This window comes from Corvus cornix, chromosome 13 (genome assembly GCF_000738735.6).
Source record: "Corvus cornix cornix isolate S_Up_H32 chromosome 13, ASM73873v5, whole genome shotgun sequence".
NCBI classification, from domain to species: Eukaryota; Metazoa; Chordata; class Aves; order Passeriformes; family Corvidae; genus Corvus; species Corvus cornix.
In genome coordinates this window covers 19,202,353-19,315,571 of record NC_046343.1, presented here as the reverse complement: position 1 = coordinate 19,315,571, position 113,219 = coordinate 19,202,353, and the positions used below count along the sequence as shown (strand labels likewise).

The 113,219-nt window shown below is 41.3% G+C and overlaps 1 protein-coding gene and 2 long non-coding RNA genes across 5 annotated transcripts; 2 read left to right on the top strand and 1 right to left on the bottom strand.

The window, feature by feature from the left end:
- Nucleotides 1–31,895: 31,895 nt before the first annotated feature.
- ATP10B (ATPase phospholipid transporting 10B (putative)) lies at nucleotides 31,896–92,578 on the bottom strand. Of its 3 annotated transcripts, none has more exons than XM_020584822.2 (21): nucleotides 92,443–92,578; nucleotides 79,822–80,026; nucleotides 76,281–76,366; nucleotides 72,901–73,007; nucleotides 69,535–69,666; nucleotides 65,381–65,508; nucleotides 64,002–64,254; nucleotides 62,891–63,126; nucleotides 59,399–59,578; nucleotides 58,260–58,845; nucleotides 57,641–57,747; nucleotides 56,812–56,938; nucleotides 55,161–55,345; nucleotides 51,599–51,911; nucleotides 49,918–49,994; nucleotides 49,251–49,376; nucleotides 47,937–48,137; nucleotides 47,293–47,373; nucleotides 47,081–47,185; nucleotides 46,455–46,642; nucleotides 31,896–34,183 (listed from the first exon to the last, which is right to left on the bottom strand). In XM_020584822.2, exons 1-21 carry the CDS (start codon nucleotides 92,556–92,558, stop codon nucleotides 33,679–33,681), a joined length of 4,044 nt encoding a protein of 1,347 aa, XP_020440411.2. In that variant the 5' UTR covers nucleotides 92,559–92,578; the 3' UTR covers nucleotides 31,896–33,678. The 3 variants fall into 3 exon arrangements, with proteins under 3 accessions (XP_020440411.2, XP_039415584.1, XP_039415585.1); XM_039559650.1 differs by lacking the exon at nucleotides 92,443–92,578 and adding an exon at nucleotides 90,363–91,225; XM_039559651.1 differs by lacking the exon at nucleotides 92,443–92,578 and adding an exon at nucleotides 88,695–89,013.
- LOC120410726 lies at nucleotides 47,174–48,813 on the top strand. Its single transcript, XR_005603056.1, has 2 exons — nucleotides 47,174–47,844; nucleotides 47,964–48,813. It is a non-coding gene; the product is annotated as an uncharacterized LOC120410726 (long non-coding RNA).
- LOC120410727 lies at nucleotides 91,942–95,401 on the top strand. Its single transcript, XR_005603057.1, has 4 exons — nucleotides 91,942–92,124; nucleotides 92,538–92,645; nucleotides 93,714–93,781; nucleotides 94,901–95,401. It is a non-coding gene; the product is annotated as an uncharacterized LOC120410727 (long non-coding RNA).
- The last annotated feature ends 17,818 nt before the right edge of the window (nucleotides 95,402–113,219 follow it).

Genomic DNA, 113,219 nt, shown 5'->3' with positions numbered 1-113,219 from the left:
CCCCTTTTTGGTTCTAACAATATGTAACACGAACATCTTTCAGCTTACTAAATTCAAGAAAATGTGTAACGTAACATGCAGTTTTCTTACTATGAACAGTAAAACAGTACATCTAATAGAACAACAACTGTGCACTGAGTAAAAATAAGCAAGGTAGTTATCTTCAATTGCTTAAATACTGTACAATTTCACAAAATGTATATAAATCCAGGGCTTGGAACATTGCAATTATAATAACATTAACTCTCTAAGTGGTTTCAAAAGGTAACAAGTCCCATTCCTGCTTAAAAAGAGAGCTTACAAATTATGATTATTACAGGAGCATCCTTAACAAAAAACAATTAGAACAATGCGGGGTATCACAAGGTGGTGCTGTGAAAAAGCAGTCTTTGAGCTAGGGTCCAGGATTGTGGCAACATTTTGAATAACAAAAACAGAAGAGTTCAATGGACCAGCTGCAGGAATGACATGCCTAGCCTGCAGCTGCTCTCGCACAAGCTGGTGCAAATGCTGTAGCCCCCCCACCCCCGAGGAAGGGGCTACCTCAGTCTTTTTCTCCAGCACAGTATCAGCTCCTGAGGGTCCACAGGGAACAGAAACCTGGCTGCAGTGGCGAGGCTCAGGCGGCCGCGCGGGTTGGGCAGCTGTGTGGGTCCGGCAGCTGGCAGAGGTCTGCCAGCCCATCTCCTCACTTCTCACATGCAGAGAGCCACTTGCAGCCTCTGTCATGCACTGAGCAGAGCCGCGGCCCCGCCAGCTCCAAGCACCAGGGATCCCACCTGTCCGTAGCATAGAGCTGGCTGCCGGGCGCATCCGCAGCATGGCTCTGCCATGTGCTCGCCGCCATGTGCTCACTGGCGCCGCGTGCTTGTCAGCATCGCGCTTCCATGGCCCAGCACGCTCTTCCCCCACCCTGTCTGCCGCTGCGACTGCACTCTTGCAGAGGGCAAACGGAGAGGGAACAAGCTACCAGGAAAGGCCCCCCCCGGCTCCAGCCACTTGCCACGACTTGGCTCCAGCTGATGCCGCATGGCGTGGGGCGGCATGAGCTCTTCTACAATACCGTCCGGTTCTCCTCCAGGGTCAAACGGGTCAGGGGACGAGGGGCCATCTTCTGGTTCTTCTCCCACAGCCCCAACAGACTTACAGTTTGCTGGTGGAGCAGAGTGGCTCAGCACAGCTGCCATGGTGGCACAAGTGTCTTCCTTTGTCCGATCTCTGGGTATCACATGTGCTGTGGGCATCTTACACACTCTCCTCCACGGACACAAAACTTTGTCAGCGCTGCATCGCCTTGCGCAACTCACTCCCACAATGCGTCCTCTAAAGCATCCTATGAGCAAGGATCAAAAATATTGGTACTATCTAAAGTTGAACCCCAGTCTTTGGCACAGAACAAGAGTCTGTCCAAATCTGTAGACTCAACTTTCCTGGTGCGTTTCTTTAAAATCCGTTCCAACATCTCTGCGATGTTCTGTTTTTGGGATATACCATCCCCCATCGTTCCCCCGGCTCACCTACAACTTGCAGGGATTAATCACTGGCCAGCTTTCCTGCTTCTTTCAGCAGCACTTCAAGTCCCACGGGGCTCACCGACGGACGCACAGTTGGGCGTATAATAAATTCCTCACACAGGGACACCATTTGTCAGCGACTGAGGCACGGACCCAGACCAGCAGGGAATCGGAATCATTTATTCAAAGAAATGAGCTGGGTTTATACACTTTTCTAAGGCACAGTATTTCCTTATACAGTAAACCTCACTACCCCGTGACCCATCCTGTGTTGCCACATCAGCAGCACACTTCTTTCTATGGGATGATCACTAGCTGTTCACCCGTCTGCCAGCTCCCAGGGCAGGCTCCTCTCCATAGGGGTCTGCTGTGTGACACCTCCTCCCCCCAGGGTCTGGTGGAGACAAGCTTCTCTGTGCCGCCATGTGCTCCTTTGTGCTGCCATGTGCCTCTGCAGGCAGGTTTCACAGCTTGTAACTCAACTTTATTCCATCTCTTCCCGCACCTTTTTAGTAACCAATCGTGTCTTAGTAAACCAATTGCTCCAGTTTTTCTCAAATCTCTCACTATTCTCTGCCACTCTCCCCTTACTTTAACATTATCTACACTTTTATTTTCTGTGAAGTTCTTTATTCATGCTCTTTCTACTCTGATACCAAGCTCTCTCCTCCGCAGCTTGGACACCACCCACTCCTTCTAAGAGAAGTACAATACCACTTCTCTCACAATTAATACGTGCCTACAAAGTCCAAGCTTCACAACTGTTTTCACACACTAAACACGGGATTTTAAAAAGGGAAATCAGATGGAGCTATATTAGAAAGGCGTTCTGGGTCTGGATGGTTTCAGTCCAATACCTAAAATTCAACTCCCTCCGGATAACAAGGCTGAATTCCAAACCAACAGTTTGTATGATTTATACTCATTCATCCTTCTCATTCTCCCACTCATTCCACAATAAAAACCCATAATAACACAGTAAAAAAAAATAGCAACACAGCACGACAGTGGGGTCCAAGTCCTGGGGCCTCTAACCCCTAATAAAACAGCGGATTCTTTCCCCTGGGGGCCTTTAACCCCAACCCTTAAAGGTATCTTTCCTTTTGCCCAGGACTAATTCTGGGAAACGCAGTCTCCTTGGGACTTTCAACCCACCTTTGGGGACTTGAATCCTGGACCCACGGGTATTTCTGCTTTTTAAAAAAAAATCAAAAATACCTTATTTTGCTGCAGATGGTCCTTGTCTACCCCTGCCATGAGACAAAGGACAGCTGAGCCCCCCCCGAAAATTCAGGGCTGCGACTGGGAGGTCTGCTTCCCCCTGGATCCGGCAGCTGGGCAGAGTTAGGATCCCATCTGGGGTGCCAGTCGAATTGCCCCAAACTGGGCCAAGAGACGCTTCAGAGACAGAGTCAGAGAAGCAGGTATTTGCTTTATTCAGCACAAGATGCATGGGGGATCGCTCCTCCTAACACACACACGCAGAGCACTCCATACAGTCCAGCATTATGTGTAAAATTTTTGAATATTCATCACATTCCTTGGGATAGGAGTGGTTATACAAATTACTTCTGGGAAGTCATTAATATCATTAGCATACGTGCCACGCATGCGCTCTGTACTCTGGTGGTCGCACTGAGGAAGGCTCCTCTTCTTCCTCGGGGGTCTTTCTGATGAAGATCACTAGTCTTTGTCACAATGCACTTTTTACCTTTCTTTCTGGAGCATGCGCCATTCTTCGCTGGATGATTCAGCAGTCTCTGTGCTGGTTTTCAAAAGATCCTGTTCCTCTTATCTTGACAAGATTAAGGCCAATCCTGCTACTTAGGTTTTGTGATTAACATTTGCTGTTTCTTAATAGTTCACTCGTGCTTACATGAGTTAACTACGGATCAACCCCCTTCTCAATCCCCCCTTTTCCTTGATTGATTGTAATTCTTTACAAACCTTGCATGTCTTGAAAGTAAGTACCCTTCTCGATCTTGTTTCTAAGTTTGTGCTTTTGCCATTGAGCATAAGCATTGCGATACTAAGCACCTAATATCATATAACAATAACTACTAATACAACCAGTAAATAAGAACGTAACAACACAAATAACTATTACAAACAATTGCTTAAGCCAGGATAAGTTGGGTAACGTTGCTGTAAGTTTCTCTTCTATCTCTTTAAACTTGCAAGAAGAGTTATCTGAGGTAATCTGATGCTAGGTTTGTGTTTTGTCCCATATTGTAAGGTCCTTCCCATTTTTTCTGGAGTGGATTTCCGGAAAGAGACTTAATATAAACCCAGTCTTTTGGATTCATATTATGAACGGGTTTATCAGGTGGTGGTGGTTGACAATGAACCACCGTAGTGTGTAGTGATTGTAATTCTGGACCTAAATGCTTAACAAAGCCATGGGCAGAGCCTGATACCAATAGAAATTAGTTTTTTGACCAATTTTGGCTAATTGTTGCTTTATTAAGTGATTCATCCTTTTTGCTTGTCTACTTGCTTGTGGCCTATATGGTGTATGTAGTTGCCACTGTATACTTCGTAGATGACTCACTCCTTGCACTACCTGGGCTACAAAGTGGGATCTCCTATCAGAATTCATTTCCCTCGGTACCCCAAATCGTGGAAGAATTTCTTGTACTAAAGCTTTAACAATTTCTCTATCCTTGTTTGTTCTACAAGGGAAAGCTTCTGGCCAACCTGAAAAAGTATTTGTGAGGACTAAGAGATACTTGTATGTCCCTTTTCTAGGGAATTCAGAGAAGTCAATTTGCCACACGTCTCTTGGTAAAACTCTTTTAGGGATAGTCTCTGTGCTTAGCCTAACAGTGGTATTAGGGTTGTTTTTCCTCCTTTGTCTCCTTTAATTTCAGTGCTATTACTTTGTCTTCTAAGTGGTTATGTAAGGCGTCAACTCCCTAATGTGTTTTAGAACGTTTGCTTTGGATAAATAATTTTAACAGTTTTCTGGGTATGACTATGAGATCTTTTATTTTAGCCCACCCATCTGTTCTTACTTGTCCCTTTTCTTCCTGTATCCAATTTAAATCATCAGTGTTGTATGGTGGGGATTTTTTATTCCTAAGGATGCTAGAAGGGATTAAAGCTAGGGCTTGAACTTGAACTTTACTAGTTTTGCCTGCCATAGCATTTCTCAGTTAAGGGACGGTGTCACCTTGCCTTGCCTTCAGTGCCTTGCCTAGTTCTTCCTAAGCTACCCTTGCTCTGCTTCCTTTGCCTACGTCTGTCTTGCCTCGCACTACCTACAACTTGCTGGCTTTGCTTTGCCCTGCCTACCACTCTTTACCTTGCCTTCCACGCCGGCAAGGCACTGCAAATGAAGTGCAGGCAATTGCGGGCAAGTCAAGCGAGAAGTAGGCAAGGCCAGAGCAGTGAGGGACAAGCAAATGGAGTGGTAGGCAAGAGAAGGCTGAGAAGTTAGAGGCAAGACTTGCCTCTAGGTGGAAGGAAAGTCCAACGATGGGTAGGCCAGGCAGAAACAGGAAGGGCTCGGCAAGCCAAGGCCCTGGAGGAAAGCAGTAGGCAGGTTAACTGTGCGGCATGGCCGTGCAAAGGAATGCAAGGCTACGGAGGGCTAGCAGGGCAAGGCAAGGAAACTGTTGCGTTGCCAAGGCAAGGCAAGGCAGGGCAGGTGAGAAGTACATTGAAGGACTGCTGGTACACAAAAGTGGCCAGGCCCAACTGCTCTGTGTGGCCTTGATCACGTGTGAGTCATCTCTAATCTGCACCTAAAAGACTTGAGCTACCAGCTTTCCTTCGTATGCAAAAGCACTGTTGTTCTGGTCCTGGAGCCCAAGGGCAAAATGTGAATTGCCCTTTCAAAATTCAAGACATGCAAAGATTGGTCCCAGACAAAATCTGCCCAGAAGGATGAATGTGACCTCCCCTGGTCTTCCTCTCAAGTGCTCCTGAAACACTGGGAATATATGAGAGCCTTGAGAGTCCTCGGGGGAGCAGGCAGGGCAATGCAAGGCTGGGAAATGCCAGGAGAAAAGGGATCTTGAATTCCAGGTGGGGGAGGGATGAGCAACGTAATGTAAGGCAAGGGAGGGGTTCAGGGGCAAGGCAAGCGGTGGCTCTGCAAGAAAAGACAAGGGAGAGGTAGGCAAGGCAATGAGAGTTCTAGCAGGAGAAGGAAATGAAAGGCCGGACCTGGAAAAATGCAATGGGACGTCGGGGGGGGATGCATGAGCAAGTCCATGTAAGGCAGTGGAGGGAAGGAAGGCCCAGGGGAGACTACAGACCAGACAGCAAGGCAATGCAAGGTGTGGGGAAGCAAGGCAAAGTAAAGGAAGGGGCAGGAAAGGCAAGGAAATGCCAACGAGATGTAGGTCTGGCAAGACAAGGCCCTGAAGAAAAGAAGTAGGCAGGTCAAGGGCAGGGCATGGCCAGGGAGGGTTGGCAGGGCAAGGCAAGGAAACAGGTGGGTTGCCAAGGCAAGGAGAGTGACAGGTACGTTCAAGGACTGCTGATACACAAAAGCGGCCAGGACCAACTGCTCTGTCTGGCCTTGATTGGCGAGGCGAGGCAGGGCAATGAGGGTCCTAGAAGGAAAAGGAAAGGTGAGGCCAGACCTAGATGAATGTGAAAGGAAGTCAGGTGGGGGATGGGTGAGCAAGTCAATGCAAGGCAGGGGAGAAAAGGCAGGTTGAGGGAAGGCTACAGAGGGGGCAGCAAGGAAACGCAAGGCATGGGGAAGCATGTGAGGAGTAGGTGCTGCCAGCCGGCGGAGGGGGGGGGGCCACTGCAAGTAGCATGGTAGGGATATGGAGGGGGGTGTTATTGTGCGGGAGGTGTGTGTGGTGTGTGCAGCGGAGTGTAGGGTAAGTGCAGTGTGTGTGTGTGTGTGTATACGGGGGTTATGTGCCAGGTGCTGTGCCAGGGGGGAGCCGTCCCACCGCCAAGAAGGTGTGGGAGTGAAAGGAGTAAGATAGATGTTTCTTTACAAACGGACCGTGTGAATCTGCCCTTAGACAAGGCTAGGAATTTACAGATAGGGAAGTAACAGAAGAAAGTATTAGTTCTAGAAACTGTTACTAATCAACAGAGACTGTTACTCAGCCAAGCAGTGTTAAATTCCGGAACCTAGAGCAAGGCAACAAAGACTTAATAGAATTAGGAATAGTTTCTTCTTCTTCCTCTTTCATACCAAAAGCCGGGTGCATATTAGATGGGGGCATAGAGTAGGCAGTTCAGGAAGTCCATACCTCCTGAGTACCTCAGCCAAAGGGGAAAAGCAAGAGGGTGCTATGGCCCGGAACTTAGCATAAAATTTAAGAGACAGCATGGGAAAAGCCTCTTCTTCCTAGAAGAAAGGCGCATAGTCACAATGTGATGCGTGCCTTCCGTAGGCTGCTTGGAGAAAGGGTGCTTTAGGAAAGCCTTCTGCTTTCACGCGTGCTCGTGGCTGAGCCCTAGCGGCAGGGACTCTGCAACACTGAACGACTGGGAAAGTGCCTATGTGCACGCTGCAGGATGAAGCGCTACGGCTGTGCGGTCCTTTTGGGAGAAGCGAGAACGCTCTCAGCCGACCGGGATTGTGAACGAGCCCTTGCCGGACTTCTGCAATTCGGTGCACTGCACATGCAAGCTCGGAGCTCTGCGGCTTTGTTCTTCGCCTTACATTGTCCGGACGGAAGAGAAGGCGAGCGGAGGCATTGAACTTTGCTGCTTTTCCGTGGGCATGCTGCATGCAGCCACGGTGTACCGTGCACGGTTTCTTTCCTCGGCTCCAGCTACAAGGGCACCCTTTTGGTTTCGCTGAGTCCACGCTGCCCATGTAGCTCTCGCTCAGCAAAGTGTGCCAGGGGAGAAGCACTTGCCGGAGGAGTCTTTCGGTGTGCAAGATGTCTAGCGCAGCACCACAATTTGGGCCACGAGAAGAGCTGATGAAGAAAGTGGTTTTGTCCTGGCACCTTTCTGCTGTGCGAGATGGCTACTGAAGACCTTTGCTCATTGCGAGACTGCAGTTTTGCACCAGGGTATGCTCGAGGCGAGAAGGAGCTGGCAGACAGCACCACCATCTGACAGGCGCTTTGCAGGTTGTGAGGGAAAGCGGACTGCCCCTGGAAGGTGCTTGCAGCTACAAGTTCCCGCAAGTATCAGGGGCAAACGCTGGGTGAGCTTGTCGTCCTGTCACTGTTCCCTGTGCGAGAGGTGGGCGAGAAGCTTTCTCTTTCCATTCAGATGACCAGAGAGGCAGAAAGTGGCGGTACAAAGAGCTCAGAAGGAAAGGAGCACAGCTCAGGCGTGTTTCGGCAGAAGCAGTGCTCTGGAGTGCTTCGCTGCCGGGCACAGTGTTCTGGGCAACAAGCAGAGAACCGTCCGCCTCCGGGAGAACTAAGGTGCGGTGTGTTCGAAAAGGCGAAGAACGAAGCTGCAGAACGTCGGTCTCAGGTGCGCAGCGTACGGGCTGCAAGACGAGCATGGCTGCCACTCTCCTGCCTGCTGAATTCACCTTATAGCCTTGGGAAGGAGGAAGTTCCACGGCAGTTACTTGTGCTGCTGCTGCCTAGTCCTGTTGCAGCTGTCTGTGGAAGCAATTGTGCTTCCCTTCCGTCTCCGAGTTTCGGAGAACAAGATGGAAGGACGCAGTGGAGGATGGTAGTACAGAGTGCACCGGTGAGTTTGGTGGTGCTTGCGTGCGGAAGGCGAAGGTGCAGCCCAGCACTGGCTTTTACTTCTCGGCCGTTCTCCATGAGAGCAGCTGCTGGAGGCTGCCAAGGGAGCCGCGAGAGTGAAAGCAAGGTGGGCGTCTGTCCTAGAAGAAAGGCACATAGGCACAATGTGATGTACGCTTTCCGTAGGCTGCTTGGAGAAAGGGTGCTTTAGGAACGCCTTCTGCTTTCACACGTGCTCCTGGCTGAGCTCTAGCTGCAGGGACTCTTCAACACTGAATGACTGGGAAAGTGCCTATGTGCACGCTGCGGGATGAAGCGCTACGGCTGTGCGGTCCTTTTGGGAGAAGCGAGAACGCTCTCAGCCGACCGGGATTGTGAACGAGCCCTTGCCGGACTTCTGCAATTCGGTGCACTGCACACACAAGCCCGGTGCTCTGCGGCTTCGTTCTTTGCCTTACGTTGTCCGGACGGAAGAGAAGGCGAGCGGAGGCATTGAACTTTGCTGCTTTTCCGTGGGCATGCTGCATGCAGCCACGGTGTACCGTGCACGGTTTCTTTCCTCGGCTCCAGCTACAAGGGCACCCTTTTGGTTTCGCTGAGTCCACGCTGCCCATGTAGCTCTCGCTCAGCAAAGTGTGCCGGGGATAAGCACTTGCCGGAGGAGTCTTTCGGTGTGCAAGATGTCTAGCGCAGCACCACAATTTGGGCCACGAGAAGAGCTGATGAAGAAAGTGGTTTTGTCCTGGCACCTTTCTGCTGTGCGAGATGGCTACCGAAGTCCTTCGCTCCTTGCGAGACTGCAGTGTGCGCCAGGGTATGCTCGAGGCGAGAAGGAGCGGGCGGACAGCACCACCATCTGACAGGCGCTTTGCAGGTTGTGAGGGAAAGCGGACTGCCCCTGGAATGTGCTGGCAGCTATAATTCCCCGCAAGTATCAGGGGCAAACGCCAGGCGAGCTTGTCGTCCTGGCACTGTTCTCTGTGCGAGAGGCGGGCGAGAAGCTTTCCCTTTCCATTCAGACGACCAGAGAGGCAGAAAGTGGTGGTACGTAGCGCTCAGAAGTAAAGGGGCACAGCTCAGGCATGTTTCGGCAGAAGCAGTGCTCTGGAGTGCTTCGCTGCCGGGCACAGTGTTCTGGGCAACAAGCAGAGAACCGTCCGCCTCCGGGAGAACTAAGGTGCGGTGTGTTCGAAAAGGGCTCGGCTGCGCGGCGTACGGGCTGCAAGACGAGAGTGGCTGCCACTCTCCTGCCTGCTGAATTCACCTTCTAGCCTTGGGAAGGAGGAAATTCCACGGCAGTTACTTGTGCTTGCTGCTGCCTAGTCCTCTTGCAGCTGTCTATGGAAGTAATTACGCTTCCCTTCTTTTATTGAGCAGGATTCTAAGATAATTGTTTTTCACTTTCCTTCTACTTTTTGTGCCCACATCCTTTGTTCCGAAGGATATAATACGGTCCCCTTATAATTTAGTCCTAAAGTGACAATTGGACTATCAATCTTACTGATGCATTGTCTATAGTGAAAACAAAAGCTGTTACCATGCTTTGTCACAGGGTCATAGGTAAAATTAACGACAACTCACCAGGATTGGAGGTATTTTTTTAAATGTGAGGCGTTGTCCCAAACAATTTTACCAATTTCGGCAGGGAATGTGCCTTCTCCTCGTTCTCTAATGACTGAAGCAGCCACTGATTGCACCTACAGCTGTGCTTGTATACGTCTAAGGGCTAAGGAAATGTTTTCACTAGCTGTGCCTAGGGCGTTAATGATTAAGTCATGGTCACGCTCTTCTATGTCTTCCCACTCTGGCAGTATTTTGAACAATTTCCATTGGCTAGTGCCTAGTGCTCATTCCGTTCTTCCAATTCAGAGCTCACTTTTTGGTGTGCTTTGATGTGCATGATGGCTACTTCCTCAAGTAATTGGACAGCTTCTAATAGTTTTATTATCTCTTGTGCATGTTTGATACTCTTCCCTTGAGAGTTCAACAGTCCTCTTTCTTTCCAGATGGCTCTGTGTGCATGAACCACCCCAAATGCATACTTTGAGTCTGTATAAATGTTGATTTTCTTTCTTTTTGCCAGTTCTAAAGCTCAGGTTAAGGCCTTTTGTGCAGAGGTGTTAGCTGGTTATAGGAGAAAGTTTCACAAAGGATGTCTGGACTTCAGGCGGCTCTCTTGAAAGCTGTTTATTGCATAGGTGAAGTTACAGCATTTCAGGGAGTGGGTATCCAGATCCAGCCCTACAGCTGTCAGTATACCTGAAGCCCCTTTCTATTCAAGTTACAAAGCATTTTAAACTTTTCTTTGCAGAGTATCTTAATACATAACTATTACCACAGGCCTGGTTCCTACTGTATATCACCGTGTCCCACAGCCATAGGGAGGAGGAGGAGAGAAGATCCAGCAGGCAGGAATTGTGCAGCAAGATTGATTTATTTAATTATTTTACAAACTCTTTTAGAGACTTTTTTTTCATAGTCTAATTGGACAAAGGATCAGCCACCCCTTGGGGTGATTGGCTAAAATCCTAAAACATCCATTGTCAAAATATTTTTCTACTATACCATAAACAAGACTTTTCAAGGTTGCAGGTGGCTTGGTTGTTTACATAACTCTGCTACCTCTTCTGTGAGAGAGAAAAGTCTCTCATGGACTTAGAAAATATGCTAACAGCATTTTTGTACCTACACATAACAACCAATAAGCACCACACACAATACCTTTACATTTGCCTATAGCCTATCATAACTACTACCATTACCATATTATAGTCATTATTATCCAATCACAAGAGTAAGTTACAATTTAAGCTTACAATGGAAAATTCTCAGACCTCTCTTCTTCTTGCTACATCGACATTTCTTGTTTGCCTGCGATAGCTCTTTTTGGTAAAAACATGTTTTCTATTTACTTATGCTCTTCTTGAGACTTGTTTACTTGGTGAAAAACATGTCTTTGTTTGTAATCACATACCTTTGTCCTAATCATAAAAATCTCCTTCCAACTCATCTCCAACCTTTGCCTTCTCAGTTATTCAGCGATCAGTGTTTCAGCAAAACATCTTTTACTCTATGCTGACTTTCCGTCGGGGGAAGACATGCAGACAATCAATGTGATCGATAATGCAAGCTTCGTTTATTAGCAATACAGAGGCACTTATATAGTGTGAAAATACAAGCTTATCAGTTCTTTAATTAGTTTAAACTTACAAAAGCACATTCTTACTTCTACATAATTGGGTTAGATAAAAGACTACATTTGGCAAGCTTCTATTATTTATGTTTTGTCTTGAGAGATCAAAGGTTTTCCTCCCTTCTCATGGTCAGAACATCTTTATCAGAACAGCACTGTACCTCCTAAAAACTCCCTTTTGGTTCTCAGACTTGTTTCTCACGCAGGCATTTTCTCATGTAGGCTTTTTCTCATGCAGGCCTTTGCTTGCAGGCTTTTGCTTTGTGCAGTTCTTTTATTGATTTGTCTTTATCAATAATCTATGTCCCTGATCCTCTAACCATTCTCCAACAACTCTATATCAAAACTTGCTTTCATTTCTGTCTCATCCTCAGTTTCTACATTCAGAGATCTTTCTGCCAAGCCTACGTGTTAGAATTGAAAAAAGAAGAGAGGCCTGGGACTCCAGAGGGGGAGAAAATTGCAGTCCAAAACCAATGTGGTTGATAAGAGCAAAACTCCGTTTATTAGCAATCCAGAGGCACTTATATAGTATACCAGCTTGTTAACTCTTAAGTGGCTTAAAACTTATCAAAGCGCATTTCTACTTCTACCTAATTGGACTTACACTGGCAAGCTTCTACAGTTACGTTATGATTAAAAGAATTCAGAGTTCACCCTCCCCTTCTCCGGGTCTTATCTGAACAGCTGCAAATCTTCAAACTCCCTCTTTGTTCCAGCCCTGGTTTTTTTCCACACGAGAATTTTCTCATGGAGAGTTTTTCTCACACACGAGCCTTTTGCTTACAGGCCTATTGCTGCAGTTCTTTTATTGATCCCATAATTCTATCAATGAACCATGCCCCTAATCCTCTAACCATTCCTCAACACCTATGTATCTGTGAAACTTTCTTACTAAACTTTCATCCTCTCCAACAGTTGGTAATGGTCCAGATTCTATGACTTCTTTGCTTGTGGTGACTGCATACCCAGCATGTCTTTGTCCACTGATGACATAACTGCTTCCATCAGTGTTTCGGCATCCCTGAGAGGAGTGTCTTTTAGATCCGGGCGACTGGAGTAGGTGGCTTCAATGGTCTCCAGGCAATCATGGATCAATGGTTCTCTTGTACTGCCACTGAGGAAGGAAGCTGGGTTCACAATATTAGTTACCACAATTTCTACACCATCTTGTTCTGCCATTATAGCTCGGTATTTCAAGAACCCTTGCGAGGAAAGCCAGTGTCCGCCCTTTACCTCCAGGACTGTTGACACTGTGTAGGACACTAGCACAGTCATTTTCTGGCCCGAGGTGAATTTTCATGCTTCCTGGATGTTCACTGCCACTGCTGCAATAGCTCTGAGACACCCTGGCCATCCTTTAGCCATTGCATCCAGCTGCTTAGAGAGGCAGGCGACTGCTCTGCGATATGGGCCGAAGTCTTGTGCTAGTATTCCCAATGCAATCCCCTGCTTCTCGTGAGAAAACAAAAGGAATGGTTTACTCACATCTGGAAGTCTCAGGGCTGGGGCTGGGCTGAAATGAGGGCCCTCTTTAGTTGGTTAAAGGCTTGTGTTGCTTCTTTTGTCCATTGAAGGTCTCTGTTTCCTTCCGCAACCAAGGCATATAAGGGTTTAACCAACAGCCCGTAATTGTAAATCCACAGTCTACACTACCCCGTCATGCCCAGAAAGGTTTTCAGTTCTTTTACTGTCTGGGGTTTTGGAGTTTGGCATACTGCTTCTTTGCGATCTTGCTCTAAGGTTCTTTGTCCGGCACTGACCTCGTAGCCCAGATAAATAACTGTTTGCCTCACCATTTGGGCTTTCTTCTGGGATACTCAATACCCCTGTAAACCCAGAAAGTTTAGAAGGCTTACTGTCCACTCCACGCACGTCTCTTGTGTTTTAGTAGCAATCAGGAGGTTTTCTACATATTGTAACAGCTGTCCTTCTTCTGATGGGGCTTCCCAGGATACCAGATCTCTTGTGAGCTGTTTTCCAAATATTGTGGGGGAGTCTTTAAATCCTTGGGGTAGTACAGACCATGTGAACTGAGCTTTGTGTCCAGTCATGGGATTCTCCCATTCAAATGCAAAAAATTTCTGGCTAGCTTCATGGAGAGGAAGGCAAGAGAAAGCATCCTTCAAATCTAAAACGGCAAACTAAGTTCGGGTGTTAAACAGGTTAATAAAGTATAAGGGTTGGCAACCACTGGGTGTTAAGTCCTCGGTTATTTTATTAACAGCTCTTACATCTTGTACTATTCAGTATGATCCATCAGGCTTTTTGACAGGTAAAATGGGAGTATTGAATTCAGATTGGCACTCTTTTAAATGTCCTATCTGAAAAAAGTTTTCAATTATGGGGCTGATTCCTTCCTTGTCTTCCTTCTTCAAAGGATATTGTTTTACTCTAACTGGTTGTTTTCCTTCCTTAAGCTTAACTTGTACAGGGAGTGCATTTTTTGCTCTCCCTGGTATGTTAGAGGCCCATACCCCAGGGAATACTTGATCTACTATTTTCTTGCTAGTCTCTTCTTCATTTTCAACTTTGGTTTTATTTGCTATCAACATCAGACTTAACAATTCTATGTCTTGTTGATCTTTAACCTCCAAAGTAACTTTTCCATTTTAAAATATTATTTTTGCCTCTAGTTGCTCCAGTTGCTCCAGCACTTCCACAAAGTGCTGATGGAGCATTAGGCATGTATAAAAACTTACGAATTCCTCATTGTCTCCCAAGTTTATATTTTAATGGTTTGCAAAAGTATGCTCTTTCAGATTGACCAGTTGCTCCCCTCACTTCAACATAATCTTTTGTTATTGGCATTAAAGCTTTATTTAGCACGGAGTATGTTGCCCCTGTGTCTATTAAAAACTCCATTTCTTTTTCTTGGTTCCCTAGTTTAATTATAACCAGAGGGTCCCCTAGGGTGGGAACCTCTGGTCCCCTTCAGTCTTCTTTAACGCAAGCAGCCACCCCCTCCCTCTTTCGGTCTTCTCTTCTTTGATGATTGCCTTTTCTTCGTTCTGGGCATTGGTTCTTCCAATGTTTGATTTTCCTGCAAAACCGAGCGCACTGATTTCTTCCCAACCAGGGCGGTCCTTGCCCATGTCCCCCCCTTCTTTTTCTTTTACTATTGCTATTAATTTTCTCATCCTTTGTTTACATCCTTCTTCTCTATTGCTAAAACCTCTCCACGCTTCTTCTAGCAAAGTCTCTAAATCTCGTGCTGTAGGGCCCCGTATTTTCTTAAGTTTGTGTCTAACATTCCCTGTAGATTGTCTTAAAAATAAGCTCACTAGCTGTTGCATCCCTTCCTCCGATTCGGGGTCTAATGTCATATGATGACACATTGCATCTTGCAAATGTTCTAAAAATTCTGACGGTGTTTCAGAGGGACCTTGCTTAATTGCATATAGGGCTGACCAGTTTATGGTTTTAGGAATTGCCCTCTCCAGTCCCTTTGCTATGAAATCTTGGTAATCCTCTAATCTTTCCACATGCCGGTCATCATTAGGATCCCACTGTGGATCTTGGAGAGGAAAAACATCCTTAACTCTCATTTGTGTTATTTTGCAAGCGTCCTTTGCTAAATTCCCTGCTGCTTTCAAAACTAGTCGTTTTTCTGTCTCTGTGAGGGCATCTAACAACAGCTGACAGTCTAACTAGTCAGGTCTATGTTGCTTAACCATGAATCTAAATTTCTTTGCAACACCTATTGGATCACTTCGGTATCGTTTAGCAATCTTTTCCCAAGCTTCTAAATCCACTGTAGGAAAAGGAATTTTAACTATCGTTTTTCCTTCAGGATTTACTGCCTCTCTTGTATGATTTCTTTAGTTTGTTTCCAGGTCTGGGATGCTACAGGGCCCTCTGGGGAAAGCAGCTCTTCCCCTTCACTGTCACTGCTGGGCAATAGTAAAGCTTTAAGGGTCTTTTTCCCAGAGGGTATGGGTGAAACGGAAATTGAAGCGAAAGCTGAAGCTGGGACTGCCGTTGATTCAGCTGTACTTCAAGCTGGAGCTGCAGTTGAGATGGTAATAGCTTTAATTGGAGTGGGGGATGGAACATAAAATGGAATTGAGATTGAAATAGCTTTGAGATGGTAATAGCTTTAACTGGAGTGGGCGGTGAAATAGGAGCTGGGATAGGAGTTGGTCCCCAGGGAAATGAGGTGGGGGCTAATGTAGGAGTCAATTCCCCTCATCTTTTAGGAGGTGATTTAAAGAAATCCCCCAGCTCTTGCTCCAGTGAGTCAGCTGGATACACCATCAGGGTGTCTGCAGCGTTGATTTATTGAACAGGTATTGCAACATCGTTTAGGCTTTCCCTTATTAATTTTATTATCCTTTTCTACGGCCAATACTAAGCGATCAGAAGGGGGCTTAATTCCACAGTCCCTCTGCCACTTGGGGTGGTTTTGGAGGGAGAAAAATAGATCAGCATAAGTTACTTCTTCCCATCCCTGCTCCTGTCTCAAGAAAGCATAAGCTTTTATAGGGTCTCATAGTCTACAGTTCCAGCTGGTGGCCATCTAACACCCTCTTCGAGCTTATAAAGTGGCCACCATTGTGTGCAAAATTTAATAAGAGGCTTTTTGTTTTCTGTACCACTACAACCCACTAATTTTTTCCAGTGTGTCAAAATACATCCTAAGGGATTAGTTTGAGGAATCTCTTTACTCTGGTTGGTTCCCATTACTTTCTCTTACAGTCCTTTCTGCACGGTCCTCAGCTCTGGTTAAAATCAACTTAAAGGGGCTGTCATTACTGACTACACTTTCTGCACTGGGTTACAAAACACTGATAACGTCTGGTACAAAACCCACACTGCAATAATGTCTACACAGTGCTGGCTTCTAATTTCACTAAAAATTACAAAAATGTCTCCAAATGCAAGCTATTCTACTCACTTTTTCAATTTCTATATCCCTAATAATTTTATACTAAACTCACTTCTGTTATAACTTGGGCAATTTTCCAACACAACTCTCATCTAAACTTAGTTTTTCGCTTAGGCTGCAATTATAACTTTTGACACAGGATGGCGGTATTACCTTTAAAATGCTATCTCTATCGCTTCCTAGGGTCCAGGCCCTTTTAGTGTGAACACCAGGTGTTACAGCCAATACTGTTCCCTCATAACCAAGTATACGCACCACAATTACAATAAAAAAACTACAGCACACAGCGTTCCCTTTCGAACATTCACCATACACGCTTTGTCTCTCTCTAGTCGCCTCGTTGCGGATCCAAACTCCTGTCTTGCTCCGTGCTAAGCACGTCTCAACAAACCCTCACACAGCTGCTCACACAGTTAAAACACACTCACAACAACATAAACAACCGTGCCCTCTATGGCACAACAACCGCTAGCTCTTGTTGACAACCCGTGCCCTCTATGGCACTCACAACAACATAAACAACTGTGCCCTCTACGGCACAACAAACAAGGATTTTGCCTTTAACACTGCTAGCCCTGAATTGGTAGCAAACCAAAACCAAGCCCTCTATGGCACAACAAACGGCAAAATCCCCTCTGCCAACAGGCAATGCCTGAGCCTCCCTGGCCTGGCATCGCAGCTCCACAGCCTTTTGCTGGCCACTAGACACCACTGCAGCTTGCAAGCACACAGGCACCAGTTGTGCGTGGGATGTCTCCCTCTGACTTACCGACGGCCTTTCATGACCACACGTACGCCTTACAGGTCACTGGTTCCACTGCTCCAGTATTTTCTTTAAACATACCGGAGTTTTAGTAGTCAGGAGTCCTTGTCTGTTGCTGGATGAACAATCCGGGCAGCAGAGGCCCTCTCTCCAGGAATATCCTGGGGGAGCCCCGAGGGGTCCACCAGCCTGGGCTGGTCTCACAGCCAAACAGAATTTTCTTCTGCCTGGCTAGCCAGAATGATTCATTAAGTCCCAATATCCACGGACAAAAGACCCTCTAACTAATTAAAGTTAGAAAGTGGTATGTTTACTCAGGCACCAGCAGGCAGCATGGGAGTAGCCTCCTAAAGACATGCCAGCAAGGTACAAGGTTTTTCGTTCCCTATTTATTACTCAAAGTTTTACAACTTCTACATATGTATGACCCCAGCACCTCCCATCCTTCACTTTGTATTAAAATGAGATCATTAGTCTTTCACACATGTGCAGTTTCTCTCTTGAATTGGGTTGGTGGTCTCAAATTGGGTCAGTGGTCCTGAAAGACGAAATCAGGAATGTCTTCCTCACAGTGACCTTTCTACCTTCTTACTGTTGGCAGGCCTTCATGACCTCTTGGTGCAGCCCAAGATCTCTTGATTATTATGAAAGCCAGGTGCTGTTCTTGATTCTATTAGTTTCAATTTGTTTTGACGACAGTTCATTTATTCTGTTTCCTTCTATAAACAAAGCTTAAAACAAAATATAATGGCAAATAATGCATCACTTAGCTCTAGCTTAGGCATCTACTAATCATTAACTTATCTTTTGTTTTTCTACTTTTTATCTTAATCAATACAAATTTCTTCTAAGCTAAAATTTTAACTTTTCAGAACCTTGACTCAATAAAAGAACTGTACAAGCAAGAGCCTGCAAGCAAAAGGCCTGTATGACAAAAACTCTCCATGAGAAAATCCCTGTGTGAAAAACAGGGCTGGGAACAAGAAGGGAGTTTGAGAAGGTACAGCTGTGGAGATAAGACCCGGAGGGAGGAGGGTGAACTCTGAATTCTTTTAATCATAACATAACTGTAGAAGCTTGCCAATGTAAGTCCAATTAGATAGAAGTAGAAATGCGCTTTGATAAGTTTTAAGCCACTTAAGAGTTAACAAGCTGGTATACTATGTAAGTGCCTCTGGATTGCTAATAAACGGAGCTTGCTTTTATCAACCACACTGGTTTTGGACTGCAATTTCTCTCCCCGCCAGAGTCCACAGACCTTTTTTTTTCCCAACAGAGTGACATAAGCATATGCCTTGCATAAGAAGGATGGGTCCCACACCAGGACTGCTGGAGCAGAAATGATGAAATTTGAGATTAATTTCAGGCTGCTTAAAGAAGACTAGGTGTCAATGACATTTAGCAAAACCTCTGTTTGCCCTGGGTCAGTAGGCACCAAAGACAGCCATCCATTTCCACCCATCAATCTAAGCACCCTGGACCTGACTGCCAGCCGTGCTTTAAGGTCATCCAGCTGCAATCATTTCCTCGAAGAAGAAAACAGATGCACCAGAAAGCATCATCATGTTATTGATTTCTTTTTTGTTTGCCTTGTCCCTTTCATGGCCAGAGTTTTTGGCTGCCTCCACTGACAAATTTGTCAAGGAAATGGAGAGCCTTTTCCTCTGACAGTCAGTTGGGAATGGAAAAAGTGTGTGGCACCTGTGCCTATCAATGTATAGAAGAGAAGCTCTTTGGTGCCAAAGTAGTAAGCGACACTTGCCTTGGCCCTTAGATGAACAAATGAGAGAAGCATGAGAATCAAGAAATCAAATGTAACAGAAATAAAGCTCTGGCACTTGTCTGGCTTTTGGTGTGTAGGTGTGAGCGGGCTGCCCTGCCTGGCTCATCTCTTTTTTCCCCATGACAAACCAGCACCACGGCAGGCAAGTGACAGTATGTAAGATGTTTTCTCCTATATCAACTGGAGATATGCAGAAAAATAAAGAAAAGCAGCAAAATTTTCACTCCTGCCCACACAGTGGAGAAATGATGATGTCCCCAAAGTCTGGAGGAGCTACAGTGGTTTTGAGCAGCCAGGTATCCAACTGCTGATGCCCAGTTTGAATGGAAGTTAAGTCCAAGATTTACAGGAGAAGGGAGGAGAGCAACAGAGGAAAAATTTTGAGGTAGAGCCATTCAAGAATTACTGTAAAATATTTTTCCACTATTGCTGCCATTAAAGTTTTGTTTTGTTTTTTTTTTTTTTAACTCACACTCAAACTTACTCCTCTTTTTCAGGCTCAGATTTGATTTAAAGCACTGTAGATTTCCTAGATGTATTTTGGAATAGCTTTTTCAGACCAGCCTGCTGGCAGATCCCATTAGCACTTGCTCTTTCCCCCACCTTGGAGCAGTCCCTCTGGGTGACTTGGAGGGTGATGAACGGCTACAAGTGCAAACTCAGAAAAAAGCAGACTGCAGGGATGAGCTGCAGGCATCAGCTAATTCACCTGCAGACTCTGTGTAGGTAAATGGAAATCACAAGTAGCCAGACAATGCCATGCAGTGTGCACGCAGTCCTCTCTTTTTCTGGAATTTTTAATTCCCTTACTTTTAGTAAATGCCCTGGTGCATTACTGTGGATACAAAAATGCTGCTAGCAAGGATTTTCTCGCTATTTTCTAAGTCCGTGAGAGACTTTTTCTCTCTCACAGAGATAGTGGCAGAGTTCTGTAAACAATGGAACACCTGCAACCTTGAAAAGTCTTGTTTATACTATAGTAGAAAAATATTTTGACAATGGATGTTTTAGGATTTTAGCCAATCACCCCAAGGGGTGGCTGATCCTTTGTCCAATTAGACTATGAAGAAAAAAGTCTCTAAAAGAGTTTGTAAAATAATTAAATAAACCAATCTTGCTGCACAATTCCTGCCTGCTGGATCTCTCCTCCTCCCTACGGCTGCGGGACACGGTAATATACCCTAGGGCATTTTTTAATACATTACAAGTCTGAAAATTCTTAGGAATGTTCCCTTTTTTTCTTTGAATGCTTTTAATTATAAAAATATAATCTAGAAAATCACTGCAAGGAACACTTTTTTTATATGCAAAGGAAGGCCTACACTGGCCTCATGAGGAACTAACTACTCAAAATACCCTATTACAAATTATTATAAGCCTAAATTAGCTTTTACTCATTCTAGTTTTTCATAGTTTAAGTTCATACACTACACACCAGCCAAAAGCAGCCCAAGTCTTACTGAACACCATGCTTGTTCATTTTGGCTGTACTCTTCCACACAGAGATTTATTTTCTCCATCAGTTTTGGCAGCACCGGTGCCACGGGAAGTTACTTGATTTTAACAGTACATCCCACCATAGTTCTCCATGCCTTGATCTTCATGTGGGCTCAGAGAAGTTCAGTATGGACTTACTGAAGAATATGGAATTGTACATACAAGGAAGTAAATTCTTTGGACAAAACGAATATACTCTTTCCTCTTTGTTAATATAAGTGCCTGGAAAAACATGTAACTTATCTAAAATAATGTACATAGATACAGTATACATAGATGTATATAAATCTTCTGTTGTGCATGTATACCTTTCAGAGAAGAGATTTTGGAAATGAACACCTTTTCTTCCCAGTGTTACACCATTTCATGATTACTACTTTAAATCCTCTCACTGCATAACTGCCAGCATGAGAGTCACTTTTTGATTCATCTCCTCTTGTACAGTGCTAATTTTTTAGTGCCAAATGTGATGATTGTAACATATTTATAAAAAGTGTTAATTGGTAATTTAATGTATTTATAGGCTTTTCCATGGAGTTCAGCACGGTCAAGTCTGAATGACCTTCAAAATTTGCTAAGTGACATTGTCATACCTCAGCCTGGTAAACAAATCAGAGCTCATAGAGTTGATGCAGTATATTCAACTAAACAGCCTGCTTTCATCTTGACAGAGGCTTTTTTCTTTTCTGCACATCACTGTAGATTTTTTTGTGAACTGCAAGCAAGTTCAAATTATACTTTCTGCCTGTTGTGATTTAGTTCATAAAGCCAGTACAAGTCTTTCCACATTGTTTCCAAGGAAATCAGAGCAAATTCATATATTTGCATGAGAAACCATATAGAGTGATACAGAAAATAGAACAAATTTCACAGCTTCGAAACTGAACTGCATTTACTATAGATGGAGCTAATTCTTGTTTTCCTGCCTGCACTGAAATGCAGAACTGCTGAGCTGAACTGCATCTTTGCAACCTCCTCCACACCCAGTCAGAGAATTTGCAAACCCACATGATCCCAGTCCGTGTAACACAAACATATGTATGTGCATTATGTGCTTGTGCACCAGGGACTGATGAGTCTATTCTGAAAATATGGATCTTTATCTAGAACAAACATAGTTTTTCTGGCTCTTTCCCAGTAACTGGAACCATAATAGGTAATATTAGAGCTTTATGATAGTGAAAAGGAGGAAAAGAGCAAAGTTCCTTTTAATTTTTCTCTCCATTTTCCTTTTTTTTCTCTTCCTCAAAACGAGTATTTCTTGATTTCTTTCTTCCCTCTTTTCAACTAGCAATGATGCTGCACTAACTCAGAGTGTTCACAAGGTGATTTCACTTACCCTGAACTGGTGAGGAATGTGTTTGTAACAATTTTCCTCCAGGCAGGAACCTATGGAGCCAGGAAATGTCTCTTAGTGGGAGTCCTCTGAAGCAAAATGGTGCATTTGAAAAGAGAGTGTCGATGGGCTTTCAAGGCTTTGGTCTATCTAGCACCATTTTTGTGATACCAACTAGTATTAATTTAAGATGCCTTCCTGTGCAGGGTAAACAATAAGTTAAAGCAGCTGCTCATTAGTTCATCTCTGTTCTGTTCTTGGTTTTCATACTTATATACCTCCTTGGGAAGTAAGAAGCAGAGGAAAACATCCAAGAAGAAGCAAGAAAGCAAAGGAAAAGAAGTGGATGGGAATTGCAAATGGAAAATTAATGAGGAGAGAACTCATTTCATAAAACATTACATAAATCTGGGCTGCATCTGTGCAAGGAACAATGACTTAGAAAGACAAACCTGTCAGTATCTGGATCAAGGTGCAAAACTTGGTAGCCTCTTTCCTTGTTAATGGCCACTGCATGTTCACCTCTGAAGACCCTACTTCATCTTCCCTCCTCTGCAGTAGGTTGGGCTCGGGAAGCCACAGGCATTCTCAGTACCCGCTGGGAGGGTTTTGGCTGAGTGTGAGTCGAGACAAAACACGATGTGGGGTCAGCAGGCCTCATCTCACATTTATTTGGCGATAGCAAACTGCCATGTGCAGCCATTTTCTTTCTATGCATTCTTCATATATAAAATGTATACATTATACATATACATATATACATAAATATAAGCACTTAGATTTTGGCCAAGAAGAAACTATTTGTAACACTGTTGCCCACTTGACTGCCTAGTGAGGATTGCCTTCCTGGGAATCTTGGAATCATTCAGAGAATAAACAAGCAGGAAAAACGTGTGTTTACAGGTGCAGCAGAAGTCTGCACAAAGTCATTGCTGCTGAACAAAAAAAGTAAAACAGAAAGGGCTACCTGTACAGTGCAAAAACCGGTAGGGAATATTTCTAGTTATTTTAGCAATTCAAACTTCCCACTATTGGGTATTACCTTTCATAGACATCCTCAGCACAAAAAGGTACCTTTCATGACAGGGTTGAGATTCTCACCTTTAGGGCTCAGTACTTAATACCTGAAAAACAAGACTCTTCACATTTTTCCAGGAAGAGAGAGTGCTGGATCAGTATGCTACTTTGAATGCCACCCCTTGCTTACCTGCCTGTTGCCCTGAGTGGAATTTCAGAATTATGTAAATTGAAAACTTTCCTCTTCTATATTAAGACCATCTCAGTAATACAGAGCAGCTCAACACTCTCCTGTTAGCTGGTTTCCATGTATTAACCCTGTGCTTAATCTCAGTAATACAGAGCAGCTCAACATTCTCCTGTTAGCTGTTTTCCATGTATTAACCCTGTGCTTATCTCTCCCACTAAATTCTCCAGCCTGTCTTTCCCTTACTGTTCAGATAAAGAGATTGAGGCATTATCTCATATCCCATCACATAAGCTTTCTCATCTAGCATCATCTCTTAGCATTCAGTCTAATTCAATTTTTTCCAAACTAGAGAGGAGAGCCATCAGCAGCCTCCCAGAAAGAATTCAAAGGCTATAATCAAGAAATCTTCTCCGTTAACCAAAGCAGGTGCTTATCACACTTCAAAAGGCTATAAAGACAGTAAACTAGTCAATTTAGTCTAATTGGCAGGTGCAGTCTGAGCATTCAGAGTCTCATTAATATTGACTGGAAAGACAGAAATTTTAATGCCATGGATGGCTGCTGCTAGAGTGGCAGGACATGAAACAGTGTTGGTGAATATTTCTACTTGCACAAGAAGCTAATTCCAGTTTATTGTTCAAGATATTAACTACTAGCATTCATAGTCATTTAAAATTTCCACTTTGTGAATGTATTCATATTTCCCTTTGAAAAAATAGCTTTTAGTTCTCATAAGATTAAAAATATTGGTAGGGATATCTCCCTATAAATCTGATCTGGATTCTCTCCACATTTGGCACAAATATTTTCTGCCCAGCATCCCCCACTTCTCTAAGTATCCCAGTCACTATAACTTAAAGCCTGCTTATTCTCACAGGATGGCTGTGCTGAGGGCAGACCGTCCTTAAGGGGCTGGCTCAAAACGGCCCGGGGTACAAACAAGCGACACCTTAACATCAAAATTCTAATTAAAAATTGCCGTTGAGACAGCTTCAAATCAGGTAACAAAACATAAAGGCCCTGGAGAGGGATGAATTTTTAGTAAATAACAAGACTTATAAGATCTTACTGTTGGTGACAGACAGAGGGTTTCAATACATAGAGCCTAAGTCTTAGTGCCAAATGATTAAAACTACTTATCTACAGTTTCTTTTTCAGAAATACAGTAAAATTAATTACTTTCCTTTCCCCAAATGTCTGATTTTTAGCAGAGTTGAGTGATTAGTGGCTTAACAAAGAAAGAACTATACACAAGTTAACCACAGTGTTTTTACAATAAATTATCTGTCTGCCTTTTGTAAGCTGAAACCGTCTTTTCTGTCCATCACAGATAACTCACTAGCGTTCATAAAGAGAAGTAAGCAGAGAATATATGTCTTGACTGTGAGCATTTAGAGGATTCTGCATAATTGCCTATTTCTTGTCTATCTTTAGAAAGATTTTCATTTATCACTGAACAGCAAGCAGCTCTAAATAAATTGCAAAACAGAGGTTTGCCCACAGAAAAACTTCAGCTATCTGCTTTTTACCAAACAGAACTAGTTTGCTCTTTAACTTTTTTTCCTTTTTCTTAGCTAATTGTAACCTTCCAGTATGCGAGTAAACCATTATTATATGTAACCAATAGAACATCTTTAACAACATACTTTCAATGAAATAGTTTTCAAACTTCTGATGTTTGTGGTCGTTATCATGGAGGTTAATTATTATAGGAATAATAGCAATCAATAGGTGCTGAAACTCCTACAGTCAAAGAGCAACAAAGTGAATATGACAGTTTAATGTACTGGTATTTATGTACCTCAATTATTCTAATATTTGACTAACTGCAAATTCCATTTTCCTTCAAGATTTCTACATTTTTATAGCAAAAGCACTGATTGGAAAGCTGGTATTTTGAAAATACACTGATGCCTATTAATTCTGCATTGTGATAAAACTTTTTCCATATGACCCTTGACTGCTATGGAACATATTTCTTTTCTTCAGATGATTTAAAAAAACCCCTTTTGCTTTCTATATATTGGGGTGACACAGAAATCCTGAAAATCTAGACTGTAGTTACAGTGATGAAACCACTTTATACAGAAAAAAAAAGTGAAGATATGGCATAAAAAACTTTCCTGTTTCTCAGAACATGCAGACCCTGTCTCTGTGCAGTTGAAGAACCAGAGGCTTTGCCACTGACCTCACAGAAGCAAGGTCCTCCAGCACAGCACCAACTCCTCCTTTCACTACTGTCTCTCCTAATCTGCCTTCCAGTCTGACACACGCTAATGAAAATGGTCTAATAAATTTGTGACTACTGATCCAAATATAAAAATATATCTTCCTCTGCAGCAACCGAAGATGATGAAGTCCTCCAATAAAAAAATTTATGTTTTCAAATACTGTGATGAGAAATCCAGTTTCAGAAACATAAGAAATGTAAACCAGAGAGAGGCCTTAAAAATGCTATAGCTTATTTCCCTATACAGCTTTTCCTGAAGTGTCTCTAGTTGCTAAGATACTACCAGAATTACCTTCCGCTATGTTATTGGTGTTTGAAATTTTATATTCTTTAACCCCTGTACAAGTCTGCCTCTGCGTCCCCTTGGGGTGGATCCCACTCAGCCCGGTCAGCTCCGGACGCAGTCGGCTGCGGGGGCCAGCCTCCGGACTCCGGGAGACCAGAGGTCTGGCTCGTGGGTCCTTCCACAGGACCCCCGGGATGGAGGCGAGCGGTGGAGGGAGGAGGCAGACTCAGAACTGGGTTAAATCTGGGAAGTTTATTGAGCCACGGACGCGAGGTTCCACCTCCCAGGGGTGCCCAGTTCGGCGCGAGCTCCGAAAGCATCTGTAGGAGGATTTATGGGTGGGTGGTAACACGGGAGGGAACCAATCGGAGAAGGGAAGGGTGTGGTGAACAGGGTGAAAGGCGTGTCAGGGAACCAACCATGGGAGAGGAAGGGAGGGATCTTTTTCCCCTAGCCAATCACACGATGCCCCTGCCAGAACTTTCTAGAAGCCTGGGAGGGGTGCCAGCATGATTGGCAAGGGCCAGGGAGGAGACAAAGGTGGGAAATGGGGTAATTGGCAGAAAATTGGGAGGATACAAACTGGGTAGATACAAAGGTACAAAACTCGAGGGGAGACCCGGACTGAACCAAAGCAAAACACACTCCCAGACAAGTCCCCTCCATGCCTTTACCTACGCCTTTCGTTTTGGAAAGAGCAGGTGGGGAGTCTAGGTGAGAGTCTCCACGCATATAAAACCTGAGATCTTCACTAACTCCAGTGGAGCTCTCCTACCTTCCAACAACTTACATTCTGGCCTCGTGAATACAATTGCTTTATTTAGAAATCAACTGTTTTTAGGTTGTGTCATACCAGATAATGTAGACTCTTCTATAAATGCAGGCAATTTCACTGCCTAGAGGTGCCAGAAAATCAGAGTTCTGATTTTCAAAGTTTATTTGCAAACTATAAGCTCAAATACCTGATTTCCTCAATCAAAGTAATGTTTATGTCTAAATGGTTTGCATTTTAGTGCTCTACCTTCAGCCTTGAACCACCAGGAAGCCTCCAAGCTGTGGAAGTAATTTTCAGGGTTTTGTAAATGAAGCTAGACATTTTCAGGGGAACTGAAGATGGAGGGATTGGAAGGAAACTTGTACTCTAAAGTTCATCACCTTCACCAAGCATGATTAAACACTCTATAACTTAACATTATTTGCTGATAGAAAATAAAAGCATTTTCCCCCAGTACGCAGACATTTATAACAGTGAAGGACGTTTGCCCATTTTATGCTTACAATAACAAATCAGGTATGAAATGGATTCTGATAATGCCTTGAACACTGTGGAAGTCTTGTCATCTATCACAGCATATGAGCTTGTTCCTCATCCTTACCACTATTGTGATATATTCCTATACATTAGAAGTAAAGAAAAACTTTATTTTGATAAAAAAAAGTGAATGAATTTCAAAACTCCAATAAGCATATTCTCTTCAAGCATGCCCCACTGTAGGGCTAGTCTCATTTCTCACAGGATTTGGGTTTGGTTTTTTGTTAATAAAACTTGGGTAGAAAAATATGTGACATGGATTGTCTTTCTCCTCCGATACTCGACTGATTCTGCGAAAATATATAATGGATAACCAGTTATGTGAAGTAATCTCAAGACACTGCAACTTATTTTGAATTTTAAAGAACACAAGTCAAATACACACATTGTGCCAGAACATTCCTTTTAAATACGCTGTCTTCAAAATTAGTATTAGGAATTAAAATATTTATTTGGTGTGGTGCTTGGTGCATTATTGAAGAGTGCTGGAGAGTTAGAATCCTTTTGGGTCTAAATTACAGCTTTGGGCTTTTTTCATCTAAGAACTAATAGCTGCAAACACAATTTTGGCTCTTTGATGTCTCTGGACTATATTCCTTCCCTACTGTGAAATTTAAGATTATGAAATGGAGCAAAGGATCTTAAGAAAAGATTCCCATTAATTACATGTTTAAAAGTTTTGAGAAAGCGCATTTGAATATTTACAGCATTACCTCCTCTCAAAACATGATTAAAACCAAGTTCACTTTAGGTATCGCAAGAGAGTGACAATTCTTCAGAGTCCTCTGAACTTACATGCATGGATGCACACTTGACTTGTTCTACGTGATACATGTTAGATGGACACTTAAAGCCCTTAATGACCTCTGAACAATGCTTGAAAGCAGTTCAAGATTTTGTTTAGAATGCTCCAGAAGTTCTTGTAAGAGTTCGTATTCTTCCTTTATCATTACAGTGTACTTCTTGTCTTGAAACTGATCATTCACCCCCACTCCACCCCTTGTACACAGGAAGAGAATTAAGAGTCTGCTCTGCTCTTCAGATCTTGATTTAGACCATGAAATTTCTGGCCACAAGCTGCCTAAACCTTGTGAAAGAGGATCCATTCTGATTGAGCATGTGTACATATTTGTTCTTCCTGGCAAAGTCTTTAGAATTAAAGTAGAAACAAAATGAGATAGGCACTAATAAAACTCCAATGGAATCCAGCTGATTTCAAAGGAGCTCTCCTGATCTGCCTGCAGTCTATTGATTTGTGTTTGTCCTTTTTTGAATAGAAAAATAAATATCCAGAAGTTCCTTAAATGATCTGTTTGAGGTTAAATAGAAAAATGTTTATAAAATAGAGGAATACAAGCATAAAAAAGGCAAGGAACCATCTCTGTTTAGACTCGTCTTCCATTTTATTGGCTACTTTTTGGAAATATTTTTAATGTTTCCTGTCCCAGTCACATTAAAACTTTGTCTCAGCTTTATAGTGTTGAACAGTAATGGGTACAAGAAACTGTAGCATCATGACCTGGCTTCTGAAAGTGAAGGTCAACATTTAGTCTCTGTGACCCAAAACTGGACCCTTTTTTTCATTTAAGTTGATAACTTTTAGATCTCTGCTCTCCTGCTGAAGAACTCAATAACCACACCAGGTCTCTGAGCACTAACCCGGAAAGTATGGCTGGAGCTGGGAGCATACTTCAGTAGCTCCACCGGGAATGTGAGTGAATAACCCTTGCCTTGTATGCCTTCAGAAAGCAGATCCCCATATATTTTTTGAAAAATAATGATTCAGACTGTATTCTTTCTCAACCTTGTTTATGTAAATGAGAATAAGCGGGTGTTGTATTAAACAGCCAGACAGCAAGTTCTGTTTGCAGTTGTCTCACATACTGATAATTGGAGCAAGTTCCAGTCACTGGCAATGTCAAAAGTACTTTATAAGCTCTTCAGTATTATTTGGTTGTCTCTCTAAATCCCACCCTCCGTGATCATTATCTTCAAGAGTCTCTTGTCTCCATGTTTATATTTTTACTCATCAGTGCTGCTTACAAGTACCTAATCATGCCACATCCTCCCTGCAGGCACCTTACCCTTAAAGCTAATAGACCTGCACCCATACACCACCTCAAACTACAATCAAACAGATGAATAAACATTGCAATATCAGTCAACGGAAGTGGCAAAATATATGCAATTCATCCTTGGGAAAAGGAGCAGTTCACCGTGCTTCAGCACAGAACCCATCTCCACAGAGTTTTAAAATTTATGTGTATTAGAAAAGAGAAGAAACTGGTGTCCTTCCTCTCTCACACCTGAAGAGTTCTGCGTTTTAAACTGCACAGTTATTGCTAACATGCAGCAGATCTATAACTATCAGAGACATCTCCAGTGGGCCATATTGATAGAGACATGAACAAATTGTAGATGTGTTCTTATTTCCTGAATCTTGTGTTAAAAGAGCCTAGAATTTGCCTGTTTTGAGAACATGAGGGATGGCTCTTCACTGAGTTTTGCAAGCAGCAGGGGACCGTATCTGTTAGCCAAGAGACTTAGCAGGTCAGTTCCTGCTCACCTCCTGTTTTTCAGGTAGGTACCGCTCCGTATACCTCAAAGCACTGCTGAATATGCAGTATCATTATTAAAATAACATCAGAGACAAGAATAAAAAGAATGCAGTAATTTTACACATCCCCCTCATTAATTTTACGCTTTACTGTTCAAGCAAATGAAATATTGAAGATCACCGGAGGATATTTTAAAAAGTGAGACACCTTTTCTATTATGAAGCATTCACATTAGAATTAATGAAACATGGACCTTGACAGTATTATTAAATATGTCTTGAAATACAGCTACCTTGGAAATCCAGTTAGGTCTAAATAACCCATTTAGTAAATAAACTTCCCCTCTTCCAAAGAAATTCCTTAGGTGACTGTGTGTCTTGCTGTAGGCTTGTTTTCACTGAAAAAAAAAGGTTTTTTTCTTGATCTTACATCCCAAATTTACCTCATTATCAAAGGGAAGTAAATGCCTGTTCACCATCTTTTTAACATGCGATAGTCCATGGTAAGTGCATAGCCAAGAGCATAGGGAAGATGAAGCTGTTTAGCAGTGAATATGAGCCCAGAACTGAGGCAGCATCAGCTTTGGCAGAGGGCTGGCAGCACTGTCACCCAGGAGGGAAGATATAGAAAGTTCTGGTGCCAGCTGGAATGCAGAGGCCAAGCCTTGCATGATGCTTCCTTTTGTTTCTGTTTATTTCAGTTTTCTCTCTCCTCAAAGATCAAGGAAAACAAAAGGGTTATTTTCCTCTATGCTGCAAACTGTCCAGGTAAATTCATCCATTGGACCATTTGTGGTCATCTACCACATAATAGAATTATCGATTTATATGTTTAGCTACAGAATTATTTAATGCATCCATGCAAAATTGGATTATTTCTTTCTTTCTTTTAAGAGACCTAAGTATTTTTGGTTAAAGCTTAGAAACTACTTAGAAAAGGACTCTTCCACTTCTTTTATTCCCAGACATAGCAGGAACTCCATCACTAAAAAACTTTTAGGGGTCATTTTGTTGGCGTTCTTAATCAATCCTGTTTTCCCTTCCTTTCTTAAAAGGACCCTCCCCTCTATTCTATTTCTGACCCTAAGCCAGTGCAAAATGCACAGTAGAACTATTTTGCAGAGACTCATGAGAAAACATGAAATTAATTCTTGCCTTTCTGTCATAGGTTAGCAAGCTGAGTCTCGGACGTGATGTTCTTCTTACAGCTTTCTCTATGACCTGACAGAACATATCAGCTGGCCAGTTTGAATATGGACAATCCTTTAAACCACTTAAAATTGTGACCGCCTCTGTGATACACACTTAAGAATAGACAAACTCCCCCCCCCCCAGCTCTCTCTCGTTTCCAGTGCTGGGACAGGTGGCTGTGGGCCATCCTGGAGCCGATGGGCCCTGTTCCACCCGCGGAACCCCCCACAGCCTTGCTGTGGGCAGCCGGAGCGGCTTGGCTCTCCCCCTTCTCCACTGCGATAAGCCACATTCCAGCTGCAAGGCCGAGGTGAGATTAACCGTTTATTGCTGTGAAGAGCTGAAAAACTGAGGGAAGAGAAAGAGGAGATGCTTAAAGCTGAAAGTCTGTTGTGAAGCTATGATATATCAGAGTATCCTGTTGTAATTTCATGAAGATATGGGGGGTGGAGTGTTCAACTCGTAAGCAAAAGCACCTGCGCTGAGATAGGCAGATGCTGACGCAGCTGTAATTTCATGAGAAGTTTGGACAGGGAGAGATGGACCAGATGAGGACTTTTGCTCCAAATGGGAAAGGAGAAAACCTCAGTTCCTAGAGATGCTCCCAGAGATAGTCCTAAAGATGAAGATGAGGAAGACCCTTTGCTCCCAGCGAAGGAGAAGGGCCTCTGTTCTTAGAGATGAAATGCTCCCAGAGATGGGTGAAGAGAACTTTTGTTTCTGAACGGCTCAACCTTAAAATTGTACCCCAAAAAACTTCAAGAGTGGACCCTCGAAAGCAGTTGTGGGAAAAGCTGCAAGTCGCGGGAAGGGACTCACATGCAAGCAGAGAGACCTCTTCCTAAATGGACTGAACAGAGTTATTTGGAAGTGGGCGGCTGTCTCATTGTGATAATGTTTTCATAGCACGAGCAAGAAGAGACTTCTCTTTCTAAATGGACTGAACAAGGTTATTATGGAAGTGGTAAACAGACTGAACATCTTAAGGGTTGTCTTTTTACATTGTCAGTGGGAGACGGGAGGAAGGTGGGGGGAGGAGAATGAGTTCTGAAGGTGTGGTATGATTTTTTTCTTCTTCTTTTAGGTCTGTTAATAAACTTCTTTATATTCTTTCAAAGTCGGTGCCTGCTTTGTGTTTCTCCTAATTCTTATCTCACAGAAGATAAACAGTAATGAGTATTTTGGGCCAAACCACTAAATTGGTGTTTCTGCCTGGTTACAGAACCAAACCCGCTACACTTTCAATTCAGGAAAGCATGCAATTTGCATTCAATTCAGGAACTCTTCCAGATTTGGGTAACTGTAACATGTCTAGTCCCTTGCACATTCAGATAAGTTTGTCACCTTCAGACATTTCAGACCTTCAGTATTTCTTCAGACAAACATTCTTACTATACAGAGGTGCAATCTGCGTAAATATCAGTTTGCTGCTCATGGATGACAGTAGGAAAAGAACTCCTTCACCTCTGTTTTTGTCCTCTCAACAACACAGCAAAGGCGTGACTTTATCACATTTATTTCTATGAAACACTTTACATTTTGTAGTACAGTGTGTAAAGAATTGCCATCTTTAAATTCAAAGGAAATGGACCATTTAATTTAGAAAAAGTCTGTGAATGGTAAAGGATTGATGTTTGTCCTCTTGTCACACCAGGTCCATTCCCAGCTAGTAAGCAAACATTTGAACAATCTCACACTCCATTAACAATAACCTCAGCTACACTTAATTTCCTCAATTTTTTTATCATGCAAAAAAATTTACTGGATTGTTGAACAACTGACAATGAATAGTCTAACAAAAGGAGTTCTTACATATAATTTTGCTCTGGCTACCAGAAATCACAGTGGGAGATATGCTACTCAATTTTGCCCGAGTTGTATTAAAGTAAGAACTTGAAGACTCTAGCTACAGTAATTATTATAACATACAGAAGTTAAATTAGAAATTGCTAAATATGTTAGTATATATGTTGTGATAGGTAGCAAAGAGCTAAATACAGCATGTATTAAAAAGGCTTAAAACGTATTAAATCAAAACCAGTGGTAGATTCACAAAAGTACAGATGGCTTGAATTTAAAACTAGGTAAGATTTCATCCCACACTGTGAAGAGTAACTTGGGAAATGGTCTTACTAGTCAACATTTCTATAAGAAATACCAAAGTCACTTTTCATTGCATTGCAATAAGTAGTTATGATGGTGATATCTTATGGTTTTTCCTGAATCTTATTGCCCTGAGATACCAAAAAGGGTGAATATATTATGCATATTTTAGTCATTTTACACCATGTACTTTGTACAATGTGATTAGTGACTTTCATATATTACTTGTCAAAATCTCCATTATTGTGATGCATCAACTAATATATGTGATGAACTGTGAGGAGGAGCATGATCCATACTTGATTGGCTGCAGCAGCACCACATAACAATATAGGGAATTGAAATAAGAAACTGAATTTCTAGAGGAAAAATCAGGGGACAGCTTTAGAATTCTAGGGCATAAATGCTTGAATGTGACTTGCTATATTTATCTACTTTTGTAAGTATGAAGAAGCAGACTCCACTTATCACTGAGTTGTCCTGGCAGTTCACATAGTTCAGTATTTGTATTCTTCATCTTTGTAAGCTCATTTTTCCTTTTCTTAACAGTATCAAGTCAAATCGCTATCTGCATAAAAACCATAAGCTGACTCTTCAGTGAAAACAGGCTATAGGGCAGATATTATTGTATGCCTAAAGTACATATATAAAAATCTGGAACATATTCTAATGTCTTTCCATTGATGTTATTGTGCAAGTACCTTTACTATTTGCAGGCAACAATTTTTCATGCAGAATTATAATTTTTAAATTAGTAAGCAATTTTTAAGATTTTGATAATAAAACCTGAAGTGGGATACGCTGCTTTAAGACTTGGTATAAAAAAGAATGGATTCTCTTTCTATTACCTCAATAGCATAATAATAACCATTGAAACCTCACAAGTATTCCCTATTAATAAGATACACTATTTGCTGAAAAAAGTAATTGTGCAATTCTCAGCAACTGCGTGATGGTCATGTTCCTCTAACAAGACCAAACCAGGAAGAACAAAGTCATGTAATAAGAAACCCAGACAATGATGTATTCAGCTAAAGTTGCATATTAGAGTTGCTATTGCACTAATCCAGTCGCCTCTCTTTCCATTTCTAGTGAGCATAATTGCTAAGCATAAATATTTTTATTTTCCCTTTGGTGTCCTTCTCCACATGGGCTGTGGGTTGCATTTCTGAATTTTTTTTCAGAGTGTCACTGAACTCACTGACCGCCGGTGGCTTCCATTGTTAAAGTTGTTAGGATACTCTTTAGTCAATTTGCCAACCTCCTGCCCAGGAGGCGTTACCCTGCTGGGTACAAAGGGATGATGTCCAGAGAAAGGCCCTGCTGAAGGATCTGTAGCAGCAGATTCTTCCTCTGCCCACCTATTGAAGAAGTAGTAGCGTTCCTCAGGTGTCCGCCTCTCGAGAGGATTTACTTCAGAGGCAGAAAATCCCTGATTTTCTTTGTCCCCGTGAGACAGAGCTGCTGCTGGATGTAGAAACGGTGACACAAATAAGTGGCTGATGCTTTGGTCAAGGCCATCAGTAGATGCAGGTGATGCCACAGGTGCACACGAAGTGGCTTCTTTTCTTGATCTTAATTTCTGGATTTCAAGAACCTGTTGCCCCTCAGGAAGTGCATCTATTCGCCGTGCTTTTAGAATAAGAGATGCTCCAAGGGTTCCTTGTAGAGCAAAAATAAAGAACCTGATGAAAGAGGAAGAGAATGGATTTTTTTTACCAGTGGGCTTGTTACGTCTGCTACATCAAAAATACAGAAACTAATTTTCCATTCTCCACAGACATCTGGTAGACACCTAATACCTGGCAGATTAAAGTTGTCTCTTGGATCTTAACACAACATGTTACTGTATATTTACTTTGACTTGTACAGTATCATGCTGTCCCGCAGTGGTAGGGAGGAGAAGAGAGATCCAACAGGCAGGCATTGTGCAGCAAGATTCCTCTGTTTAATTATTTTGCAAACTCTTTTACAGACTTTTTTCTTCATAGTCTAATTGGTCAAAGGATCAGCCACCCCCTTGGGGTGATTGGCTAACATCCTAAAACATCCATTGTCAAAATATTTTCCTACTGTACTATAAACAAAGTTTTGCAAGGTCGCAGGTGTTCATAGTTTATAGAACTCCACTAATATCTTCCGTGAGAGAGAAAAGTACCTCACGGGACTGGAAAGAAGCAAGAAAAATTCTTGCTAGCAGCATTTTGTATCCACAGTATAGAGTCAACTATATGTATATATGATCATTTTTTCAGTATTTATTACTACTTTTTTCCTGAACAGTGAAGAAAAATAGAAAAAATCTCATCAAGAGATGCAATATTGGAAAAGATGGAAGTTGAATTTATATTGCTAAAACAGCTAAAGAAGGGATCTTAATTTGTTAGATAAAAGAAGAAATTAAAAACCTCACCTTTTGGATTCTTTCAGAAAGCAGCAACAAAAGTGTCCTACCTGCCCTTTGCAGAATAGAGAATTTATGTAACCAAATATTGTGTGCTGTGAGAAAGCATATATCCTCTCTCCCTGTCATGTCAGCTTTGTGTGAAAACCAAAGTCTCTTTCAAAGCACCTTTTTATTAGGATTTGACCTTTACATAGGTGGCTTCAACATGTATTTTAAAACAAACATAGGTACTCTGTGAATTCCATTGAAAAAGCTGCCATCTTCACATCCTGGTCCTAAATGTGTGCATAAACAGAAATAACAACATTAAAAAGCTAACAAACGACACTCAGTACAGAAGGGGATTTTAAGGCAATGACTTTCTCAGCCTTGCTCAAGCAGCAGTGGATAATGTCTATTTGCTTGTGCCTGTGTTCAGGCTGGTCAATATCAACAGAATCTCAATTCTGGTCTGGAAGTTAAGAGCATGGGAGAGCCCAAGATTATCTGTATATAAATCTGCTGTGGATCACATTGTCTTGTGTCTTTCCCTTCAGCTCGATTTCTTTTTCTTTTTGCAAGTTCCAGGTAAACTAGAGAGGAGGACAGAGTAGGGATGGGAAACTGTGTCTCCCCTCCTGTGAACTTCTCTCACTTTATCCTGACCTTCCCACAGCCTTGCAGGGTGTGAGGCCTGATTACCTGTTGGGTCTCTGCAGGTGTCCTGGCAGAGCATAGTCTGCCTTCCACAACTGAGGAAATAATCAGGTTCACATGTGGAAAAACTCCAAGAGACACAGTGCCTTTGCTTGCCAATATATAAACATGAAATTTAGACCCCTTTCTTCTCAGACTTGTGGGCTTTTGTACATAATCCTGTGTGGTTTGTGTCGAGAAACGAAGTGCAGAGGCAGTATTGAGATGCAGATGTGCAAAGCAATGCCAGACAGTGCTCCACAGAAAGACTGGAGAAGGCAGGGCACAGGCCAAGCCTCCCCGTGAGTGCTGCAGCTTGAACAAAAGGCGATACTGAGGGGAAGAACACAGGAGAGCAATGATTTTTAAAAAACCTCTTAGAAGGAAACCAGAACATCAAGACTCCAAGTGAGGAGATACGGAGCAAGCAGCACAGTGAGATGGACCATGGAATGGAACTTACAACTCAGTACATTTTAGCAAAATGTGGTTTCACCAGTGCTGTATTCTACTGGCACAGCTCCGTTGCAGCAGAAACGGGGCCTGGATATTCTGCAGATGAAGGACTGTGCAGAAAATAGTCTAGGGTACGTATACGAAGAAACAGCAGTTCTCCAGATTTGAAGATATGAAGATATAGCCCTTACCTTCAGTAACCTGCTAAGAGCTTAACTGTGCTAAAATCCCAAGATGGAGATACGAGTTCTCTAACCATGCGCTTGATGGAGCTCTCAGTAGAATGCTCAGGGTCAAAATTGACACTGTGAATGTGGGCTGATAGGTAAAATCTCACAGGAGCAAACATACTGGAAAAGGATGCCCTGCCTAGAAGACATGAGATTGTACTGAACTGTGCTATTTATTCTGATCTGAACTTATACCATATAACGTGAAATCACAAGAGCATCTCAAATGGGACAATAATAATAAAGATTTGAAGAAAAATACCATCTAGTCTTGAAAGGTTCCTTTGCAGTCAAAGTTAAGGCTCACATGCCTTAAAATATTTACAAAATCAGATACTAAAAATATTGCCCTGAATTTTGTAATACCAGTGTGCTGCACTACTTCATGGGAATTAGGATGAGAATGAAACTAGCAAGCTAGTCAAACTAACCCATTTCTTCCAATGTCCAAGCAAATATAATAAATAAATGTTTGAAACAAGCGCTGCAACTCAAAACATATATGTATAGTAAGGTATTGAACACCAAAAGCAGTAAGTTTTGCATAATGAATATGCAAATATATGGGAACAGAATCATTATGTTTTTAAACCGTTTTTTTTTCAGCAACACATCACAATAATTATTCATTTCCAAGTATGATCCAATCTCAATTAAGGTTATCTTTAACATATCTGATTTTTGCAATACAGCATTGTAGATGCTAAGAGAGGTGGCAGAGAAATTTTTGGATTTTTACAGCTGCCTGTGAAAGTCTCCTTTCTCACACTAACCAGCTGGGAAAGAGGGCTGTGTTTTGTAAACTATCTCACAGGCGCACAAGCTGTTTGTGCCTTTGTTTCCACACTGGGAAAAATATTTTGAAAATGGGTGATATGCCGTTCAGCCAATCCCTCTGGGAGGTGGATGGCCAAGCATCCAATGGTTTTATGCCACCCTTGCGAATAAAGCTATAAAAGCTGAATTATGTAATTAAAGAGAGCCATTCTCTGGACTTTGAACCCGATATTGAATCCGTGTCGTTCTTTGCGCCGTCTTGGTACAACAGCGACATCTGGTGACCGGCCGATGTGTACTGCAACCGTAACCGGACTCAAGAAGGTACGCGTCTCTTCCTCCCCCCACCCCCTCCCCCCACCCCGCCGCCCCGAGCTGCGGGGACAGGACCCTAAGCTGCGAAGATGGGACATAGAGTTTCAAAAGAAAACACGGTAATTCTGCTTTTAAATCTGTGATAACGATCTCAGGAGCTGCTATAAGTGATGAAGCTCTCTGTGCGATACTTGACTGGGCTGCCGCCCATGGGTTTACCGCAGAATCTGACAATGCTCTGAGCCCAGAAACCTGGAAAAGGCCGGGGAATTAATTAATACAAGAGGTCGCATTTGGCGATAAGAATGTAGTCGATTTATTTCGTACATGGGGGACCTTGTACGAGGTGATTGCGAAGTGGGCGACAGGAAGAGATAAAAAGGAGCACCCAAGCTCTGATGAATCTGGGGGAGGAGATTCTGCGGGATCTGCAGCAGATGATGAGTTAACTGAGGGAGGTCTAACTCAAGAGACCATGAACAGTACGCTCACCCTCTCTCCGAGACGAGGCCGGGAGACGCAGCGGGGATCTCACCCCTCCCCGTGGAATTATGTCCCTGCAAGATGCTCTGAGCCAGTTCAAGAGCTGGACCGCCCGCCACCTTTCGCCCCACCGACTTCCCCTCCCCCCTCCGTGTTACAGCCGCTCGTCCAGCCACCCATCTCGAGTGCTGTCCCGGGATCTCCCCACGGCCCCGCCTTGGCTACAACTGGGAGAGGTCGGGGGTGTCGTGGCGGCCGCTGCCCCGGCGCCTGCCGTTTTGCAGGCAGCCGCTGTGCCAGCTGTTCCTCCGTGGACAAGTGCGACGCCTCCCGCTGCCCCGGCGCATGCCGCTTTACAGCCGGGTCTGGCGCTGCCGGCCGCATCACAGCCCGCTGCTCCGCAGACTGCGGTGTCGGCGGCTGCTGTTCTGTGGACAAGCGCGGCGCTGCCCGCCGAGCTACAGCCTGCCGCTTTGCAGACGGCCACGGCGCCGGCTGTTGCTCCATGGCCGGGTCCGATGCCGGCCGCTGCTCCGCGGGCGGCCCCGGTGCCGGAGGCTCGGCAGCCGAACCCGGTACCGGTGCCTGCCGTGCAGCAACCAGCTGTATTGGCGCCGCAGGGTCCGGCTGTGCCGTTACGGAGCGCGGGTGTGGCACCATCGTCTCCTGTGGCCACGCTTCCGGTGCCTCCCGGTCCTTCTCCGGGACCCGCAGCGCTCGTGTATCAGGCGCATGCTTCGACAGCCGGGCAGCTTCTGGTGCAGCCACAGACCCCACAGCCATTGGGGAAGGACGCTTTAATGCAACAACTTATGGTTGTTTTACGTGAAGCGATGCAGCAGTTCGCAGCGCTGCCAGAGCTGGTGCGGCAGGCTGCCGTTGGTGGACGCGCGCCGACATCGGCGCAGCCAACCCCGGCCGAGGCACCGAGCGTAGCGCCTGCGCAGATGACAGCGCCTGCAGGGACAGCCATGCCGCCCCAAGTGGCAGCGTTCCAAGCCGTACCACCGCGAGTGTACATCGCTGCCCTCCATGCCGCTGCCTGCGGCCCCCGCCGCTCCAGCCCCCGCCGCCGCCGCACCGCCCGCTCTCCCGGCGCCTGCGTCCTGTCAGCCTCCCGGGAGATCGGACACACCTCCGTCTGACGATGCGAGCAGCGTTGCTACGGAAACGCTTACGTCGCTACGGGAGGCTGTGAAGGCACTCAGGCGCCAGCAATCCGGAACTCGGCCAACTCGCAACCGCCCTCGGACCCTTCCAGAATGCACGGTGATTGTTCGCCCAAAATATTCAAAACAGTCCTGGGAGGAGCTTAAAAGGTGGGCATTGGAAGCTGGGGATTGGGATTTACTAGAAAGAGTTGGGATGCCTGAAGAGGAAAGGGGACCTGAACAGGTTGCTACCTTACCTCAGAATCAGGCAGGTCAAAGTGATCTAACGAGGGACCAAGTTGATAGAGATACAGAGGGTAAACTCCAAGCTTTTCTGTACAAAAGGCTCTTCCTAATTCAGGCCAGCCTGACAAGCATGGAATCTTTGCCTGGAAAGTGGTACAGGATCTGCAAACTAAGGTTGCTCAGTATGGATTGGGTTCTCCTGAGGTCATGCAGATTATTAGAGTACTGAATACTGATCTGCTTTCTCCATTTGATATTAAGCATTTAGGTCAGGTGTTATTTCAACCTGTACAATATCAAGTTTTTGAAGCTGACTGGAGAAGGATGGCTGAGAAGGCTGCAGCTGGGAATATGCAGTTGCGTCAAACTGATCCCAGATGTAGAGTTCCTGCAGATGCTCTCATGGGACTCAGTAACTATGGAGACCCTGATGCCCAAGCTGCCTGGCATCCTCAGATCCTTGAACAGGCTCAGAGGATTGGTATGGGAGCCTTATTAAAGGGCATAGACATGGCTGCTCCTAAAACACGGTATGTGAAAATATCTCAGGGGCCAAAAGAGCACTTTTTGTCTTTTGTGGAAAAGATTGCTGTGGCCCTTGAGAAGCAAGTTGAGGATGAGGCCGTGAGGCAGCTGTTGTGCAGACAGCTAGCAAGAGATAATGCTAATGATGAGTGCAGAAGGATTATTGATGCCTTGCCAGGGGAACCCACGCTTACACAGAATGTTGAAGCCTGTGCTAAGGTGGGATCTGTGGAGCATAGGTCTGCTCTGGCTGCAGTTCTACGGCCTCTTCAAGTAAATTCTGGTGGACAAAAAGGACAGCCTAAGACTGGGGACAAGCAGAAACAGATTAGGCAAAAGAATAGAAATAAGGAAAACAGGGGAATTGTTCTATGCAAGAGGTGTGGTAGGCCGGGTCATTCCTCAGACTACTGTCAATCTGCATATCATGTCGATGGTCGAGCCCTGTTACACCCAGGAAAAAATGGGCTGGGGGGCGCATGGGGGAATTGCGCCCAGGTACAAATGTTTCCCCAAGCTCCTCCGACACAGGCCTACTCAGCCAGCTTGCAGCCAGCACCCGGGCATCAGCTGGGGTGGATGTGCACACTGCAGCAACAGTCATCTTAGACTCCTGTTGTGTTCATAAGGTTCCCTTGGATGCATTTGGGCCCCTGGGACAGGGATTCAGTGCATTGCTTGTGGGCAGATCTAGTGCCACTCTTCAAGGGATCTTTGTACACCTAGGAGTTATTGATGCTGACTTTACAGGTCAGATTTGTGCTATGGTTTCCACACCCACCCCCCCGTTACTATTCCTGAAGAGACTAGAATTGGTCAACTTGTGCCTTTTAAGTCATGTGTTCCCAGGGCAGAACAAGGCAGTTGTGGAGATGGTGGCTTTGGATCTATGGGACCTCCTCGGGTCTTCTGGACTGCAGACATCTCCAGCAAAAAGCTGCAGATGATGCGTACTGCAATCCTGCCAGATGCCCAGTTGCCTAAGATCCAGCTCCGAGGTTTGATCGACACTGGCGCTGATGTGACAATTATCTCCTCCTCTGCATGGCCTTCCAATTGGCCTCTGGCCCCTGCAGGGTCGGCCATCGCAGGGTTGAGAGGAACCGCATAGAGCTATTTAAGCAAACGACCTGTGGTGGTGAAAAATGCAGAGGGGCAAACAGCTACAGTTCGGCCCTATATCGCTAGAGCTCTGCTTAACCTCTGGGGATGGGATGTGTTGGCAGCTTGTGGGGTGCGGATTGGGACAAATTTTTGGTGAGGGCCACTGTGCCGAAGGGTGCAGTATATCCTACGCTGCCTTTGAAGTAGCTAGTACACAAATCTATTTGGATTCACCAGTGGCCTCTACCAGAGGAGAAATTAGTTGCCCTTCGCCAGTTAGTCCAGGAACAATTAAAACAGGGACATCTTGAGCCTTCTACTAGTCCCTGGAACACTCCTGTTTTTGTAATTAAGAAAAAATCAGGGAAATGGAGATTGTTACAGGATCTCCGACAAGTCAATGCAGTGATGGAAATTATGGCGACATTACAACCTGGTATGCCCTCACCCACCATGATCCCAACAGGGTGGGAAATCCTGATCATTGATTTGAAGGATTGCTTTTTCACTATTCCTTTGCATCCTGATGACAAGCCAAAATTTGCTTTTTCTGTGCCTGCAGTTAACAATGACGAACCTGCGCAGAGGTATCAATGGAAGGTTCTACCTCAGGGCATGAAGAACAGCCCGACTGTCTGCCAATGGTATGTTGCTCAGGCTCTGTCTGGAGTCCATGAGCAATTTCCTGATGCATGCTGCTACCATTACATGGATGATACCCTGGTGGCAGCATCCACTCAAGATGAGCTGCTGAGGATACAGCCTCAGCTGCTCGCTGCTCTGCACTCTTACGGCTTGCAAGTGGCTCTGGAGAAAGTTTAACAGCATCCTCCTTGGAGGTATTTAGGAGTCAAAATTCTGGATCTGACCATACAAAACTAAGAGGTGCAATTCTCGGATTCTATTAAGACCTTGAATGATGCTCAGAAATTGCTGGGTATCATTAATTGGTTACGTCCTTATCTAGGGCTAACCACGGCACAACTTTCCATGCTTTTTAATACTTTTAAGGGGGACCCTGAGTTGAATTCACCTCGAAAATTGACTCCTGAAGTGCGACAAGTGCTGGAGGAGGTACAGTAGGCTGTTTCTGCTTGTCAGGTTTATTGAGTGGATCCCTCCATTGATATCACTGTTTTCATTACCATTCCAGATCTACATCCTACAGGTATCATTGGCCAATGGAATAAACAGTGGCCTCATGTTGCTGTGACCCAGCCCACTGCTGGGCTGGGACAGGGGAATGTCAATCAATTCAGGGCACTCCCTTGGGTAGAATTCCCCACCCAGGACAGTGAAAATGAGGGAGAGTCGATAGGTGGCACAGAGACCTAAGCCACGTCCCCCTGGGCGGCACCTGGGTCCAAACCGCCTCCCCCTATTCGGGAAAATTCTCTGTTACTCAGTTGTTCACTGGTTCTTTGTTGTAACTCCTGCCTCCCGGTTTCCCCCATTGGTTCTTGTTGAATTGTATCCTCCCCCTGGCTTGTAACTCATTGGTTGCCTTCCCTCTCCCCGCGGTTTTCAAACCCCCTATAAAACTGAGGGAAAAGCCTCTCGGCACCATTATGATTATTGCCATGTTCTGGTTGCTGAACTTCTGACAATAAACCTGTTAGAAGCCAGACCAGAAGCTCCTCTCTTTTCCTTTGCCTCTGGGTTAATGTGGGCCCAGACCATTGGTTCCCTGAAGCGCCTTCTCTGTAGAGGAGTCAGCACGTGTGCCCAGCCAGCGCCTTTCTGCTGCTGAAGCTGGTCCTGTAGGACGTCACAGAAGTAACACTGCGTTTTCTTCTGACTGAGGACATTTCAGAGCTCGTGGAAATGAGCCAGGGACAGCGTTAGCCCAAGCCTTTGCATATCCTGGAATGGGTTTTTTTGCCACATCAGCCAAAAAAGACAGCATCTACTTTGTTTGAATTGATTGCTTGTCTGATAATCAAATGCTGTCATCAGTGTTTGCAATTAATGGCAGCAGATCCTGTAACAATTGTTATTCCGATTTGGCAGGAATACTTTGAGTGGAGCCTTATGAACAGTGCTCCTTTGCAAAGTGTGCTGCAAAACTTTTCGGGACAGATTGCTTATCATCTGCCCAGCCACAAATTAGTGCAAATGGCAAAATCAACAAGCTTCACTTTATGACCAAAAATAGTCGGGTGGCAGTGAAAGGGCCCACCGTCTTCACCGATGGGTCCGGGAAAACTGGTAAAGCTATTGTTACCTGGAAGGAAGGATCTGAGTGGCAGGTGCTGGAAGGCCATGAGTCAGGCTCAGCTCAGCTGGTTGAACTGAGGGCTGTCACCATGGTTTTTCAGCAGTTCTCTCAGGTTCTTTTGAATTTGGTCACTGATTCTGCCTATGTAGCAGATACAACCCAACACTTAGATTGTTCACTTTTGAAGGAAGTGAATAATGCGGCTCTGTTTTCACTATTGAGAGCCTTGTGGAGTGCAATTCAAGCTCGAGTGCATCCATATTACATTTTGCATATTCGAAGCCATACCAATTTGCCAGGTTTCGTAACAGAAGGCAATGCTAGCCCTGACAGGCTAGCTAATCCTGCCTGGGTGGCGCCTCAGCCTGACAAAATTGCACAAGCTAAAGCATCGCACAGTTTTTTCCATCAAAGTGCGCATACCCTGCAGAAGCAGCTCCACCTAAAGCCAACTGAGGCTCGGAACATTGTCAGTGTTTGTGCTGACTGTCACGGACTCGCTGCACCTCTGCCATTGGGGGTAAACGCCAGAGGCCTAAAAGCCTTGCAGCTTTGGCAGACGGATGTAACACACATTCCTGAATTTGGCAGACTTAAGTATGTGTACGTGTCTATTGACACGTTCTCCTCAGCTATGTGGGCATCTGCTCATACTGGGGAGAAAGGCCGCGATGTCATTTCCCATTGGAAACTCGCTTTCTCAATCTTGTGTGTGCCTTCTGTGAAAACTGATAATGGCCCTGCCTATGTCTCTCAGAAGACGTGGCAGTTTCTGCACCTATGGGGTGTAGATCATACTTTGGGTATTACGCATTCTTCTACTGGCCAAGCCATTGTTGAATGCACTCACAGCACTTTGAAGCATGTTCTGGAGAAACAAAAAGGGGGAATGCATGGAGAAACCCCACAGAGCCGACTAGAAAAAGCATTATATACAATACCACAAAATTCAAACAATCCTGTTATTTTGAACCATTTACTCTCATGGCAGTCTTCAGGCGAGACGCACCTGCCTCGAGCAAAAGTCTGGGTACAGGACCTCCTCACTAAGAAGTGGGAAGGCCCTCATGAGCTCATTGCTTGGGGTCATGGTAATGCTTGCGTTTCCACAGATACTGGGGTACGATGGCTACCTGCAAGATGCATTCGGCCTGACCTGCGACACCAGCAGCAGAACAGGCAACCTCCAAGGCAACCTTCAAATGATGACCAGAATGTAGATCATTCAGCGAATGATCCCTCTGATGATGACCAAGATGTCGACCATCAGCCAGGTCCTTCTACAAGCAGACACTGAATTTTAGAGATTGAACTTCAAATTTCTCAGGCTATGGAGTCAGAATGTTATGTAGAATGTTAGAGCCCTTAAGGCTATTCAGAATTAGTAAATGATGTAGAGCCCTTAAGGCTATTTAGGATTAATGACTGGACATATAGCTGGATTTGCTAGATATATTTCCCATAGCATTGCCGGAGAATCTCTCTGCCTACACTAAGTTAGTATCTGATCTAGATTTAGCTTGGTAACAGCCATTACCAAACAGATCCTTTTTGCTGTGTTTGTTCTCCTCGCTGCAAGGGATCCCGCAGAGGATTACAAACACTACCTTTTTGGTCTTTAAAACAAAAAGGGGGAATTGTAGATGCTAAGAGAGGTGGCAGAGAAATTTTTGTATTTTTACAGCTGCCTGTGAAAGTCTCCTTTCTCACGCTAACCAGCTGGGAAAGAGGTCTGTGTTTTGTAAACTATCTCACAGGTGCACAAGCTGTTTGTGCCTTTGTTTCCATACTGGGAAAAATATTTTGAAAATGGGTGATATGCCGTTCAGCCAATCCCTCTGGGAGGTGGATGGCCAAGCATCCAATGGTTTTATGCCACCCTTGCGAATAAAGCTATAAAGGCTGAATTATATAATTAAAGAGAGCCATTCTCTGGACTTTGAACCCAGTCCTGAATCCGTGTTGTTCTTTGTGCTGTCTTGGTACAACAGTGACACAGAGTAAAACTAAAATTCTAGATGCAGTATATTTTTCTCATATAGAAACGCTCTTAAATTCAGTTAGTAATGCACACTAATGTACTTAAAACTGAGGATATATTTCATAATTCTCAAACATAAAGGAATATTTGAAAGACTTGCTTATATTCTTGATCTGCTTAACAACATTGTGGATAAGACAGTGAAAAATAGCATAGCAGATCTGTACTGGTAAACTTTGATGCAACCCAGTAAGAAAGGTTTTCCTTATGGGAAAAGTAGAAGGTATATAGTGACTTATATAGGGTTGCATAACTGAATAAATGAATGGTTTATGATCTGGAAGGTTGAACGCAGGCACCTGACTTCCACACTGATCAATTATCCCTGTGCAGCACATGTGTCTGACACATCACTGTTGGGGTTTTAAGAGGTCTAGTTTTTTTCTGTTAAAGGAATTTTCCCCCCAAACTGTTACTAAGACAACAAATCCCTGGGTGCTTAAGAGAGACAAAAGACCTGGCTGCTCCTTTTGTTTCACCTGAGTGTGTGGGCAGTTGGGTCTCCAGCTTCGGACAGAGAGGAGTCAGCTTGCTTCAGCTGCTTTTCCTTGTGCTGGAAAGCCCTGGCCTGGGATCCCAAAGCCTCCTTCCCTGCCCCGCTGGAGGCCAGGCTGTGGCCGCCCTGCCCTGCCGCTGCTTCGAGCCTTCGCTACGTTGTAGCCGTGCTTGCCCTGCCTGCCCAAACCCCCAGGGGGTTCCCCACTTGGATACATCTCGTCTGCCACCTGGGATTTGTGCTCGTGCCTGCCGCTCCAGCCTGCCACTCCAGCCTGCTGTTCCCGAGGGTCCAGCTGGACACTGGGATCGGCTGCCCAGGGGTTTGTGAAGTCTTTGTTCCATCCCTTCCCGGGATCCCAGGCCACCAGTGCCGTGTGCTCCCCGAGCTCTCTCCGGAGCGCCCCCTGCAGCCGCGGGGGATCCATTGCACCTGCCCTGCTCACCGGGAGCCACCAGCACCCCTGCCGGCTGCGAGCGGAACTGCACCCGAGGGGAAAGGGCCTGACAGCCGAGAAGGCTGGGACTGGGTTTGTGATTGTTTGCTGTTACTGCCATAGTTATTGTTGTTTGTTTGACTGGTTGTATATATAATAGTAAAGAACTGTTATTCCTATTTCCCACATTTTTGCCTAAAAGCCCTTGATTTCAAAATTATAATATCTCGGAGGGAAGAGGGCTGCATCTGCCATTCCAAGGGAGGCTTCTGCCTTCCTTAGCAGACACCTGTCTTTCAAACCAAGGCAATCACATATCTGTACACATCGTTATTGTTTCTTCACTCACATGTCTACAAACCCACAAAAGGAAAAATGAGAGGAAAACATTCAAACCTTGGTAAGAGTGCGATCACAGGGGTAATAAGGCACAGTAAGTAGAAGATGGGGTCTTTGAGCTGTCTCTCCATAATCCAATAAGGGTTGGTGGGCGGGTTGCAGACCAGGCAGGCAGTGTTGTAGATCAGCGAGAATATGAGGTAAAAGGCCACGCTGCAGATCATTGTTCCTAGCTGGAGCAGAGTCTGCAAGCACAAGTGCAGAAAATTAAGTGATGCCTGTGAGACCCTGACTGGGTGTAAGACAGGAGGAGACGGAGACAGTTGGAAAGAATGCATCTAACAGTGTGTTTGACTGAAATCTGCAGTAGAAGAATTAGCCAGAAATGAATTTAGAAAACAACAATGAATCCAGTTCTCTAAGTAACACTTCCTCATATATTGAAGTATGCAGATATTGTGTACTATCCTGTCCAAAGGCATGATAGAAAAAAATTCTGTCACTGTGCACATGACAATATTAAGCTGGGGCCAATAAAAAATTCTGGCACTATGTGAAATCTCAGCTCAACTTTTACTTACTCTGTGACCCAGAATTCAGGTAAATGATATTCCATGCTTACACGGGATGCAACTTTCACAAAAAACCAAGAGTGCTGTGAATAGGAAAAGTCAAACACGTACCCATGTTTTCATTTCTAGAGCCTGGTGCAAGAGAATGGTCAGGAGGGAAATGGTGTTGATGGGGTTTCCAAAGGAAAACACATCTATGTCAGAGTCCTCGTACGCCTACAAAACAGGTAGAGAGACTGTGGTGAGCCCTGACTATTCAGAACTGAATTTCCTACTTCTAAGGAGGACAGGACCCTGAGAATATTAATGAGCCTGTTACTTACGAAATAGGGGACAAAGAAGCAAATGAGGCTCTGATAGAAGGCATCCAACATTGTAATAATAAAAGTTGATCTGTTGTATATCTGCAAGAGTTAATGACAGTAGTTATGATGGGATATATACGTCTCTAGTCTGTCCTGTAAACATAATTGCTGTCTGTTTTTCTTCCATTCAGACTACTGATTATTGCTAACTGGTCTCCTCCACGAGTAAATGCCTCCTGTGCCACTGATTAAGCCAAAGGCTTATCTCTGTGTTAAGTAAAACTAAACCTTAGGAATATTAACAATTCTATAAGGAGTCTTAAAAGCTGTATTTCACTGTCGCATCCCTTCAGAAGGGATATTATGGCTCAAATTCTTTATCAAAACTCTTTCTAGAGTTATAAATTTGGTAAAAAATCCTTTCTTCTAGTGAAGCATTTATTTTTTGCCATTTTAATTTGACTATTTGTCATAGTAAACTTATCTAGTGGCAGGGGTGACAGCTCCCGTGGAGTGGAATTCAATACTGGAGAGACAGAAGGCTGGGCTCCTGTTGTTTCAACATTCCAAGTAAGCCTAAACTCTTCCTTCCCTCATTCCTAAACCAAAAAACCTGTTTACCTTGGTATTATCAAGCAGTTATTTTAGCAATCATGACATACCTCTGAATTTTGTCCATTCTTGTACAGCTCGGGCAGACGTAGGAGTGTTTCTGCAGAAACATCTTTATCAAGGGCTCCAAAGAGAAGAGGGGGCACTGAGGTGAAGAAGAGGTTGAAAAAAATCATCTGCCAGTAATCTATCATGGTGCTGCCTGAGAACCCACAGAAGAACTGGTACCAGAAGAGCAGGTTGGCGTAGCACTGTGGAGAAGCAAATACAAACACGTAGTTCCACCTGTGACGTTTATGTGGGACATCGGTTTGTAACAGAGTATCCTAAGAGACAGGTTTTTTGGTTAAAGGCACTGCACTTCATTCCATAACGCAGTATATCTTAAGTGTCTGTTTCACAGTGATCCACTGTGATACAGCTTTTTAAAAGCCATTATGTTTCTTTAAGAACATATCAGAGAATAATTAAGTAAACTGTTCACAGCTGTGAGCACCAGATTTTAAAATCCTTTTACAGTCTCATTGTCCATATGGAATTAAAGGCGTGCTGCTCCCTATTGCTACTGGGGAGATGAAAGAACAGCAGCATCCCAGTCTGGAGAACTATTTCACATTGCAAATAAATATCCTTTGAACTCTAAAAGGATGTTCAATCAAAGAAAGAAAAGTGTTAATTTCCACTACAAATTTTAACAGTGATAAGAAGTAATCCTTATTGAAAATCATTAAAAACTCCACAAAAGATACCTTGAATTCTAAATAAAAAGCCTTTAATGCTCAGAGTGTATTTCATGTCAAATTGACTTGTTTGCCCAGTCTTGTAGAAACTGAATTACTTCATTTTTTCCATTTTATGTTATATTTCAATGCAGAGCTCATTTGTGTATACATTAAATTTTTAATAAAAATGACAGATATGACTGCATCTTTTCTTTCAAGTTATTCCTGTAAAAATTCAGAGGTTTCACAGGCAGGCAATTCTTAGTGCACACTCATCTTCTACATTCAAGTGCTATTAATCTGATATTCCTTATGCAAATTTTATTTTGAGGCTCATAGATATTATTAATAAAATTTCTTGTGCTACCATATAAATTTACTAAGCCTTGAGTCCTTTTTCCCTCTGGAATAATGTTATTTCAAAATATATTTAGAGCCTGTGTTATCCTCAATGCTCTATGCAGCACCTTGCTAAGAAGGAAGGGGCGTACTATAACCTTGCAAAATGAAGAAACACAAACTACAGCTTCATAGAAAGTAAGAGTATAACCTGCAAAAACCAAATACAACCGACAAAAAAAACCCCCAGATCTGGAATTAAGATTTGCTAGGATGAAAACTTCATAATTTTAATCATCTTACCACATTTTTGTAGAAAAAGTAAATCACCATCTTCGCCAGGCGAGCATAGCACCAATGTCCGTGGACAAGAAGGAGCTTTTTGAGGTGTTTAAATCGGGATATTGCAAAGTCACTGGCCATCACAGCCTTTGGGAAAAGGAATAGAACATCATTTACAGTATATCTTTTTCACAGTCTGTACAATGAAATTTCATCATAGACAGTGAAATACTTCTCTCCTATTTAATATTGTGGAAGAAAGAAACCATCAAACTAACCCTCAAGAACACATTTGGAACTTTCAATCTCTGCAGAACTCTCAATTTCAGGAAGAAAAGGAAGGGGGATGTTTGGGAAATGATTCAGGGCAGAAGACAGTGGAAGAGAATCCACAAAACCTGTAAATGCAGCAGCTGAGAGCATTCAGAATACAGCTGCTCACCTAATACTGGACAGACATCTGCTAATTTTCCAGGCTCATAAGTAAACACAGGTTTGTCCCTGCATGCTAATTTTGGCTCAAAATGTTCTTTTATTTGGCTGGACCCATAATTATGAAGTGTATATTAATTTATGAAGCCACCTTGCATTTTTAAGATGACACTTTAGAGTGTTGGTTGCTATGAAACTTATTAAGCCACAATGGACTACCTGACAAAAGAGGAAAGGAAAGAAACTGAGATGATACCTGCATGCCTTCTTGGCCAGATATTCCAATTCCAACATCAGCTGCTTGAATCATGCTTACGTCATTTGCACCATCCCCTAGAGTTGGAAGACAGGAGGGAACAATAACAGTGCAAGAAAAGTTACCTCCATCAAAAGAAGGACATAATCTCAGCTGTGCTGATTATTTCAACTATTCCAGACTACCATGCATCTTGATCAGGCGAACTGATACGTGGCATCAAGCTTGACATCAAGGCTCTGGTCTTGGGAGGAACATCCTCCCTCTTTCCCAGGAGACTTGGCTCCACCAGGGCAAAACCCAGCATTAGGACCGGCTGGGTGGTGACACAGCCACCCCAAGATCATTTACATCAGCATAATTTTGTGGTTTTGCTTGGCCAAATCCATGTACTCAGGAACAATTTTGCAACACCCTACTTTCTCTGAATCTATGAAAAATTTTATTCAGATGACAATGTAACAAGCCAGTTTCAAGAATTATCTTGCTCATTTCAACTCAGAACAGTATGTTAAATATATAACCAAATTTCCAGGGACAGAACAGCCGATTGCTGCTTTCAATGTAGAGATTGTAAATTAAGTTAGCTGGTAAAGTAAATGATGCAGAGGGATGAAAGCTAATGTTTTGAACTGTAAGGCAAAGCAAAATTTTAAAAATACAACAGACTCTGCTGTTGGAGAATGGTTAGAGGATCAGGGACATGGATCATTGATAAAGGGTACAAATCAATAAAAGAACTGTACAAGCAAAAGCCTGCACAAGAAAATGCCTCCATGAGAAAATGCCTGTGTGAGAAACAGGCCTGAGAACCAAAAGGGAGTTTTAAGGAGGTACAGTCCTGTGCTGATAAGATGTACTGACCATGAGAAGGGAGGAAGATCTTTGATCTCTCAAGTCAAAACATAAATAATAGAAGCTTGCCGAATGTTATCTTTTATCTAACCCAATTATGTAGAAGTAAGGATGCGCTTTCGTAAGTTTAAACTAATTAAAGAACTGGTAAGCATGTACTTTCACACTATATAAGTGCCTCTGTATTGCTAATAAACGAAGCTTGCATTATCAATCACATTGATTGTCTGCCTGTCTTCCCCCGCTGAAAGTCAGCACTCTGCCTTTTCTGTTTTGTCCACAGAGGTGTATTTTTTTAGTTTGGAGTCATCTAAATCAATTCTGCAAGGATTTTAGTGGCATCACTTACCAAAAGTGTGGAAGAAAACCTCAAAGCATTTCACATTATTTGGAGGTAAAAGGCAAATGAGTCAGTGCTTAATACCACTCTGAAGATAACTGTTTTTACCAGTTGGGAAAATCTGACAGGAAAAGGGCTTTATGAAAAGATAAAATATTGACTAATTTTGAGTGCTTTCCAGGCCCAAAACAAGGACATTTCGGAGGGAATATGTATGTGCGTTTGTACTGTTGTGCATGAAAGGGACTGCTGGGAGATTCTGAATTTAGAGTGTCTTCATCTTGTTTAAAGGGGGGCAGATATTCTTTGTGAAAGCTGAAAAAGGACTTTTATTTGGGTTTTGATCAGGAAAAATTAATCAATGCTGTTTCCTCACTGCGTCTGTTTATGGCACAAAAATCTGCCCCGTACAATAAATTTCTACACATTTCTCTTAAAGAAAGAACCTCCTTCCCCTTTCTCCTGTGAGATTCAGAGTGGAGGTACCTATGGACAAGGTCATCACTTTCAACTGCCTCCGGATGAGCTTGACTACCATGCTCTTCTGCAGAGGAGTGGAGCGGCAGCAGAGCACGGACCGGCAGTACTGTGTCAGCTCTAGGAACTTCTCCTCCAACCCTCCTTGGAAGATGATGTTCAGTGTCTGTCCATCAATCACCAGCCCAAACTCAGGGCTGGGGGCCTCAGAGGCTGAGAAGGATGTTGGGGTGATGCCAAAAAATTTACTCCGTGGTTTGTCATATTCATAGTTCTTCCTCACCTCTTCCAGGGTTAAATTCAAGAGAGATTCACAAGTTTCCTGTGAGAAAACAGACGTGGTTTGAGAAATAGTTATCTCCATCTCCCTTTACAGCACAGCACCTTGCCAAGTGCATGTTTGTATAATCATGCCAGTGGGTTTAAGCCTAAAACGTTAGGGAAAGCTTACTGAGAAATGCACTGATTCATCTGATTTGACATATTGAAATAAATACAACACCCTCCAATCCTTCAAACACTGCACATTTTATCAGCCAGTTAACTGAAGTAAGGAATTATTTTAAGAGAAAATATAATAATCTTTATATCAGGAGGGCATATCTGCATTTATGCTGGGCATTCAGAAATTAAAAAGAGAATTTTTCTTTTAAGGCTATTGAAAAATCTAGTTCTGATATGAATGATGTGAGATATTGCAGCATTGGCTTCCTTGAGAAATAAACTGTGGTAAGAGAAACAAGAAGTTCAAAATTATCCAGTAACTTTCAGAATGTGGCCTTCCCTAAGTCACATATCAGGCATGCGTCACAATTAGGAATAGAAGTTAAACTTCATGTTTTCCAGGACTGTGCCTCAAAGAGAAAGTCCTTCTGTCATAGCAAATCTGCTTAATTTTGGATCAAGTTCCCTTTTATATGCCAACAACTGGAATTGACTTGGTAGTAGATAGAAACAGACTTAAGGGGAACACTCTTACCTCTCCCATTCAGATCTCCTAAATTGGCACATCACTATCAGAGAAAACCCAAAATTATATCAAAGATATTTTGCTCCCTCTTAATACTCAAAATCCTCCTTCTGTGGCATGGCCATGAATATCTGAGGAGCTAATCACTCCTTTTTCTACCTTTTCTGTCAGCTTTATTGAGTGATGATTCAGCTTTACAATGCTATTTTCACTTTATGTAGCATAAGGTACATGTGTAGGATGTTTGCAAGATTTAAATTACACTTAAGTGGGAGGTTCTGGAATCAAATGTGCCTCTGACATCTAATAAAAACCTGCATCTAGCCCGCAAATTTAAATCCCCTAAAAATATTGAAGAAACATCATCCTTGTGCAAATAAACTAAAAACAGTAGTGGAAATTCTTGGTTTGCCTTGACTTGCCTTTTGAAACAAATCAGCCAAGCTACCTATTTACGTTGCATCTTCCTGGAAGATATTTCATTCTCAGTGTTTGAATAGCCTGCTGGTCTCAGGGGGTAAACAGAAGCCCTTCACACTGAAGTCACTTCAAGACCTAACTGGCAAAATTAACAGGTTAAGTACTTTGTATATATTACTTGTGTTCCTCACTGCTGCTATTGGGAGCTTGTTTCAGAAGTTTGTCTTTGTTTTCGTTTTGAAAGGGAGGGAACTAAACCTTATTGTGGAGAAACTCCAGTATTCCTTGAACCATGGGGTTTCCCACGAGTCCCTGTGTGTATGCAGGTTGCTCCTGAGACTGGATCTAGGGCCACAGAGGCTGCTGTAGGTAAGCAGTTGTGCCAGCACTTCCAGGAGCCAGGGTGGTCCTGCCTGTAGCATCTCTGCTCTGGCAGAAACCACCTTCTAATTTCCATCCTAAATGTATTCATTCTGCTTCTGATTAAAGCAGATATGCATTTCAAATGAAATTATACATTGCAGCAAGGAATGTTTTCCATGCCAGATTCCGTATCATCATTGCGTGTTTCTCTATTTCCGTGACATTAAAAGAGACAGCTATTTGCATAGAATAAAATATTCTCATTTGGAGAGCTACTTGCTGCAAGAAAAGCAGTTAGAAAGTAGGCCATCTCACTGTTCTATGCAATTGTCTACCATAAAGCAAACAGTCAGTATTTTAACAATATTTAATTAATCTTCACAATAGCTTTATTGAGAAAAGCAAGCTTGTATTGGAAACCCTGGTTCTCTGGGGGGAAAAGCTGAGACAATCCAGATGGGTGACTTGTCTGGTCACACAAGGAAGCCCTGCCTGCCCTCCACAGCCTTGTGCCAACTGTTGGAAGAGCTGAACTCACTGTGCCTCCTATTCCTGCTGAGTGAGGGCCATGAATGATGCTGCCAAAAAAAGAGCAGGGAAAAGGCAGCAGCTGCTCTGGGGGCACCTCAGGGGGCTTTCAGGTCTCTATAGGAAGTAGGAGGTCACCAGCAAGAAAATGCAAAAAGGGCATCAAAGCTGGAATTTTAGATCATTTTGTGTTTAGAATTGGTCAGGGCTGACCTTCCTTAGCAAATGGGTTTGGTTTCACCATGTCTGTACAATGGTGTCCCCATAATCCATCCACAAGGCAATCTGTCCCGGCCGGATGTCTGATGGGATGAGGTGTGAGGCTGTGCATAGTGATGGCCATTTCACTTTCTGGCATTAAGGCATAATTTTCCTGGTACCTTGCTTATATTGCTCCACATCCAGCAAAAGCCAAATTGGTTTGTTTAAAGCCTTTTACTTTCACCATCCATAATGGCATTTACCCTCTTTGGAAGTTAGGACTATTTTCTCTCTTCTGTACAGATGTTGTCAGAAATAGCCATAGATTGCACCACAGTTTGCTCACTGTGTTTTAGTGACTCACAGGAGCTGTAAGACCTGCCCTTGAGGTGATTATCCTCATTTTGGACTATGTTTGCTTCACCTACAGCCTGCCCTTCTTGTTGCCCATGGAAATTGACAAAATATTTGTGCACATCAGCAAATATGTTTGCCACCATAGAATATCAAGAAAGTGACTGCGTTTTTAACTGGCCCCTGCTTAAACAAAGATACTGGATTAAATTTTTTGCTAATAAATTTCTGATTAAGTCTAATCCTGTTAGGGAAAATGCAATTAGAAAGTTCTGAATTTACTTAAATCTGTAACTTCATACTTTTTCTCGGCTGACTCATACAGCATTTTCCAAATGTCTTGTAAAAGATATCACCTAGGGTTAAACTGAAATTTCCATTGTAAGGTGGAAATCCAGATATCCATGTTATTAAGGAATTAGGCACTTAAATTGCATATTATTTTCTTCCTAAAGCTACTAATTCAGGTAATACCTAGCAATTCAGGTAATTTTTAAGAAGAATATTTTCATTAGGAAAAATCAGAGTATTCTAATTGAATGAAACACCACATAAGTGCCTTATATTTCAATTCACCATATTATGTGTGGTCTGCAGAGATTCTGGCCTAATGCTATGTGGAGTTTTTTGACTGTTCATTGTTGAGTGAGATCTAAAGCAAAGGAATGCCAAACTGCAAGACACAAAGAAAGGGCAAGATAGCAAATTCTCTGCATTTTGTCTTTCTTTACTCACTTTATTTTCAGTGTTAATGGTGAAGACAGTGTCCCTTTGGTTCAGAAGTTTACAGGAGTATGCAATATTCACTGCTGTCTCCTGTTTGTCTCCTGTCAACACCCAAATTTTTATCCCAGCTTCTCGGAGAGCCACAATAGTGTCAGGTACACCATCTTGCAGGCGATCTTCTATCCCTGTTGCTCCTGGGCAAACAGGAAAAGAAGAGAAATAATTTTACTTTTCTTGAAAATCAAGTTGCTATTTTCTTGCTCAAAAAAAAGCTCTTTGCTTGATGATCATGCTCTTGAACTTACCGAGAATTGAGCCAAGGCTGACCAGCAAATAAACACAGGCACATGATCTGCATTTAGATTAAGGTCTGAATGTGTCAACAATCAAGTCTAACAATCTTAATTTTGCTCTTTGCAATGCGTTTCATTTCTTCCTAATAATCCAAAATGACAATGTGCTGGCAGAAGACTCACACCATATGCGTTTTAGAAATACTGCATTAAGTCCCATCAAAGCAACCAGAAAAGATGAACTTTGACTGTTTAAATGCATGCTGTCCCTATTGTAAATTCAGATGCTTCAGTTGTCAAATGCAGAAGAAAAAGGAGAGTACATTTTCTTTTTGAAAATGCACAGACTTAGATGCCAACACTCATCCTGATGATGTTGGTAAGTCACCATCTGAACATTACAATACTTACCCCTTCGACTAGAGGTCAGTTTGAAGATGCTGTAACTGTTGTACATTGAAGATAGAGATCGATTTAAGGGAACACTTTTTGGAAATTAAATTGTGAGGGCACATAGAGCCTTAATAATTGGCAAAGGTAACAGATTCTGACAAGATCTATGTTACCACTTATGTGTTCTCCATATGGCATTTACTATTATTGCTCTAATTTTTAAAATCACTGCCGAGATTATGAGAAGCCACAATGCTGATATCCTGCAATCACAGAAATTCAGGATAATGAAGTATAGGCACAAACTGAATTCAGGGAAAAATGAGACTGAGACAACTCCAGAAATCAAAGTCTTAAAGAACAAATGTTTGGAAACAGAATAGAACAGAAAGCACTGAATGCTCCATAATTTAGCAGAATGATGTTAGATATGATGGTGATGAATGATGCAAAAATGTCAATCAACGTAAGTTTTAATACTAAACATCCTTTTACGAAGTGCACAAAGCAAGCACAACAATGCAACAACAGCAGGAACTCAGTAGCAAAATGTCTACATGTTTAAGTTACTGGGTTTTATAATACAGTTCAATTACAAAAATTCCCTTGGAATTTGTGCTCAAAACTGAAGCTAATTTATAGTATTTTATAGGTTTATCCAAGAACATGGATGCACAATTAAATTGTAGCACCTTCATTATCTACTGTGTTAGCTGAGCCACAGTAACAACTGATGTATATGTTCTTTGCTCGGGGCACAAAATAGTTTCAGTACACTTTTTCAAAGTTACTGCTGCCCAAAATGTATGAGAACTTGTGTAGACACTGTAATTGGATTTTACGTCCCTAGCCTGGAGATTTCCAAACTGCAGAGGAAGTGTTTTAGATATAGACTACAACACTGTTGTCTGTCTTATTGCCAACATGGAGAGGAAGTGATACTTCACACAATGACAACTCTCATTTTTAGCTACCCAGCAGGTTGAGTTTGGTCTCCAGATGCTCTGCTGTCTCTATTAACAAGTCCTCTCTGTTATCAACTGCCGCTTCTGCCTCCCGACGAAAATTGGCCCATTTTTGAAAGTCATCTTCATTCAAGACCTGCATAACACAATTTAAACAGCTCTTATTTGAAATTTAAATAAGAGAGGAATGCCAACATTCTGGATCACAGAGCCTTAACTCCTATCCAAACTGGTAAACTTAAGTAACTTTACTTACTGGTAAAAAAGTACTGTGTCATCTTTAACACAAATTTTCCAAAAGAAAACTGCAAGAACAAGTAGTTTGTACAAATGACCTACAGCAGAGATCAAAAATATGACCTAGAAAAACTCTTGCTCGCACAATTCTTGCTTAGCTGAGAGCACAGTTTCTGAGGGTTGATTTACATTTCTCCAGAGCTTGAATATGACCTATTTGTTGCATATTGACAACTTCTGTATGAAAGTAAGATACACCAAGATACACTAACTCAGGCTGAGATCAAGATTTTTGAAAGCTGAATGCCAAGCAAAGGTAAGAAAGGTTGGCTGCTCTGCAGACTCTTTGTTTCTTGCTCGGAAGCACTGTAGACTAGGTTAGCTAGAGTTACCATAAGAGAAACAGAAATAAATGCTTTGAGACTGACTAAAATCCATCATTTGTTCATATTGAGGAAAAAGACGAAAAAAAGAGTCCAGACAAGGCAAATAGAAGGAGAAAAAGATGGGCTCTATCTGGCTAGTTGTCTGAAGCAGAATTATAACCACTGTATTTTTCTAGTAATTCTATTGACATGTACAGAGCCCGGTGCTCTCTCACCTTCTTAGCTATGCACATAGTTCGCAGTCCATCACGGGCATAGTAGTCCAGATGCTTCTGTGTTTTTTCTTTCATTCTTTTCAGTCTCTTCTCTACACTAATATCACCTGTGAAACACAAGGAAAAGATTCCATATTTTAAGCACAGATAATTTTCGATCTAATGGCCTAAGATTAAAAAAGAGTGGGCATTAGAGACAGGTGGATTCCAATATAATACCAAGTTCTTTAATAGCTCAAAAGTGTTGGCTGTGTAGAAGCTGAAATCTTGCTAAAGATCCTTGTTTCTTTTAAGACAACATTACTTGTGTTTTTCTTTGTTAGTATTATAGCACCCTTGCTGAAAACCTGAAAAACAATGGTCCGGCCCTTATTACAGTACTATTGCAGAGTACAGAGTCCACATGAGTTAGTGCTGTCAGTGAGTTTTAATTAGCCCATTCCATATTCTAAGTACTTCTGGGGTTAAATAAATACCTTGGTTCTGATCTGCAAGGATACTATGAGAGAAAGTTTATTCTTTTTTTTTCAAATACCTAGATACAATATTTCATGCAGAAAAGACTACTGCAAACTTCTTTGTTAGGAGACACAACAGAAATATCTCCCTGGCTAATTACCTTTGGCGGAGTCATCCAGGAGGTCCATTATAACAGAATCAGCACCTTTTGTATAGACAATAATCTCCTTGGTTAGAGGGTGTCTCACCACTACAGACATCCTTTTCCTGACTGAGTCAAATCTCAAAGTGTAGAGGATATCGAAAGTCAGGAGTGTGCCCTGTGGCAGCTGCACGGTGACCTGTTCTGGTGTCCGGGACACGAGAGTGAAGCTGTAGGCCTGAGCAGCATAGACAAGAGCTGCCTCATCTGGGCTCTCAGCCTCGTAACAAAAGTCTGTTGGCAGAGAACTCTTAGTCACAGACCTAAAAACCTCATCCAAGGAAACACTACCAATATCTTTGCTGCCCTTGTCCTGGAGCTCCTGGCCTCTCCTTCTGGCACAGCAATCATTTTCATTGTCACAACTCTCCAGCACAGCAAGAGGCTCCTCAGTGTTCTTTGCACTGGAGCTGGCACCGAGGTCTGAACTAGACTGAGATGACGAAAATGATTGACTAAGGCTTGCTAATTTTAGCCTTTGAAATATCTGATGAATCTTCTCCAGGGTGATTCCTGAAGGTTTTATTGGTGGTGGGATTGTGACCTAGAAATATGAGAAAAACGAAGGTTAAAAATAATTAGATGTGAACTACAAGAGCTTCTCAAAACCTCTCTCTACTTTTCTGCATCCAAATGATGATAATAATAACTGCAACTTCCCCTTTTCCCCTCTCCTGCCATTTAACTGTGGTGCAAGGACTCAATAGAGGAGTCATATGTGAGTTAGCATCCAAATTTGATGTTGATTTGTATCTCTACCCCTGAAGCAAAGATGTAATCAAACCCTTGTAGTTCTGTCAATTGCCTGGCAGATCAGAGAAAACCCAGTGTATTCAAAAAACTTCTTACATCATATATAATACAAAAGCTAAAAGAAAAAGTGCCCATCCTGTGGTCACCACAGCTATTCATCAAACATAAAAAGACAAGCTAGAAAGTGATACACAGGCAGGGAAGTAGTAGATATTACAGAAAAGGTAAAGGAACTAGAGGAGAACTCCCAAACAAGCCATGTTTCACCATTTCAGTTTTCGATGGACACTGCTCTATGTTGTTAAATGGAAGCATGATCCATTTTCCTCATGTATTTAGATTACCCTTTGTCTTGGCTCAGTAGCTGTGGAGACCAGGACTGTATTGCAAATGGCAAGGGCAAGAAAAAAGTCAGTAAAGGATGTGGAAGTCCTCGTATGTATAAAAGGAGAAAGACTTTCAGTCTCGAGGGCAGCTTCTCTCACTCGCCTCAGCAGCCTGCAATCGGGAGTCACGTCCTTTTCCTGGAAGAGTAATTACTTAGTGAGAATAATTTTAATTTACCCTTGTCCTCAAGGAACAACTAGTGACTTCACAGACTTCTAGAAAATGTCTTTTGTACTTAACATCTATGGAAAAAAGGTATCTTTCAAAAAGCTGCATAACAAGATAATTAGAAGGAAATACATCTTCCAAAGGAAGATGATCTCAGAATTTTATTTCTTTTGAGATCTACTAAAAATCCTTATAATCTATGCTGCCTCCCTTAACTTTGAAACTGCTGACTCCTGAATTAAAGGAGACGAATGTATACTTGGGATCTCCCAGTTCAGTGTGGAAGCTGATAGTTATTTCAACAGAGAATATTTTGTGTTTATGGTTTAGTTACAGCAGTATCACTTTTAGTTTCCAGAGTAGTTTCATTTTGCTCCCAGAAAAAGACATGCTCTCAAACTTTTCTTCTCCAGTTTCTGCAATAAATACATATTTACATGTTCCTGAAATGTTTCTGTAATTTTAGTAGCACACTCTTTCTAATCAAACCTAAATCTGCAAGCCAAACTACTTAACAGTGTCACTTCCCTACAATTAAATTTGATGTAGAGCTATGGGAATATTACTTATAATGGAAATTTCATGTTAGTGAAATCTGGTTTGGAATAAATTTGGGGCCATATTTAACAACAACTTCCAAATTTAAAAGACTTCTTCCCATGAGCCAACAGTTTTGCACGCCTTCTTTAAGGAACTGCCGAAGTTATTTAGCTGCTTTCTAGTTCATCTCAGCTATTACCCTCACCACATTCAATCTGGCACAGTTTTCCCAAGTTCCGTAATCATGGAACAGAAGTCACCCAAGCACCTTTTTGGCTGTACTGTGCTGAGCTGAGTATGTTACATTCTATCTCTTGCTTGCTAAAGTGACAAGTGATTCTTCCTAATAATTGCAAATAAATCTACTGCTCATTTTGCAGTATTTCATTTGCAGGATTTCAACTGAAATCCAAAGCTGGAACAAGGCTTTGCACTTTCCCTGCTGCGGAAAGCTCTGGTTCTTCTGGCTTAGTGTTTTAATGCTTCTTTACTTCACATACAAAGACATGTTTGCAGTATTGATGGAGTCTTTTCTCTAACAAACTATTACATGCTGAGGATAAGCCTGATTTTTTTGTTATCTTCTCTGGTCTCCTAAAAAGAATCAGAGGCTGGAAAGTTAAAGCTGCCTATTTTAAGAAACTATTTCACAATATTGCACTGCAGCAGTTCTGTGGGTAATGGGACTGTGCCAGTACTATGCTTTGTACATAGAACAATCCCAAATAGCTTAACAGGACAATTCCAATGAAGAATACATATGTGCAGATAAAACTATCCAAACAGTTATGTTGGGAATTCTAATAAATTTGGAACATGAAGGATTAGAATTTCACCAACACCTTGCACAATTTTTCATCCAATTTCTTCATGCATTGCTGCAATTAGAATGAACACCACAAACACCAAATTATTACATGTGGATCTCAGTCTCTCCTATCTGTCATCGTCCCACTCAATTTCTTTTTGACCTATATCCTCAATGTCTGCTGCAAGTTCTTGTCAAAAAGGACAGTGGCATTTCACTTCAGCAGCAACTTTCTGAACTCAAAAGTTTCCTCTGGAAATTGAAAATTATCAGTCTAATTGAAGCCTCCAAGACAGGTTTTAAAAACAAAACTAAACAAAACAAATCAGAATTTATCAGAACTTTTTTTCATCTTCTTCTTCTTCACATTAAGTGAAAACAGCGCTGACCCGAATTTTCAGCCTGAACATATATTAAAAACCCTAACCAAGCAAAAAAGAAAACTGAATAAAACAGCACTAACGATGGTGATCACTTAAATTTACATTTAAAATGTTAACAATTTTGTTAGTGAAACTGTTGATATAAAATGTCTAGTGCCATTCAGTTTAAAGGTTTCCTCATTAACTTTATAGCATTTCTTCTACTTGATGGCATGAAAACCTGATGACCATAGGACAATGGAAATCTTTATTAAATGCTTCTAATAGCAAGGCACTACTTATTTGAACTATTACATATAGAAGGAAATGTACTGTCACTCTCTTAATTCATAAGAACACCTAAAGGTAGAGAGAGTAAATGTTAATTCTCTATCATGTTCTATTGTTGAAAGATGGATTTTTCTTTCAAACCTCTGTCTGCTGACATACACACAGGCTTACAACACACTGTATTCCAGGGGTACTCAGGATGCTGGAGATTTGTAGCAGAGTAAAAATGCATCAGACAAGGTGATGTAAGTTCCAAAGGGCAGGAACCATAGAGACATGAAAAAATTTATTATCTCTGTTTTATTAATAGGGAATTGGCTCAGCTGGCAAAAAGGGTTAGTACTATGTCATGTAAAGGACATCATACAGGGCAGGTTCTGTGCAATATCTAAATGGCTCCATTTTTACTACATCTTCACAAGTGTCATGGGGGTTAAACAGTTTATCCAGATAGAATGACACCTATGATCAGCTAAGGCTGGTTATTTCCATGAAAGCAGCTGAATCTTCTACAAAAGAGGTATTTGATACTAGCTCCTCAGATATTGCTTTACAGTGAATTAAAAAAAAAAAGGTTATTTCTAGAAGAAAAAGAAAAGACCTGTCAGTGAAAAATATAATTGGAAAATACACTGGCAAGAAATTTCTTTATCACCTTTCAATAGTCATTACCTACAAGAAGTTCTGAGAAGTCATGACTCATGTGTTTTCAAGAATCCACTGAGATGTTCTCAGCAACTCATGAGGTTTGGGTTGGAAAATGCTAGGATAGCAACTGACAGAACACCCACATTCCAAGAAAAGTAGGAGTGTTGAGTAGAATCTACTACATGACAGTGGAATTGAATGAGGTAATATAGTATCTTATAACAATTGCGGCAAAAAAAGTTCTGAGAATGCTGCATTTGTTAGACTTCTTTTAATGAAGATTTGTACGTATATTCAAGACCTTTAATTTTAATTGGAATTCTAATGTTGAAAGTGTATGACCTTCTCTTAGTGTTCACAAAAGCATTGTCTAAAATGTCTGTTAAAACACTTTCAAGAAGAGCAGAACAGTCTGACTTTAATTAGGCTGTGTGTGAATTTGGGAAGTTTCAGACCTAAATTGCAACAGATTCTGAACCCCCTTGACTGCGGCCTGCATGCTCCAATCGAGGACTGTGATTTTTTGTCTCCCCCTTCCCTCTCTTAGCTCTGAAAAGGCTTGGATTTCTCCAACACAAAATGCAATAGAAGGCATAACTTAAAAGGTGTTAGCTCAGTCTGTTGGTACTCACAATGGTGCTGCTGAAAGCCACTTGAGACTGGTTGCTGTCACGTCGACCGACTGACCTGTTCCTTGTGTGCCCCTGAAAACGTGCCCGGGCGCTCTGGCACCTCCTCAAAGTTCTCATGCTATTGTGCTTATAAGTGGCTGGTTTCTCAAGATTCATGGGAGGAAGAGTGAAATGTTGAAGTTTTGCAAAGTCCTCATTGTCTAAATCCAACTCTTTGTGTGTTTTCAGGCGCCTGGCTGTGAAAGAAAAATGCAACCTTACCTCATTTCCATTGTTTAGGAGGAATTCCTTGATCAGTTAAAAAACCTGAAACAAACTAAACTAAAGCCAAAACGTTTTAGCACCAGAAAAATTTCACTGTCCACTGCAGTTTCTGGCAACTGCTACTGTTATTATTGCAAGAAAATGTGTTTTCAAAGTGATCAGTCAGTTTTATGGGCTTCTCTAAATGTTTTGTCTCTTCAGCTGCTTTTTGCATTTGGAATAGGAGAGTGAAATACGGTAATTCACAAATTTGCTAATATTTTCTGTCTCAGAACACAAACATCTCTCTGGCAGCTGCTTGCCATCTTAACAGGATCCTTTCCACTACATAGAGCATGAAAGTAATGATGAAGGAGGGGCCTGAGTCAACCTCCTGAATTCAGAACACCAATTGCCAAGATCCTTCAGATCTGGACTGCAGCCAGAATCCACTTTCAGGAAGGGGTGCCTGTATTTTTCATACCACACGGAAGTGTATGGTAATTACTTTTGGACCCACTGAGTTTAAATACTAACTAATATCAGTTTGTGAGCTTATAAAAGGTTGTCCAGTGTTCACTTAGAAATGAAAGAGAAAATGTTCTTTTGATGTGCTCTAGTGGATACTGAATGCAGGGTAAATCCTGGAGGTGCCTGCAGAAGGATCTGGAAAACCTTTCCCATATGACTTCTGAATCATTTAAAATGCCTTCACTTTTGTGAATCTCTGTATCAGCAATCACTCACAAAATAGTGACTAATCCACAAAGGTCTACATTCAATCAGAGGGCTCAGTAGGTTTAATATTTAAATTAATAACATTTAATTGCTCAGACAAAAACAGCAATTATATAAAAGTGTCTCTCACCATTTTCCTGATGGGAAAACTCAATTCCATCAACAGTACAGCGTCGGAATACCATTTTGTTTTCTGTTAGTGTCCCAGTTTTGTCTGAGAAGATATACTGGATTTGTCCGAGGTCTTCAGTAATAGTGAGGGCACGGCACTGGATGGGCAAATCTGCTTCTTCATCATATAGGTCAATGTCATTGTGAATTAAGAAGACTTGGACCAATTTGACCAACTCAATTGACACATAAAGAGAAATGGGGATTAAAATCTGAAAGAGAGTTTAAATTCTCAGTGAGCAGTGATAAAAATTTTGCTGCTTTCTACCAGCAGTGTCCTGGCATAGGCATACTAATGATTTCCAAAGAAACAGTTCTTCCTAGAGACATATTATAGTACTGATGAATAATAACTCAGGGAAGAAAAAAAAAAAATCCTGCACACAATAGAAATGGAGAAACAGGGATAATAAGTGGCAAACTTAAGACAAAACTCCTAGAGTACCAAATTCAAAGATGGGTCTTTCAGAGGATGCCCTTACAAAGCACATTTTCTGGACATAGGATCATGCTTGTTCTTACCCTTCTGAAACTCTGAAAGGATGGACTAAAACAGACTAACTCTTAGTGTAGAAAAGTTTCACAAACCATTACTTTGCACACAAGATCTCCCACCCATGATCTTCCTTGCCCTGAAATAATAATGATTTCTTTAGATGCACAGATATTCTGTTTCAGTAATGAAGTATAATCCCCCAAGGAATCCCTGAGCAGCTCTGAAAGTTATATTCAGATTTTGTTCATATTAAAGAAATTCTGTCCATGTAAATGTCAGCAGTGACATCAAGAAATCTGAAAAGTAAATGTAATTCTTTTCCTCACCCAATAAAATATTCTTTCCCAATTAGACTTAATCACACTCAGATATACAAGTATCCTACTTCCAATTTAGCTTCTTTCCTAGACTAGATGAACCATACCTAGTTATTATTCCCCACTGACAAACTGGAAATTTTTGTTTCACTGTTTTTCTGAGATGTTAAGTGGCATCCTTAGTTTGGAATTCTGGATATAGGCAGAAAAAAAAAGCTGACATTTGGATGTAAACATCCTCTTTATTGCATCTGCTAGATATTCTGAGTTAAAGATATTATACGTGTGTTTCCTATTTATAGCCTTGTGCAGTTTCAATAGCAAGAAAAAAAATCTGCAGTTAGAAAGAAAAAAAAAATAAACTATTTCACACCTGGATGATTTGAAACACTCCTAGCAATATTTTCAAATAGAATTAAGAAGGCACTGCACAGCTATTAGTTGATATTGATTGTTCATTAGTGATTATATTCAAATTTGAGTAGCTTCTTCCTTGGAGGTAACAGAGAGGTTTTTGTCTTTTACCTGCAACAGGATTATCATTGTCAGGAACATGTAGAAACCAGCAAGAACTGGAGACACAAAATTGCCATTCCCATCTGGGACATCATAAGGTGGGTGCTCCCAAAAGTTTCCTGTCCAAATGCCATGCGCTGTAGGAATGAGATACGAGATTGAAATCGGCTGAGCAGTGAAGCAAGTGACAAAGCTTCTGAAATGTGCAGATATGGACTGCTCTGGTAATAAAACAGAGAGAGCATTTCCAAAACAATGCTCCCCAAGCAATGCTGCAAATATTTTGGAGAATGCAAAGCACCTGCAGATCTGTGTAGCACATGCACATAATTGATACGCTAGTGAGAAATAAATATTCAGGGATGTTTTAATTCATCTCTGCTTCAGCAGGTGTTCTCTATGGCTCTTAACTCTGCACAGATCTTTTCTCATTGTACGCTTCCCTGCTGGAAGACTCCATCTCTATCACCTACCCATAAAAATCCTCAGTGCTGAAGACTCTCTTTCCTGTTACAGAAATAAAACTTAGAACCTTTGTATATAGGCAAACTAAAATATTTCTTATTCTCCCTGGCCATTCTTGATTTCAATCTGTCTTTGTTAAGAGTTGACAAACCCCCTAAATTCAGTCTGGGCAACTCATCTTTACATTCCTTCAATTAAATCATATCCCAAACTGTTTCTTCCTCTGTGTTTTAAACACCAGTAGATATTATTGCACTGTTACAACAAAGCCTCTGTTCCAGGACTTAACAACATCCCATCACAATTGTTTTACCACTTTCCATACTGTCCTTATTGAAATAAACTTTTCTCAAGGACATTATTAAATTTACAGCATCAGAAACTTCCCACGGAGCTAAGGCAACAACTTGGTTCCCCTCGTTGCATCATTTGTCCAGATGCCAAAAACCTCTATCAGTCCACATTGCATATCCAGCTCCAATAAAACTTTCATTAGCACCAGTGAACCTAGCAGTTGTTTTGCAGCATCTGCCTATTAAAATGCTGCCAAAAATATTGAAATTATTTTGGCAATGGTCTCTGGCTGCTTCAGACCACAGTCACATCTGAATAAGGACAAATCTGCTCTACAAGCCACTTCTTACCCCAATTTATCACAGTGTGCAAAAACAATCCTGATAACTGATCCACCAGTGATACTTCTTCCTCGAACCCTACATTCAGACAAGGCTGCAAAGCACAAAGTCATGGTAAAGCCTCTGGACGTTTTGGTTGGATGAAAGCTAATGGACTTTTTACTGTTCTACATGTTTCACTTGATTTCTTTTAAGCTGAGCAGATAAATTATTTTTTAAATGCAGATTTTTTCATCTGAGAATTCTTTAAACCTTAAATTGAAGGATTTTATTTCTCAAGGGCTCCTACACACCCGACAAAGACAAGTCTCTAAATCCCCATGACAGCAGACAGGGAACAAGGAAAATAAAATCTCTCCCTCACACAGAGCTCAGTTGTCAAACTGAAATCCCCTTTTGGTGCCAAAAAGGCCCACTGCAACATGAAGCAGTAAAATGAAAGAAGTGATTAAGTCAGTTCAATTGTTTATTTGTTTTGGATGGCCCTTACTTCTCATGGTATTACACGGATGACTGACTGGTATGCCACATACCATACCTCCAGGGCAGGCACAGGAAAACTTGATTTGACTGTCATTAAATCAGAGCAGTAGCACTAAGCAAGTTATCACTAAAACAAAACAAATTAAAAGAAAAATGGGCTCATGGGAGCTCCTGTTTTCTCTTTAAAGCATTGCCCCATGTAAAAGTCAGTGGAGTTAAAATTTGGTCCTTTGCTGAGAATTATGAGATTCTATTAATTCTGGCCTGCCTGGGACAGATTATAATAAGAGCTAGAAGGCAAGCAGCACACACAGCAAAGATGATCTTTTTGTGATTAGCAATCCAGTAAACTCCAGTCAGTTAACACCAGTTACTAAATTCATGTGTTCACCTGCAAGGACCCCAGAAAAAAGCAGGCTATTCGAACATAAGCAATTATTCCATCTCACAGCCTGATGTAAAAGGGCTGTGAGAAGGAAGGAAGCCATGGAGGATGTAAACTGAATGAATTAGTTATGAGCAGCTAGGTTCTAAATTGTGTGTCTCTGTCTAATATCACTCCCAAACATATTAGAGGAAGACGCTACTGAAATGAAAGTAAAGCAAAATAATTTTACTTTTTCTCTTATGCACAAGGAACAAACACCCCCTCAGGAAGTGCTCAGGAAGGAAGGAAGATCTCAGCTGGCAAATACCAATTCCTACAATGAAGTCACAGAACGGCTTTCTCTTGCTTTACATGTATTATACCATGGTGGGGATGAATCTTATCTGAAACATTTATAGGCCATGAGTGGGTTTTCTTCATCTGAATTGCTCAGATCTGCCATTTTAACTCATCCATTGGAAACAACAAGGACGGTCTAAGGACACCAAGAGCATTCTGCTTTAGATTTCACTCATGTCTACAAGATTGATTTTAATCACTGTGGCTCCCTCTCTCTCATGGCTGGGGCATTTGGAAGAGATAACTCAGGCCAGATTAATAGCCCAGCAAGGGGCCAGAGAGCCCAGCAAGGGCTCCAGGCATCTCCAGGCAACTGAGAGTCTGAGCCCTAGCCCTGAGTATACATCTTTGTATGAGAGCGGATGTGGAAAGAGATGAAAGAAAATAAATATCGGTTACCAAAAAACATGGTTCTTATGTCTATAAAAGTCCTCATGAATTATCACAGAGGCAGAAGTCTCTTACACACCCCTTGGGAACATGTGAGAAGATTTCTTCCAGAAGTCTGGACATAGGTTCCGTGGTTACTTTTCCGGAAATTGAGGGAAAGGATTTCGATGTGTGCCCCTTCAACAATTTGGTGGTAAGAAACAATGGATCCTAACTTATACTATTTCTTAGCTAGCTGTAAATTTCATGGTACCTTTAACCCCACCTGTATAATACTAGTATTCCCATTTGTCTTATTCCTGTGTAGTAATAGTCTGTTTTAAGTCTGACATTTGTTAGTTTTGTGCCTATTAATAAATAATTCATTCTATAATAGACTGAATCAGCCATTATTAAAGAACTTGCAAATGAGAGTGGGTCTTGGAGTGCTGGCCACCTCAATAATGCGACTGCCTGCTGCCAGAGGCCTGGACAAAAGGCAGTAACTTATTTAAACCCACATAATTGATTGTTGGGGTTTTAGGAGCTCTCCTGTTTTTTTTTTTTTTTTCTGTTAAAGGAGTTTTCCCCATACATGTTGCTAGGGGAACAAATGGCTGGATACTTCAAAACAAAGGAGCTGGCTACTCTTTTGTTTCACCTGGGTGTGTGGGCAGTCGGTCTCGGTGTTTGGACAGAGAGGGAGGCTGCTTTCTTCGGCTGCTTTTCCTTCTGCTGGAGAAGCCCCGGGATCCCAAAGCCCGCCTTCCCTACCCCGCTGGGAGCTGGGCTGTGGCCGCCCTGACCCGCCGTTGCTTTGAGCCTTCGCTACGTTGTAGCCGTGCTCACCCTGCCTGCCCAGACCTCCAGGGGGGTTCCCCGTTTGGATACATCTCATCTGCCACCCGGGATTTGTGCTCGTGCCTGCCGTTCCAGCCTGCCATTCCAGCCTGCTGTTCCCAAGGGTCCAGCCAGACACCGGGGCCAGCTGCCCAGGGGTTTGTGAAGTCTTTATTCCATCCCTTCCCGGGATACCGGGGCACCAGTGCCGCGTGCTCCCAGAGCTCGCTCCGGAGCGCCCCCTGCAGCCGCGGGGGATCCATTGCACCTGCCCTGCTCACCGGGAGCCGCCAGCGCCCCTGCTGGCTGCGAGCGGAACTGCACCCGAGGGGAAAGGGCCTGACAGCCGAGAAGGCTGGGACTGGGTTTGTGATTGTTTGCTGTTACTGCCATAGTTATTGTTGTTTGTTTGACTGGTTAAACACATATAGATATATAATAGTAAAGAACTGTTTTTCCTATTTTCCACATCTTTGCCTAAAAGCCCCTTGATTTCAAAATTATAATAACTAGAGGGAAGGGGGTTGCATCTGCCATTCCAAGGGAGGCTCCTGCCTTCCTTAGCAGACACCTGTCTTTCAAACCAAGACATTCATTCATAACAATCTCCATTTAGGAGAAAGATTTTTGTCAGTGCTTCATACCTATAGCTCCAACAAGGCACATCACAAATAGGAGTCCCACACATAAGAAAATATCCATATTCATCCGTCGCTCTAATCTGCTGCGCTTGTAACGAGGACCGCTGTTATTTAGCATGGCCTTTGTTTCATGACCTTGAAAACACAAATGAATATCATCACGTTTATGTAGTATTTTGTATTTTGGTTTGGTTTTTTAAAAGTATTTAAAAACCACTAGATACATTTTGTATATGAAATAAAATTCAACAAGTCAGTGGAAAAACGTTAATATTAAGCTTTTCAATATTTGGTTGTAAAGTACTGACAAAACTGACGAGAAATAAAAGAATCCCCAGTCCTTAAACTTAGTGAATTAGAATTGAACTGCTATACCTCTAATGGAAAAAGAGATGTGCTGTAAAAAGTCAAGAAGCAGAAATTACTTTTTCAATTCTATTTATATTATCTAAACTGTGGGTCCACAACTGGGATATTGGGACACCATCTGTTGCTGTATTAAATGGTATCTTTCACGTTTATTTCTACAGCCCTTTTCCCTGAAAATACAGACCCTGCAGACTTGTATTTAGTTTTTTTGTGCATGTGCATGATGTGTGTGACAAGGACTGTTTTCCAAACCACCGTTTAGCTTTCTCTAGGGAAGTGATTTAACCCAAAATCTGTAAGTTAGGTGCAGTTCAATCACACCTGCTGGATTCATTCCAGGTTTACATCAAAGATTGTTAATTAAGAAGAGAACTACAGAGAAAATTACTCTCCATCCTGATGTTCAGGACATTCACTCAAGAGCTGGGGCTCCTTGTTTACTATTCCAATGAATATGTAATTATTTACACAACCTGGAGCTGTGTCAGTGGGACCAGTTTATACTACCAGTGCCCCTGCCTTTCCAACTCAACATGTAAGTACAAACCCACTCGTTCCACTTAGGCAGGTATTCAGTGTACAGCTTGTGAAGCAGGAGATATATGTTCACTCCCATATAGGCAGAACTGAGAACAAACCCTAAGCCTTCCCTTTGGTGAACAAATTCTCTAACCACTGAAGTGCACTGAAGGGGATGGGACTGCTGCTTGCATTTCTGTTCCTCCAGCAGCTGTGTGAATCTTGTTCCTCACTTTTCTTTTGTGTCAGGCAGAATGGAATGCTTTGTGTTGAAAAAAAAACCAAGCCAAACCCCTCTAATCCCTCCCAGAAAATGCTCAAGGAAGTGCTGATGAATTTATTTCAGGAAGAAATCGTTAAGAGCTTCTTTCCAAATATCAGTTCTACCATTCCTTTCCACTTTAGGTTACCATTAGGAAAAGAATACTTCTGTAACACAGTTATCATCTTGTAAGGAACAGAAAATCAGAAATATGAGGAATAAACTGCTTTGTTCTCCTCTAATCCTCACACTTCCCTATGCCATGAAACACAGCACCTCACCTACCACCCCAATGGTACCTTGTCTCTCTATTTCTGGATGCTGATGGGCTCATCTAAAACTTCTTTCTGGTACTTCAGTATTTGAAAAGCATATAATTCTTACTGCTGTCCCAACCACAATGAGAAAACTACATTGGCTGTCACTCTGTAATGAGATTTTTGTGCTTTAATGCTGTCGCTTTGTGTAGAACAATTTGGGTAGCCATGAAAAGTATAACAATCCTTGGGTCAGATGAGAACTGCACAGACCAAGCAATCTCACTAAGTGATGCCTGTACTCCTCACAAAGGCTTCCATTAGAAAGAAAGTTTGAGGAGTAATAGAGTTACAAAAATGGAAAGTGTGCCATCTTATTATGTGACTGATCTTGATTGTTCAGAAATGGTCACAGACCATCATTAAAAGCCAGAGTATAATCAATGTCAAAGAACCCTAGAAATGAAGGTGATACTGACTGAAGCCAGTCTAATTTTAGGAAAAAAAGAATAAACTTTCATGCTGACATTAACAATAAGAACTCAGGTGGAAATTGATTTGAAGACTTACTCATATGAAAACCACCACATCTTGGGAATAACTTTAAAACTCCAACCTTTGCTACTGGCAGCTTAAGCAACATAAATGGAGATCCACATTATGATCTCTGCTGGTGGTCAAGGGAACATACTGAGAAATCTGAGCTAAACAGAAGAAAATTAGGAATAGCAACAGGAGAAGGGAAGATAAATTACTCCTATTATATTGGGAATGATCCCTACTGAGATTTTTATATAGTAGCTACTTTGGAAAAAAAAAGGTTGCTGAGTTTGGCTCTGGCTCTCCTCCTCTGCCTGGTGGGCACCACCCTTGCATGTGGTGTTAAGAGAGACACACAATGAAAGACCTACAAAAGCAAAGCTACCTTGGTAAGATATGGGAGCTACAGACATTTAGAGTGCAGTGTAGTAGTAAAATAAACAAATCTGTTTTCAGGTAAATTGTTCTGGGCTGTGGAGATTAATCTCAGCTAAATGACTCTTGTAAAGATTTGACTTCTCTTTTCTCTTAGGTGGCTCAACCCTGAACCCCTTGCTGCTGATCAGACATAAAACAGTTAATATAACTCTTTTGGAAAGATAATAATAGCTAATGGGATTAATTGTTGTGTTTGAATTGACTTTTATTTAATCTACAAATAAGAAGGTAGCTGATACACTCTATCCAATGCAGAAGAGGTCACAGCTGCAAAGGCAATGATAAATCATGCTCACTAAGTAAAAGCAGTGATAACACTCCAAAGGTAAAAGATGCTGAGAAACAGATTAACTGACCCACTGCTGGACCTGGCACTGCTGCATTTGATCTGGGCATCAACACCATCTTTTTTTGTCCATGTGTGTCCTGCATGAAATTCATGGTTGCACAGACACACTTTGTCTATGTCAGTACAAACCTGTGCTGCTGCTTGCCTTTTCTGTCACCTCCAGCTGCTGCCTCACTGCCTCCTGCCTGCTGACACTGGCACAGATTGAATGGATGAATTAAATCCACAGATGACTGGGTTTTTTTTCTAATTAGTTCTTCAGCAGCTCCTGTTTCTACCCTGAGGAGCCAGTGAGACCTCCCTTAGGGGAGCTGTGTAAATTTTATGACAGATGGAATTACTAGTATAGCCAGAGCTGAGGGTTAAATACACCTTAGCAATTTTTTACTTCTCTGGATATTTTTACAAGATATTTGACATGCACAAGGATACGGTCACTTGCCAAAGACCCAGTGCAAGACTTGCTGGCTTTGGAGATGAATGAGTTACTTAAAAAAAAGTTATATACTTTTTCTGTGCACTACTAGTTTTTAAAACAAAACGTGAAATTATGTTACAATATTAGACTATACTTATTTCTTTAGGGATATTTACAGGGAAATTCTCAGTTAACCTAAATAAAAAGTATGTCTTACCTGCATATATAACAATTCCTACTGCAGCCTCAGTATTTCTGATGGTACATCCACGAAGCAAGAGGTTTTCAATGTTAAAACCTACCCGTTCATGGTTTGGTTTCTCCCTAGAAGAAATAAAATCAAATAGAGCAATTAATTTTTCTGTTCTAATGGGGCGTTAAAGAAAAATTTTTTGTGCATGTCTGTTTCAAGCTCAAATCAAGCAACTTTGAAGGCCCTATTTTGCTTTTAATTCCTTCAGTTTCAAGGAAGACTCCAGCAAAAAGTTACAGAGAAGTCTAAGTCTTTCTTTTAAAGACCACGTGCGCAGTGTGTGTCATGATGCAAATACAAAGCAAGTTTGGCTTTCACTTGGAAACTTACCTGGCAGATTCAGTATCTTATGAAAGAAAACAAGGGTAATTCTGCAACTTCTTACAGAGACATTTTTTTTAGAAAGATGAGCAGAGGTTCAGATGAATACATCTATACCCTGCAAGAGCCTCTGTCACTCTGTCAGCCACCAAAGGTCTTTGTGAATTTCAGTTCACTCAAGCAGTCTTTAGGCTGAGGAGCTCATCCTCATTCTCATCCTGGATAGAAGACTTTTCATCCTGGCTAAGGGTGCCCCATCACTCACCAGATCCTTCTGCTAGCAGAACATACTGATGAAAACCATAAAGTCAGTGCTCCATCAGGCAGGTAATTTGTTACTTGGCTCTGAAAATTAATGGCACACGCCTACCCCTACCCCAGCTTTTATTTTACACTGGTAGGTTCCTCCTGAGATCTTACCAAAGCTGAGAGCTTCCATTTCAGATACTTTGTCTTGTTTTTTTGTAAATGTCAGGGTGGGAAAAGAGTTTTTTTCCTAGTATAATCATCTCTCTCTACTTTCTATTTGATATTTTGCATTTCATTTACCAGTAAACAGTCACAACTCTCAAACGAAGGGCAAGGCTAGGTGTTATATCAGGGCTAAGTACAGTCCTATGTCTAAGTGCAGCTGCACATGATTACATGACTTGAACTGGACAAGGGAAAAGGTGCAGGTGCCAACAATCTACAGATGGTGGAATTGTAAAAACATAATGCCAGAAATCTGTTTTTCTTGGAATCTAAATTCAGCCATGGGGAACTCATTTAATAGAAGCCTTCTTGCATCCCCTTGAACAGAATTTTCTGTGATTCGACATGTGAGATGGATGTCACTAAGTTATCTCCTATCATTTTTAGCAGAGAGTAATCCTGACATTTTATAGCAAGGCAATAGAGCCGTAATAAGTTATTAAGGGTTCTTGGAGAAAAAGGTAGCCTGCTCCAAGTAATTTGTGTTTACAAAATAACTCAAATCTCAGCAGACCAAAGACAGAAACTCCACTAACTCTTAGCAAGTAATTTTCCCCAGAAAATTAGTTCTTCTATCCCTGAAGTGGGAAGAGAAGGGCAGCTAATTCTAAGTGTTCCATCAAGCAGGTGAGATCATAGGCATTCACCAAAGAGATTTCTGTTACAGACTTTCAGTTGAAAGTTGAATATTTTGAAGTCAGTCCTGGGTCCTAAGGGTGTGTATTTGTGTGTGTTTTCTTGTGACGTATCTCCTACATTTCTATAATCTCAGTGCTCTTTGCTGTATTACAGCAGGCTAATTGGAAGAATAGCTTCAATTTAGATTATACCCTGAAGCCAACAACCACAGCCATCAATCAATACAAACTTGACCTCTTTTCCCCTTGTAAGATGTTGCAGCAAAGGAGAAATGGCATTGCTATTAGAGGCACCATTCTTACAGGGCACAACCTCAAAACCAGATTAGACACAGTCCCGTGCTAATGGGAGAGAACTCTTTGGTTAACTCCATCAGAGATCCAGCCATTTTGCAGCTCTTCCAGATACAACACTCACAGTTTCTTGCAGAGTCATTAACTCCTAGTTTATCTATTGGTAAACTTAGCAAAGCTGGGGCATGGATGAGTATTCTGGCACATTCATGCAGTTAAATTATTTGCATAATAATGGGACATGCATTTGGTCTGGGGCAGTAGGTATTTTGGACAATTCTCTACTGTTGTGTGGGAATCAGCATGGACTGATGACCACTCTGAAGAGGGCCTTGGGACAGGCTGCTCTGTATTGGAGGGTAAGAGAATTTTAGGACATGAGCCATGACATAGAAATTTACCTTATAATTCATGAATAGGGTTAAATCTGATGAATTTGCTGTTATGCCTGTGCCAGAATTATTTAATGAAGAAAGACAAAAAAGAAACCCACCCTACTTTTTTATACTAGTCTAATGCATTGGTTCAAAAGTATTTTGGATGCATATTTGCTTTTTCTACATTCCTAATAAGAAGAAAATCTGGATTGTTTATTAGGTCTTGGATACCTGTCCTGGGGTTACTGTATGATACTGTATTCCCTATCATCTGCCCTTTGCCAGACATGAATCCTATGCCTTTCTGTGTCTTTAAGCTGGGTCCTAGAGAAAGGGAGGAAAAAAAAGTGAGCGGCTTTGTGTTCAAGGACACAGATATACATGCCCCTGCATTCCTGGCTGCTGCAGAGCGGAGGAAAGCACCTTCCTGCTTTTCCCAGCTCACAGCTCTCTGCAGCAGGGAAGAGAGTGGCATTCTCTTGTTTTTTAGCTAGGTTTTAACTAGTTTGTTAGCTAAAGCATGGAGCCTGGGACTTTAGTTTCTTCTTCTTCTCTTCTGGACTGTTCAGCAACACCAGAACATCATCCGGGAGACCCTACACACCAGCCTGGAGGGGCCCACGCTGAACCCCAGCTCCAGAGAGGAGAAAGCCACACCCACAAATGACTCTGAGATCTACCCATGTTCTCTCCACAGCGAGAGGTTTTATTATTTAGCAATTTTTTTCACCATGCCTGCGTGCACTTTACTTGTTAAATAAATAGCTTTTTTCACTTTTCCTAGGAGGAATTTCTTCCCGAACCTGGTGGGGGAGGGATGGCTGTAACCTGCCTTCTATCAGAGGACGTTCATTTTGGACATTCCTCCGAATTTTGTCTGTAAATGTGAAGAAACTAGAGCCATGCAGCTGGATACCTTTAAACAATTAGAAGGATTTATCTAAAATCTAGCTTAGTCTAACTATCAGGTCAAACGTAAATGAGCTTATGTCTACGTTTTGAAGAGAGCTGGAGTTTTGTGAAAATAATTTGTATGAAACAACTGCTAATACAATGCCAAGCCTTGGTTCTACCTTGCCATGAAACGGAGTCCAAGTCTACATCTTATGTTGACTTCTGAATCTGGGAATAGATAATAGCGACCATCAATTTCCTCAAAATATATTCCTTCCATCCAATTCCTCCAAGAGTAATATCAAAGTACAGATCCAAAAGGTATTTATGGATAACAAGTACTTACATGTAACCTTTGAATTTACTGAGATCATTGTTTGGCATTTCAAAGACGATGGTGTTTTGGAAAAATTTGGGTTCAAACACAGTCTCCTGCAAGAGAAAACACAGTGAGAGAGACAAATCCAATGAGTACTTGAAATGCTAAACACTAAGAGAAGCTTAATTTAGACCACCAGGGCTTGGAGCACTTGCCCTAGAAGGAGAGACAAAGTCATTTTTGCTCATTCAGCCTGAAGCAAAGCTTCAGAAGGGCTGAGTATTTCCCCCTCTTGGAATAACAACTGGCTGGAAGTGTTCAAGGCCAGGCTGGGCAGGGCTCTGGGCAACCTGATCTAGTGGAAGGTGTTTCTGCCCATGACCGGGGGTTAGAACGAGTTGAATTTTAAGGCTCCTTCCAATCCAAACCATTCTGGGATTCTATGATTCTATGAAATATTCAGATTACTTAGAAAAAGAGTAGTCAACCAAGAGCAAGCTCAAATGTAAAGAATTTCAAGATTTAACAGGATTTTTGATTATGCTAGAAGACTTATGTTACTGGCCAGGATGGTATAATCATAAAGAGACCACACATTTGAATGAATGTATCATAATCAAATAAAATGAAAAGCAAGACTAAGCATAAAACCCCACCACCCAACACTAAAATGAACAAACAAATCCAGAAGGGGGAAGGCAGAAGAATAAGCTCACACTGCTGGGAGAGACAAAATGAGACAAAGCTTTTCAGGCTAAGGGCTCACTCATACAGAGTTTGGAGTTGAGCATGATTTTATTTGAGTTCCCCAGTGTTCAGGGAAATGGCTTGGGGTTTGGACTACATGAAGCAGTCCAGAAAGCAGTCAGCATGAGAGGTACCTGACTGCCATAAGTGGTGATTTAGTCTTAACTGAAAAATACACAGAACTTTGATCTTTGATTAAGAAAATGTAATAAAAATGGGATGTGAGAAATGTGAAAGATGATAATTATTGCTGTGCCACAGAATTTTTAAAAGAACTGAAGCTCACTTAATATAAAATCCTCTGTTAGGAAAGCTGGAAATAAAGTCTGCTGCTGGGCCTCCCTACCTTTTTCTACAGCAAGCACTGTGCTTTAATGTTTACATTATTTTCTCTCTCTTGTTCTTTTTTTCATAAATGAAACATATATTCTTTTTTTTATACTATATATATATACATAAGTACAAAAAAGTAGAGCATAGATAAAAAATTGTTGGAGGAAATATACAAGCTTCAGGAATATAAGGGCATTTTGTATACCTTCTGATCCTTGTGGCTGAGTATTTTTAGAATGCCTGTTAAGAGAGAATTTTCACCTCTGCTGAATCTTGTTCAACTCAGTGAACTTAACAGGAAAATCAGTTCATACTTGGTTTTGCCAGAAGTATTTGTACAACAGGAGAACAGGAAGATACAAAAGTCACAAAAGTCACCTGGAATGTTCATTGCTAAGAAAGAAAAGTAGTAGGCTTCTAGATAGACAGGGGTATGGAAGAATGATTCTTCTCTCTAATTTTTTCTCTTTTGGTGACAAGAATTTTGTGTTTTAAAATCCAAATTTAAAATGTCATAAAAGGAAAAAAATAATAATCCTTTCTCTGTCTTTTACAGATAGTTGTATTCAATATTCCTAAGCATATCACAGAATCAGAGAATGGTTTGGGTTGGAAGGGACCTTAAAGATCATCTTGTTACAACCCCTCCCATGGGCAGGGACACCTTCCACTAGACCAGGTTGTTCCAAGCTCCATTTAACTAGGCCTTAGACACTTCCAGGAATGGGGCCCCCAAAACTTCTCTGGGCAACCTGCATCAGGGCTTCACCCCCCTCAAAGGGAAGATCTTCTTCCTAATATCTCTTTTAAACTTACTCTCTGTCAGTTTGAAACCATTCCCCCTTGTCCTGTCCCTCCATGCTCTTGTAAATAGTCTCTCTCCACCTTTCCTGCATCCTAAACTGAAGAACTAGCCTCAGTTCATATGTATTTCCTCCCTGTTTAAAGAGTCACTTTATAGACAGACATATCTGAGGGGGTTTTGTGCAGTTCATAAATCACAGGACTAAGCAAAGCTCAAAGAACAAGGAAGAATTTGGCACACTAAAATCTGCATGTGTGATATTTCATAAGCTGGGTTTTTTTATCCAATGCACTGTTTACACAAACACACTACAATAACAGGGTGATACAGGTGGCTGTATCAGCTCTGACCTTCCCGAACAGTGGCTGTCACCACGGCCAGAACTGCATTCCACTCTGCTAATGTAACAGGAGTTCTTAAGTATGGACACTCCCAGGCATACAGTTTATCTCAATAACAGCTCAAAGTCTAAAGAAAATTACCATGAATAGGCAGTCTGGGGCATAATTTAGCACGTGGGCATTTTCTGATGTGAAGGAAGACTTCCTCATATTACGAACAACTGAGGCAAAAGTTTGCATTTTGTGTAATGGTAGAGCACCCTGTTCTCCTCTAAAAGCAAAAATAGAAAACCTTACATGTAAAGTAGGACTACATGACAAAAATGCAGCATTTAAAAAAATGTTAAATAGCCAGTTTACTGTTTTTCTGCTAAATAGCTACATATTAAAAATTTCCAGTGTTTCTCAGGAACAAACCCTCTCCCTAATCATCACTGGAAGGCACTGGAAAAGGCCTGTGCTATGTGCCATAGCATCCACAATATGAGAAAGCCCTTAACTGTCTTTGCAAAGTGATTTCCATTTGAACAATGAGCAAATAACACTGGAGTACAGCACCTGATCCCAACTGGCCATGGAAATGGTGTGCTTTTATTTAATAAGTCTGGTTGCTCCCTGGCAGCTGTGTCCCACACACCAGTAACCCCAAAAGTCTTCCTAATGGCAGTGGTACTAATTGCTAAATAAATTAATTTAATTCCTAGAATTACCTGTGAGATTTTATTTCCTGTCTGCTGGACTGATTCCAATGGAAGAAATTCTTCCTCCTCACATGCTACCACTCCTTAAACTTGTTCTGGGTTATTTGAAAAACTGCCCTGCTGTGTTTTTAAAGATACTTGAAAATGTAAAAACTCTCCCTAAGTCATATTTTCTAGTTTACTTCAGGTTTATCCAACATGGGCCACGTGAATATAGCACTAAAGTGTAAAAAGGAAATGATACTGTCCATGAAAAAAAATGGTGATCTTAAGCATTCAAACTGAATCACAAGCTGATGTCAAACATATAACTTAAAAAAAAAAAAATTTACCTTGAGGTCCTATTAAACTGCTCAATCTACTCCTACACAGGATTCCATTCTTAAAATTTTTCCAACCCAATGTGCCTTAAGCAGCTCCCAGTTGAGCTACCACATCTCCACCTGCCTATGAAGTGTGTGTGGTGTGTCAGCCACAAAGGAGACAGAATCCATAAGGAAACGCACGGATGCTTTGGCAGGGAACCATGAGCTTTCCTCCAATTCCCATGCAAAAATAAATCCCTCAGTGTAGTGACTTTGCTGTGGCACAATGGCCATAGCTGGAGACAATACGCCCGTGGGCTGCATTTTCAGACTCACCTGGCTGCTGAAGCCCATCACAACCTGGCGCTGTTTGAGGTTTGTCTCCCCATCGAGGTTGGCAGTTTCCAGGTGGCAGATCCCGTTCTGATCAGAGGAGTAGAGCAGCAGGATATCTGCTGGGATGATCTCGTTACACTGCAGCTGCACAAAGTCCCCCACTTTGACATCTTTCCAGCACTTCTCCACATAAGCGTGTTCCTCCCTGTGTATTAAAAACATATCATGGGTGATAAGTGACATTAGGAAGGCAGGACTGCTGACTTGTGGGGCTTCAAAAAGAGAAAATAGAAGATAGGGGCACAGTGATTTTTTTTTTAAGGGACACAGCACAGAAGCTAGAAATTAATGATTCAGACACTTCCATAGCACCACTTCACCGTATGTCATATTCAAACCAAATCTTTACATGGAATAAAAAATATACAGCAAAAGTTCTCTTTCATTCTAGCACTAGTCCTATAATCTGCACAGCAAAATATAGAAAGCAGTTCAGACTAACAGCAATACGTTCGAGTCTCTTATTGAAGAAATTTAAATACTTCACCAAAACCTATTGTTTTTGACCACATGACTCTTTCCCAGGTACTTTCCAAGATCAGTATATAGATCCTGAAAGAAGAAAACTGGTACCTCAGCCACGCTTGCCTCATGTCTTTCCAGTTTGTAACTCTCAATAGGTAATTACAAATCTTGAGCTTAATATACAGAAACAACTTCAAAAGGTAAAAGAGCTGACAAATGATCCCTTAGTATTAAGCAAAAAAAATACAACCAGAGCACAAGTTTAATGGAAAAGGTAAAGTGAGAAACAAAGAGCTTCTAAAAAAAAAGAAAAAGTAAAAGAAAAAGACCCTATGGGATTCAAGGAAAATAAAATACTATTTCATCAACAAACTAAGTTCAGCAGAGTTTTTTTGACTTTACATTTTCAATAATTAATCCTTCAACTGCTCTTAACCATCTAAGCAGACCAAAAACTGCACAATAAACTTTAACATTAGTTAATGGGAAAACTGCACTGGCAGCAATTGCTTGGTTCCTCTAACTCCTTGAGAGGAAATTATTTTTTCAATATAAATCATTGAATCACCTTATGCCTTGCTCTGTGAGAGGGAAATGCTCATGATACTTCACCAGACAGACAATAAAAGTCCTTTTGTAATGACTCATTCTCATTTCTGGTTAAGTTTTTAATCATCCTCATCTATTGCCTGGAGAATACCATCTTTCACTGAAGTGTTTATATCATGAGAAGGGGAGCAGTGATAGAACAGATAAAGTGTTTTGCTACAGTTCAAAGCACACATCCAAGCACTGCTTCACAGCCAGGCCAAGGGATGCTTCCTGCTAACCTACTTTCCTGGCTTTCTGCAAAGCAAAGCCAGCCACAATGCTGCCAGGCAAACCCTCACACTTGGCTTATGCCCTTATCTGCAAAACAACATCAACTAACAGTTATCTGTATAGGTTATGCAAGAAGTTAAATTCTGCACATTTCCCAGTGGCACACACTTTTTACTCAAGAAAAGAACCCCTCAACCTAATTATTTGAATCCCTTTACTGCTTCTTTTGAGGCACTTACTAAACTATGGGGTTGTAGCAATATTTTTTTCATGTTACATTAATTTTTTTCCTGTATTTTTCATTCTTCTTTTTTTTTCTGACTCTACTTACCTGCATGTCCTTTTTCTTTTGCTCAAAAACAGACATAAAAGACCACACGGAAGAACAGAAGTTTGTTCTAAGTTAATTAGATGTTTTTTAAAAAATCTAACTAAATTTCTATTTGAAAAGTATTTTAGCAAGTATATGCCGAGTATTTAATCCTCTACAAAGCAGATACTAAGTTAATATACCAAATCAACTATGTAAGTACTAATCCTTTCCATGCCAAACACCCTCTGAATAGGACTTCTTAATGTTTTTGTTTAAAACATGAAAGAAGGAGTACAAGATCAGTTTAGAGGAAGTAGATGTCTTGTCTTACCATCCTAGACATCTGGATGCCATTTATAGTTTGCATATTATGTTTACTGTCACTTCTGCAGAGCAATCCACCTCTCTGTACGTCAACTCTTGTGCAATTCAGAAGTTTACAGAATATATTTCTGATTTTGTCCTCTCATAAAATGCTATAGAAGGGCCTTGTCCAGCTGGCTGTGTTCTGCATCAGCTGAAAGAAACCAGACTAGCACAACTAATCCATGGAAATCACGGACTTGTAATATTTTTTCAATAACTCCCCATGAAACCTACATACATGTAAAGCTTCAGGGTTCTACCCAGTCACTAATTACAGAGGAGAGAGTGAGTCAGAAAAGCCAAATGATGTCTTTCAGATCAGAGGAAAAGCCTTACTTAGCACAGGGACTACAGTTCAGGAATTGCTAAAATCTCAAACCTGCATTCAGGTGAACTGACTGTCCCTCTATCCCAGCGAATATTCAAAAAACACACATTTTCTGCTCCTGAAGAAAACCCTTCATCTGGACTTGTAAGATGAAAAATTTTCGATAGCACAAAGCTTTTCTAGAACATTGTAGGGAATTTCCAGCAGATGAAAGGAAGAAAAGTGCTTCATGATGAAACTGGTGCACCCCATGGCAGCACTGGCCTAGTTGTCTAACAAGATTTTTCAGATGAAGCAGTTTCCTTTCAGCAATTCCTGTAACTGGGAACACTGCCCATTTTCTGTTCAGTGATTAAAGTTCATAGCACAAGCTCTGGTTGCTAAATAAACAGAGGAGCTTAATAAATCCAAGATGGTCTGACGAGAAATATATGAAAAGGGCAAATGTATTGAACTTATAAAATAAACAAGGTGTGGTGATTTTCAATAGGTGGGAATCTGGATATCTGATTCATATAGCATGCGGCATCAGGGCTGTGGCACACTGAAGACAGGATGTAAGATAAAAATTCCTCAGTCCCTTCTCTCTTTTACCAGGCAATTTATCAAAAGCACATTCAAAAAGTGTTCCCTTGTTAATAGATATCATGATGATGCCCATCAGAGTATGATAGTGCCAATGAAAAGAGGCCTTGAACATTCAAAATGACGTCTGCCAGTGCTGTTATTGAACTCATCAAATCTGACCAGAAGGCATGAACTAAACAGATTTTATTAAGTCATTTCTGGGAAAAAAAGGACCATAAAAAGATCCTGCTGCAGTTGGAGACCACGGGGGAACTTAAATAAATTATTGACTTTGTGTCAACAATTTGATTTTGCTTTCTTGGATTCAATAAAGATAAATTTCAAACAAAAACTGGATCAAAATGGACGGTGAATGGAAGGAAATAAAAACTATTGTTCTGCTATACAGAAAAGATTGAATAAAAGTAATTTTTTTTGTGCACTCCACAGCATGTGTGTGTCCTAGACTGCCTTAAAGAAAGATCTTCAGAAATCTTTGTTACCTAGAAGCATTTTATCGGATAATTAGTCCAGTGAATCTTATTCCCTAGAATTACTGCAAGCTCCATCTTGGGATCCTTTGCAGTTTGAAATAAAGATATTGTTTGCTCTGCACTATACCCCCCCACCCCGACCCAAATTGTCACCAGGTCATGACAACTAGAAAAATGTATCAGTGTCAGTGTCATCAATAGAGAAACTGATATATAAATATTTTTCTGTATGTAAATTTGCTAGAATGCTATATTTGAAAATGGCCTCTTTCAAGAATCACATATTTTATAAAAAATGCCAATATTCCGGGATCTCAAATCACACAGCTGCTTACCCTTCACAGTCTATTTTTGCAAATAGAAATTTCGCACAATTTTATGCTATCAAAGATTATCAGCTTTTATACGCAAACTCCTCACAAAACATTTTCAAAGATCACTTTATGGCCATGACCTCACCATTAGGAGCTACTGCCACAAAACAAAAAAACTGACAACAAAGGAGCAGATTTAGGACTTGAGGAAGGCTCAAGATCAAACAGGAACTGATTCTGAAACCTGTCCATAGGTCAGAGTACAGCACAATTGGCTGATAATGTTCTCGAGCTGCAGATAATTGTTTGAGCATAGGAAAATGCCATAGTATACGTGTGGGTTTGTCACTGGCTCCTGCCACGATCTCATCCCAGAGTGGGAGGGGTTTTTCATGTCAGCACATCAGCCCAGCAGCACCAATGATGTCATTTAGCAGTGGCCAGTCCTGTATCCAGCCCCAGCCTTTCCCCAGAACGCCAAACTCTCAGTATTTGAACACTATGTTAAGACAGCAAAAGCCCTTTTTAAAATAATAGGAATGAAATTTTTCTAAAGTCTAATAAAGTACATACACTTATATCATACTGGCATTCCAAATTCCTCAATGCTAATAACAGATCTGTGGATACAAAAATGCTGTTAGCAAGGAATTTTCCTGCTTCTTCTAAACTGTGGGATAATTTTCTCTCTCATGAAAGATAATAGCAGAAATTCTGTAAACTAAGAACACCTGCAACCTTGTAGAATTATGTTTATGGTACAGTAGAAAAATATTTTGACAATGGATGTTTTAGGATTTTAGCCAATCCCCCCCAAGGAGTGGCTGATCCTTTGTCCAATTAGACTATGAAGAAAAAGTCTCTAAAAGAGTTTGTAAAATAATTAAATAAATCAATCTTGCTGCACAATTCCTGCCTGCTGGATCTTCTCTCCTCCTCCCTACGGCTGCGGGACATGGTAATATTGACTGTGGAAATACAGATCCTATCTTTTTATGTGTTTAAACTGCCTATAGCATCATAACAAGTAACTTCTCATTGATACAAGCCTATGCTCAACTTCTGTAACCAACTGAAGTTTACATAAACTTTAAGTACCAGAACTTTATAAAAGTATTATTTGTTCATATAAATGGTTTTGGATTTCTTTTAACTCACCTTTGAAGAAATAAAATAAAATAGATGTAAACAATGTGTTGCTTAGATTTTACTAGGTTCATTTGGTAAATCGTACATTATTGTATTTAGGAAAATCTGGAGGTTTTTTACTGCCTTGAGCAAAATACTGTTACAATTCTTCTTGACACCAGCTGGAATGAACAGATAATTCCAAGGTCACTCACTTAATGTCTCTTAATTGTTAGCATTAGTTTCTAGGGACTCTCATTAACTTGTGAAGTTTCTGGAAAGCATAGCCTACATCAGCTTTTTTGGTAGTCATATCCTTATATGACCATGTAGCTCTTGGCGTCACATGGTAGAAACCTGCCACTCTCCAGGTTTTAAAGGTATTTTAAAAGTTCAGACAGGTAGATGAATCTTAATGCCATGAGGCCATGATTCTGCAGGTCTCTGAGCCAAACCCCACAGATTCTCATTTAATTGGTTCTAATGTTTAGTCATTAGCTCCTGCTGTCTGCTGTCTGCTAAGCCATTGCACCTTTTCTGTGAAGCAGCTTTAAATGCCTTGGCAGGTAATAGATCTTGAAGAAAGCTCTGACAAAGCAATACACAAACCAGTGGTAGATTTAGTAATGTATTTTATGGATTTTCTTCCACAGAGACCAAGGATCTTCTCTGTAGCAATACACTGTGACTGACAACAATTACTAGCTCACCACTCTTCCACTTTCAAATCGTGGTGCCTGGACCAGCTGAGAGAAGGTTTGCATTTAGTCAGTTCAGCATGTCCCATAATTCTTCACAATGCAATCATTATACCCCACACAAGGTTTTTTAATTTGTTCACAATTTTGGTACCACTGGTTTCAAGCAGTGTCATGGTGACGTAACAAACCTGAGTATACTGTTGGATAAGGACATTTTCTCAGCTCACTGGGAGGTTGAAGAATGCCTCAAGCAGAAGGTACTGTTTGTACCTTCAGTCAAACTCGCTGCTAATTCAGGTATCCACAGCTAAACTAGATACAAAATTTCCACAGTGCATGAAGTACAGACAAAAGTTGTAGGGATGACAGAGCAGAGGATGCCCATTGCCAGAGAACTACACACTCATGCTTGACATTAGGGGGGTAGTAGCTTGCAACTAATCCAAGTTCATGCTTTGTGGCTGTCATAGGACTGCACCTATTCAGAAGGTGTTCAGTCTCCAGCTGATGAGATTTCTGCACTGTTCAAGGAAGGTACCACTGAGGTGTAGACGCCTTGATATTGCTATGCCCGAGAAAATTGATTGAAATTTTGCCTGTGGTGAGGTTTTGAGTGGGACACAGGCTTCAGACCTTTCTTTTTTTGTGTATAAAATGAACCTACTAAAGCCTCCAGCAGGCTCCTAATCTTTAAAGTTATGCTTTGTCAGAAAACAAAAATAATAAAGCAGAAAGAAAAGGGTCTTTAACAAGTGAAAACTCACTGCTGCTGACCAACACTTTAAATTAAGTGTTGGCAAGAAATCTTTCTGCTCACTGTGCCCTTGGCAGGATGGCATTTTCCTCTCATCCTGCTTTCTACTTGACAAAATTTCAGGTTCACCTTGGGTTGAATGACTTGCATATGATATTTCTGAGTCCAGAGAAAAATGGTTTTCTTTGAACTCTGAGACTTGACAGTAGGTCAATTCCTGTTTTCAAGCATGTTCCCTACCCTTTTCTCTGCTTTCTTCCAGATGCCCCACACTGCCCCTGGTCACTGCATCCCTGGCCAGTCCCAGGCACTATCCCAGACATGGAGAGCATGCATGGGAGGTGCAATCTCTCCTCCTTTCAGAAATCCAGCAGAACAGAGCATATGAAAGAGGTTCAAACAGAAGGGCAGCCTTTGCCTTTGCTGCCCAGATTCCCTAAGAAAACATAAAGTACCCTGTATAAATTCACTTGTAGGCAAGCAAATCTCCATTTCTGTCGGAGAGAAAATTGCAGCACAGAATTACAATACTTTAATTGACTGAAATATTTTAATTCTCTTTCAAACCACTGAGTCCGGCTTAAGCCACTTTCAGCTTTTCAGCTGAAACACATTTATGAGTTCTTTGTTTTTTCCTTCTTTCTATACCTCTACTCTAGGGCTAACCCAGAGTAAGTGCTGATGCAAAAATCTTAAAATGTTCTAAAATCTTACACTAAGCAGACAAAGAGTCAGAGTGAAGGCCAGCCTAAATTTTTTGTACCACAGACATCAGTGGACTTAAGAGAAGAGGAGAAGATTGATGCTTGTAGGAACTACCTGAAAACCACAGGGCCTGAAAGCATTACAGAGGAACTTTCTATGGAAAGAGTAATCAGGCTACTTAGGATGCCTGTCATTTAGGATACCTACATCTCCAAATGCTCCACAGGATGATTCAAGGCATATAAACAAGGCTTCTCTGAGTCACTGTCTCAGATATCTGAATTTAGGTTCTTAAGATTAAGCAATATGAATAGCTTAAATAATGTTAATGTTTTTGTGGCTGCTGTGCCATACTGAACTGTGCATAGCCCTTGCATTTGTATCTTAGTGTCTACCAAAACACTGAGGAAAAAATAGGTTAAATCTCCCAAAAAAGTGAAATTGATGCAAAAAACTGTCTAGATGCTATGGAGTATTTACAGAATTTGAAATAACCCTCGGGGTATAGTACAGCCAAGCTATATAATAATTACATATCAATTAGTTCCTTGAACATTATGGAACTTCAAGAAAATGAAATACTAGCTTTTAGCAACTATTGTATTGACATTCACTTTCAGGTTTGTATACCACATTCAATGCTGGCCTGTTAGTAAGTTAATGACAAACTGAAGAGAGTTTTGAGAAAAATAACCATGGTAGGTTTGGAGGGACTGACTGACAAGAAAGATGAAAAGATCAATCTGAACCAGTCTTGACTAAAAGGTGTCAGGGTGCAACAAAATTAATGTGATAAAAATCACACATATTTGAAGATTATAATTAACTGCTATGGATGTAGACTAACTAATTAGGGTTGCATGAAATCAGGTGACTTGAAAAATTGAAATGCAATTAAAGAGGGATAATAAAGCATAGTATCATAGAAAATGCTTTGGCATTTTGTAGTAACGGAAGTCCACCTTGCTTGGAAAATTTTAAAGCATACAAAGTATATTTTAAAGAATGCCATGAGACAGCAGGCATTTAAACACAGGTCTATATCATCTGCAATTCAATTTTTTGTTCTCTCCTTTTGGTGTTGTGTGATTTGTTCCAACAGCACAGCAGTTTGTCTACAGAGTATGATTCCAAAAGTTTTGGTTCCAAAAGTACAAACTCTTCAATCAAAAATCTAGGTTATTGCACCTCCCCAAGACACTTTATTACCTATTAATTTTTCTCATTTTTTCAACTAAACATTGTTTAAATACACTACTGGAAGTGTCTTTTCTTTCATTTGACCAGAAGACTAGATTTCCCATTCCAGCTGATCTGTGTGAAAAGAAAATTAGAATAAATATGTTTACAGGCCAGCCTATTTAATTTCCCTTGCTCTGTGTTGAAAGAAGGCAAGTTACTGCATTTCCCCTTGTCTTCAAGAAAGTTTTAGAGAACATTCAGCATTTGGAAAAGTTTGGTTTGCCTTTGTATTTCTTTTGGAACAGGTGCCAGAGTCTTTATTAAAATCTGAAATAAAGACAACATACACTCCAAGATTACCTCTTAAAATCTAAGTAATATTTCATCTTAGGATGGAAGATCAGTTGTTCTATTAAAAATAACTGTTGGTTGCCACCATATTAACAAAATGTGCAGTGTCTCAAAAAGACTTTCACCTATGTTAAAACAATTACCTATTTTCAGCAGATGATTAATAAGGAATAAAAACTAGAAGACATCATGCCCTTCCAGGACTTTGCAACTAGCAAGAACAAGAAATATCAGCCTCTGAAAGCACCAGAGAAGCCTGATTTAAATTATTCATTATATAATAAGCTGTAGTGACTGATCTAATGGCAATTGTCATTACTCACATTTTTTCCAGACAGGATGAATGCTGTAGTCTGAAGCCCTTCTCATTTTCCTTTCCCTTACAGCACCTTTTTGGACCACAAAACTTTGGTGCAAGACAAGATCCTAGACAAGACTGATTGATAGATCAAAATCTTTTTTATTGGATGGAATAACCAATTTTAAGGCAGGCCCATCTCGTGCTGCTGCATCACAGAGCACTCACAACTATAACTTGGATCTGGATTTGAAGATATGTTGCAATTCCATCGTGGACATTTTTCCCTTATACAAAACAAGTTTTACTGTATTCCCTTCTTCTCATGTTCCCATGGTAAAAGGCTTTCAGATCTAAACTGACAGTTTCTGTGTGTAAAGAGGAAATAAATAAGATCCCTCTGGGGATTTATTCATTAGCACCTACTGCCCCACCTATTCTGTCCCATACTGGTTTTAACAAGTATTAACAATTAATCCATTGCCTCATGGGCTAATGCAACACTGGAAAAGCTAGAACATTCAACCAGATTGAAATTGCAAAGATAGACAGAAGAGGCAGTTTGCCACCCTACCCAGAGAGCTACCATTATTGACAGTCTTCACCATGGAAGAGAAGAAATCTTAAATCCACATTATTTAGAAACTTATAAAATGCCAGCTCTTTTGGAAAAGTTGCAAAGGAGAGCAGTGCAGTTTTTTTTCTTACAAGTAATTTTCTATATGTGGGCCTAAGTTTAGCCCCTAAACAAGCAAATCTATTGCTTTCCTGCTTAACTAGCAGGACATAAAAATAAAAACCTGACAAACACATGCAGAAGAAACAAACAGAAATGACAGCTCCATGTGATAAAAGCCAGAGTTCTGCAAGATCTTGCTCGTGAAAGCACATGTTATATAAAGCATTGCTGATTAATTTGAGGGATGACAGGCACATTCACGGAGATGGAAAGTTTTGCACTTCTGACTCCCAGATGTGATATTTTGTCAGGGAGAAATAATTTGCTACTTTGCTAACAAAACAGTTTTGATACAACAAAACATAATTTTCAATCTTCTGAATGTCCTAAAAGCAAGAAGTCATGAAACACTTTGAAGAAGTGAGCACACACACATGTAGTTAATTTGAGATGACTAAACAGAGGCATATATTACTATCTTTCATTTTTATACTGTGTTTTTACATGTTCATTTTACATACTGCCTAAGAACGAAAAAATAACTGAAAGCTACTCAACAATGTAGAGTAGAAAATAGAATGTATTTCAAAGGGCCAGGTTTATAAGAGATTTCTTGGCATCTAAGAATGCAAATAAGTCCCATGACAGATCTTGTTCTGTGCTACCTTATATTGATAGAATTAAAGCCTCTTGAAAATGTCTTAAAAATTCAGCTGCTTGTAGCTCTTTAAGCACCTATTTTCAGCACACTGCATGTCTAAGAGGCTGATAGACACACCAATATAATGAAACTCACACTTAACTTCCCAGTACAAAAATGCTTTAAAAAAAAAAAAATCTTTCCCTCCATGAGAACAAATACCAGGTGATATATAGTAGCCATGACTTTCCCCTATTTCATCTAATGACTGATTTTTCAGCAATTATTTATTAATTTTTTTAAACAAAAAGCCTCACCATTGATAAAAGATCTCGAGCCAATGTTTTTGGTAATAAAAGCTATACGAAGCTCACCTGCTGTAAATGCAGCATCCCATATTATTGATTTCTTTGTCTAATTTATACCGCCGAAAGTCCTCCCAAGCATCTTTAATGGCTGTAATGGTCATTATAACACAAATTGGGATCACAGACACCTCTGGTTGGAAAGCATTTACCACTGGCACAAAATTCAGCAGTGCAATGAAGACAAAATAAATATTGGCAAAGCGGTGAAACTGCTCATAGATATTTTTAGGGAGGAAAGTTAAGATGGTATATTTCGTGGTCTTAATTTCATTGGACTCATAGTATCTATTCAGATTTTCCTTCCCCTTCTTACTTCCAAAGGGAAAATTGGAGATGATCACTCGTTTATTTTCATTTTTCTTCTTTCTTTTCCTTATTTTTCCTCTCTTCTCCAGCTCCTCATTTTGGATTTCCATGTCTGGAGCACCACATCGGCAGCAGGCTTCCTTGAAAAAATGTTTTTTCCATATCATTGTAGAGAAGCAGCCTGGAACAATTTTCCTTGACATGTTGTTTTCCTTTCAAAAAGTATCTTCAAGATGAAAACCAACAAAGTTAGAAGAGTTCAATAATCCAAATGAACTCCCAAGCGGTGGAGAGAAGAGTTGATATGTCCAAAGCCCAGGGCTTCGTCTTTCACTCCAACCTCCACCTACCCAGGGACAGGGATCATCCTGACTCAGCTGCACCAGGTCCTAGAGCCTGCTGGGGCAGCTGCACCTCACGTATGCCAAAAGCATCCTGAATGTTTTGTTCTTCCTATCAGCAGATGCCTGGAGGCCCCGTTCAGACCATTTCCCTGGCAGTAACTCTCTGCTATCAGGAAGTGTCTCTGCTTTAACACAGAGCATAGGCACTGCTGAGAACATACACACAATTTTCACAGGTCACTCCCCGAGTTTCAGAATGACTTTATAACCCTGGGAGTTGCCAGGAAGCTCAAAGGTAATGGGCAGAGCTCCACGTCCCAGATGTCAACAGAAGATTGCTACAAGCCTCAGTACAGACAGTATTTCTCTTTTATTTCATCTATCTATTGTTTGTTTTCATGACCATAACATGGATTATTACTAAACAAACAAACAACCCCCATTCCCCCAAGCCAAGTAAACCTATGATTTTGTAGTCAGAGGAATAGCCATAAGCAAGTGAAGGGCAATGTGCCTGGATTGCCCTTCAGACTGATCCTTCTCCCTGATATACCCCAAACCTTCCTCTCTCACCCAGATACCCCTTCCCCTTTGATCCTTCTTCCTCTGACACATAAGTATGTCAGCACAGATGAGGGCTAATTTCCAGAAGAGTTAATCACATGTATGCAAACCACAGCAATTTTTTTTCTCTATGGCCTGGGCTTAAGGGCAGATGAAAAAAGGAAAGCACACAAATATTTAAACTTTTAAACAAAAACTCCTATTTGCTTCATAACGTAGTGACGAGTTAGGCAGTCTCAAGTCAAGTTAGTACTTGGACAAGAAACTGACGAAATCGAAATGTTGCAACAAGAATTGCAGTGAAAATATTTCTCCCTTCTGAGTCAGTATTGAGCAAACAGCTGCCTGCAGATGTTGTACCAGCTCCAAAGCCAAGCTAGGCTGTATTGATCTCTCTGTTTACTGGAAGTCCTAGAACTTTTTCCATCTCTTGATTATGATTCACCTTGAATGTAGTTGATCATTAATTTCTGTATTACTGGTTTTAGCGTGAAACATCTGAAAGACATGGCTCCAATTTTCTTAACAGCCCCAGTTTTCTGTTCCAGACTTGGGTAAGTTTCATTTATGCTCCAGATCCTTCTGCTATCAGGAAAGGATGTTGTATGTGTTGGCAAGATGCTTTGAAAACTTAGAATGAAAACCTGTATATATCAGCACACACTGCTGTGATATGAAACAAAGCCTAAGTGATACTGAGATGATTTAAGTGAGCTAAATAAGGCATTTTTAAAGGTAGAAAAAAATCTTTTGTAACAGTTTTCCCAAACTTATAGTACTTTGAAAGGTCCGTGAGAGAATTACTGTAAAATCAGATGAGCAGTTTCTACCATAACAGAAGCAAGTAAAAAAAAATGATTTAGTTTACTTACTTGTTGTATACCCTGGTTTTAGTTAAGTCTATTGTCTTATCATACTGGTATTTTCTGTAGTGTTCAATAACATCCTTAATCATGTTGGCAAGCAGCACCACAACCAGAGGCAGCATTGTAATCTCCCTATGGAAGACTTCCACTTGTGGGAACCAGTTCAGAACCACCAGAAAGAAGAAGTAAAGCTTACCCAGCCTGAAAAGGTATAAAAAATATTAAAAGTAGTCAGAAATTAGAATGTATCCTTTCTTTAATGAACAACCCCCATTCTGTGTCAAAGGAACTTTAATAATTTCACTCCTCTACCCTCCTTTTCCTTTCTCCAGAATGAATTGATCAGCTGCTTTTCTTTAGAGTCTGTGAGATACATTTTCATACTATTATAGCTAACTCCAGTTTTGTCACGTGTTAAAAACACTATTTATCTCTGGGATCTCCAAGGTCTTTAATGACCCCTCATCGCTTCAGTCTTGAAAATAAGCACAAAGTCAAACAAAAGCCAACCAAACCTTAAAAAACAAACCAATGAACTGTGGAAATGTTCCCATCAGGAATCCATGGAGGATTCTGCAAATGGAAGGTCAAATTATGAGAGGGCCGATCTAGTATACAGAATAAAAATTTCAAAGCTAGAGATGGATATACAACTTCCATTTATCTTTATTGTGATGATGGTTCCCTGGGCATCTTTTTATTTACACTTGATTATTTATGCTGGGGGATTTACACAATTTCAAACCAGCACTTGGAAAGAAACCTGACCTAGCACTTGCACATACATATATACTATTTCTACATCGATAGACAGTCACTTTCTGACATTAAAAATAGATCAAAAATTGAGCTGCTGAAATCCACAGAATTTCATAGGTGTCTCAACACATCCAATTAATTTTTTTGTGCTCTTAAAAATCAGAGGTTTATGCAACACAAAACCAGAAGGATTTTTAAATAAAAACTTTATTTTTTTGCAAAGAGAACTGTTGCAGCATTCTATTATGAAAGCTGGTCACAGCAGTGGTTAAGGACTCCCAGTGCTTACTTGCTTTAATCCACAATTTCAGAGTCAAATGAATTTTGTTACAAATTATCATCACCTAAATTTTAGTCCTGTTGCAACTACAAAAGCAGCCCTTCTCCATCACACTCAAATATCACCATTTCAGAGAGAGTTTTTGAATCTCACAGATATTGAATGAATTTTTTTACCTGTGAAACTGTCCAAAAAGGTTTTGGGGCAGAAAAGTGAACCATGTGTATTTTGTTTCCAGAATATTCCTGTTTCCAGAATAAAATGCAGAAGCTTGTTTCCAGTCTTTCCACTGTCTCCCATTGTCAGGTAATACAATCCTTCATTTGTTTAGAATGAGTTTTGGTTTGTCTCTGACAGAAAGTAGCAGTAGTGTTGATTCTGATAGAGCCTGGGAGGGACTTTGAGCTCCCAGTCACTGCCAACGGTACAAAGCTGAGTCCACGGACAAAGACATTTGCAGCAGGGATGGCAGGCTGAAAGACAAATGCATGACAAGTGCTGAAAACTAATTCCATTCTGGCAGAAAATTCCCTTTATGTTTTGCAAGCAGAGGTTTAACACAAAGACAAGTCTCCTGCTCAGTGCACTGTATGTTCTTTCATCTCAGAACTTCTGCAGAGAATTTACACAATAAAAGACACAACAAATCTTCAATATGACAAAATCTATTTCTATCTCTGGGGACCAGAAAATATCTAAAATCCATTTTCTGTGTCTTATAAAGTCAATTTAACAGAGGTGAGCAATGGCTTTTCCATCATGAATCCTGTATCCTATTTTTCAAATTATAAAGTGCCACCAAATCTATTCAGACATTTTTCTTATGTGTTGATTTGGCACAGCCCGGTTTTTTGGTAGTGGGGGGGAAGGGGGAGGGGCACAGAAGTAGTTTCTGTGAGAAGCTGCTAGAACCTTCTCTGATGGCTCTGAAGATGGACATGCTGTTGGCCCAATTAGAGAGAGGTTGTTAACACATCTGTGATGACATACTTAAGAAGGAAATCAAAACCAGCACATGCACAGTTTTCTCCCAAGGGGTGGCAAGGCACTGCAACTGCCGCTATCCTGGGCCAGCGTATGGCGATCCGCAGCCGCTGCCATTTCAGTGTGGCCCACAGTGAGCCTTGCCTGCCTGGCTGCCTGTAGCCAGCCGTGCTGTGGGCAGAAGGGCAGGGTTAGCAGCATCTTCTCCTTCCTGGTGCACTGCATGAAGAGAGGTGTTAAATACTGCCAATGCTGTGGCAGCCACCACCACCCGTGTGGTAGTGGAGGGGCCACGTGGCCAGCAGTGGAAACATGGCAAGTGATTCCCCAATGAAGAACCTAAACAAAATCAACCTCTTGGCACTACGGGATGCTGCAAGAATCTTTGAATTAGTGGAACTTGTTAACAATAGTACCTATGGGCAGCAATTTTTCTTCTAGATAGAGAAGAGGAGGAAGTGAGGACATGTAAGAGAGAACAACATGGCAGCATCAAGGTCAGTGGAGAAGGACAGGGAGGAGGTGCTCCAAGAGTTGAAACCAAAGTTCCTCTGCAGGCTGTGGTGAAGACCATGGTGAAAAAAACTGTCCCTCTGTAATCCATGAAGTCCACAGGAGATGCAGAGATCCACTCACAGCCTGTGGGAAAAGTGCTCACGCCAGAGTGGGTGGATGCCAGAAGAAACTGTGATCCAGTGGGAGACCAGAATAAAGAGAGAGGGCCACTGCTTCCAGAAATAGAGAAGGAGACCCCTTGCTTCCAAACTAGAGCAGCCTATCCTTAAAGGACTGCAACCTGTGGAGGAGTGACCCACACCACAACAATTTTGGGAAGACCGTTTATCACGTGGGAGGCACCCACAGCATAATAAAAGAAAGACTCCTCTCCCTGAGCAAACTGAAAAAGAGCTCAGTGATGAACTGACCAAAACCCCCATGCCCTGTCTCCCTGTGCTGTCAGTGGGAAAGAGGGAGGGGCTGCGGGGGGAAAAGGTTTTAAAGGCTTATTTTACTTCTCATTATCCTCCTCTGACTCTATTAATAATAAATTTATGTTGTACCTTTAAATTTGAACCTGTTTTGCACTTACAGTGTTTTCCTCCCAGTCCTTCAGTCATAAGCCTTCGTTAATTCTTTTTTTCCCTTTCCTCTGCCCAACTATAACAGAAAAAGGTGAGCAAATGGCTTTCATGGGTGCCTGGTGTTTAGCCAGCGTCAAACCACAACATCTTAAAATGTCTGACTTTCTTACGATACTTTTCCTGTTCATTCTTACTTATAAAGGGACTGGTTCAGGTGTTGAATCTTAATAGCTCAGATAATAAAGAACTGCAGTATCAGCTTAATCACATTTACACTCAGGTAACAGTTTTCCAAAATCTTCAGAGAAACCTGATTTGAAAGGAAAATGCCAGCCGGCACTAAAACAATGGATGTTTTATGGGTTGGAGAGATAAAGGAATTAAATCTCCCAATACTAATCCTATTATCATTGAAAACTTGTCTCCTGATTCGTACACACATCCACAACTGCAGGTGTGATCCAGCGTGCCAGATGCTTGAGCTCCAGCCATGCAAGCATAGGTGCTGTTATGCTCAATCTAAACATAACAAAATCTTGCTCCAACAGCGTGAGTTTGAGAACTAGAAGCTGCTGTACAATGACAAGGCACTAAATGTGCAAAAGCAAACCAGAAATGAAAGGCACTGGCCTTATACAGCTTCAAGGTTCCACTGAACAAAACATGTGACTGAATCCACCTCATTTAGACTGGGGGAAATACAGAGTATGTCACCCTCTTTAGAAAAAAACCCCCTTAATAATATTTAATAATATGTACATGTTTGAGTCTTGGAAGAAGAGAGAATTACTCTGCCAGTGTGCAAATGAATGAGTATTTGACTGAAATCAAAATTACATTCAACATATACTGTCTTAGAGCCAGCATGTCCTTACAGCGTAACCTTTAAGGTGCTGAAAGACCTAAAGTGCAATCAGTGGTGCTGAAGGATTTTATAATGAAAAGGCAGAAATTCCATTGTTGGTGGTTACCAAAAGACGCACAGTGAGAACTCAGTGAAAACATTGTAGCCAAATGATGCAGCTCATATTTTCTAGGCTAAAGGCTAGACACCTGGAAAATTTTTTCACCTTGTTGTTGTTCTGAGCAATTAACTCCCCAGTTGATTTCAGTTTAAATTAAGATCTGAACAGTGGATGGAAAAGTGACCCAGACACCTATTGTACTACATACATCTTTCACCACATTATACATATATATATATCTTCATATAAGTTGTAGGTGACAGAATTACACGCTACCTATCAGAGCACCTCATTCGGTATCTGAGATACATCAAGGTAGCTTGAAATTCCTTAGAATTTCTAAATAAAAAAAGCTATAGTTTCAGGCATATTGCTAAAAATAAAAGCAGACAAGATTAATTAAGGCAGCTTTACACATAATAGAACCATGTCTTCCACAACTTCCCCTGGGAAACTTTCTAAATCTTCACAAGTCACAATTAGGTAAGCCTGCTTGACATTCAAGAGGGCGTCTCTGCACTCCATCTTAAAAAATTTCTTAGTGTATAAATGAATTAATGAAATGATTTTGTTTTATTCACTTTGGAAATCAGCCCTCCTCCTGATTGTCTTTGAAAGGCAGTGGTCAAACAGTGTCATATCCATGAAGAGAGAGGCCAGTTGCTGCCATCAGGAAACTGAATGTGTTGCAGGAAATGTAGAGATGTCCTCACAAACCACACAGAACCAAGCAAGTGTTCTGTGGAGGGAATTACATAACTGGATGCATAATCAAAGCAGCAAGATAATGGCATTCTTGACCTGTGAACTTCAGTGCTGGGAGTGAAAAAGTAGCAGAAGCAAACAGAACTTGTTGTTTCAGATCACTAAAACCATAAAGGATCCTAAATGTGCCATCAATATTAGCAGATCACCTAACAGGAAAGAAGAAAGCACTCAAAGATATGTCCTTCTGTAAAATGACAATTATCTATAATTCAGACAACTTCTTACAAGAATATTCCAACTCTTTGGAACTTTGATGTGTTATGTCATCTTTCGTATGGCAGGAAATCCACAAAAAATATTGCATTCTTTTTGGCAGTATATTTAATGTGTCTGTCCCGACTCTGAAAGACCTTCTTAAAATCCATTTTCTGCAATTCTAGAATGTTTTACACACTTACCTGATTTATGTTTTCACAGAGATATCATTGAAAGAACCCATGAAGTGTGGATTTTTTCAACATACTTTTACTAAAGTAGCTGGCTTTCTTTCATCTGGTTAGTGAAGCTTCAGCACCACAATTCATATCCTGAAAGAGAAAGATTAAGGTGATGCAGACTTTTCCAACACCATTATGTTTGGGATTTGCCATCTATTCCACTTCAGCATAGTGATTACAACAAGTGCTTTTTCCAGTGCTGGCACATTTAGAACTATTGCAGCCTTGCCTGAGCTCCGCTTTGTCAGCCACTTCTGAAATCCTGCCTTCGAAATGAATCAGTAAGCTCCTGCTTGATTTCTTACTGGGATTTTGAGGCTTTGCATGGGACAAGGTCAGAAAGAGCAGCCAGGGCTGCAGAAAGTTGCATTGTGCTTAGTCACCCTGTCCCTGTGCAACAGGATGAGAAATATATGGACAACCCATTGCTGAGCTGCAGCTCAGCACCTGTCAGGCTTGGAAAGGAGGGGACAAAAAGAACTCATCTATGTCCTTAAATTCACTAAAAGCTAGTATGTAGGAGGCAGCCACTTCACGTAGCTATGCAGAGGAACATCCATGACACTTTCCCCTCTATTCCTATATAATCATGACAGCATAAGCTTTTAGTGTCTCATTGTCCAGTCTTTTGTGAAGTTTCAGTCAATTAATGCTGTTATCGTAATTCCCTAATCGAAAACCTAAAACGTTTCAGTTTCAAGGAACTATTTACCCTCTTTCTATTCTATTACTTACGGATGCACTGTGGGCAGTTTTCAACAGGGCAGACAGTTTTCCCATCTGTAACTCCCACATGGTTTTCTAGGAGAAAACAGTGCAATCTAGCCTAGGACAAGTCCTTGTGTAGATGCCCCTCAAAATTTCTAGACCCACAGAGATATATTCATTATTGTCATGGGTTAGCAAGCATAACCCCGGAAGTGAGTCTTTTGCAAAGAGGTGCTTACAGCCTCCTCTATGACCTGACAGAACCTACCAACTGGCTAGTGTCAGGGTCCCTCCCCCCACCATGTAGCCCTGGGAGAGGGGCCCTGAGGGGAGACACAGGGTTTCCCCAGCCCCTGGTCAGCCTCGTTCCCCATTGGTTGTTTTGTGTTCCCCTGCGCGGGCAAGGACCCTCAGGTCCCGTGACTGGGGGCAGTTCCTCAGCAGATCCCAGCCATGCGGCTGGAGAAATAAACATCTCTGAAACATCTATCAAGAATCAGCCTATATATATATTTCTTTTCCACGGGCCGCCTTGTTTGATATACGTGTTACAGTAATCCCCACTGTAACAGGTTAGTTTGAATATTGACAAATTTTTAAGCCACTTAGAATTTTGACCACCTCTGTGGTCCACATTTAAGAATGGACATACCCTGGGAAGCCAGCTCTCTCTTGCTTCTGGCTGGGGGACAGGTAACTGGGCTGGGCCCGTACAGGGCCCAGTGGACCCTGCTAGGCCCTGCTGGGTCTGGGCCAGGACTTGCTTGGGCTGGGCCCAGGCCAGGCCACAGCCATCCTGGAGCCATGCGGCCCTATTCCACTCGCGCCCACCCCCCCCCCCCCGCCCCCCAAGCCCTGCTCTGTGCAGACAGTGTGGCCCCCCCCTCCAGTGCGGCCGAAGATTCAGCTGAAGCTGCCCACTGCCCGGCAAAGATCATGTGACCAACAGCGATAAGCAAAATTCCAGCTGTAAGGCCCAGGTGAGATTAACCCTTTTAGTGCTGTGAAGAGCTGAAAACCTGAGGGAGATGCTTAAAAAGAAAGAGGAGATGCTTAAAGCTGAAATTCTGTTGTAAGCCTATGGTGGTGATGGACTATGATATATCCGAGTACCCGTTGTAATTTCATGAAAGCATGAGGGGTGGAACTTGTACTTGTGAGCAAAAGCACCTGTGCTGGAATAAGCAAATGCTGAAGCAGCTGTAATTTGAGGAGAAATTTGAACAGGGAGAGATGGAAGCGATGAGGAAGGAGAAGACCTCTGTTCTTAGAGATATTCCCAGAGATAGTCTCAGAGATGAAGATGCTTTTTTTCTCCCAGGGAAGGAGGAGGGCCTCTATTCTTAGAGATGAAGATACTCCCAGAGATGGGTGAAGAGAACTTTTGTTTTTGAACACCTCAGCCTTAAAATGGTACCCCAGTAGCTCAAGATTGGACCCTCAAAAGCAGTTGTGGGAAAAGCTGCAAGTCGGCGGAAGGGACTCTCACATGCGAGCAGAGAACCAACCACGGTGGCTGTCTCGTGATACTGAAGCCATGAGAGAACCTCTCGTGGAGATGTCTCCATAGCATGAGCAAGAGAGACTCCTCTCCCTAAGTGAACTGAACAAGGTTATTATGGAAGTGGTAAACAGACTGAACATTTCAAGGGTTGTCTTTTTACCGTGGGAGAAAGGGGAAAGGTGGGGGGAGGAGAAGTGTTCTGAAGGTGTGGTCTGATTTTTTTTTTCCCCCCCCCTTCTTTTAGGTCTGTTAAAAAACTTCTTTATATTCTTTCAAGTTTTGTGCCTGCTTTGCTTTCTCCTAATTCTTATCTCACAGAAGGTAAATGGTAATGAGTATTTTGGACCAAACCACTACAATTCTATAAAATTATAACGGACCATTACCTCTTTTATTCTTCCTTTTCAAAAAAGCACTCCTTCCCACAGTCCAATTTTTTTTCACTCTTCTCTGTGCTTCCAGTGGAGATACTACAGTCTCAAGAGATGGGCAAAAATCTAAAACATGTCTAGGTATTCTCAATTCTTGAACTTCTGCATTTGGAACAAACCAGACAATCAACATAGAAGTGATTAAACTACTATCTATAGTGAAGGTGACTTAACATACAGAAATATGTCAGCTAGGCACTCAATTACACTAAGATGTGAGATGATAAATGTATAAGATGGTGTTAGTGCAGGAGGGTAGATGCAGTACTCACATTATTTCACAAGCTGCAACAAAATGTCTGAAATATGAAGCAATAACAAAGGTGTGAAAACCTTTGCACCTCTCCCAAAAAGCTATGGAGGAAAGTATGTCCCAGAAAGTTTTCAAGATTTCTGATATTTAATGGAAGAAGGTAGCAAACAATATGCTGTAAATTAAAATGGTATCATTCACAATGTCATCAGGCAGCTATTGAAAAATGAGAATTTCTTTGCAAAAAAACGGAGTACTGGCATACTCTTTCTGTAGAGTCTGGGGTTCGATTTGGTAACTTGTGTCATCAGACAGTTCAGAGGAACAACATAAGGAAACAATTTTTCTTTGTCATTTGCATGTGATTAAAACATCCATCTTCTTTTAACTAAAAAGCGTGCATTGTGCTATTCCTGGAAGAGACACTTTTTGCCTAACAGTTTTGTAATGGTACTCTGAAAAAGCTCCTGTTTGTGAAAAGCTATCGACAACCCTGTCTCCTAAGGGGGATTTTGCATGTGGAATAAACACAACAGCAATGTATTCACTGCAATAAGCAGCTGTTAACTCTATCTTATAAAAACCAAGGCCACCATTCATGTTTTGAAATCCTCTTTTATTTTCGTCTTCTTGTATTTAATCAATGAATGAAACTTTCATCATTGGTAAGATTGTGTTACATTTCTGTCCTAAACATCTGTGAAGCCACTGTGCTCATGATTTAGCCTGCACTGTGATAAAATTTGACAAATAGCCCTTGCCTGTATCCATAACATAAAGTATCCAGGGTACATGAACACATTTGAAAAAAAAGAGAGAAACAGGATAATTATTTATTCCTGCTGTTAGAAGAGCTGAAAGGCACACTGGGTTGGCAGAGACAAAGGGAATCACAGTGGCAAGTTCTTTCCAAGTGTGGATTACAACATGTACAGACGGATCTGCAGATCACAGATGAAATACCTTATACTTACCCATCTCAAGCCTTCTCAGGCAGGCCTATGCTTATTTTAAAATTATTTTATGTATGTCATACTATAATGGGAAGTTGTAGGCATTTTTATGCAACTTGTGAACTTTCTTTTTAAGAACTTAACAAGAAAGAAACCAGAAGGAAGATAGTACTAAATACCCTAGCATGCAGTAGACACAATTGGGCTTTTACATCTTCAAATACTTTGTCTTCTATTTGTGACTACTGCAGTTGTAAGCCAGCAAAACATATTTGGGAAATACTTCCCTTTATTGGAAAAGGGATGCTACAACAGAGTACTGATGGTGTTTTCCTTTTGCATCCTGTGTTAAAAGAGCCCTTCTCAATTTTTCATAGCTAGCCTATATAATTAGCATTCTCCTTGTGGTTGCTTCATCTCATCCAATACTAGAGAAAACTTCCCCCTTATATGATAGAAACAGACTGCATTAGAGAGCTATGCTGATGTTACTAGCAAGGAAGGAGAGGTTGTGACATATACAAGTATTTTTTTCAAATGCTATCTCTTTTTTGAAGACTCTTGTGTAGAAAAAAGGTATTGCTAACTATAGGAGAAAACTCACCAGAAAGCCAGCAATAAGAAAACAATTTTCCCTCTTTTGAGGTTGCCTCATTCCTGCCAAACAGGCTCAGGTGCAGATCTCTGCATCCCAGACTTAAAAGGCTGGAGAAAGGAGTCCTGTCTCTCCTGCATATGCACAAAAATTTTACACTATCATGCCTCGTGCTGTTTATAAAGGACTCCACATTAAATGAAAAAAAACCCTGCTCATAGGCGTATGTATAAACAAATTCAGAAGGTAGAGATTCTTAACAGTCACTTTCAGAGCTATCAAAGAAAGACAAGATCTGCACCTTGTTTTCAAAAGCTAGTTTTTTGGAACTTCAGGGCAAAATTTCAGACACAGTGGAGCTTAGTTTTGAAAATCAGTACTGTGAGAAAATGCAGTGGTAATGCTTGCAGGAGTGTGCCTTATCAAGAATTATAACTAAGTAAATGATTCCAAGTTTTGACCTGATATTTTCACTTCTACATTACCTGTAAATCAAGAAGGTCTCAAATAACGCAAGTCCCCTCTAAGACTTAATTCTATTATTCCAAAAGTTTTATTTTATTTCCTAATTGAAAGCAGCAACAATTTTTCTTCTTGTGTCCCCATATGGATGATGCAGCATCCATTCAAAAGAGCCACTCTGGGGAAGGTTTGACCTGAGAGATAAACGTTACCAAGTGAATTGAGTATTATAGAAATTTTGGCCACAAGCTTCTTTATCTGCTTTGCAATTATCTGCTAGAAAGCTCTTTCACTTTTTGGTGATACTATACAGAAATTCTTCCTCAGTCACATTTCAGAGAAAATATAATGTAGTTAAGACTAATTGAAAAAGGAAAGGAGACGGGGGAGAATGAGGAATGCAGTTGTATTGATTAGCAGGATACAGACCACAGCCTAAAATTATCCTGTAGCATTTTATAGTAGAGCTATAATACTTGCAGCATGAAAGAAAGTCGCTAGAATGAAAAAAGAGCTCCAAAAAATGACTTCATTCAAAAAAACTTGGTCAGTGCAGACTGTTGTCATTCAGCTGACAAGAGAAATGTATTATGGATTAACAATTATATAATGGTTTTGAGTGCAAGTTTGTGCTTGTGGGGCATAAACAAAAAGGAGCTTTGCGTAAATCTAATACGTCATGAGACCACAGGGTTTCTCTATTCTATTACCGTACTAGATTGACACATTTTTCATGTCTTACCTAGATGCTCTTTCCTCAGGGAATAAACCCCAAAATCTTGCAATAATAGGTTAATTATAGGGCTCTTTCCTGAGCCCAGGGCAGAATTTCAGTGCTTGATGCAGAACTTTGCTGTAGCCGAGCAGTGCAGAGGCATGTTCAGGCAGCTCTCCTTTCTGCAGGGCTGCAGCTGTGTTATTAAGACTGGTTTCAAAATAGATGTGCTCTCAGCATATGCTGACATACAGGTCATGGAGACAAGTATGATTATCAGATATTATTCAAGAAGGAAGTTTCCAGCTTGCAAACAGTAGTGCTGGGTGCTGTGTTAACTTCATTCTGTGTATAATGAGCTTGCTCTGGTCTCCCACATTAGGTGCTTATTTAAATGGTTAGACTAAAGTTATCTGGCTTGCTGCAAGGAATATCACTGCTGCCAGCACGCCCAAGTACTATAGTGGGCTATTATTACATTTGGGCTCACTGTATTTTTCACAAGTGTAGGCAGAGGCAGCTTCTGCCACTTGTCAACACAAGGATTACATTTGCCCCACTCACATCTTCAGCTGAGGACACATTGGGAAATGACACTTGCACAGAGCCCTGACAAAGTTCAAAATGGCAAGGTGTTACTTAGAGACATCAGATGGAAATGGCAGCCAGGGCTGTGGTTTTCATGACTCTTCTTGTGGCTTTTCTTACTGCCAGACATTGGCAGTGAATTCCTAAAAATATTTTCTGTGCATATGTATTTGCAAATAAGTAAACATAGTTGCAGACAGAAGACTGCAGGCTCACGCCAGTGCAGAAGTGAGAGTTGCCATTTTAAGAAATAGTCAGAACTACACGTCTTGGCATGGATATTGTTTTGAGGATGCACTTGAAGGTACTGTCCTAAATACAGACGTTTTCTGAAACAGGTCTTTATCACTCTTATCCAAGACACATAAGAGACATAATACAGAATCTCTTATAGTTCACTTCAAATAATACTAAAAAATTTTCTATGCCACATGAACATACATTGGCCTAAACAAAACTGTATATACAGCCCGTACCACTGACCTTTGGAAACAGCCTCCATATAAGGTCTAAAATACTGGCAAACATTCAATTCTTTCTTTGCTTATAGAAGAAAGGGTAATTAATAGAGAAAAAGTAAAAATATTTCAGACCTAACTCCTTCCTGAGCTCTAGAAAACTTCATCTCTATTCTTTCCATAACCTGGTTATCAGAAAAAGAAACCTAGATACGGAAATGAAAAGATGGGTATGCTACAGTGTCCCTCACTGATTCAGCTGACATGACATAAATCTCTAGCTCACCTCTGCTTCTTGACAGCATTCTGCATCTGGGGAACCTGCCTCATCTATAAAAACACTGAAGACACCAATAATCTGAGAAAACATCAGCAACCAGCATCATCAGGATTCTACAATTCTTACCATCTCCCCATGGCTGGGAAAAGTCCATCTTTAAGGATTTTAAAAGTATTAAAGAATTTTGGGCCCAGTCCATTCTAAAAGAAGTAGTGGAGTAACAGACTGCAATAAGCCCTCCTCAACATCAATTAAGCATGACTACAGTAACTCAGCTTGAGCAAAGTAACCTCCAGGGTAGACACAACCCTGGCCACCAGCATAACACTGTAAGAAGCAATCTCCACCCAGATCCTGGGGAAAAAGAAGCATAGAGAGGCAAGTCAAGATTATGGTAAAGCAAAGTGAGGCAACTTGTAGACCCACTGTACTGGAAACCCATTTAATCAGAAAAGGTTTACTTAGTAAACTGCAAATTCACCCTTCCAGCCCAATATCTATGTCTGGCTGGGGCTTTTTGCACAGCTGTCTCTTGTTTTTCTGAATAAATCACATGAGAAGCATTCTCTGCTGTAGGATGGGGAAATGTTCCCTTGTGCTCTCATCTGCCTATTCAGAAGTCCTTTGAGTTTGCTATTGGAAAAGAAACCAATACCTGTTATCCAATGTATACCTCTGTCTCCAGCTCTCTCAGTGGTCCTGCACACTACTTAATTAGAAGACCATGTATTTCAAACGCCAGCAATAGCAGAATTTAGTAGCATTTTAGCCCAGAAATGAGGACACCAAAATTAGAGCAATTGTCGGAATAATAATTTTTTTTGTTTGTTCCACTTAATATTCAAAATCAAAGTGAAGTGGCCTCTAAAAGACAATCTAATATTTATAGTATGTATGATTATAAAGCACTTAGGCTGAAAATTATGTTGCAGATGTTCATGTGGGAACTCAGCTATGCTGAAAAATTCCAAAAGGAAGCAGAAAAAAAATGAAAATAAACTGGAAACTGACCAGAAGATCCTTTATGTAAAAACCTTTTATGCAACCATATTTTTGTCAGAATGTGCTGACTCTAATTTCAGTTCTCCAAATCTGAATATTAAAGTGCCTCAAAGAGAATAGTTACTTATTTGTATGAAATGGAAACAAAAAACAGAGAGGCTAAAAAGACTGCCAATTCACTAGGGCACAGTTCCATGTCAATCAAAGATTAAGGGAAAGCTTGATCAGGACCTAATCCCACAGCATTGTTGAAGGAATGTCTAGTGACACCTGGGCTGGTGGCACAGGTGTGTACAATGTGTACACAGGATAAACTTGTTCTGGTTCTACCTGGAGCAATTATTTTCAGGCATTTTTGAAAGAATGACATGAAAATCACTTCAGTCCAGAAACACATTCCTGGCAGTCATGCACCACATGGAGAACACCTGGAGACCTGAGAGGACCATGTCAGCTATTGGAGGATGGACACAGGTTAAACTGGACACAGGAAACTGGTCTCCCCTTCCTGCTCACAGGTTTCCTTGGCCTTGGAGACCACCACAAATTTCTATTTAAGAATCTGAGAATAAAATGCATAATAATATGTACTTGTGAAATGCTCCTTGGAAGCATTAATTCCCTTCTAAAAACCTTAGTAAAATTCCTTTCAATCCTCTCTCTCCTCCTATATGGCCATCCTCTCACAGGCTAGGTTAACTAGGATATGCATTTTTGCATTTAAATAAACTAGATAGATAAAATGGGATAATATGAGAGGAACTATTTTATAAGACCACAAAAGAGTATAATACAAAAATTCACTTGTTGACAGGGTGTTTCTCCCCACACCCATGTTAATAAAATCTAAAAGACCAAAATTTACAGTATGCCCAGTCAAGGCTAGTTTTCCTAGAAAGGTTTCTAACCACCTAATCCTATTCATATCTCGTTTCTTCTGTGATCTTTCTTGTTCCTCCATCTGTCAAGTCATAGAGGTATAACATAATCTTAGGAAATGTCACCTTGTTCCAGAGAAAATGAGTCACTTGACAGGCAGCCAGCTCAGGCAGCAGTGACAGAGGGAGGTGGGAGAGGACAGGGGTAGGGGGTAAACACTGATCCGCTTGCACTGCAAATTACTGCAGGTGCCTAAAACTAGTCAACTATTCTGGCTCTTTCTAAAGCAAGAAATCAGGGAGAAGTGGCCTACAGGCAATGTTCCATGGAGACAAAAAGAGCTTATGTTTGTACTGCAAGGTGACCCAAGCCAGACCTTTTGCAAGGAAACAGGAATTATTAGGTAATTGGGAAACATCACATTTTATCCCCATAGAAAAATACGTAACTGAAGTAAGAGAAATTAACTCAGTCACGTCAGAAACTACATCTTTGCAGAGTATCAGATGTACTGCAGTGAGGCAGCATAAGCAGGCTGCATTTAGAGAACAGTGATATGTAAATACCAGAACCAGGAAGCATGATGAGACACCACTTTGTTATTCAGCAGTGCATTTATTTTATACAATGAGGCAAGGCCAAGAAAAATGGGCTGATGGGAAGCAAATGCTCCATGCTGTGACTATTTCGGGCCTAACAGACTGTTATCCCAACTGAGCATCTCCTCAGGCTGCATACAAATACTTCCTTGTCAGAATCTTTGGCAAATTCAAACTTCCTCTCCCAATCTATGTTCAAGCTCTGTGTTTTGAGTAAAGTTTATCACAAAATCTCTGATAAGGAAATGAAAAGCAAACATTGGCAAATTTTTATTTCTGGTCTGAAATCTCATATGAAGCCTTAAGGTAAAAAGCAAATACATGCCTCTGTCTTTCTGAAGATTCCCTAGGTTTACTTTTTTGTTGCTTTGCAACAAATTACTTGTGGAGTCATTTTTGTGAATGCAAAATAATCATGTCAATGAGCAATCAGTTGACTGATCCCAGAAATGAGAGGCAGAATGGAATCCAAGTGATACCAGAACAGAAAATGTTAAGGCTGAATCCAAAATGAATTTAATAAATCTAATTCCAAGCCTGATCTTCATTTCCATCTGGTTGCATCATCTGAGACAATATAATCATAATCTGTGTTGTTAATTACTACTTAACCAATGGAAATGAAGAAATTTTAATTCTGCTTAAGATTGCTCAAGTGTGAAATGTGTCCTTAAAGCAGAATGATAAGTATCAGACTGCAAAAACATTCTGAAGATTTGCACTAAATGAAAAAAAAACCTACCAAACAACCAACCCAAATACCTTTTCTGCTATTATTATCTTAATTTCTAAAATCTGAGACTTTAAATTCTAACTCATGAAAACCTGTTTTGTTCTTCTCTTCTGCAAGCTATTTGTTTGGTTGTAGAACTTTATACTATCATAAACACTGGCACAAATTTCAGGTTTTAATTAGTATGTATTTAAAGAGCAAAACATGAAGCATAAAGTCACTCTGATGATTTGTAGCCAAGATTTGTTTGAACAAAAATAGCAAATATTTTTTTGCTTGCCTTTAAAGTTTGAGGGTGGCTAACTTCTGTTGCAAACTAGGACTGGTTATTCAAAATACTCCATTAATTCAATTATAACCAAAACCAGATGACATTCAGTCAAACACAACAAAAAGCATTAATGCTCTTTGGTGTATAAATGACTTCACTTCCAGGCTGACCTTTTACATACAGTAGTTTCCACTGAAATCGCATTAGGTCATGAGTCTGTTCTTGAGTCAATGGAAAAAAGTTCTTATCATCCTCTTCTTGCTTGTACTGCTGACACAAGAAAGACTTGCACCCAAGTTTTCCTCACGAATTCTGAAGTGTTACAACTGGTCCCAGAATGTGTGCGAGAGCTTCTGTATCACTGCCAAAGGTAGTGTTTTTGTCAGAGCAGTCTACTTGTGCATTGCTACAGTGATTTCAAGCTTGCTTTTAAAAGCACCAGATTGTAAGCTATATCTTCACACTGAAGTTGATTACAATCTGCTGCTACACGTGGAACTTGACTCAGTCATCTTCTCCAGCTATTAACTGAGATGGGTTTTAGCTATAACCCTGAAGTGGGTGATGGAAACCATCTTTTTTACAGCTTTGCTTTGAACAGGGAGTACTATGAGCTTGGAAAGCTGTCAGTCTAACTTCATGGAATTTTACTCATTTGTTAGGTATCTTATGTAAGCCCAGCTGACCTGCTGTAAACAGTGGAACTTCTTTTCCTCTAAATTCAGAGACAGATTCAACAACTTTAATTGTATTTTTCCTTCTTTTCTATTCCTTAATTATATTTTCTAATGTGAGTGTTGTGGGTGTTTATCTCTTTGTCTTTTCTCATTACATGAGCATATAATGAAGTTATAAATACCACAGGATGCTGGGAGTTACATTGCCTGGAATAGAGGTGTGACACTTGCAAGCTCCTTCTAATAATATTAACCGCCATCACTGCTTGAGTGGGTGAAGGCTGTAAAATAACCACAGCAATCTGTAGTTACTATTACATCAGTCTAAACTAGAAGCTACTGCATAATGGTTTTACTGCTTTTCTTAGCAGTTAGAAGACAAAGTCTCTCGGCAAAATCATCTATTTCTGTACCCAGTACACCACCTTTTCATTCATCAGTGCACTACAGTGCCTCAAGATATGGTTTGTTACTGTACCATGTGAATTCTACAAAAAGAAATTATTTTCAGAAGTTGCCCTTGGACAAAACCCACAGGTCACATTGGTCAGCCTTGCCATTACAACAGTCTAGTACATCTGTAATATCTAAGCAAATTTTTCATGGAACTGGCATGAAAGGCAATACATACACTTTAGGAACCTTGTTCACAAGGGCTAATTGTGGCATCCTTACCAAGGAGCTGTGCTTCCACTAGTAAGAGAAAAGTGAGCTATTTTAAAAAATGGACTGTCAATGTTCCTAGTTTTGTAGCTGTCTGAGGCATGAGAGTGGATAGCCTGATTTCCTGTTAGCAGTCATCAATACTTCCCTATTGCCACACTTGCCAGTAGTTTTATCCAATTGTTCCTATGTTAAATATGTGGTTGATGGAATTCTTGATTTGATAACACTAAGAAATAAAGCAGGGATCTCTCCTAAAACAAACTTTTCTTAATCACATAAAATACAGGTATATATATAGACACAGCAGGGGGATTTCCTACAGAAATTTGAAAGGAACAAAAGCACTTTCAAGACTATTGTATAGCAAGTTCCACTTTTTGCTGACAAGCAAAGACCATTTCCAAAAGGTGATGATGGTTCTTGGGATTAGTGGTACTACATGAGGCAGTTGTCCTCAAGGTGTCACACAGTATGCTTCAAATAGGTGGTTACCCAAAGAATAGCAACACAGATGCTAAGGTTACAAAAAGAATGTCTTCTAGAGATTTTTCAGTGCAGAGGCAAGCCAGGAGGGTTGAACAACCCCAACTAATCACCCAGGACACAACTGAACAGGTAACTAGTGGCAGCATGAGAAAACAGTCACAGTGCTCAAATATTAAATGATGCCATATCAAATGATTCTGGGTCTACTTGATATAAGAGCAGGATAAGAAAGAGTTTACCACTTATTTTAAAGCCCTCTGTCTGTTTTGCAATCATTAACCTGGTAGTCATTGTAAAGAGCTGATGATGTAAATGAACCACCCATTTTGCAAATAGAAAAATGACTGTTAGTGTCACAGCAAGGAAAAAATTCAGAACAACTGTCCCAGTTTTACACTCATCCCAACAGCATTTCACATAAAAGTATTTCTTGTAAAAATGTAGAACTGTGAAAAATATGTTGCGTTAACCCACATCAGCTGAGCATTTTACAAGTAACAGAGCTTGGCAAATTCAAGGTATTATTTTAACAGCACAATATTTAAAGTCAAACAGCAGATAGACAATATGGATTCAGGGCTCTATTTCCTATTTTTTTCCCCTATGTTTACATGCTTGAGCTTTGCAGGCTACTCCCATATTTAAAGAAAGGTTAACACATTATTTTGCCCCAGTTACACATGTAACAGCACTAAAGTAGGTCAGTGCCATTTATTAGATATGAGTGTTTTAGTCCAAACAATATATTTATCTTGTTGCCCTTAGGGGAAAAGTATCTACAGATTTTATGGAAAAAAACCACTTTTCTACTAGATTAGATTTTGAACACAAATTTATTAAAAATTTTCCTTTTTTTCTCCTAATGAACCTAGAAGGTGCCCTTCTCGAACCATAGAAACTAAACAAACTTCCTCTCTGAGCTATATGGTGTTAAGAAACAAACTAAAAATAGTAAGAATCTTTCCTTTTATATAGTGTGCAAGGTACAAGTAGAATTCGATACATGACTATTATAAGTTCATGAGTTGTTCCCAGCCCAGATTCAGGGTTATTTTCCCTGTGCAGCACAACAGAGATTATCAGGACAGGAACAGAGGCAGTAGGTGACTGACACAGCACATTGAAGATGAGCAGAATTGCCTAAGATTCAGAGATACCTCTACTGAAAATATTTCCACTCAGTCTGTACCAGGCAGCAAGTGAGGTATAAACAGAGCAAAGACAACTCTTTAAATAGCAATGCATTTATTTTACAGCATGCCCACCTTAACTGCTTCCTCCGTTAGAGCACTTTGCTGTGCTCCAGGAGCTCTCCTGAAGGTAGTTACATATATGAACTGTTTGCTTGCCTTGCAGGCAGCATGGCACAACCATCACTCACTGCAAGGGAAAGGGAACCTGGTGAAGAAAAACAGGTCTCCCTGAATGCCCTCATAAATTCACATGGGGAAATAACTGTGCAGCACTACTTAAACCCTTTAGTTTTATTAATGGCAGGAAGGCAGTATTTCTTTCCAATAAATCTCCTCCAGCTTCCCCTACTGGTTGAAATGGAAGATGCTCTATGTTGGACAGTTCTACTTGCCTCGTTATTACAAGTCCTACAAAATATTAAATCATATAATCTGATTCACAGGACTGCCTGCAGAAATACACTCTCAGAGAACAAGTAAGTAATGTGGGAGTTTGAGCACCAGCAGTCTTCCCTGAAAGAAGGGCTACAGTGCAAGTGTAGCTGTGATGTTCTGCAGTGGCTGATACAGGCAGCAGACATACTCCTGTCCTAAAGCAGGCTTTAGAACTTGAACTGCTCAGCCATTTGTTTGTTTTGTTGTTTTTCCAAAGCCTCAGAGCATAAACAGGTTACTGAAACACGGAACGTGGTGTTATAAGCAAGAATGTCACAGATTCATTTTTTTACTACAGATCTCTAAGTGGGAGGTTCATTATGACGTTTTTTGCAAAAGCTGAGAACAAGTTTGAAACTCTCCAATATGCAGCACATGTTTTTTTTTCTGATTTCTTCTCTTTCCCAGTAAGGAACACACTCTCCTAAAATAAGTCTTCATTTTTTTTCCCCCCTTTTTAGAGGAGGCTGAGTGAGACAGTATGGAAATGGCATCAAAACACATTTTCTGCAAGAATAATGTGAAGTCCACCTTGCACAGCTTAACATTTTTAATCACTCCCAAGCACATACCTTATGTGAGGAATAGAGCTAAAATTATGTGTTTACTGAATGGTGGCAAACCTAAAAAAGCACAAACCGGATGAATGGATACCCAAATATCTGCTTAATTAGTTAAATATAGGAGAACATGTATAATTTCAGCCTTCAATACCCGCACCCTGCACTACCCACTTCAGAGTTTTGTGTGATAAGCACTCCAAGGCATCAGCTTTCAGATGGCCCTGAAATGGGAAAATTGAATTTATGAACCATGTGGATGGACCAGGCACTGGGATGACAATATCTCCTACAATAGTGAGGGTGCTGATGTTGAACTACCTACTTTTGTACTAGTTCATTGTGTTGCATAGATGTTATGACTCAACACTATGGCCAGTTTCTGGATGCGTGGAATCTTCTGCAGGGGGTGTCCACGTCTGGAATAATCTCTTTCTCTTCACTGAATTTCAGGTCGCTTTAAATACAGGTATACAGGCCAGTGATGCTTTGCACATAGTGAAAAAATGATAAAAAACAAGAAGAGGTAAAAAAGACATATTGCTAAAACAGCAGAAAGTAACTGTGTGACAGAAAAACTTTGAAAAATTAATTTTTAGGTAAACTAGAGGCAACTACTTTACAAGTTGTACTAGTTTGAAAACAAACCAGTGGGACATCACAAGTAAGAATTATAATTTAATAGGAAAGTTAGAATAAATGCAATAGTACAGGAATACTGACAGAGTAGGATACAACCTGATACCCTGTTAGTCAGGGTGGTGGTAGCAGTCCAGATGAAGTGGTCCTGTTGAAGCAGTGATCCTGTAGAAGAGTCTGGTCTTCACCTGAAGGTCCAGTGGTAGCGCTTGTCCTCTGGGGATCCAGTAGGTAAGGGCTGAGTGTGGGGTTCAGGTTATATCCAGATAGGAATGCTTGGCTCCTACCCCTGCGTGGAGCATCTCACAATGGGATGATGTAATTTTATGAGTCATGCAGTGAGGCTTGTGTCTCGGTTTTGAAAGACAGGTGTCTGCTAAGGAAGGCAGAGGCCCCCCTTGAAGTGGCAGATATAACCCCT

Bases quoted from the DNA above. Each gene is read 5' to 3' on its own strand.
- ATP10B (XM_039559650.1), bottom strand. From the start codon at position 90,865: ATGTCAAGGAAAATTGTTCCAGGCTGCTTCTCTACAATGATATGGAAA. The intron at 63,127-64,001 runs GTGAGAGACACT...TTTCTTTCACAG, and splicing joins GTTTTCCCATCAGGAAAATG to CCAGGCGCCTGAAAACACAC. The intron at 49,995-51,598 runs GTACCTCCACTC...TTCCAACTCTAG, and splicing joins AGTGATGACCTTGTCCATAG to GGGATGGTGCAAATGACGTA.